Source organism: Sciurus carolinensis, chromosome 7, assembly GCF_902686445.1.
Source record: "Sciurus carolinensis chromosome 7, mSciCar1.2, whole genome shotgun sequence".
Lineage (NCBI taxonomy): Eukaryota > Metazoa > Chordata > Mammalia > Rodentia > Sciuridae > Sciurus > Sciurus carolinensis.
This window is the reverse complement of record NC_062219.1, coordinates 47,444,131-47,588,309: the sequence shown is the minus strand read 5'-3', so window position 1 is coordinate 47,588,309 and position 144,179 is coordinate 47,444,131. Positions and strand designations below refer to the sequence as shown.

Here is a 144,179-nt window from a genome sequence, read left to right as displayed (position 1 = left end):
TACTTTCAATCCAAAGAACCAGTACTACAGCACCCTGCACAAATATGTAAACAGAAAAGAGAAGAGTAACAGTATAAGATCTTCTGAAGGAGATGTAGTGATTCCTGTTCTGGGCTTTGTAGATTCTTCTGGTATAACCAGCAATCCTGAGTTATGACCTTATAAATGAAAAGAGAAAAAAATTTCTTTTGAGATATTGAATTATTGATTCATTTAAAAAAATAAAAATTGGTGTTAGTTATGATTGCTTTCCCCCATTCTAAATTGTGGGATTTTAGATCTGAAATTGAAATATTAATCTCCTTATTATATTAATTACTAAACAAACAACTGAGGGAAAATGATTCACCCAAAATGACAAACAGGGACTACATTAGAAGTCTTATATCCTATCTAGGGTGCTTTTCAAATAAAAGACTCAGATCTTTTATACCGCTACTTTCAAATAAAAGACATCAGTAGTGAGATATATGAAAAAATTTAACTTCAGACCTTTGTTAGGTTATCTGATGTTAATTTCAAGTTCACTTTCTTGTCAACAGCAGCTCATTAGGAACCTAAAAATTATGGTATTCTAATATGCTTGTACATACGGAGAGTGGTGGCTAGGATCATGGTCTTTGACTGGTTTGGAGCTGTGGCTGCATTTTGCTCTGGGAGCTTTCTGTTTAAAGGTACAGGACAAGATTGCCCAATTTCTATGGTGATGCCCTGCCTGAGGAAGTTCTGTGCAAAGGCACAAAATTATATCAGTCTTGACCTTGAGCTCAGACACTATCTGCCAGGGATAGCGAATTCTTAACAAGATAATTATAATTGCTTGCAAGTGCTATGACATTCAAGCCTGCCTGCTTTGCAGAAACTTTCCCACAGAAAATCATTTGATGATAAAACATATATAATAAACATGCTGTGCTAGATCTGGGTCACTGTTCCTCCATCAGAGGTCGGTGTCCCACCTGGTCCCAGCTTTCTCTTTGTAAATGTTTGTGTGTCTTTCTTAAACCCTCATCCTCCCTTGCTGGTTTCTAGGGTTTAGCCATGCAGGTTGCAGCATACCACAGTGGATAGCACACTGGACTCCTAACCAAATCTACTATGGTATTTCAACTATTACAGCATTTTATGGCTCTAATATGGTTACTATAAAAATATTAATGATGAAAAGGAAAAATTTTTAAAAACATAAATTTTGAAAAATATTTTTGGATAACTGCAGGCAATAACTGTTGCTTTTAGTTTGTAAGATCAGAAGAAACATTCCAAGCTATTTGTTATGGTAAATTTAAAGCATGTACAGCAGCAGGGCAGTGTGGCACATACCTATAATCCCAGTGACTCCAAAGGCTGAGGTAGGAGGATCGTGAGTTCAAAGTTAGCCTCTGCAAAAGCAAGGCACTAAGCAACTCAGTGAGAACCTGTCTCTAAATAAAATACAAAATAGGGCTGGGGATGCAGTTTAGTGGCTGAGTACTCCTGAGTTCCATCCTGGGCACCCCCCCTCAATAAATAAATAAATAAAATACAATATGTAGTAGTAGAGAGGGTAGTATTATGAACCTCCATACGATCATTAAAGCAGCTTCAGCAGAGTAGGAAAGGCAAATAGAACCCTTGCCATACAAATAATTACCGAAAAGAAGGAAATTAGAAATTATGATTTGATTCAGAGTAGGGAAGGAGGAGCTTGGAGAAAGTTGTGAGAAACTGAAATCTGTAGAGTAGGGAGCAGAGCATTTCAGGCAGAAGAGAAAGGATATGCAAAGGCTCTGAGTTGTGACAGATCTTAGTACAATTGGAGGCATAAAGGTAACTGGAAAAATAAGGAAGGGACAAATGGTACAGAACCTTGAAACCATACTAAAGTATGGGTTTTCCTTCTCAGCATTTTAGGGAGATTGGTCTTTTTTTGAGGAGAAAGGTATAGCAGAGAAAAGAGGAAGAACTAGGGTGGAGGTGAAGAGACTAACAGGAGGTCACTGCAGTAGAAATAGGCAGGAGCGAACATGAATTGGATGAGCAGTAATCAAAATGGTAAAAATGAATTTTATACGTGGACATGACAGGATTGGTTGATGGAATAGGATGTATGGATTTAGTGAGAGCAATGACATCTGTAGTTATTGTTGTAAATTCTGTTACTTGGTAATGCCAGGACTTGTCAGGGAAACTTGTCTTCCATTAGCTTGTCATTCCTGTCCATTCCTCAAATTTATGACTGATTTCTACATTTTAGGAAATGGAATATGGAAACTTTAAACTGTAAGGCAATTGACTACTGGTCATATTTAGCTCTTGCTCTCTTGGCAGACCCCTGTACTGGGTTCTATTTTGCCCTCATTTGTACAGGGTCATTAAAAGGAACTAGTCAGAAGGGCTGAATATCCTGTTGTTGAGAATCATGTTTAACAAGAAAGTTGGCAGTGAAACTACATGATCAGTTTTTTTCCACTTCCTAAAAAAATATTTTGAAAAGTCACATCATGCCTACTTTCATTTTTGCTTCTTTTATTTCATTTTCCAATGTTTTCTATTTTTTTCCATTTATTGGGGATGAAATCCTGAGGCATTTTACTGTTGAACTATATCCCTAGTCCTTTTTATTCTTTATTTTGAGACAGGGTCTTGCATAATTGCTGAGGGTTTCACTAAATTGCTAGGATGACTTTGAACTTGTGCTCCTCCTGCCTTAACCTCCCAAGCAGTTGGAATTACAGTTGTGTGCATCTGTGCCTGGTTCTAATTTGTGTGTGTGTGTGTGTGTGTGTGTATTCTTTCCTTTCATAACTTCTTTTTTTCTGTTCTAGCATTTATACTTACATCTTAGTAGTACCATACTGTGTCCATTTTGTGGATATATGTTCTGCTTTGTCTTAACGTCTTTAGAAAGTATTGTGAAAATATATTTAAGATAAAAATATGTTAACATAAAAATTATAATAGTAGAAAAATGTGTAAGATTGAAAGTAAAATTACCTCGTTTGTTTGTAATTTTCAATATTCACTTTCCTGTGGTAGTTACATATTCTGTGAAAAAAAAAAGAAAAAAAGATTATACTAAAAATGTTGTTCTGTAACTTGTCACGTAGAATATTATTATTCCATGTCAGTATATAGCAATTTGCCTCTTTAAAAATTACTGCACAGTATTCTTCAGATTAGTAGGGTATTATCCTTTTTTGTCAACACACAGAGTCATAAAATATATAAAGATAAGCACCAAATTGTCAAATATGGTTACTCCTGGGGTTTAAGATTGGTACAGGGACTTTTTTTTTAAAACCTCTGACACTTTTGATCTTTGGATTTTTTTTTTTTTTTGGTTAATGAATAATAAATACCAACTTGCATAATTAGAAAATATTTAAAAGAGCCCTTACCAGAGGAACTTGTAGTTAACAAAGCAGTTTTGCATCTTTCACCTCATTTCATTTTCATGAGTTTATCGGTTATCCATTAAACACATCACCTGCATTTAGGTATGAGGAATCAAAAGTTAAGAGAGGTTACATTACTAGTCTCAGATTGTGTGGTCAACAAATGCAAAACCAAAACTAGGGAACTAATCCTGTGGTGCAATGTGGCTACATTATTGTTTTTATTCCTAGATCAGATTTCTCCCTTCTTTGCACAAGTGCTTTTGTAAGCAGAAGAGATACGGATATTCCCGGCAAACCCTAATACTTCACATTTCATTTTGAAACTTGGCAACTGTTGATAGCTAAGACTGCTTTCAATAAACATAGAGGGACCAAGATATAGTGGGATTATTTTATGGTGGGAACCTGGTCACTGCTGTTTGGCATGACACACCAATCCTCTGGGCCTGGCTTCAAATAGGCCACACCATGGGCTCAAGAAACATTTCTCCACTTGGTGTATATTTATTTGCTGGCCTACCAAAGAATTCTTCAGAATCATTCCCAGCTGTATGCTGACCTGAAACCTTAATCTTAGGAGAGATTCAGATACAGCATCTGCTGTTAATATTGCTGAAAAATAAACATGTAAGAGATGATTCCACATTTTGCTGGGTGCTGGCATGATCATACAGTCCACAGGGTGTAAAGTTAAGCATGATCTCTTTACTTCATTCAAAGTCACGGCCAGAAATAGCAATACTCTACGAGCTGATTAAAGATGAAATTCCCAAGGGAAGCATCCCCAAACAGAATTAACCATGCACCCAAATGTCTCTGAGTGAAAACATCTTGGAACTCCTAATTTTGACAATACCTTATCTACCAGAATGTTATCTACCGGGTGGCCTATGGTAAATAACTCTCCCCAAGACAAAAGATGGAGAAGTACTCCATGAGTCAGGCCTGGTAACAGCAACCATTACCTATTTTGTCACTAGCAAACTCCCACATACTGCTTTTATTGCCTATTGTGTGCCAAACTCTAGCCTGCCCTGAAAAGTAAGGCTCTATTTGACCTAATTTTATCTCTTCCTCTTCATTGCCTACCTATGGAATATCTCTTTTGAATTGCAGTGTGAAGACTATGTAATTGATAATACTATATTTTTATTCAATGAAAGAGATCTGAATCAAAAAAGGATACATGCTGTCAAAATCCTTTGCTATAAGAACCAGAACATGAAGAAGTTCCAATGACAGAAAAAGTCTCTAATATCAGACAAATTATTTCAATTTCAAAAATACTGAGATATCAAAACTAGAATGGTATGAAACATTTATGTGACATTTCAAAAACAATCACAATGCAGTCGCCACCAAAGGGAAAGAAATAATACATTTCCAGCACTCCCCAAATCCCTGCCCCATGTGTCTGCACAATTCCAGCTCTTTTCACCCAGAAGTGGGAGGTGATCATTTCTTTACTTTTATTTACAATTTTAGAAACTCTGTGTGTTACCAAACTAACATTGGGATGAATTTATTGCTCATTAGGCGGACTATTCATGTTTAGTTTTTGAACTTTATGAGAATGAAATCATCCTCTAAGAATTGTTTTGTGATGTTCATCCATATTATGTCTAGAACAGCATTTTTTTATTTGCCTTGTACTATTTCGTTGTGTGGAGATATCACAATTCAATCATTAAGCTATTCCGTTTCTGGCTCTTATCAGCAATGCCAGAGTGAACATTCATGAATCTGTATTCTGGTGTACATGTGTGTTTTTTCAGGATTTGTTCCAAGGAACAGATGGTAGCATAAGAGTATGCACATGTCTCAGTTTGCCAGGTAATGTCCAATGTTTGCCCTAATGGTTTATTAATTTATACTACTATGAGAGTTTCCACTGTTTTTTTTTTAACCTCTACAACATTTGGTATTCCCAACTGTTTATTTTTTGTCACTCTGATGAATATATAATAAAGCTCTCAGAATTTTAATTGGTATTTCCCTAATTATTAAAAGCTTTGGGTATCTTTTCATTTATTTACTAATCATTTTGACATTCCTTTTTATGAAATGCCTATTCAAGTCTTTGGTTTACTTTTACATTTGAGTTGTATATCTTTTTCCTATTGATTCATCATATTTCATCATTATTTTATTAACTAAACCAACAAGTATTTATTGAGTGCCTACTATGCTCCATGCGTATCCTTGGTACTTGGGATACATTGGTGAACCAATGGCAAAGTCTCTGTCCTGTGGAGCTTACATTCTAGATGGGGGAGAGAGATAGTAAATAGGTAAATAATTGGAGATATAAAGAGAAGAAAAACATTGTGACAAAAAAGAAAACAAAAGTAAAAGGAGAACACTCAAAAACATTAGAAATACTGGTGGTAGGATAGCTATTGCCCTTATTGAAAAGTAAGTCAGGATATAAAGGCAGGCCATAAGGCCAGAGAGGTAAGGAGGCAGGGAGATCATGTAAGGCCTTCTTGGGCTACTGTAAGGACTTTGGTTTTTAGTCTGAAAGGAATGAATTACCACCTCACAAATTCCCTACAATGTCTGCTATCTGATGATTGAAACTTTGGGATAATCAACAGAAGACAAGACCATGCTGATAAACAAGTGATTTGGCCCTTTTAGAGTAGGGTGACCATAGTTCTGGAGTAGGAAATGATGTCTCCAATCTAGTGGAATATGTTACTGTGGAATTAAAGTCAGATGGGAAGTGTGGGTATTCGTATTTTGTGCATCAGTTTTTTTTTTTTTTTTTTTTTTTTGCGGTACTGGGGATAGAACTCAGGGCCTTGTGCTTGCGAGGCAAACACTCTACCAGCTGAGCTATCTCCCCAGCCCGCATCAGTTTTCTTATGATATCTTTAGTACATTTTTCAGAGTTTGTTTTGCTAGGAGAACATAAGAAAACTGGTTTGACAAAGATATTGACAATGGTGAAAAGTGAACTTGTGTATTTGGTGTCCACATTTTGCTTTTAAAACTCTGCAACCACTTTTCAGGGATTCTCCTTGTGTAGTTTGGGCTCCATTAAACTATGCCTCCATATTCACAACCCACTCCTTTATACATCCATTTTTAGTTATTCAAGAGACATCCAAATATACATTGAGAATACCTACTATATGGGGTAGTCTTTATAATCCCATGATTAAAAGCTTAGTCACTGGGGCAGAAAACAGCACTCTTGGCTCATGTTCTCCTACAGATGAGACTTTAGACACTTCTCCAAGTATTAGTGTCAGCATATATAAAATATGGAATAGTCTTATTACCTATTCTCATGATTGTTGTGAGCATTGAATGAAATATTGCCTAGAAAATGCTCAATATGCAGGAAATAAATAAGATGTAATCTCTTCTGTCAGGGAATGGATAGACCATGTTATCCATTTTCTGTTGCTACAACAGAATATCTGAGATTGGATAATTTATAAACCATACAGATTTGTTTGGCACATGATTACAAAGATTGGGAAGTTCAAGAACATGGCAATGATATTTGGTGAGGGCTTTTGTCCTGGGTCATAACATGTATGAAGGGTGAGCAAGCAAGCATGAGACAGAGATAGAGGAAATTTGTCCTAACTCATTTGTCAGTAAACCTTTCCCAGGATAACAACACTAGACTATTCATGAGGGCTCTGCCTGATCACCTCTTAAAATTCCCACCTCTTACCATTAAAGTGACCATGAAATTTCATCACAAGTTTTTGAGGGGATGTTCAATTCATAGTAGTAGGTAAATAAGTGAATGATCATAATAAGAATAAAAATGAAATGTACTGTAATGAAAATATAAGAAAAGTGTTTTGAGGAAAGAGAAAATAAATTATGCCTTGGAGTATGCACAGAAAGTTTTTAAAAAGGAATTTTTAAAATATATTTTTAAAATTTGTTCTCATTAGTTATATATGACAGTAGAATGCATGTTGACACATCATACATAAATGGAGTATAACTTCTCATTCACCTGGTTGTACATGATGTAGAGTCACACAGGTCAAATAATCATATATGCACATAGGGTAATAATGTCTGAGTCCTCCCCTCCCTTCACTCTCTTCTGTCTAGTCCAAAATATCTCTATTCTCCCCTCCACCCCCTGCTTATTGTTAATTAGCATCCACATATCAGAGAAAACACTTGGCCTTTGGTTTAAAGAGGAAATATTTTAGCTAAGGGTTGGGTAAGTTAGATGCCAGTCATCCAAATGAAAAGTCAAGGCTACTGAAAATGTGGCCTCATCGACTTCCTGATTGCCCAGAGCCTCTCAGTGAAAGCCCCTTCCATCATGTTCCTACTGAACAGGACTTTTCTAGAATGTGCTAAGTAGCATCAAGTCTTAAAAGGGGCCATTTCATATTTTTCCACCGTGGCTTGTCCCTCAGGAGTATACCTCTCTTGAATTCATTCTGTCTTATGGGATGATGGTGATTATATTTTTAAATGTAATGTTTCATTCAATAACTGTAGGATATTTTTTCGTGAAAAGTGCCAGCTTAAAATAAAAACCTATTTAATTCAAACTAATGTTGCTCTGTAAAAAATAACTCTTAGAACTCTTTTCACCATATTCGCAGCATTCTGTTTATTTTTTCTCATGTATTAAACAGCACCTGTCATAATGAACCCAATATCCACACATAGTTTTTGAAAATATTTTTCTTAGTTGTGGATGGACACAATACCTTTATTTAATTTATTTTTTTAATGTGGTGTTGAGGATCCAACCCAGTGCCTCACACATGCTAGGCAAGCACTCTACCACTCAACTACAACCCCAGCCCCCACACATAGTTTTGATTGGCACTTATTGTGGATCAAAAATGAACCAGCTCCTCCCCATATATACAGCCCTCAGGTGGTCCCTTCTTTGTCTTCTTTCTTAGCATTTTTTTTTTTCCTTTAGGGATATTTGTGTCACTGTAAAGTGCTGAGATGTACTTCAAGTTCACAGACTCTGTCTCCTCAGAGCTTAGGTTATAGCGATGGTCTTCTACCTGATTTACCTGACTGAAGTCTCTCCCTCTTCTAAGCTCTACTTTCTGCAATTGGAGGATCACTTTCTAAAACACAGGTTCTCTCACTCTGACTGAGAGACACTTATTGTTCATCCCATCAAATCTAGACTCCAAGCTCCACACATTGAAGGAGACCACGTCTCAGTTTCAGAAATGAAAGACTGAATTTATTGCTTGTTAAGCAAGAGAGCTGGGCTTGTCATGCAGTTTCCTTAACAAAAGAAATCTGCTACTTTATATAGAGTTCTGGGAAGTGGTAGATTTCAGGAAATTTGGGAACTCCTAAAAGTAGAGAATTGGCAGTTTTAAACATGGAAGTACAATTACCGGAGTGAAGCTATGGCTGATTAGCCAACTTTCAAAATTGTGAGGTTTTCACTGATTAGCTGATGATCTGAAGTGTGAGTCCACCATTGACTGATTAGCTTCCAGGTCCTTGTCATTGAAGCAAAGATGTTTGTTGCTGGTCAACTTGGAGAGGTTTCAATTTGGTTCTGTTGCTTTCTTGCTTAAAGCTTGAGTGTGTGGCATTTTCTAAGGCTCAATTTCTTTCCTGAATTTGGAGACAAGGAAATTTTTATTTTCACATAAGTAAGGAAATTGCATCTAATTTTGTTCCTCAGTGAAGAGGGAGAGACTTCAGTCAGGTAAATCAGGTAGAAGACCATCGCTATAACCTAAGCTCTGAGGAGACAGAGTCTGTGAACTTGAAGTACATCTCAGCACTTTACAGTGACACAAATATCCCTAAAGGAAAAAAAAATGCTAATTATGTCCATGTGGTTTCTTCACTTAAAAAATAGATCTAAATCCCTTTGCCTATCATTCAAGGACTCTAAAATCGACCTTTCCCCCTCCACTCCATCCTACCAATCTCCATTAATTTTTCAGTGTTCTTTAATATATAATCTCTGATTTAATCAAGTCTTCTGGCCATTCTGCCATCTCCACCATACCCATTTCCAGGCCCAGTTACACTTCTCCACTGAAATGATTCTCTTTTCTTTCATTATCTTATTGTGAAGTCTGAAATTTGATTTTACCTACAAGCTAGTAGTCTCTCACTGTATTATGGAAACTTCCAGAAGAGATGAAATTTCTTGGTCAGTTACCAAAGTTGTATTAATTACAGCAGAGCAGAGCAAATAGCATGAGCATCATGTTTGCTCGGGTTCCCCATGTCTCTAAGTTCTATGGGGACATCATGGGAGGCTAAGATGGTTTCTTGCACACAAGCAGGTTGCATTACTGGAGAGATCAGTACCATTTTACAGCAAGTAGAAATTAAGTCTGCTCCTCTCCAAGAAGACCTTACTTCATCTCTCAATGTCACTTGTCACAAACATAACCCTGAGAAATGACTTGGATAAAAAGTAGCCAGAACTTTGAATTCTTGTCATATGAGCAGATGTTTGAGAAACCTATGAAGAACTGTTTGCCAATACACAGTATTTCTTATCTTTTAAGCCCTCTTTCAAATCACACCTCTTCCTCAGTGTGTTCCCCAACTCCATCAACCCACCATAATTTCTTTCTCTGCACTCTTGTGACTTTACCTTTCAAATTCACCGAAGCACTTGATCATATGCATCTTTATAACATAGTAAAACTTTGTTTTATCTTCCCAGTATGATTTTATGCCTTTTGAAGACTTAAAAATTGTATTGTGACTCCTATAAAATAGCAACAAAATTGATAAGACAAGTGAGAAAAGTAAAGTTTTGTAAATTTTATGAAGAAAACATTTAAAGTGCCACAGATACTTCTTAAAATTTTAGAATACAAAGTTCATAACCACATATAATAAATCAGCAACCAGATGCTGCATTTTGGTAAAAGCATTATTGAGTTTTAAACACCATATGTTTATATGCCAGGTGATTTATTGTCTGTGTTGCTCTTTTGTATATGACACTCTTATAGGCAGATTATACCATAAGAAAATCTATTATGTAAATATACTTAATATCTTAATACGTGTAGTAAAGAAACAAAATTTAAATGACAGAAAAGGAGAAAAAAATCATTTTTTCATAGAGTGCCCAGAAACAACTTTGGCGTTATTGATGTTCCATAGAACACAGTTTGGGAATCTGTACTTTAGATAATCAGAGGCAGATGGCCACCAACTGTTTGCTTCCTTTTACCGTATTCTCAAATCACAGAGTTCAATACAAAAATAGCAAATTGAATAAACTAGAATCTGAAACATGGTAGAGTTGTAGGACAACCTATTCTGACAGCAAAGCAGGTACCTGAATACATAGGGGAGTCATTAAACCCTAGTTATTTCATGGAGACTAGATCATCATGTGTCCAGGCATCTTTAAAGATATTTAAAAGCACTTAGAGGGAAGTGCATAAAATCAAAACCAGATGTTTTTCCTCTTAAAAATCAAAACAATCCTAACCCTTTTCTGAGCTTCCAGCTCTGCTCAAATTTCTTGATGAGACAACTGCTTCTACTCAATTCATATGCAATCAAAAGGACTAACTTTAATGAGTTCACTCTTTTTTTTTTTTTTTTTTAACTTTTAAATCTGTTTGCACCGTTCATACCAACAGAATTCCACAACCTTTCCAGGCTTGTAAGCACATTTATCCCAGCTAGAAGCTGCCTAATTCTTCTTGCAGATGTATGGTGATGCTTACTCTTTAAAATAGTATTTTTATTTTCTTAAAATTTAAAACTTTATTCCAGAGCCTCTATATTCCTATTTGAGGTCTAACAATTTACTCTTATTATAAATGATGCTTGGTAAATATGATTATTGGCAATAAAAGGCAATAAAAAGAGAGAACTTCTGGTTAAAACTGTTGGTTTGAAAGTGCACATTTAGCCACAATAAAAACAAAAGTAAAAGGATCTTTTTTAGTGGCATAAAGCAGCCAGAGAAAAGGCAAGGAGGAAAGAACAGCATAGTTTTTGGAAGCTGGTGAGCAGATCAGATGGTCAATGATAATTGGCCTAACAGACCTGAGAAATCTGAAACCCAAGCAAGAATTGGAAAAAGATAAAGAAGCAACAAGATTTGTATCATGGAATCTGTGAGAGGCCCAGCTCAGGAATCAGCAGTGCCAGTAACCTCTGGAAATGAGGCTAGTGGCATTGTTAGAAAGGGTTGATGGAGAACTTGTTTAGGGATGGTCTTCTTTGTCCCCATTCCACTCAGCTGAGAACTGCATCTCCACACCCTCGCAGAAGATGGGAGTTTTAATCTCTGGATTGAAATTTTTAAAACAAGATTTCTGGGGGCTGGAGTCATGGTTCAGTGGTAGAGCACTTGCCTAGCATGTATGAGGCACTGGGTTTGATTTTCAGCACTACATATAAATAAATGAAATAAAGTCCACTGACAACTAAAAAAATTTTAAAACAAAAAAGATTTCTGAATTGAGGGACACCACATTTGAAAAAAAAAAAGGAAGCTAAGTTGAAATATATAGACGGCTGGCCTTAGTCCTCTTTCTCCAGGAAGTATGTCCATAGAGCCATTTCTAATAAATATGACTGCCCAGAAGAGTCTTCAATAAAATTGCACAATTTGAGATTCACACTTAATATTCTCCAGTTTTTCCTTAATCTGTGAACCAAAATTCATATTTTATCTAGTAAAAGTGGATAGCTCAGGAGCTCTAGAGGTTTGAGAAAAATATGAAAGACAGAGGCCAAAGAAAACAGAAAAAAAATGATTTGCAGAAAACAGAAACTCTACACTTTGAAGAAAAATAATTTTAATTATTTAAAATTTTATTATTTAAAAATTATATAATTTTTAAACTACTTTTTTATGACTTTTGAGATACAAGAGGAGACATGAGCATAGAATTAGGATAAAAGATTTCTTGTAAATTAACAAGATGCTAGCAGAAATTAAAAATACAAAAGACGACTTGGAAGATAAACTTTGGGAAATCTTTTACAGGTAGCATTAAGATAAACAGATGAAAAAGCTAGAATAGAAAAAGCAATTAGAGAACCACTCCAGGAGTTTTAATATCCTATTAATAAGATTCCAGAAGAAAGCAGAGAACTGGAGAGAACTGGATAAGAAACCTTTAAAGAATTAATTCCATATGTTAAGGAAAGGTATGGATTTCTAGACTGGAGTTCCAGTAGGTGATCAACAAAGTAGAAAGATACAGACCCACACTGGATGCATCATGGTGCAATTTCAGAACACTGAGACCATGGAGAAAATCCTAAAGCTTACCACGTAGAAGAACAAAGAATAAAGAATCAAATGGCACTGAACTTTTGAAAAACAACTAGAAGCTGGATGATTATATTTTCACAACCTTCATCTCTTCTTCACTTCTTATCAGGAAGCATCTAGCATATGCACTCTTCCAGAAAAACAAGTACACCCAGAAAGAAAAGTAATAGGATCAAGGAAACAAGGGACTTCATGCAAGATAGAAGGGAAAGAAATCCGTAAGATAATGGTGAAATGAAACATCCTACAAAAATGATGGTAAAACCAGCCTCTCCATAATAAGTTAGCCCCAGATGACAAGAGTTAAAGGAAGAAATTTTAAAAGTTAACAAGATTATGAGTCCCTGTAGTTTTACTGGGAAACCACTGAGACCTCTTTCATATAGTGTCTGATGGTTTTAAAACTTGTTCCCAAAGTCTTTGAAATTCTTTCCTTCAAGAGATAGAGATTAATGCCTCCCTTGAGTGTGTGCCAGACTCTAACTTCGAATGAGGAGAGTGAAGTAAAAGTGATGATGTGTTTTGCTCAAAACCTACTCTAGTAGAGGAATGCGTATCAGGAATGCCTACATGTGTGTGATTGGGCTGCAGGCTCTGTGTGAGAAAGCTTCCTCTTTATGCAGAAGTTAAAAGGAAGTTCTTATGATTATTTACTATAATTATAATTTATTTTATAACCATAAAAATAGTTATGCATTGAAAATTCAAAGAATGGCCATGTGAGCATATTATGTCTAGAAATGCAACAAATACCAGAAGAGGTGGAAATAGTGGAGGTTGAGGAAGGGAGGAGTGGTAGGTAGATGACTTACATTCTTTTCTTACTCTTTAAAGTATTTGTAAGAGTCCATTTTTAAAGGGTAAGCAAGATTGTTACTAAAATAATCATTGAACGGTAAGGACATAATCTGGAAATGTTAATGGTGTTTCTAGTCAGTGTTTTACATCCTTTTAATGCTCAATTATCTTCAAGAGATAATATGGTCAGTACATCTATCTACATGAATATGGTCAGTACATCTATTGTCTATGTGATATTAATCTCTGCTTAAATTCTTTCCTTTCTATGTTTCCTAATCCTAGGACCACAGTAATAATTATGTACTGTTTGGCAAGAATCATTTTGTGTTCTGAGATAAAACAAAATTTCTAATGACCACTTTCATCAACTATGATTTGTTTTCTCTATTGATTCAAAGTATGAAAAAAAATTCTTGTTTTTGAATAGATTTCTTTCACTGTAGCCTTTGCTTCTGGTTGTAATGTCACTCAATATTTAAAGTAAGAGTTAATTTGATTTAATAAATATTTACTGAGTATTCATTATATGATCACAGTCTAAAGGGACAGGAAAGACCTATAACCAAATAATTATCATGCATTGGAATTTGGACAAAGATTAATGTATGTACATGTCAGAGAAGTAGAGTAGTAATTTGCCTGGGAGCTGCATCAGACAGGGCACAGTTGATAAGGGAAGGTTTTAGAGAACATGACCACTGAAAAGGTATTTGGAAGATGAATTGTTTATCAGATTGAAGGAAGAGGGAACAGTATGTGAGAAGACACAGATGCAAGAATAGCATTGTATATTCAGGAACCAGACTAGTTTGGTATTGCCTTGCCACTGGATGCAATGTCACAGGAGGCTACATTTGTCATCAGAGGGGATTTATACTTCCCTATAGACAACGAAGGAGTGATTACAAAAAAAATAAAACCATTAGATATGGATATTATTATATGACTGTCATGTAAACAGAGAGAAAAATAGAATAATGAGCCATGTAAACAAGTTTAACAAGTGTTAAATGCTAAAGCATTAAAATCTTAAAGAAGTATTTATTAAGGAAAGTTTCAAGAACAAAGTAGAAAAAAAATACCATGAGCCTTATGTACACACGTCAGCTTCAACAATTGCCAACACATTACCAATCTTATCTACATTGCCACTGTTTCCTTTGTTATTATATTATTTTGAGACCTATCCTAATATCATCATTTTATCTGTAAATATAAAATATATCTCAAAAGAAAAGACTCCGTCTGGGGTTATGGCTCAGTGGTAGAGTGCTTACCTAGCACACGTGAAGCACTGATTTCAATCCTCAGCACCACATTAAAAAGATAATAGTAAACAAATAAAATAAGGTATTGTATCCATCTACAATTTAAAAATACATTTTATAAAAAGAAAAGACATTTAGAAAAAACCTACAACACCATCAGTAGCAGCATCACATCTAACAATTATTCCTTAACATCATAAAATGTTCTGTCAGCATTTTCTTCCCACTTGCTTCCTGGAGGCATTATCTGTTTGAATTGGATTCAAATAATTGAAATTACATTTGTTGCAAACTTGGAATGCCCCTTAAGGGTCTTTTTCTTTGTTTAATCCATCCTTTACTATAGATATTTGATTTATTGTTTTTAAAATAATAATTGTTGTCAAACACTTGTAACCTGAATGTTGCCATTTTAACCATTTTTAAGTGTACATTTCTGTAGTATTAAGTTCATTTGCATTGTTGTGCAATCACCACCAACATCCATCTAAAGAGCTCTTTTCAACTTGCAAAACCTAGACTGTACTCATTAAACAATAATTCCTCATTTACTAGTTTCACCCAATCCCTGGAACTCATCCCGAAAGTCTACTTTCTGTCTTTATGGATTTGACTACTTTTTGGTACTGCATATAAGTGGAATCATATATTTGCCTTTGGAATCATGTATTTGCCTTTTTGTGACCTCATTGTTTCATGTAGCACTAATGTCCTCAGAATTCATTTATGTTATAGCATAAGTCAGAATTTCCTTCCTTTTTAAGATTGAATGATATGTCAATGTATATGACTACACACTTTTTAATCCATCCATCAATGGACACTTAAGTTGCTTCCACACTTTTGCTATTACAAACAATTCTTCTCTGAGCACAGGTGTACACGTATATCTTTGAGACTCTGCTTTCAATGTTGAGGAACATTTAACTAGAAGTGAAATAGCTGGATCATATGGTAATTCTATTTAAGATGTTTGAGAAGCCACTATAATGTTTGCCACAGTAACTGCAACATTTTACATTCCCACCAACGGTTCACAAGAGTTCAACTTCTTCACATCCTCACCAACACTGGTTATTTCCTGTTTCTGAACAGCGGCCATCCTAATGGGTGTAAGGTGGTATCTCATTGTGGCTGACTTGCATTTCCCTAATGATTAGTGGTGTTCAGCATCTTTTCATGTGCTTATTGGCCATTTGTATATCTTCTTTGGAAAAATGTCTATTCAAGTCCATTGCTTAATTTTATTCATGTATTTTTTTAATGCTGAGTTCCTTCAGTTCCTTATAGACATCATATATATTAACCCCTTACTATGTATATGATTGCAAATATTTATTCCCATTCTGTGAATTGGTTTTTACTCTCTTGATTGTGCACTTTGATGCACAGAGGTTTAAAAAATTATTGGTGCATTATAATTACACATTTTAGAAGAATTCATTGTTACATATTACATAGTTGCACAAGAAATTTTAAACTTCACTGTGATCCAATTTATCAATTTTTCTTTTGTAGTATGTGCTATGAATGTCATGTGTGGACTCTTTTTTCTTTCTTTTTTAAGAACATTATAATTATACATAGCATTTGGGTTCCTTTTGACAAAATCATATATGCAAGGAATTTGATTTCAACCCTCATTTCCTGTCCCCTTTTTCCCCTCTTCCCTTCCCCCTGTTCTCCCTCCTCTACTAATCTTCATTCCACTCCTTTATTTATTTACCTTTGATTGGAACTTTCTACATATACATAATGGTGAAATTCCCTTTGGTACATTTTTATATGTATGTAACATGATTCTGTTAAATTCATTCCATATTTCTTCCCCTTTTCCTTCCTTCCTCCCTCCCTCCCTCTTGTTCTCTGTCTTCTACTTCACTGATTTTCCCCAAATCTTTTTGACATCTGATCCCCTGCAACCTCCACCTTCTTTCCCTTATTTTGTTCTAGCTTCCACATATGAGAGAAAGCATTCAACCCTTGGTTTCCTGAGTCTGGCTTATTTCACTAAGCAAGATTTTCTCCATTTCCATTCATCTACCAGCAGATGCCATTATTTCATTCTTCATTTATTCACGACTGAATAAAACTCCATTGTGTATATATGCCACATTTTCTAGATCCATTCATCTATTGAAAGGCATCTGGATTGATTCCCTTATTTAGCTATTGTGAATTATGTTGCTATAAACATTGAGGTGCCTGCACCACTAAAGTAGGCCGATTTTAGTTCTTTTGCATAAATGCTGAGAAGTGGGATAGCTGGGTCATGTGTTGTTCCATTCTTAGTTTTGTGAGGAATCTCCACACTGATTTCCAGAGTGGTTGTACTAATTCGCTATCCCATCAACAATGTGTCAGTGTACCTTTTTCTATTTTGGGATATTATAAGACAAAAATATATAAGGACTCCATACTGACAGTTTCCAATTCAAATTCTACACTACACTTTTTTTTAATAGCTTAACTTTGTTAAACTTATCTTTTTAATTCCCTTTTTCTCATGCCAAAAATTACTGGCATTAATAACACCAACATAATTACTACTTTTCTTTTTACTACCATATATATCCAAATGACTGATAATAATAATGCCAATGCCACCATAAGTAATTTTATTATGGAGAGCTGTTATTTTTAATTTTGCTGTTCTTTGTCCTTAAAGTATATCCTGCTGAAATTATACACTCAATAAAATTAACTGTTTAAAATAATTTCCATTAGTTCTTTATATGTTATGCCACTAACTCAATATGCAGTTAGCTTCATTTATTTAATGTTGCTTTTAATTGTTAGTAATTGCTTTTAATTTAACATGTTTATTGTGTTAAGTGATTACATAGTTGCAATAGCAAATCACAATCAAGATATATTTTAAGAAGTCTAACTTTTATTCTTATTACCTTCATTCTGTTCTCTCCTCCAAATGGCAACCTTTTAAAAAATGTTTTTGGTTTAGTCTTCCACTTTAAACATATGTTGTTAAGGTGGAATAATATGTGAATATTTAAATATTTATTGCATTTATATATTTGAGAACCCCCCTTTCTTAGATAAAGGTTAGTTTACTATGAGCAGTTTTTTCCACCTTCCTTTTTTTACTTAATAGATTCTAGAAGTCATCATACCATGTAGTAAGTAAGATATTACTCATTACTTTTTAAATAGCAGTCCAATAGTTCATTTTATGGATATATTATAGTCTACTCAATCAGTCCCCTATTGATAGACATCTGATTCTTTTATTTTTTAGATACTACAAATGCAAAGTCTTATGCACATATCTACCATTAATATTTTGTCATATTTGATTAATCTTTTGTGAATTAGCTTAAAGAAAAATATAGATGTTATTTCTTCAAAGTATTTCACATATCTCAATAAAAATGATAATACCCTATAAAATAACATTACCATTATCACACAAAACATAATTAACAAACAGGTAGTCAGTTTTCAGGAATGACAAGAAGAGAAAGCCACTGCTATGTTGATAAGAACCAAAATTAAGATAATGGCAATATGTGGGGAAAACAGGAAATTTATTCAAGAGACTTTTAGTGGTGGTGGTGGGGTACTGATATTCAACCGGACTTGGTGGTATAATGGCTATTTTTATTGTGGTTATTTTAAGATGTCTTCAATTTACCTACAAAGGTAAACAAGATCTTTTTTTGATGGTGTACACATATCCATTTTATTATAGGCCGCATGGCTTTTAATTTTAAAGTATATGCCCTAAGGAAAATGAAACTGCATGACCCAAAGGACAGGTAGAATAAAGAATATTTACCCCATTTGTTATGGAGATTGATCACACCAGAAAATTAAAAGGGAGAGCATATAATTCAGGAAATATGCAGGAAAATTATGGTCTTCACCCTAATCTCCACCGTCTTAAGAAAAGTATGTGGTTCTGTGCATGACCAGTCAAGGCATCCTGGATATCCTCATGACCAAATGAGTCTGTAATTTCAAAGGCACATTTCATCTGTTTTATATTTGGTGAGTTTTGGAGAACATTGCACAAAAACCTTGACATCAGCAATAGAAGGTCAAATGAATAATGAGAAATGGAGGATAACCTTCCAAGATAGTCCAATTGGATATTTAGATTACCACCTCATTCATTCGTTCTGCAATTTTGTTACATAATAAAAAATACTATTATTTGATTAAGTGGCAGGGACCACTCTAGGTTTTAAGAAACCAAAGCAGAACTCACAAACTAATTTGGGGGAAAAGACAAGTAGGAATATACTCAGCATATAGGGTAGAAATGTGTGAGAAGTACTAAAGAAGGGCAAATCATTCAGTCCAGAGAAGTGGGGTAATGGGCCAGTTAGGATAGTCTTCACCGAGTATGTGATAAATGAAGGAGGTTGAAGAAATGGGCCTAACTTGATGAGTAAGGAGGAGACAGTGTGAAGAGTTGGGGGAGTAATAAATTGATCAAGTAAGGTTGCTGAGGAGGTAATAATAATTGGAATACTCTTGTGTATCTCCAAGAACCAGCAATGCCATATAGTAGTAATTGCTAATTCAATTTTCCCTTCCCTGGGATCTTCCTCATGGCATCAAGTTAAACTTTCAGATATCAAAACTTTATTAATTAAAAAAGTAAGATACTTTATAAATTCTCTAATACTATTGTTTTGTTCTAAACTTGTATCTTTATAGCTTTTTATATAAAGTCTAGTATACCAGAACTGGAGAGAACTTTCAAGTTATTACATGGTCTGTCTGCCTGTCTCCAAGCCAAATTTGTGACAAATATTTCTGCCTCTAAAAGGTAGCTACCAGGGATATCATCAAGACTTAGTTCAACTATGTTCAATTATGTTTAGATTAGAGGAATAAATCTTTGCCAAGAGACAGCCGACTGAGTCCCCACATAGAAATACAACTTAAATCAACTACTGAGTTTGGAGAAGTTACATTCTTGGTAAAGAATTGCCACTTGAGTTGTCTAAACTTGAGCAACCAGTTTTGGGACTTTTTCCCTCAATTCATTCATTTTGATTTGACACTCTCCCGAGGGACTACACCCAGCAGGTGTTCAGAGAAACTTAAAAGGCCTATCTTTCACCTGTCTGGTAGGTTTAAAAGGACATTGTTTTGTCTTGGAGGGCTTCCAGACTGTCTGAAATGTGAAATGTCTGAGGCAGCCACCAGACAATCACAGGTTATGGTTTTGGGGGGACTCCTGGCAGTGGGAGTGGAGATTTTTTCTTGTCAGTTTCAAAGCATTCCTCCAGCAATAAAAGTGGTATCTGGGCTATTTTACTTATTGTCTACAATTTTTGTGCTGCTTTTCCTGGGGTGTGGTTTTTTTTTTTTTTTTTTTTTTTTCCCAGTTGTGGCTTTTTATCAGCTTTCCTCATTTCTTTGACATCTTTGGGATAATCACCAACAAGCCTTGGTAGTGTCAGTTATGTTGCTTTCCTCTGTGGGCATTACCATGTGTGTATCACAAACATTTTCAAATGCAAGAAAACCTGGGGAAAATTTGTAGCCACATTCTGATGGCTGCTTGGAAGAGCTCCTTAAGATGGCACACAACCAAATTGCCCATTTCTTTTGGAAATTGTTCTCATCATCCATGGGGAATCTCGGATAAGCCTGACCAGTCAGACGCTATCCCCAGAGTGTTGGTGCCATTGTGGAGAATCATTAATTAGAGCACAAGGAAAGCAAAGATCATGTGCATTTTCTCCCCTGGCATGTTCATGATCATTCAATCTGAAGGATGGTTTAAAAAAAATTGCAATTTTAAGGATTAAGGGCTGAGGGTATAGACAATGCTCCACAGCAGAAAGTATCCTCATCTAGCTTCGGCCCACCTCCATCTCCACAAAGACCTTAAATCTTGCTTCTCAGGGAAGATGGAGGTCAATAGTCATGAGCAGGATCAAGGTCTTCTCCTAAAACCTCTCATCCCTTTCCATTCTCTGCTCACTCAACTTCAGCATACTTTTCTCAAAGGCAGGGGTAGTTGTGTAGTTCAGAGTCAGACCCTTCCTCTGTGAGCCAGATCCTACCACTTCCACCTCTCATGACTTTGCATCATCACTTATTCTCTCTCTCCTATATTTTCAAAGGACACTGTTATGGTTTGGATGTGAGGAATCCCCCGAAAGCTCATCTGTGAAACAATGAAAGAAGATTTTAGAGGAGAAATGATTAGGTTACATGACCCTTACCTCAATCAGTGAATTAAAACCCTAATAGGGTTAACTGAGTGGTAACTGAAGGCAGGTAGGGTGTAACTGGAGGAGGTAGGTCCCTGGGGGCATGCCTTTGGGGTATATATTTTGGATCTGTAGAGTGGAGTCTTTGTCTGCTTGCTGATCATCATGTGAGCTGCTTCTCTCTGCCACACTCTTCTGCTACGGTATTCAGCCTCACCTTGAACCCCAAGGAATGGAGCCAGCTGGCTAGGGACAGAGACCTCTGAAACCTTGAGCCCTCAAATAAACATTTCCTCCTTAAAATTGTTCTTGTTAGGTCTTTTAGTTGCAATGGTGAAAAAGCTGACTAAAACAGACACATTCTTAAAAAATAAAAGTAAAAGAGCAAATAGCACAGCTTTGCACTGAATATCCTTTTATGGTCAAATTCCTTAAAGGAATCACCTTTGCATAGTGTCTCAGTTCCCACAGACTCCCACTACCACCCACCACTGCCCTCAATTGCTCTGAACCAAAGAACTTCTCATTACAGATTCCAAACCCCTTTTCTGGCTTGACTTTCTTGACTTTTCCATGGCATTTTAACACCTCGGCTTGCTCTATTTCCTTTGAAACCTGGCTTTATGCCCTGAGTTTCTCCCCTCTACATTTCTGACTGAACACTTGACCTCCTTGGTGTTCTTCCCTGCTGCCACTTGCACGATGGTTTTTCTCAAGACTCTATCTCTGCGCCTTGTGTCTTCTCAAGTCCATACTCTCCCCAGTGTTGCCATCCACATCCAGGGCTTGTACTTTGATCCATCCAATGATGACTCCAAAGTTCATCTTCAGTTCAGCCCCCCCTTTTGAGCTCCTGGTGGGTTTTCAATGTTTCAAAGTCACTTCAAACTCAAACTAATCAGGGCTAACTTACATCTTTCCTAAGTTGGCTGCCCCCCCAATGGTCCCTCTGCTCACTAGCCCTCCAGGTTGAATGCTTGGGAGCCATAGTGAACTCTCTTTATCCACTAGCCTCACATCTTAATGCACTTAGGGCACTGGCAAATTTAGTTCTTTTCTAGGTCTATAGCCAACTCTTCCCTCTCTGTTACAAACTTAATGCCTAATAAACTGTTGTGAAAATTAAATGACATACTGTATGTGCCAAGCACCTGATAAAAATGTTAATTGGATCCAAATCCAAGAAACTAGCATTTCCAGGTACTTCTAATGCTTGGTAAGTACCACTGGGAGTTAGGATTTCTTCTTCAAAGTCATCAAAATCTGTGTGATTCACATACTTCTCTGAAATAGTAAGTCCCTAAATGCAGTTTGCTGGTTTGAAAGATTTATATCATTGGGCAGCTCCTGAAATCAGAGAATTTTGACATATTATGAAATATACTTTATTTCATTACTACTAATAGGTATGGGAGATTTGGAAAATGCATTATTTTGGATCCTGTTGATTGCTAGTTGGTAACAACTCTATGCTTGTAAAGAATACAGTAAATTTATTGACTCATGTAAATGAAATTCTAGAGATAAGGGAGGCTTTTCTTCTCTTTATCCATTCATCCTGTCCTCCTCTATGTCAGCAGCAACCAGAGCCACATATGAGAGAGAGAGATGTTGCCCATAGTCATAGAATAAGAATTAGTGATGGGTCATGCCAGAATCAATGATTGTGATCTGGGAATACCATGTGCAGATTGCCTTAGGTATAACTTTCAAAGGAGTGTTTTTAAACTGGAAATGAGAATCTATGCTTAGGTAGTACCAATGAAGCTGGGGGTAAAGCTGACTTCCCCTGAGGAAGATGCGTTGCCTAATGAAATGATGAAGACCTAAACAGAAAAATGTCATTTTATTAGAAGGGGGAAACACATAGCAAGCCAACAAAAGTATATTACATTGAAGGGCAATTTTAAAAAATGAAAGGGGTTGGGGACATAGCTCAGTAGTATAGCATTTGCCCAGAGTGCAGATCCCTAGCACTGGGTTTGATCCCTAGCACGAAAGGAAGGAAGGAAGGAAGGAAGGAAGGAAGGAAGGAAGGAAGGAAGGAAGGAAGGAAGGAAGGAAGGAAGAAAGGGGTGAAAGGGGAAGAACTTAAGTTTCAGGAAGATTCCTTGGAAGAAGAAAGTATGTAATTGGTATCAGGACTGCTAGAAGAAAAAGTGGAGGATAAAAGAAACAGAGGGAGAAAAGCAAAGAAAGATTTAATCGGGAAAGAGAGAGTCTGATTTTAAGGGATAACAAGTAAATACCCCAGGATATCTATTTCCTAGCTTTTTAAGTGAAGGCTTTACAACTTTTGATTTGTTTAGTTTAGTCCCTTCTTTCTAGTGAAACACTTGAAAATAAAGTTGTGGCTGTTACTTGTTTTCAATTTTAGGGTGATACTTACTGATTAGACAGGAACTGGTGTCTCCTTCCCAAAGAACAAACTGATGTGCTACATCCCTTTTCTCTCTACTGATGGTTTGCTGTAGACACTGTTGGTTGACCATTGTTCCTGTCCAGATAAAATTCTGGAAAGGTCAGCAGAATGAGGAAGTGCAGCAACTATAGGAAACAAAATTTGGCCCTCTTTTTAAAGAATATGGAACCTTTTATCATGCTAAACTTCCAGATCTGGAAGGATGCCTCCTACATGGGCTCCAGCTGGTGGATGAAGCTGTAAAACATAAGGACTGCCTGGGGTCTGCAGCCCCCACTGGAGAGTCTCTTACCAATGGATAAAATCACATCTTTCATCATTTATTACCTTAGTTAATATTTAGCAGATGTTTGTTAAAAGATTGTCTTTGGTTTAAAATTTGAAATATCCCCTTACGTCAAGCATTTGTTTTTCTACATTTCTACTTTGGTTTCTATCAAGGAAAAGAGGGAGCTTTCCACTTATTCTTAATAATAGTCCATTCCAATTGCTGAAAAGATTCAGGCTTCTAATAACTAATGGATGAAACTGAGAAGTTTGAGAAGGCAATAAATAAGTGCATGGAATGCTGAGAGAAGCATCTTTGATTCTTGGCAACTGTAATAATGAACAGACGACCAAGGCAGGCCTTCTCAACAAACAACTTGGGCAGCAACCTGAGGGTGTCATTTGAATGGCACTAGTCTCTGTCTTTGTCTCTTTCTCACTCTCTCTCTGCCCGAAACATTTCTTCTTCTTTTGTTTTGCCAAGATGATAAAAATCTCTGCTTTGATCAAGATTTTGGCTTGATCAAATTGAAGGCTTTTGTGAAATGAAAATATGACATCACCCTGTAGTTATGCTGAACAATTTCCTCAAGCTCTTTATCAGAAAGACCCAACTTTACACAATAGCAATGAAAACACACTTAGAGCCCAGAGATGATGTACAAAGTTTGTTTATTGATTCTCTGGGTCACTGCTCAGTGGAGACAGACCATTTCATGGATCTCTGACAGTCTCTTTTTGCTGGTTTTTCTTAGCTTATCCCAGCCTCGCCCATCTCCTCTCTTTCTTTCCTTGATCATGGATCTTCTTGATTCTTTCTTTGCGGCAAAGATGAAGGAGACTCAATGATCTTTTGATTGGGAATTCTAGACCACTGCTGTCTATAGTAGCAGCTAGACATATTTGGTCATTAAACACTTAAAATGTGACAAGAGTGACTGAATTTTTAATTTTCAATTAATTTTTATTTAAAAACTAAAGCTACTAACTACCACTAATCACAACTTCATTGTTTTGAGAGCACGTTTTGCTTTAAATTCAAAAATTTACCATTGAATTAAAAGGGGCTAAAAGCATAAAATAAACACTGACATTCAAAGATCGGTATAAAAAATGTAAAATGTCCATGTTGAAATAATAATATTTAGGATAATTAGTAGAAATTAAATATATTATTAAAATTAATGTCACCCATTCCTTTATACTTATTTAATGTGACTATTAGAAAATTTGTAATTAGTGTCTCATAATTCAAATGGATAGCACTTCTAGATTTTTATGTTCTTCAGGTTGGAACACATATTAAATGCAAACAAGTATAGCATAAATTTGATGCCAAGAGACTCCCTTCCTACCAGGTAAGGAAAACAAAGGATGTTCCAGGAACAAACTTTATTCCCAAACCATCACTAATTCAAACACTCAGCATCACTGAGAAGAACAGATTAAGTCACCTTCCTGGGATGGATTTTGATAGTTGGATTGGGAGAAAAAGGAGGGAAGGTATAGACAGGTAAGAGAATACTCCAGGCATGGAACATTTTCAAGAGAGCGAGTTGGGTGCTGATTTAAGAAGGAGACCCTTAGACATTGGTCTCTATGGGTTCCTGGAGGGAAAAGTGTACTGCAAAGGAGAAAGAGGCATTGGAGCAGAAGGTGGGAAAATCCTAGAAAGAAGCTTTGGGATGGATTTCAAGCAAGCATTCTGCTGGAGGCATCAACTTAAAATATGTGATATCGTAACATCCTTCTGATAGCTGATATCTTCTTCCAGATTATACTCATCTTCTGTGCCACAGGCCTGAAGGACCTTCCCTTGATGCTGCAGTTGCCCCAGAGACCCTCTCTGGTCTTTTGTGCCTACCTCAATAGCCTTCAAAGAGATAAATGGGTAGGTGGGGGACTAAACAATTTCCCTATGATCTTCTAATTTCTCCAAATGTGGAATTGCTGTGGTCATTTTTATCATTTAAACACACTGATCTTACTTTAGATATTTATCATGTCTAATCTCTTCATTTTGAAAGGATGGGAGGAAAAGGAGAGGGGCGTGTTGCCCAGGGTTAGCCACTAGTCAGGATTAGCTGACGCCACTGCAAACAGAATTGGGATTAGATTGTCAGGCTCCTCAAGCCCTAGTTGACCTCTATCACTACCAGATCACAAGTTGTAATTCATGAAGTCCTGCTAATTATAACTTTTACTTGTACTCTGAATTCTCTGCAGTACTAATTCCTGGGCTGTCTTAGAGGCTGTCCTTGTGTACTGATGGTCTGGCAAAGATTACCGTTTATTTAATGCAGTTCATTGTTCTGACCACAGACAAAATATTCTTTGGAAGATTTGGGGGGATTAAAAATGATAATAAAAATTCTAAGTAAATAAACTTTGGGGTACAAAGTGTTCTTCAAAGAACAGTATTTACCATTCATTTTGGAGATTTCCTCACTGGTCATCAATATTACATGGGAAAAAAAAAAAGAGGAATTTTGTTAATTCTAGCTACCTAAAAGTTAAACAAATAAAAATTAAATGCTATTTTTAAATGCTTCAGGATTGACATACAAATCAATAGCCTGTTTTGGTGGTTACAAATCAAGAGTAGCTTTAGGATGTTGAAGCTATATGCTAAGATAATATATGAGAAAAATCCATAATTTCTCAAAAATATGGGAAAGTGTTACAAATGAAATTCCTTCTCTAGAGAATGCAGTAGGTAGTATCTAGGAACTGTCTCTATTTAATGAACTTTATGCTGTATCATTTCATTCATTGTCCTACTGAAAAGAGATAATATACTGTTTCAGTAGGTGGTGGCTTTTTTCTCCTATTACCATAAGTAAATGGGATGAATAGACTCCCCAGGGATGGACTGGGTAATAGGTAGGATTCATGCTTGCTATCTCATAAAGAGTTATTTGTGTGTAAAATACTATGAACATGAGATTAAAAATATGCAAAAGAAAATTCACATGCTCTGCATTTTAAATTTCTGGCTGATTTATAAGCCTTTCAAAGCTCATGCTATTAAGCGATTCAAAATTTCTATAACTATATGTGTTTCACTCCTCAACTACCCACCCTGTCACATTTTGCACATTATTCTTCATTTTTTCCGTCTGTATTTTTTCTCGTCTAGCTTTTTCAGAAATGTTATTCCTATTTCTGTCACACTGTCGCCTTTCAGTCTGTCTTGCAAGAATGTAACATCAGCAGCCAAATGAACCTAGGAAAGAAAAGGATAAAAAAATAGGCCCTTTCAATTATAAAAAAGATCTCTAAATTTTTCTCAGTCTATTTTTTTCAGCTTTCTTATTTTCTGTATGGACAGATAAAAAAGAACTTGTTCTATGGATGAAGGGCCCTTGACTGTCCTCCAGAGACACTGTGTCAGTATGCATCCTCTGTGGTGTGAATCTGCTGAGGGAGGGGCAGGCCACACCTAGCCCTGTTTGGGTGACTGGGATGCCCAGATGTGAGGGACATGCCCAACGCTGTTCACAGGGCAGGGCTGAATTCTAGATTCCTCTCACAGGGAACTCAAATTCCCTACTCAAAGATAGACCCAACCCAGTGTGCTTGACCAAGCAGAACTTCCAAGGATAAATGGATTCTTAAAGGATTCCTCTCAAACTGATTTGTCATAAATCACTCTGTCAGTAGCTAAACAACATAATCATTTATCCTAACAACATTTTAGCAATCACTTATGGCTTTGAGAGCTTGGAAAAAAATATCAACTAAATAAATTATACATGTAAAATTAAAGATTGAAATTACAGACATGAATATTTGATGCTCAGGACTTCTTTTCTTCTCTAAAGCATTTCCCATTTCCCAGGCACTGAAGAGAGCCTCAGGACTTACTTCTCTATTCATTAAATTGTATTCAAAATAAAAGCAGTGTGGTATTGCTGACCCACCCTTGTTAGAGTATTTGTCCAGAGTTATTTTAAGTCATTGGGATAAATAAGTGAAATCACCTAGTAAAAGAATATAATAAGTGAAAAATGCCTGAGTCTAGCAGGCAATTGATTAACATTTCCCAAAACTTATCTGACTCAAATCTCTCACTAAGAATGCCTAGGCTTACCAGCCTGAATTTATTCAACTGTAGACTTCTATATTCCACATAATATGTGTCACAGAGTGCATGGGTCTTGTGGTGCCCACCAGGTAATAGAAGAACATACATTGCACTTTCAAATACAGAAACTAAATTTACATTCAAGTATTTTCCCCATAAGATTTTTCATGTCTTTGTTAAAATTTAAAGGAAATTAACTAAAATAAGAAGGAGACTATGTCGAACAGCTCCTTGGGTGTTTGGGGTCATATGAGGTCTAATACCTCTCTCTCTTTCAGCATATATAATCAACTATCATCCATGAAAAGTGAAAACTTCTTTATCCTACTTCTGACTTAGTTTTGTGGTTTCTTCCTTTGCCTGTAAACTCCCAGAACTTTCCTTTTCCTCTTCTTCTTCCTTTTCCTCTAAAAGAATGCATTATTTCTATTATTTTATGCTTTTGGATCACCCATTAATTTATCTTTCCCTAATTATCAAAAATAACTAAAAATTGCATGCGTGACTCATTATTGGTAGGTCAATACATGTCGAGACTTTGGTCACTATCTGGCCCCACCATTCTTAATACTGAAGCTTTTGGAAAAATTATACTTTGTTCACTGATCCCTCTTCCTAAGCTGTCATTGGTTTATGAGTCTATAACAGATTATCTTCTTCTCCCTATACTTTTCCAAAACAGCTTTTACCATGGCCCTCCCTGATCTTTCGTTTAACCATGTGACTCTTTTTCAGGTCTTGTTTCTCTAACCTCTGTGATGAACTTGATCTTATTAATGGCTCCCTTTTCTGGAAGATACTCCCCTCTCTTGTCTCTGTTACTCTGTTTTTCCTGGTGCTTTTCTACTGGCTCCTCCTTCTTTGCATCCTTTGCAGCTTTGTGTTCTCTGTTTAATCTACTCATTATATTTTGCTCTTTTCTAGAGTTATTTTGTGGCTCCCTTTTTCTTCTTGCTCTCTAGCCTGGGCATCGTTGGCAGTTTCCATACCTCTTTCAGGCCACATCCCTCTGTGAGTCCCAGACACACATAAACAACTTCTTTCTGGATGTCCTCACTGTGTGTTAGCCACCTCAATCCCAGCATGATCAAAATTGATCTCCTCACTTTGTATCTTCCGACCTCCAAAGTAATCCTCCTGGTTTTGCTTTCTTTACAACCTTCTCTGCAGGTTGCCCAGAAACCTAAAAGTCATTCTTAAACCTTTTTCTTAATCTTGCCCGTTCAGCCAACTGAACTTCATCTTACCTGTCCTACCTTCACGATATTGTTCTCCTGGGTCTTCTCCTTTTATTGCTACTGGCAGGCTTTCTCCAGGTTGAGTGTAGGGTACCATCATCAGTTTCCTAACTGCTCATCTCCCTCCCCCCAGCGTTGTTCCCTCTTGTATATGCTCATGTGGTTAACAAGGGAATGAAATTCCTAAAACAAAAATTTCAAATTATCTTTCCCTTATTTGTAAACCTACATTGGTTCTCTGACACTTTCCACATGAAGATTTGAATTCCTTTCTTTTATCAGGCTTCTTCTGTCTGACTCTTCACGTCAGTCATGCTGAGCTAAATCAAATTCCTTATTCTTTGAAAGAAACAATCTCTTGAGCCTCTGCACAGTTTGATTCTTTACCTGGAATATTATTTTCCCCTGCTCCACTTTCCCAGGACCTTCACCTGGCTCCAATTTTTCCTTCAAAAGCTGGTTCAGTTACTCTCAAAAGTCCAGGAAGGGTTTCTTGCCCCAGGTCCCCCTACAGCCCTTTATCACACTTCTGTACACATACAACTTTTGTCCTAGACAGAAAAAATTTAAGGGGAGCAACAGTGTCTTGTTCCTATTTGCATGCTCAGTGGCTGGCACTTAATATGCTACTAGGTATCTCAGCTAAACCAATGAAAAATTCAGGTGTGGAAACCAGCCTCCAAAATGGTCTGTAATGATCTCCACCTCCTATTATTCATGCCCTCAGGTAGTCTCCTCCCATGTTGCACCACGGATGGCAGAACATGCTGCCATGTTGTTATTAGATCTACAAAGATGTCTATGTGGCAAGGGCCTTCAGGAAGCCCATAGCCAATGGCCTGCAAGGCACTAAGGGTATTTCAGAGAGCCTGGGAATAGATTCTTCAGTTTCAGCCATGCCTGTAGGGGCTGTACCTCTGGTCAACAGCTTGAATGTATGTATGTTAAGCCGTGAAAAATTCTGAGCCACAACAACCCAGCTAAGCTGCTGTCAGATTTCTGATCCTTAGAAACTCTGTGAGGTTATAAGTATGTGTTGTTTTAAGTTGCTATAGCTATATGTTGAGGCAAATTGTTACACAGCACTAGATAATGAATACGCCTGGCAAAATGAAGTACGCGCTTTACCATTTCCAGGGCACCTCTGATAACCCCACAGAGTAAATTGCAGTAGCACAAAGAAGATCGCCCAGCAGGAAGTTCTTCCACAAACTCTGCCAGAGGATTCTTGTCTAGAATCAGGGAAAACTCATTTCTGCTTGAATTGTTGCAGGTCACACTTGGTGTAATTCCCAAGTACATCTTGAAAGCAACCTGATAAAGAGAAAAATAAATTATTGCCACTTGGTCTAGAACAGATATCTATTAGCAAGATAAACAAATACCCTATTACAGGTGTTGCAGCACAAGGGTTAAGCACAGGGAGTCTGCAGTTAGGACATCTGGGTTCAACTTAATTTTGCAATTTATTGACTGTATGCCATGTGAGAATGTTAAATCCTTTTATTTTAATGGACATCCCAAAGGACAAGTCTCTGTGAAAATAATATGGCATTATTTTAAAAAATGTTTTTTAAAAAGGTATATATCCTCTAGGAGGGTAAGAAATTAAAATATTATTCACCATCAACATATGAACATGGTATTTGTCACACTGATGGTAGAAAAAGATAGGATCTTGAATTAGAAGGTATCTAGGACATATCTGCCATAATAGGAAGGTCATGATCAGAACAGCGGATGCCAAGGGCAGATTAAGTTCAAGGATGTGTTTTGGGATGGAGAGGAAATTACATTTCTGTAGACAACAAGTTTCTGAGGAGAAAGGTGTGGTGGTGGGACAAGAAAGACATAAATGAGTGACAAAGTAATTCTCAAAAATATCTGCTGTTTTATAGGGCATGAAGAATTTTATAATGCAAAAATGGAAGAAATCTTGGAGACTATTTCTTTTAAACTCCTAATTTCTCAAATGAGTAAACTGGAGAGAAGTAAAATAGCACACTAAGACCCCAGTACAACTTAGTTGTTTGGCTCCTACTCCAAGGCAATTTCTTTTCACAAAACACATGGGTCTGGGTCCTAAAGTTTATTAATGGAAATTTATTAGCTGGATGTATTGTCATTTTTCAAATAATTTAATTTTCAAATTAAGAGCAGTATGTAGGATAGAAATAGAAATTTTTCTTAAATTATTTCTAATTTGAGGTACTAAGAAATTCTTCATTCATTCTTTCAATAGGTATTTATTGAGCATGACCATCCTAGTACAGTGCCTGGCACACAGTGAGAGTTCAATAGCTATTTTCTTTTTTTTTTTTTTCTTTTAAAGATTGTCACTTTTTTTATTTCTTGTCTTCTTTATCCAATATTTCAACACTCTTTGAAATACAAATTATAAACTATATAATTCACCTATTCTTTTTTAATTCTTTTTTTTATTTTTACAGACTGCATTTTGATTCATTGTACACAAGTGGAATACACATTTTTGTTTCTATGGTTGTGCACAATGTAGATTCATACCATTTGTAATCATATGTAATCATATACGTACATAGGGTAATGATGTCTATCTCATTCCACCATTTTTCATACCACCCCCTCATTTCCCTCTATGTAAAGTTCCTCCATTCTTCTCTCACCCCCCACCCTCCCACCCCCCATTATATATCATCATCCACTTATCAGGGAAAACATTTGGCCTTTGGTTTTTTGGGATTGGTTTATTTCACTTAGCATGATATTCTCCAGTTCCATTCATTTATCTGCAAATGCCATAATATTATTATTCTTTATGGCTGAGTAGCATTCCATTGTGTATCTATATCACAGTTTATCCATTCTTCTGTTGAAGGGCATCTAGGTTGGTTCTACCATTTAGCTATTGTGAACTGAGCTGCTATAAACATTGATGTGACTGCGTTACTGTAGTATGCTGATTTTAAGTTCTTTGGGTATAAACCGAGGAGTGGGATAACTAGGTCAAAGGTGGATCCATTCCAAGTTTTCTGAGGAATCTCCACACAGCTTTCCAGAGTGGCTGCACCAATTTGCAACTCCACCAGCAATGTGAACGTGAGCCTTTTTCTCCACATCCACACCAACATCTATTATTATTTGAAAACACAATCAATAGCCATTTTTAAAATAAATTCTTGAATGAGTATCTGATCTAAGTTTGACACCATAGTTAGAACCGGAATATAGGAGTTGGAGTGAGTATTTGTCAGGCAGATGAGGTGGGGTGGGGCCCACTCTATTACACTCTGAGTAGCAGGAACATGGGGCATGAGGTACCATGATGAAGTTCAAGGGAGGTCTGTATCTCTCAATCTGTGGGCAGTGAAAGCCCTAACGATGTGAAAAGCCTATGCAGCACTGGATTTCTGGTTTAGAGGGATCTCTTTCATGTAGGATGTAGGATGGATTTAGTGTTATGGCTGGGATGGGCATGAGGTCAAATGGAGAGATACTAATCAAGAGCTGACCCTGATGACTTAGGAAAGAAGTGATGATGAGAACACCTCTTGTTTTGTTTTTTCTTCAAAACTCAAACCCTTCCTAAACTTTTCCATATAAGTTAAATATTCCAAATCCTAAGATATGGCTCAAGTCTCTAAAACTAGGCAGTTTAAGAAGACATAAAATGAGTTCCTGCCTTTCAAAGTTTAAGTTATATAGCAAAAGGGGAAAAAAAGAAGAAGAAGAGGAGGGGGAGGAGGAGGAAGAGGAGGAGGAGGAAGAAGAAAAAAAGAAAGAAAATTCATGGTGAAACTTTATGTTTGGGGATTGGATTTGGCTCTGCATCAAATGGCTGAAACCCATTTCTGCTAGTGGTGATTCATCCTCCTGGAAAATTCCTAGACTCTTGTATGTCTCTGTGAGAACTTCTTTCTGATTTTCAATCTAAACCACATGGAAATAATATTAAAAGGAAGCTTGTGCACTTGAATTTATTCTAAGTCCCTATGTTTAGGCTGCCATTTCATGGCCCAATATCCACCAGTAGGAGGCATTATCTGAACACTGTTGGGAAATATGCATTCCTAGGGAATGACATTGTTTCCTTATCTGGCTGAATTCAGCCTGAGAAGGAGGACTGTTGTTTCTAATGAAGAAAGAGCTCCACCCTCGGCCACTGCCACAGCTGCGGAGTCAATAGTAAGGGCAAAGCATTTTCCCTCTTTGTGTATCTCCATCATGGATGCTTTTCAGAGCATGTTAAAATTCTTTCTCAACCAGAAAACTGCTATTGGCTACAGCTTCATGGCTTTACTGACCTTGGGAAGTGAGCGTCTCTTTTCACTTGTGGCTTTTAAGTGCCCCTGCAGCACTGAGAACACAGTCTATGGGTTGGTTTTCCTTTTTGCTCCTGCCTGGGTGTTACTGATCCTAGGATTCTTTCTGAACAACAAAGCATGGAGACTTTTCACAGGTTGCTGTGTAAACCCCAGGAAAATCTTCCCTAGGGGTCACAGCTGCCGTTTCTTCTATGTCCTGGGCCAGATCACTCTGAGTTCATTGGTGGCTCCAGTGATGTGGCTCTCTGTGGCTTTGCTTAATGGAACTTTTTACGAATGTGCCATGAGTGGAACAAAAAGTTCAAGACTCCTGGGACTGATTTGCAAGGGCAAGCCCAAGGAGTGCTGGGAAGAACTCTACAAAGTGTCCTGTGACAAAACTAGCATGTTACCCATGGACAATGAAGAAGTGAAATTGTCCCTTCAAGCGCAGTCTCAGGTAAGAACAAACTTGCCTTTTTCTCCCAGCATGAGCTTGAAGTATTCTCTGTCCTTCTTTCAGCCAGGGTGGACTCCTTTCAGTCTGAGTTCTGCCAGAATATTTTAAAACTAAATGGAAATTGGAACATGATGCAGCAGTATGACAATCTCAGGAAAAGCTTTTTAGAAGTTGGATGGCTCAGTAAAATTGCTGATTGGATTATATCTTTTCCATTTCCGAAAAGAAAATATCCTCTGGGTTATGCATATGTAAATGCTTAAGTACTTTAGAGCAATCTCTCTGGATTGACTTTGTAAATAATGCATAACACCACATCACAAACTGAGTGTTAATGGCTGAACAGTAATTAAAAATTACTATCTTCTATCAATTATTTATTTTCTAACTGGTTTCTTGAAACATAAGCATAGCTTATCCATCTATTAAAATATGGCTGAACCAAATGAGCTACTAATTTTCAAAGTTGTATGTAATATCATCAGGGTAGAAATTAACTTAAGTGGTTTCTGGTGATTGCTATTTCCATGTATAGATATTGTCAAGATTGAGAAGAATTTTCTATACCAAGTAGGACTCCGAAGTCTTAGTGAAAATTGACTATACTCTTTAGGGAGATTATGTATTTTATTCTTTGTGTCATGCAGCTAAAGAAGTTCTTGCATTACTTTAGAAGCTCAAGATGTGGAGCTTTGTTTTATTTAGTGGAAGGAAAATGTAGCTTCACCTAATTGGTGCAGGGAAGTAGCTACCATCTGTCCAAGTATATGAACACAAATCCAGATGTATAGCCCTTCCCTGGATTTAGGAAAAGAATGACTTCCTATTTATGAGTAGTAGGAATTGTATTCCCCAAACCAAAATAAACAGTAGATAAAAAGATTCACAATTTGGCAGGAACACTATTTGTTTCAGAATAAACAATAGAAAATAGTATAATTTTACTTTTTGACAAGATTTGCCTTTACAACACATCGAAGCGAACTCTGTTCTTCAAATCATATTTTCTAAAGCTGCTTGGCAAAAAAACCATACTTTCTTTATAAATTGATAAGCCAAAAAAAAAATCTTTTGTTTAGTGCATAAAGCACATCTTAGATAAAACATGTAAGGCTCCCAAATGTCTTCCATCTTTTCTTGAAGGAAGGTATTAATTACAAATGTTATGGCAGAATGAATGATTTATGGTTTATGTCCTTAGGCATCAGGCTCCATTCAGTCAGTGCCAGGTCCAAACACTTATCACTGTGTAAGCTCTTCTTCTCTAAACACAAGCACAAGGAAATCATGCACATCCTGTCATAGCTGAGACTGGGCACAATGACATGTTGACTTTTCAGCAGAATGAGAAGACCTGGGGCTGATTCCTACAGGAAGATGCCTCAGAGATGTGGACACAGGGAGTTGTAGCAATAGCAGGTGCTGACCATGAGGTTCAGATAGGCAAAAGGCAACATATAGTTCAGAATAATAATTGGGCATGTGGGTGGGAGTGGAAAAAGTACATTTATTCCTGGGTGGGGCAGAGCAACAAGAAATCCAGCTGAACGACTCTATTATTAAGGACAGTCAACTGGAGTAGTGGAAAGGGTCAAGCCTTGGAGCTAACTGGCCTTGGGTTTGAATCCTGATGCTACCACTCATGAGCTATGTGACATAGAACTTGCATTTCAACTTCTCTGAGCCCCAGTTTTCTCATAGTGGGGGATAATGATACCTACCTTGGAGAGTAGTTGGAAGGTCTAGCATAAAGCTTCTAGAACACATATGTTTCCAAGTTGTTGAGAAAACTGCCAAGGTTTGGGGAAGGAGACTCATGCAAAACAGGACACTAATAAAGGCTGAGGTGGAAGCATCCAGCAAACTGCAGTTGGAACTGTGGATACTGTGAATTGAGGGGAAAGGTAAGAAGATTCAGTGCTCAACTCTCAGGTGAGAACAGGTTAATGCTAAGGTCAAGCCTAAGGGAGATGGGGATCTGAAGTTGATCATACAGTTTCGAACTCAGTTAGAAATAGCTCAGAGGCCTAGTTGTAGGGAAAAAGGAAGTTAGATGAAAGAAGGAGGAAGATATGAGGGAGCCAATCATAGTCCGTAAATGACTAAAGTAAATATGAGGACTTTCACATGATGGTTGTTGTGCCTCGCTCATTAGTCATAAGTACAGAAAGATATTATGAGTTCAGCAATACTTTACATAAATGTATATACATTTGAAAAATAGCAGCATGTGATAATAGTTAATACTGAATACACTTGTGTGTCCAACATCTTTTCACTAAACTCCCCAAAATATCCTCTGAGATGGGTAACCCCCATTTTACATTTGAGGAAACTGAGGCACAGGGAATGTCCATAGCAAGGGGAACACTAGGGTTTAAAGCCAAGTAGGCCAGTCCAGAGCTGGCATTCATGCGCAGGCTGAGACCCTTCACAGTAACCTCTTATCTGAGAGAGAGAGGTTGGGAACCACTGATCTAGAATTTACTTGTGGTTCTGTTTTGGTCTAAATGAAGTCATTTGCAGATTACTGTTTCTGTTTTCAAATGAACCCATCTGTTGAGGGATACTAAGGGTCATTTGAATTAAATATTAAGAGATACTTTCAAAGAGATCTGTTAATTGAATATAAAATTAATTCCAATTGTGAAAAACAGAATCCCAAAACCAAAAATATTTAGAGTTATATTGAGATATGTAAACTTTTGCTTTAAAACTGAAAACACAGTGTGTCAGAGAGGATATGAATTTTGTTTTTTCTAATTATCAAAACTCAGACAAATAATCCTCATAATTTGAAATGATCCCAATTTTTTCCTTAGCACTTAGGCTTTAATTATAACTTCAGCATCCTTCTTATATCATTCCTGTCTTCCTTTACCGTGGGCAGTAAGTAATGACTTTTCTCCCAGAGTGTCTGCTGCTCTTTGCAAACACAGTCACATGGGAAGAATTGGCCTATAGCCATGTATACACATTTATCAATGCCTAAGACACCTGACTAATGAACTGGTTATTTGCTCAAATAATCACAATTACTGATGCACAGAATTTTTCCCCTCTAATAGCTAATATTTTTGGGGAACTTGATTTACCCAAATCTGGGATAAGCTATTCTTTATATTCTTTTCCATTTGCTGGCCTTCTGGTTATTTCTTTGCATGGCAACACTTTTGGGTAGGAGAACAGATATTAGGTAAACTCTAACTTCATGTTGACTGTTAAAAAAGTGTTTAAAAATTAAGACAAATGATTTGAAATGAGGTATGGTAATGAGTGTGATATCAAGTTAGCTATATACCTTCCCCAGTTAATTCAGCTGTACACCACCCCAGCTCCCTGAGAACTGATTTTGCTTTTACTTGTCCTCCATATTTCTTTCTTCCCAAGATTCTAGGATGGTGCCTGATTTGTTCAGCATCTTTCTTCTCTCTGCTCACCACTTGTTATGCACGCTGCCGATCTCAAGTTAGCTATCTGCAGTTGAGTTTTTGGAAGACATACACGGAAAAGGAGAAGGAGCAGTTGGAAAATACATTTGTGGACTATGCCACCAAGCTGAGTGAGAGGAACCTGAAATGCTTTTTTGAAAACAAGAGGCCGGGTGTCTTTCCCTTGCCCACTTTTGCCGCCTGGGAGGCTGCTTCAGAGCTGCATTCTTTCCACCAAAACCGGCAACATTACAGCACTCTTCACAAGGTGGTGGATGAAGGTCTGGAACCTTGCCCCCAGGATGATGAAACCACAATGGTCCTTGTGGGTACCGCCCATAATCTGTAGCTCATCCACCATCACTGGCTCCAGATGCCCAGCGGTACACTCCTTCAGAAAGCCTCCAGCTATAGGACAGCCACCTTGTATCTCTGCTTTTGCTCACAGCTAGTTTCTTTACAAGACAATACCACAAACAGAAACTGCTTTGAAGCTCAGGTGCAGACAGTGTCAGGGTGTGCTCTAGTTGGGGCTAAGTGATGACATATACTTTTGCATTGGTGGAGGGTTGGGCTTATTAGGACCAAACATTGTTCCAAGTTCTAAGACTTTATGATTGAGTAGACGGACTCATGTGAGAGGCTCTAACACTCTCTGTAAATATTTGTCATGGTATCTGAGTCTGAAGTGGTGGCTTGTGCCCAAACAAAGTACTCTTTAAAATAGACTGCCTTACACAGTGGGATCTGTGGTGTGGTCAGCAGGAGATCCTGTTAGGACTTCTTTATCTCAGAATTTAAAGATTTCAGTTCTCAAAAATAATTAATTGAATGAATGTGTTATCTAAAATTCAGAGTTTTCCACAAGTTTTTACTGTGTACTGAAAATATGCTCTTGGGTCAGGGCTAATCATGACTTCTGTGGGCCCTAAGCACTTTCTGCCTTCACAGATCAATTTCTACATTCAAAAATATTAATATTACATATTAGAGCACTTTCCTTTACCTAAAAGTTCATTTATTTCCTTTGATTTTAAAATTAAAAAAAGAAACTTTCATGGACTTGTACAAGTTTTGTGGGTTCTGAATGTGGATGTGGAGTCTACTATTCTGTGAGTATGTCTTAGTCCATTTGAAATACTGTAACAAAATGCCATAGACTGGGTGGCTTTTAAAAAAATGGAAATATTTGCCATAGTTCTAGAGGCTGGGAATTCCAAAATCAGAGTGCCAGTAGGGTCAGGTTCTGGTGGTGAGGCCCCTGTTTCAGGTTGCAGACGGCTGACTTCTCACTGTGCCCTCCCAAGTAGACAGGGCAAATGTGCTCCCTTCAGCATCTTTTATAAGAGCACAAATCCCATGCCTGAAGGCTTTTGATCTAGTTACCTCCTAAAGGCACCACCTCCTAATGCCATCACCATGGGAGTTAGGATTTCAACATATGAATTTTTGAGTAATAAAAGCATTTGGATTATAGCAAATTGGCCCTGACTAGAGGTCTTGGGACACAGTTCAAAATAGTACTGGTATATTGTTTTGCAGTTTTACATTCATTAGAAATAATTCAAGTTTAGATGGGCATGGTGGCACATGCCTGTATTCCCAGCTGCTAGGGAGGCTAAGGCAGGAAGATCACAATTTCAAAATCAGCCTTAGCAATTTAGTGAGGCCCTAAGTAGCTTAGTGAAATCTTGTCTCAAAACAAAACTATTTAAAAAGGGCTGGGGATGTGCCTCGTTGGTAAAGCACCTCTGGGTTTAATCTCTGGTACCAAAAAAAAAAAAAAAAAATCAAATGTTTCATTTTACTATGTAATATATATCTGTGTGTGTGTGTGTGTGTGTGTGTGTGTGTGTGTGTGTGTAAATGAGTGGAATTGTGCTTTAGGAAGAGGAGCCATGTTTTGTGCTGTGACTCATCCCTTGTGTCACAGGCAGTCTAGGAAGCTGTATATGAGCTCCTTATTACCATGAAGCATCCTGACACACTGAGGGGAGACCCCTACAAGTGTAAGACCCAAAACATGTCTGTGACATTGTGATTTACAATAATAAATGTACATTTTATTTTCAGACCCATTTCTGGCACAAAGCTTCTAAAACCCTTATGTTCTCCATGATGTGTTTTTTTGTATACTAATGGAATGAATGACTGTTGGCTGCTGGAGTGCAGGGCAGGGGGTGGATATTGGCAGGGGAACCAACCATGTGATTAGAGGATTGAAACTACTCTCATGCCTCTAGGAAGTAAATAGGTGCTGAAAGTTGAGTTGATTATCAACAGCCACTAATTTAATCAACTGTGCCTACATAATAAAACCTCCAGAAATCACCCCAAAAGGACAGGGTTCTGAGAGCTTCTGGGTTGGCCAGCACACTGGGGGGAGGCATGCCCAAAGAGGTAGAAGCTCCTTACCCCTTCCACCCACACCTGGTTAGCATCTCTTTTATCTGGCTATTTCTGAGTCGTATCCTTTTTGTAAAAATAAGTACTCTAGCAAGCCAATGACTAGCAAGCAAATGAACCTGAAGAAGGGATTTGTAGCCATGTCAGACCAAAGCCACAGGCAGACTGGGAGCCTACTGCTTGTGATTGGCATCTAGAGTTGGGGGGATTACTGTGGGAATGAGCCCTTAACCTGTTGTGGGAGGAGGGTCTGAATTTAACTCTGGTTTCAGAAATGAACTGAATTATAGACAAGCAGCTGGGTTGGAGAACTGGTCACTGTGGGACCACATTCTTGATGGTAAGAATGATGAAGAAGGAAAAGTAGTGTTTTCTTCTATATACCATATGCTTTGGATTTTGGAGATGCAGTATCAATTGGTGCCTGTGTGTGTCAGGGATTAGAGATGAGAAGTGGCAGAGGTGTCAAAATGAAGAGAGATACAACTCAGAAAATACAAATGTCCTTCCATATCCCTTCTTGATTTAGAGCTTGCCTGCCCTTAAGTGTCTGCTGAGCTGGGATAAGGCAGACGGAACTAGCCAATGTCCGTACATCTCTTGCTGAAGTAGCAGTTCTACAGAAGTAGCTTACTTGTAGGAAGTTAAAGACTGGGGAGTCAACTTGGAGTACTCCGCCACCCTCAACTCCAGAGGCTTTCTGAGGCCAGAAAGTTCCTGCTCATGATAATGGCTGACCCATTCAAGAATATCCAAACTGACTGGTAACAAGCCAGCAGCCCGGGGTACTTGTAGCTGCAGCTTAGTAAGTAGCAGAGGAGCTCATTCTCCTACTCTGGAACAAGTCACCCCAGGATGAGTCAGGTTCTCATCTTGACTCTCAGTCCTGATTCCTTTAGAACATTACTTTGCTCAGGGGGGAAATAAGTCCAAGGAACCTTATCTGTTCCACGAACAGCCTTGAAGGGAATGGGTGGAGACAGGGAGAGCAAATTGGTAGCTGTTCTTAGGTGTTCAGAGAGAACCAGTATCCAGAGGTGGGGTGACAAACTGGTTTTGGTAGGGGAGACTTCAGAAATGTGGACAGTTTGTTGTCTTAAGTTGGATTCCTTAGAAGTAGTGCCTATCAGAGGAAGCTGTGTGTGATTTATTAAATCACCTCTTAGCAGAAGAGACCCAAGAAAGAAGGAGGTTTCAAGTGAAGCCTCATGCCAAATTATCCCATAGGGAATTCTGGGCCACCTGCTTTGGGCTTGGGCTCACAGTGGGCTCAGGGGTTTCAGCTCTGGCTAAGCATTGTTCCAGGGCAGGAGGTAGCAATCCCCAGCAACTCTAGGCAGAAAGCCACCAGTGACCCAGGGTTGACCCTCCAGAGAAGGGTTCACTGCAGTGACTGAGGGATAAACACCATGCAATTAAATAATGGAGAGGGTACCAGAAGGTTCCCACTAATGGGTGCTCTAATAGTCTCCTTCAGGTCTAGAACAGAAGCATATGAAAGACATTCTGGACAAGAGTCCTCAAGCTGAGGCTGACTCCATTTTAAAACTTCTATTTTTTCCTGAAGCCAAAGAGCAACAAATGTGGGTGCCTCGTACTCTTTTATGACTATTGTTCTGTTACATAAAACAAAAGGATTAGAGAGTTCTTTTTGAAAGAATTTGATGTCTTCCCATACAAGGAATATGTATAAGAAAAAAAATTTGATATATAACACTTATATTTTCTAATTTATCCCAAGAATAAATTGTGTACAAGTATATATGATTCTTTTTTTCTGTGCAGTTCCTATTTTATCCTGACTTGACTAATAAACTCAGTAATTTTAAGCTGAGCTTAAACATTCTTAAGCATATCCAATGGCAAATGGAAAGAAAGTCATTTAGCAAAGATTTAAAAAAAAATAAGACTTGATAGACAAATCATTACATAATTCTATATAACTTTAAGTAACACATTGCAAAATGCATATGTGTCCAAAATACATATGTCTCTAAAACAAAAATACATAAGGTTTTCTACTTGGGACCTTTGAAATGGTATACATTTAACATATACACCACTGAAATGTATACATTTAACAAGAAAATTTTAAAATTATTGATTTAAAATATAGTATCATATTTCAAGGCCTGATGATCACTGATTTACCAGAAGAACTGATTAAGACTCCAGAAGTCACTAGGTAGCAGAGAATTCCTGCCTCTTTTCACATGGCATATTTCAGGGATTTCAACTACTAATTTGTGTCAATTAATAGTTGAAATTAGAAGATAGAAATAGAAATTAGTAGTTTTCATTACTATAAACATACCTGAGGTAAATCAATATATAAAATGTAAAGTTTATTTTGGCTCACAGTTTTGGAAGTTTTTGTCCATGAATTGGGCTTTGGGCCTGTGGCAAGGCAGCACGACATGAGTAAACACATGGCAGAGCAAAACCACTTACCTCATGAACAGGAAGCAAAAGAGAGGAAGAAGAAGGACTGGGATCCCACCATCCCCTTCAAGGTCATGCTTCCAATCACTTAAAGACTTCCCACAATTCCTTATATCTTCCAATCACCACCTTCCTTGGGTTTCTGGATATTTGGAATAGTTAAGCTCAAACTATGCTTCTACCATATCAGTGAGGTGAACTTTCCATTTTTTAAATTTTTATTTCCTTAGATGAAACTTATAATTGATAAAGAAGGAATTTTTAGGAATGGAAAGTTTATAAAAGCTTTAGAATACCAATATGGTAGTAGAAAAGATGGGTTGGTAAGAAGTGTCACAGCTTATTTCTTGGTGTCTTTCAGTGTTAAATAATTTGATAAAATCCAGCCACCAGGAAAGAGTCCAGTTACCTGGAAACTACAATACTGTGAAGATGCCTAAGCAAGTCATGTGGAAAGAGAGGAAAAGAGACAGACAGACAGAGATAGAGAGATCCTAATAGCCTCCACTGTTCCAGTCATTCTAGCTTAGGTGTCACACATATGAATATAGAGGTCATTGTGAAAATTCTAACCCCAGTATACATGGCATAGAGAAGAAACGGGAAGTCCAATCAACAGTTGGAACAAAAGGCTCCAGATCTAAGGCCCTCGTCAAACCATTCCAGCATTTTCCAGACATTAAAGCTATCACAACTGAAGTTGCAGGTTTTGTAGAGCAGTCTCTACTACGTTCTATTCAATTCTCTGACCTAGAAAATCATGCATTTTAATAAATGAGCATTATGTTCAGACACCAAATTTGGGACAGTATGAAGCAAGTTAGGTAAATCAAACACAAATTAATAAAAATAAGAATTTATAAAAAGAAAATTAGAGGTAAATTATATTTATAAACAGATTTATACAAAGATTTTCTCTATGCACAGACGTTCCCTTAAGGTTTTCTTCCTAAGGTTTCATTTTGCAGTATTTAGCAGTACATCCTCTGTGGTATGATTTAGTAAATGCTGAATAGGTACCTCTCCAAAATAGCTCCACCAAAGCCCGAGATGCACTTTTAATTATTTCTGGTTAAATTCTGTTTGAAGGAACACACCGCTGTGGGTTAAATTCCATTTAAAGTAAACATATTATTGGGAGGAGTGACCCATTAAGTTATTATTTGTCATTAATATATGCGACAAAAATAGGAGTGGAGGAGATGAGAGGATAGGTTGGCCTTGAGTAAGCTGGAAACTGATTGGTCATTAAGTGTTGTCTGCAGACCATCAGCATCAGCATCATCATCCTTAGGAAGCTTGCTAGAATGCAAAATCCCAGACCTGCTGGATCAAGTATATAGCTTAACAAGATCTTAGCTGACTTCCTATGCAACTTAAATCGGAGAAGCAGAACAGTGGTTCTTAAACTTAGCACATAGCAACATCATCTGGAGAGCTTATTAAAACCTAGATTGTTGAACTCCACCTTCAAAATGTCTGATTCAGTAGGTTTGGAGTGAAGCAAGAGAATCTGCCTTTTTAGCAAGTTCTCAGGGGATGTTGGTGTACCAGGCCTTACCCCATTTTGCTTTTACCAGTGACCACATCTTGAGGATGACTCTAATGCATAGAGCAGGTCATTCTGGGTAGGCAGGCTAGAAGAAATTCAGAATTTGGGGCTCTGCTCCAGGTATACTGAATTAGATATCTTTGTTATATTGTTATCAACCTGTACAAGAAATTGAGATGCCTTTTGGTTTGTTCAAGGATACTTTTTGTCTTTTAGGAATATTTTAACGCTTATTGAACATAAGTTTTGCATTTTTCTTGTAAATATTCTTTATAGGTATTCTTCATTGCTATTGTAAATAATTTCTTTTTTCCATTATGCCTTCTAAGTGATTGATAGCTGAGTACACTGAAAATCTCGTTTTATGTGTATCAACTTTATACAATACTACAGATCCTTTTCTTATTTGTAGAGCTTTTCAGAATTAGAAAAGTAACATTTTGCAACCCCTAATAATATAATGGACCTAGATAACAAAATTCTAAATTCTAAATTGTGAGGTAAAAGCAAGAAGGGGTGAGGCCTTGTGCAACTTGAAGCCACTCGTCTCTATTAGCATCCCTAAACATGGCAACCAGGTATTATATGCCTAGTGATGCAAGACTAGAGTACACAGCACCCCCTGCTGAATATCGTTTCCAAAAAATTAAAACTGAAGCTAATCCAGTTTTTAGACAAAACTATTAGCTTGCAGGGAATATTAGCAGTAGAAAGAAAGTAGTTAACACCCTAAGGTAGCAACCACATAGATCTAGATATAGAATGTGTTATTTTGCAGGTGCTATGGTTTGAATGTGAAATGTACCCCAAAGGCCCACGTGCTGAAGACCTGATCACCAGCCTATGACACTATTGGGAGGTGGGGGCCTAGTGGAAGAAAGTTAGGTCATTGAGAGCAGGGATCTTAAAGGGGATATTGGGAACCCAGTCCCTTTCTCTTTTTGCTTCCTGGTTACTATGAGGTGAGCAGCTTTGCTTTACCACATATTCTCTGCCATGATGTTCTACTTTGGCACAGACCCAAAGTGACAGAATCAAGCAACCATGGATTGAAACCTTTGAAACCATGAGCCAAAGTGAACCTTTCCTCCTTTTAAGTTGTTTACCTCAGGTATTTTGTCATGGTGACAGAAAACTGACCAATACAGTAGGTGATTAATTTTTCCACAGATTGATGGCATTAAAAGGAATTTATAGGACATAGATAAGATATAGAGACTTAACCAAATTCAATATGTGGACTTTATTTATGTCCTGTTTCAAACAACTGTGAAAAGATAATTCTGTGATATTTTGGAAAATATGAATGAGTGTTATATGGGTATTAGATGGTTTTACAGAATTATTAATTTGTTATAGTTATAAAGACATGATGGTTTATGTTTTAAATGTAAGTTCCCATTAAGAGTTGCATATTTAAATGTTTTTATATAAATTGCCATGATGTCTAGAATTTTACTTAAAATATCCCAGTTTAAAAAAATAGGAGGGAGTTGAAAGTGAAATGAATTGGCAAAATATTGATACTTTTGAAGCTGGATGGCAAATATATGTGATTCATTGCATTGTTTTTTAATATTCGTGTTTGAAAATTTTCATAATAATTATTGGGAGGGAGTTATTAGTAATAACCCTTTCCATTTTTTATAAATAACCCTAAAGGTCAGAAAGGCTCATGCAGTTTAGCCACCATTAAATTACAGAACCTAAATCTGGTGCCAAAATTTTCTGATGCCTAATTTCCAACACACAGATGCTGCCTCATGTTGCTGTTATTCATATGTGTTCATTTAAATCTTAAGAGCATGTTTCCTCCTTTTTAAAATAAAGGATGTTGAATTATTACATCTCAAAGTTTCTTTCAACTCTGTCATTTTAAATTTTATAGTCAGTAGCACATGAATTCCCAGTCATTGACTTCTTGGCGTAGTCCTCGCAATAGATGTCTGTCCCCAAGTCTCCTAGCCTCCCTCTTGCATCCTGGACTCTTCCATCCTGAAAAGCTTGTTGCATTTGGTTTCTGGATATTTGGAATAGTTAAGTTCAAACTATGCTTCTACCATATCAACAAGGTCAACTTTCCATTTATTTATTTTTATTTCCTTAGATAAAAATTATAGTTTATAAAGAAGGAATTTTTAGTAGTGAAGAGATCACAAAAGATTTAGAATACTCTCTAAACTTTAATTTTTACATATTTTAGAGTTCATCTTTCTTTCTGACTGTCTGATCAACTATCTTTTTAGTTTCAAATTTCTTGAACATGTAGAAAAATGCTAGGAAATCATTACAAGTTTTAAATCATAAAGGAAACTGAGATTAAAATGGGTAAAATGAACTAAGGAACTCACCTAATGACATTTACTGAATCATTTCAAGGAACAGGATAAAATCAGAAAAGTAATAACTCAGGTGATATTGAGTGACTTTATTTAAGAATAGTACCTCAAAATGTTCACATCCTTTGTCAGAGCATACAGCCCATGAAATGTTGACTGGTTCCCTTGCGATAACATTCTCTTCCTAGATTTTAACATAAAGGGATGTGCTTCTGCAATAATAATGAATGTTGATGATTTCAACAGAACAAGATCATTTCTTCCTGGGTTTTTTTTTTTTTTTTTTTTTTTTTTTTTTTTTTTTTTTTTGTATTTGTGTCATGGGAGGAAACATAAGGGATAGTAATCAGGGCTTTTCCTTAAATGGTTGGCTAACTATAAGCAGGTTTCACTGGCCCCGTGCATGAATTACGGCAGTTTAAAAACTATGCAGTTAGAGCTGGTATTAGATCAATTTCCATCTTCTTTGGAGACAATGTGTTGAAAACACAGTTTTTCTTCCTCTTCCCCAGGAGTTAAGATAGACTTCCCAACCACTAGTGAATGGGCTTGGCTTCAGTCAAAACTCATTAAACTTCATGATATCTTTGGAGTGTTTTCCACTATTTTTTTCCAGTGACATTATATTTTATCTGAAGCATTTAATGGAAATAAAATGAGAGGTAACTCAAAGAACTTGGATGCAGTATCTTGAAGAGTGGCAGCCCTTACCTGCCGCCTTGCTTCTACAGCAATGCCTTATAACCCCCGGAACACAGTCTGAAAACACTTGCTCTAAACATGGATGCCCAGTAGAAGTATCTGGGGAGCACTTACAAAGCTCTAGTGCCCAAACTGTGCCTCATTCCCAGAGACTATGATTTGACTGGCCCAAAGTAAGCCCTGAGCATCCTTGGACAGCTCCATGTGATTTTACAGAGCAGGTGGGATTGATAACCATTGTCGCTGAGAGGTCAGGGCAAAACTGGACCAAATCTTACTTCAACATAGCCTAAAACTCACACCAAACAGGAAGGGCCTAGAGCCCGATTGACCATCCTAATGTGTCCCCAAGTCCTTAGGTTCAGAGAGTGCTTGTTTTAGCCTTTGGGGTTTTGTTTTCCAGAATATTTGCTCTATAGTTTTCATCTCCTAGTAAGGAATTTCATCGCAAGTAGCTACTTCAACGAAATACCCCCAAAGCTAATGCTATGTTCAGTCCACACACTTAGGTTTGTTTTGAAGGAGCTAGGATAGGCCACATCAAAATGTGCCACTCTGGCATATTGATTGTTTTGAGTTCAAGAGACTCGAAAAAACAGCAGGTGCAAGGCAATCTTTCTGACCTTCATGCTGTTTCTAGAAAGCAGGATCTAAAATTCTCAGGTGACAACTGCCTTCCCTCTCTTAGAAGGAAAGTATTCTTATCATGGAGGACATGAAGTTGAGGCTGAGGGAATTCTGTACAGACTTTACTAAAATAATTCTTTTAGCCTCCCCAGATAATTGAGGGTGTTTTTTGGCAACATAATATTTGTCTAATTCAGTACCTAAGAGTTCAATCCTTTGGGTCTCCCTTTTCCTCATGAAGGTTCCCAAACTATGTAAAATTTGTGTTAAATAAATCATATGACTTTTTTCTATTGTTCTGTCTTAATGTCAATCTTATTCTCAGGCCCAGCATAAAACAAATGAACAAACAAATAACCTAAGAGGATAGAGGTGAAGTCTTTCCTTCCCTATAATTTGACATTATTCTCTCATGCATTTCATCCAAAGGAATTAAGCAATAAAAATAAAACCAAGAATTTCTGATGCAAAGTTAAGACAGCCTAAGTTTTCATGTGCTGAGATGGAAAATTCAAAAATTCTTTCCTGTTGTGCATATACAAATATGTAACAATGAATCCTACTATTATGTATAATTATAATGCATCAATTTTAATGAAAAGAAAAAAAATCCAAAAGAAGAAGACAGACAGACAGACAGACATGACTATCTAGGATCTCAAATTCTGGAACAATTTAGACATCACTTGATCACAAAGAAGTCATTAAGTACTTTAAAAACAAAGACGAAAAAAACCAGACCAATAAATATTAGGTTACTTTCCAAGTAATGGTAAAAGCAGAGGGGGCTTCCTCATGGGGCTGGCTAAGAAGGGCTTCTTTAGAGATTTGGCCATCCTATCTTCTCTCTCTCGATTCTTTAAAATGTCTGATAACAACTTAGTGTAGGTTGGTGACATGGGATTTCAGCATTAGTCCATTTTGATCTGGTCTCTAGGGCCCAGCAGAGGGACTCAGCACAAATATAGGTGGCCCAAACATTTTATTTAACTGTGGGCAATATTTGAAACCATTAAAGTTAAAATTGGAGCAAACAAAATTCTCCTGGAGCATCTCTGGTAACAGTACCAGGGAGACAGGATGCTCGTGTCAAGCCAGATTTCCTGTCTAAGTCCTGATCATAAACAGAAAGGAAAGATGGACATTCTTAAGCATGGGGAGAGGCAGCACTAAGTTAGTTTGGGGACTTGCAGAATTTGCTGACAGTTATACCTTAAGAAATGCTGTCTGTGACTAAAGGGAAAGTACTTTAATCCAATGTAGTCATAGTTAAAAGTGTAAGGGTAATTTTCCTGCAGGTGCCTTGTCTTCACATTAAAATTGGGAGTCACTTTGGTCTTCTGAATTCAATCCAACCAGCCTGCAAAATCCATAGACCTTGTGGCTGTATATATACATGCTTTTTTCCATACAAAATAAAATTGCCCACATTTTCCCTTTTACCCCTCCCTGAGGTACAGAGAAAAATAGATCAAGTGTGTGGGGGTTTATAAGGCAGTTCTTGCCTACTCAGTGGGAAGAATGAAGTCTAAGTCATTAAATTTATTTTAAAATTCTCTTCTATTTAATAAACTCATCTGCCATATTTCTAGACCAAGTGGTAAAAATTCGCAAACTGTTTTGAGTTGTTTTTGCTAATACTATTATCATTTTTTAAATACTGAAAATTTTATTACCACAAAGAATTTTTCTTTTCTTTCAACTTACTTCCACGCCCTTCTCCTCTGCTTAAAAAAAAACAAAATGCCACTAAGTAGGAAAATGGTCTGACATTCAGCTAACTGTGATGCCAGCCTTTTCTGGAATGCTATGTTGTGTTGGGCTGTGACTTCCATGGAATTCGATTCTTATTTACCAAGGGCTCCCACTTATTTTAATACATGTTAGAAAAAGTGGAAAAAAGGAAAACAATTCATTATGAGCCTCTATTGTAATGAGTTAGTCTTTGAAGAATAGAAATGGCAAAGAAAGATTTTGTATTTAGGCTTTATCTGATTAGCTTCCAGATTTTCAGTTGAAGGATTCAAGGAAACAGCAATTCTGGTTCAACATAAATGCTTTTTGCCCCTGGATCCTCCCGTTCCTGCACTGTGATGGAGAACTGCTCTCTGGCCAGGTCTCCAGTTTCCACCATGTGGTTTGTGAACCTGCATTCTCCACATCCATCCAGACTGTATTACAAATGAGCTTTTTCCTGACTCCTCCCCACTCCTTCAGCTCTGTGTACAGTAAAGAATGCTGGGGTCTGCATCCCACCTAGATCCTGAGGACTCTGTATCATTCCAATAACTCAGTTTTCTAGCTTCATCTTTTGGATGGGGGTGGGAGACCCTTAAAATAATGGCTAAATTCTCAAAAGCCTATTTACAAATTATTGTAATATGAGAGAGAGTGAGATATGCAAATAGATTAGGGTTTGGGGATCTTGGTAACCAACAGAATGACAACTGTTGTCAGTCTGATATGGGTGAAATAAGTGGGAGGTGCCTTTCATCCTCAGCCCTTCCCAGCTGCACTCATAGGAATTGCCTGGCAGGTTGTCCTGGGTAGAATGGCGAGTGACTTGAGATGGAGTAGTATCTGCCTTCTGCAATTGTGAAGGAAGCACAGAGCCCCTCTCCATGTCCTAGAAGATGGAAGTCAAATTATCATCTAGTGAGAATGACAGCTGAGCAGCCTCAGTGAAGCGCTCCCAGCCCTGATGAGGTGAAAGCAGCAAGAATGAGCTACCTTCTGGGATGATCAGCAGCAGACATCAGTTCTCCATGCCAGTGAGCTTTTCACAAAGAGAAGGGCAGAAATTCCACAGAAAGAAAGAGGTTGCAGGTTTCCCTCTGTTTCACGCCCTCCTGGCTGAGTTTCCCTTAAAGTAAGTTGGGTGTTAGAGAAGGAGTAATTGAAAATGAAATTTTCATCCTGATAAAAGAAAGAACAAAACATACACATGCCTTCCCATTTCATGAACAGCATGCCAATGGCAACACAGTTCAAGTGCTGTGTGTCTTACCAGGCACGGTACATTTAGACTTGCGCCAGAATTGTGAAATATGGTAACTCTTAAAGAAAGTATTTGTTTTTAAAATGCACATTATTTAGGAAATTAAGGAAGTCTAAAACAACCAGCAAAAAGAAAGGAGAGAGTGTAATATACTGAAGAATAAAATACAGAATCTTTCCTAAACAGAAAGAAATAAAACAACCCAAGATAAGCTATGTCTCTGACTTGAATGGACTGGTTAAAATTTATTTTACCTGGGAAGTTTTCTTATTCACATTAAAAAAAAAATCAGGTCATCTATGGTAACATTCTTTGTAAAACACAGAATGCCAAGAGAAAGGACTGGAGAGATAAAGAAAAGAGTAACAAAAGAAAAAGTCCCACAGGATTACAGCATCAGAGCAAACTTTTATGATGAATTCCTTTTTAAGCTCAGAAGAGAACCTAACACTATCTATGATAGTACATCATTTTTCTTAGGACAGTTTGTTTACTTCTCTTCTACCAAAGCGTCCCTTTGAGCTTACTGTTCTGAGAAATGTCTGCCCCACTCTTGCTAATGGCCTAAAATATTTACTTTCAACTAACGATGTGGTTTTATTTGGACTGCTTCCTAGGGGAAGCATTTTTTAAAAGGTTTGCTTACTTTATTATTATCTATGAAATGCATAACAAAGACAGTTCTACTTCCCTACCTTGAGAGTAGGCATACAAAATGGAAATTGCCACACTAATATTTCCCCCAGAGGGTAGCCTCTGGAATAGAGGGAAGCAAGCACCAGCCTCAGTAAGGTGTATTCAGTAAGCGGAGGGTTGATGGGTGAGGTGGGGTGCATACATGACTATTAACAACTTCCCAGATGGGAGGAACAGGTATTTGCTAATGACTTTATCCCATTTAAAAAATCTCAACATATTTTTCAGATCCAAATCTCCTCCCTAAGGGGTTCCCTATGATGCTGTGTTCCATGTTTTATTACCCTGCCTTTCTGGCCACAATTAGTGGGTGGCAGTGGGCATTTGAGAGCCCAGCAGTCAGTCTGGAGCTTGGCTAAGGGCCTGGAAATGACCTACCATGAAAATTCTACCCAAAGGAGGCTGGTGATGGATGGGACAGGTTAGAAACTCTCTTTTCAGGACTTTGAACATGAGATACACAGAGGAAATCACTGTTTGAGCAACTGATTTGGGCAGAAGACAAACGATACTTGGAGAAAAGAGTAAGCAGAAGCAAAAACTGTGTAGCCCTGGAAGCCCTGAGGTAGACAGAAAAAAAGAATAGAAAGAATACAAGGTGGCTGCATAAGCAAATGAAGCTGAGTCACCAAGTTGGTGGAGAACTGAAGTAGGGAATCACAAAGGCTAGCTGCTGAGGTGACAAGATAAACTGAAGGACTTTCCAGTTTGTGTTCTTCCGTGAGGCCTGACTACTGTATCATGAGCTCCCATGGCTTTACATGCCCAAAAGCTGGCAACTCAAGGGAGTTTGTCTAATATGATTTGGTTCCATGGTGATTTTTAGAATAGATTTCAAACATTTTCCATAATAAGGTTAAATATAATATGTAATGATTTGATTACCTAGTTAATGTTTATATTTTGAAATCACAATTGACCTCAGAGAAAAGGATAGGAAAAAAAATCTCCCTCTTCTGAAACTTTCCATACTGATATAGATAGTAGAAAAAAAATAAACATTTCAATAAAATTATCCAGATGAGCTCACTGTCTCCTATTTAATGAGAATCCGCTATTTTCCTGTCCAGGATCCTATTGCAGTTCAAATCTTGTTATGGCAGATTTGTTATCGTGAACCACATTTATAGCACTGGATTTTCAATGTAGTGAATGCTGCTTGAAATAAGAGGGTTCTTCTGCCTGTGGTGGAAGTGACGGGAGAAGAGGAAAGGGTAGGAATCTTTCATAAGAGAGGATGTGGATTGCTGCCCTCTTCTGGGCAGAATAGGAGAAGAAATAATCAGAGAGGTGTATAAAGATCTTCAGATATTTTCTAAGTTCACTTTAAAACATTTCATGAATGTCTTTAATGTGTGCATGGGGAGCCAAACTCCAACAATGCTTGAAATTATCCTTCCCTTTGATAAGCTTATAGGTGTATAGGGAAATGAGATTGTCCAGAAATGAAAAATAACTTCACAGAATAATCCAACCAACTATCAAATTAAACAAAGTTTATGTGTCTAAAAACTCAGGAAAACTGTATTACTCCATTCTTTTAATCTTTTTTGAATGTATGGTCTCATTATGTTGCTCAAGCTGGCCTTAGGTTCAAGAGATCCTCCTGCATCAGCCTCCGGAGTAGCTGGGACTACATCTATTCTTTGCGAGACATTTTTGCTCTAGTTAGATGGAAAATGGAAATATATACAAAATAAGCTGTTCAACAGCAAATTCTTGGAAGATTGGTGACAAATCACCAATAAATTGAATTCCACAGACTGATTAAACTGTGAAATAACACATAGACCTATGTTGCTCTATTCTTCTAATAGAGATGTTTTAATGAAGGTTAATTATGAGTTCCCTTATTTCTCTGAGGTTGGCTGTCAATTTTGCTTAACTCAACACTGTAACTACTGCCTCACACAAAGCAACTTTGATCCTGTGAGACCTACAGATGTTTCAGAAAGTGAATCTGGTTGACTTAGGGTCTATGAGATTGTATGTTTTCATACCGGCATTAAGTCTAAACCCCAAGCTCCCACTACACCTTCCATGGGGGTATCTTTAGTGTCAGTCTGCCATTATGCCTTACATATCACTCCTTTGGGCTTTCAGGGAGAAAGCACAAATTCTTAACTAGCAATATTCTGGGGTTGTTGACCATAGGATCATTTTAATAGCATGTGCTTGTCAGCTTTTTGATATTATGACAAAAATACCTGACAAGAGCAACTTAGTGGAGGAAAGATTTTATTCTGGCTCATGGTTTCAGAGGAGTCAGTCCATGGTCTGCTGTCTCCAAGAAGAAAAATCATGGCAGAGGATCATGGTGGAAGAAACTTCAGCTCATGGCAGTCAGAGACCTGCTCTCTCCACCTCTTGCTGTACTGGGGAACATGCATGAGATCTTGGGGGAAATTCCACATCTAAACCATAACATGGCACTTTTAACAGTATTAGAGACAGTAGAATCCATAGTCATGGGAGAGATTGAGAAAGAGAACATAAATTTTGTTACAAGAATTAAAAATTTTGTGGAAAAGAGAAGCAGTGGCTATATTTGATAAATTTCACAGTCTCTAACAGAAAGTCTTTATTGTGGAAGAAAAGATGCAGACTGAAAACTGTATGCTTTAGTTTATTTTTCAATTTTTTTTCTTGACACCACCGTGGCAAGAGTGGAATGTGGTTTCCTGTGCTCTTTCCCCATCCAACTAGAGTTGCACTGAGAGGCAAGAAGAGTTCCAGTATGGGCAAGCAGGTGGGACAGAGTCAAACACAAGGCCATGGAGCAAAAACTGGCCATAGAAATGGTCATAGAAATGAGTAACAACCAGAGTGGCTCATGCCTTCTCCGCTGGTTGTCTGATGACCTCTCAACCGGAAAGTCACTCTTCATTGACTGTGATACTTCTGCTAGATCATGCAAACGTCTCTCCTTTACCCATAGAAGGTGCTATGGGGACAATGCAGAAGAGAAGGACTCCTCCTCTGGCTCCAGGGTGCCTTTTTTTGGTTTGCTCCTGACCTGGTAACCTGCAGTGCATGGTCCCTCCCTTTCTAACTTGCTAGTTCCAGTTCATAGTTCTCTCTCTACCAGTGTGGACCTCAATGAAGGTTTCCATCTTTCTGGTTTTGGCCCTTTGTTCCCTGCCCACCAGTATCAGTCTGGTGGACTTCTCGTCATTCAAGGTATTCCTACCACATCTTCTCCAACCAGATTTGAATCCTGTGCTCAGGAAGAGGAACTTCCTCCAAAACGTGTTCCTTCTTTGTGCATTCTCTCTCAGTCCTACCGACTGAAGAGTAACATATGTTTATTTTTTCTTTCTAGAAGCTAAATCCCCTGAAAGAAGTTTAAAGCTTTTTAATATTCCGTATTCCTTGTTGAAATGCATGTGTGGTATTTGTTATCTGACTGGACCCCTTACTTCTACAAATTTGGATGTCCCTGTTGAGTGTCAAGTCAGTACTCCTGAGTACAAGTCAACCCCTGAGTAGGGAGTTGTCCCCATTCTAAAGTGACCTAGGAGTTTGAGTCTTCGAAAGGCTTGGATTCTTCTCACAGATTCAACCCTGGTAGTCTTGTGCACTCAAATCAAGGAAGGGTTTAAACAAATGACCAGAATGATTTACTGGAATTCTTCTATTTAGATTCCATACTAATGTTAAGTGGATCACTCTGTTAAAATATAAATGATTTAGCCAGTTTTTTTTTAATCTCTGCTATTTAACTTTCTCTCTGGATTATGTTCTAAAATCTTTCTCTCAGAGTTTGTTTACCACATTCACTATTCCTTCCCTATTTTAGGCATCTTTTCTATTATCTCCTGTGAACATTTCCTTTGAATTATTTCATTGATTTTATATCACTCACCAAAAAAAATATTGCTTTCATTATTTAATTAAGGTAAAATTTCAATTTGTACTATAATAGGAAATTATCTCATTTTTGCTTTCCCGAATTTCTAACAAGTACAGTATATTGGATTTTTATATTTTAATCTAAAGATCAGAATTTCAGATTTGCAAGTCTTTTTACTCTGTACTTTTTCTCTATTTAAAAGTCTCATGTTAGTATCAATCCACCAATGCTGTGGTGTTCACACTGAAAAATGACAAGTTCCCTCTATTGCCTTTCAAAGCAACCATTGTACTGAACTTGACCAGACAGTAAAATCTGTCCTAACTTTGATGAACAATTTATGCAAGGCCATGGAGTTAAAAACACTGTCAGTTAACTAAGGTATGGATGCTGTGAGGGAGGCTTTAGAAACGATGCCTACCACACTCAGCCATATGTGATTAGAATTCAGTGTCCAGACTTTACCAAAGGAAAGCAATATTTGAAAATCAGCAGAACTACAGTCAAAGAAGGTCTTATCTGGCAAATGGGGGAAACTGAACTTTGGACAGGCAAAATAATTTGCTTAAGGTCACATGGTAGGATTGTAGCCAAGTAGAATGTGACTCCTTCAATCTCTACTTCATTGAAGATGGTTAGGTTAGTACTTACTTCATGATGAGGATCAGAGAGCTCCTTGTGGTTGAATAACTTCTAAAAGGTAACTTTATAATATTTCTTGTCAAGGATAGCTTTTATAATCCTCTTGATTTAAAAGATGAAGCTTATCTCTACTTCACTTCCCATAAAAATAAAAAGGGTTGTATCATAAAGATATTTGGAAATCCTGAAATGTATTTTTGTGTAAGTAAGAAGGTGTTTTTAGTTCTTAGACCAGAGACAGGTACAATTATATTTTCTACTTTTTTATAATAAACTGAAAGACACCTAGGTCTGTGAGTAACAGTTAAATAGTCTAACTTTTCATGACTACAGCTAAAATCAGCTATGATAATTCTACTGCAAATTGCATATTTTCATTTGGAGCAACTATAAAATTTTGCTCAGGGCAATGGCCAGAGTAGAAAAAAATTTCAAATGTATATTTTTAAAGAAACAATGAATTTGTGGGGGAAAAAAAAAGCACTGGAACAAGATCAGAAGAATTAAATTCTTGGGAAGTGCTTTTCTTATGTACCTGTGGTAATATGTCTCTATTTAACTGTCAGTAATAAATAATATACTGATATTACTATCAATAAAATGGGGCTAATGATAGGCTTCTTTTAACTTCCCAAGGTTCTTGTAAGGTGAATATAGGTGATAGGTAGGAATTACAGTGAGTGTTCATGAATAAATCCTCTGCATTATTAAATTTTTTCAATATCATGTTATAAAGTTGCTATAAAATTTAGAAATTATAGCCATCCTTCAGTATCTGTGAGACATTGGTTCAAGGAACCCCTGCATCTTCTCCCCTCCCGTGACTACCAAGATCTGTGTATGCTCAAGTCCCCTAGGCAAAATAGCATAGCACATGTGTACAACCTATGCAATTCTCCTGTATACTTTAAATCATGTCTAGATTTCTCTTGATATGTAATATGATGTAAATGCTACATAATTTTTAAAAATTTTTATTAATTGTACACAAATGGGGTACAACTTTTGTTTCTCTGGTTGTACACAAAGTAGGGTCACACCATTTGCATAATCACATGTATATAGGGTAATAATGTGTGTCTCATTCTATTATTTTTCCTTCCTCACACCCCCTCCCCACCCCTCATTTTCCTCTATACAAGCCATCCTTCCTCCATCCTTGCCTCCCCCCCGACCTCCCCATAAATATTTTTGATAATGTATTGTTTAGGGAATAATGACAAGAAAAAAATTCTTTATGTGTTCGCACAGGTGCAATTTATTTCATGATTTTTTGATTTGTGGTTGGTTGAATCTGCCAGATGTGGAACTCATGGATATGGAGAGCTTACCATCCATGTCTTTTTAATATTTGAAGGAGTACTTGGATGCAACCAAAAAGTGCAAACTAGTATTCGACAAATCATGTTTTGTGAATCCATTTTAGTTTTTTAGGACATTGAATTTAGAGTTAGCTTGTCATCTCTTTCTATATGCAAAATGTAAACCTGTAAGGCCTACAAAAGTTTAAAAAAATTTTTTTTTATTATTTTATTTTATTTATCATTTGGACTCTTTCATGGTATTTCTTTTCAGACCACTAGATGGCAAAATTTGAGGCCTAACATTGAAGGAATTGCCTAGGGACAGAGAGACATCCCTTTTGAAAAAGGCAAGTGAGGAAAACAAGAGGTGGGGTAATGTTATTAGTAAGTGAAGTCACACAGTCTTTCTGGTGGAAAGGCTGAAGATTTCAGAGTGGAGTGAAAGTTGAAAGACCTGGCCTACCTGCAGGTTTTCACTGACTGACTCAGAGGAATTGCTTTCCTAGGCTGCACATAGGTTTCCTCATCTAGTCTATTCTCTTCAAATGCCTTCTCCTCTCTTTCCTTCTGTAGAACTAGGAGAGAGCATATGGTATATAGGTGCTCAGTACTGAGAAGGACAACGATGATGTACTCTACTCTACAATGCATGCTCTAAGAGGGCAGCCACACAAAGGCACAGACATTGGGTTCTGCTCCTGACTCCACGAAGCTGGGAGGGCAACACATGACTACGCTTCCTCTGACTTTGCCCTAGTTCTCTATAAAACTGACTCAGTAACATTTGCCACCTGCCTCCTCTGAGGAGAGTTTACAAGGATTAATGAGATAATGCTCCCAAGGCCAGATCTTTTAATGAAAGCTGCTAATTATAAGCAATGCACCAGTGGGTGCGTATGTAACTAAAGTCTGACCCTTCTTCTCTGTAAAAGTGCTCCTGACATGGGTGACACCATCACCAGATGTTAAAGAACATTTTTCTGGAGAAGTGAAAATGAAGAGGGAGAAAATCAGGCCTTCAAAGAGTATGAGACAACTGCTGTGCATGTAAGAAGGGTGAAGGTGATGAAATTCTTTTTACTGCCAAGAGCGAATCTTGCATGGGAGTGGAAATGGAACTTTTCCCAACTCATTGAGGACAGGAGAAGTAAGACAAAAATTTGCATGATGTCAGAATGGTTGGCAAGACATAAGAAGTTTAGGGAAGGGATATTTGGAAAGCAGTTGCACATGTTTCTGGTTTTATGTAAAATAGAATTGCTTCTAACCTGGTGAAAATTAGGCATCTAACCTGGTGAAATTGCCACTGTTGGGAGGTCAGATATCTTTAGCTGCTTTATTTCTTCTAAAGGCAGAATGTGCTTTCTAAAATGAGGGGGGGGGGCTCTGTGGGCATTATTTTTTTCTTTTTGACTGAGATAGGAATCCTTTTTTTCCTCTTTCTTACTAGGCTCATCTTTAACTTTTTTTTCTTTACTGGTGCACAGAAAGGGGTTTTATTCTATTTCTGCACACTGAAGACTTCATTGTTAGGGGTAATGCATGGTTCCTCATGACAGGGACTCAAGGAGCCCTTAAGTGTGTTAAGCCCTTAAATGTGTTCTTCAACCTTGTGAAGAAAAGCTCTCTTTCCAAGGGGCCTGAACAAAAGATGGCTCTCATTCCTTCTTTCCTCATCTTCCTCTTTTCCCTCTCATCATTTTTCCTTCTTCTTATCTTTTTTACCCTTCTTTTCTTTTCTTTCAACTAATTTTAACTGAATATTACCAAGTAGCAAGTCCTGGGTATGGCCCCACATAAACGTGTATCTTACTTATATTGGCTTAATTATTTTGACTCAGCTTTGTGCTTCTCCTGTGGCTAATAGGATACAGAGTGTCTCTTGGTAGAGGACCCCAGGTCCTCTAATAAAATTCCACATCAGATTTCTCCTCTTCTTAACTAACTCTGGGAATAACTTTTATGGGATATTCGTTAGCAGCTATTTTGAGAAAAATAATACTGATAAAAAAGTTGTTTCTTATACTGACTCCCCACCCACACCCCCGATAGAGAAGCCTAGTATTCTTAACGTTTCTCTGATTAAAATGAATACCGAATTATTCCTTTAAAGTCCACAGAAGCCTTTCACTGACTTAGCCTCTGTAGTCAGAGCCAAGAAAAACAGTAAGAGAGAACTAGAGAACCCTCCCCCTTCACCACACTACTCTAACTGGAGCTCAGTTAGACCAGCAGCCAAGATTCTCCCGGTCAGGGGCATTTACAGTATTGAGCACATTTCAGATGAGCTCTGATCTCCCAATGCATGAAAGAAAATAGTTCCAGGTTCTCAGTAACGAGGTGGGGTATGCCTCCATGTCCAGTAGAGATTGTTCTTTACTCAACAGATTTTTAAACTCATCTTTAATCATCTTGTTTTAAACATGAGAAGATACTGCTAAATGGAAAAATATGTGTATCATACATATATAAACAGATCCTGAGGAATAAATTAAAACTTGAACTGGTTCTGTTAACATAATTTTAGAATGGGGTCTTATGTCAGCCCTTGAAATTATTTTCATTTTCCAGATACCAAAGCTTGAAAAACAACCTTCTATGAAAGAATCAGGTTTTATTTTCCACATTATATGATTTTTCAAATTATCAACCAATGGGATGAATTTGGGCAAATATTAAGGGGGGAGTCATTCTCAAAGCAATCTGATCATTAACATTACTAAAAGACATTGCTTCACTAATCAAAAGGCCTGGGGAGAGGGCATCAACTAGAAAAACAGAAATAACAGCAAACAGACATTTCATTTATGTGTTTCAACTACTGTATTTACTTCCCATTAAAACAACTAGCATTCCTGGTTATTGACCATAAAATCAGTTTAGTGAAAAACTAAGCCACTGTTTGAGGATCTTATTTCTATTCTGCCAATGTATATGGAAAGTAACTTTTTTTAAAAATCTGCTTAATAATGTGATAAATTCATTGTGCTAAAGCTAGATTTCAATTTCAGTCACATGATTCACTAATCATGAAATAATAAGTAATACAATAAGTGGAAAAATCTTTCATTTGTGCCTCAAGTGTACAATTTTTTCCATATACACCATCATTCAATTTCATCATACACTTCCTGGGACCCAGTTTTCTTATCTGGAAAATGGGGATAATAATTCCTATTCTGTCTATTTCACAGAGTTACTATTAAGGATGAAAGACAGAAGTTGAGTAACTGCATTTAGAATCACAAAGCACTATATAGTAGTATTAGAACCATTTGTGGGAAGAGTTAATTTGGCCATGTAAACAACACTAAGGATCATGAAAGCAAAGAATGAGACTGAGTTAATTTGACATTGTGTGAAACTTGGGGCACCATACCAGGACTTCCTAAATATCTCATATCCAAGCACAATTTCTGGGTCTCCCACAAATTAACAACATTAACCACAGGTTTGCAGATTTAAAATATGCTGGCTACAGATGCATTTCACAGTTTTATATCTAAGAAAGTTGAGCTAGTGCTGGGCATGTGGCTCATGCCTGTTATCTCTGTGCCCTGGAAGGCTGAGGCAGGAGGATTGCAAGTTCAAAGTCAACCTTAGCAATTAGGTAAGACCTAAGCAACTTAGCAAGACCTTGTCTCAAAAAAAAGGGGGGTTGCAGAAATGACTTCATGGTTGACAGCCACTGAGTTCAAACAATCCCTGGTTAAAAAAAAAAAAAATTGAGCTAGTATTGGATGATTCCAAGTTGTCTCCACACATCAGGGCTGTGAAAGGTCTTAGAGAATATGAATTTACAGGAAGTTTTATTTTTCTTTTGGGAAATGACCACAACAATATTCTCTGACACTACCAAACACTATTTCTTCCCATGTGCTGAAAATGACAACATAAGGAAACTGGATTGGGTCATGTATGTAATAAGGTTCCCTATTACACTCTGTCTGTTTACTTTCTTAAAACATTTTTTTCCAATCTGAGACATACACTCCACACATACCCTGTACTGAGGAAAACTATAGATACTTAAATGCCTGGAAGCATTTATCTTTCAGTTCTCAATAACTTTATCTTTGTGCTGAAATAAAATGCTTTTCAATCAGAATTCCCTCTCTCAGCACCCAGCAATGTATACAGATGGAACCTGTCCAATCCGAGCAGAAAACCAACAAACTCAGAAAAACTCAAAGTTCTCAAAACATATTGACAGAATTAAAAATGCATTTACCTGGGCAATTATGTCTATAATTTCTGAATAACTGTGGCATCTTCTCACACAGGATCGAGCCAAAAAGTCTTCTATCAGCCGTGTTCCAATGCCATAACCCCTGTGGATGAAGGAAGGAGTGTGGTCTGCACATGTGGATAACAAATAAACCAAATAAATGAGTCAAATGGCCTTTAGCAGTGGGCTTTGTATCTGTCCCACAGAAGCAGAAAGCAATGGACCCAGGAAATATTAACTAGTCTCCTATAAGCATAGGAGCCTGATGAGAGTAAGACCTGCCCCAACTTGACAGTAGCAGTTGAGGAAAGCTGGTGTCTATAGCCTAATGTTTCTCATTGTTAGCTGCCAAGAGAAGAAGAATGAGAGTCTGGGCCCCTTGTCTTGTATGGGTGCTCACTCTTAGCACAGTTATCATGGTAGAGGGGCAGGTATTTCCAGGATGAACTCTGGGAGAAGGGGAACAAAGGACCAGAGAAATGCTTTTCGTTGCCAGGGAAGGTCTTAGCAGTTAGGACTCTGAATTTTACTGTGTGTGTGTGTGAGTGAGTGAGCCAGGAGAATAGCCAAGTTAAGAAAGCTGTCTCTTTCTAGAGAAGCTGAAATGATGGAGCCTTGGGAAAGGTGTTATCTGTTAATTGTACCCCAAGTAAGTAGTTTGGGTAGTGCCTGAAGTACAATTCTGAGAGCCTTTATTGAGATGTGATATCACGACTGAATATGTGGCTAAGATGGTTGCGCACTCTCCTTGAAACTATGAAATTTCTGAAAGGGAAACTAAAAAAAAATATGTCAATCTCTGTATAAGAACTTGCAATACAGTTGAAGAAATGGGACCTTAATGGTGAAAAATAAAGGGAATACTGCTTTGTCAAACCGGTGGCAAAAAAAAAAAAAGTCTTTAATTTTACAGCCATGAGTGAAATGATTTGGATGGAGCAGCAGAGGGCCCAACAAACTAAAGACGTTACAGTTTTTAGAGGCAGTGATTGTTTCAGAGGTTCTAAAAAGGTCTGAGATCTTTGGAGACTTGGCACTGGGGGAGATGGATTTGATGTCAGAGTGCTCATTCGTTCACTAAATCTAGTGAGATATTCTGTTTATATTTCCGAGTGGGTGGAAATAGTCCATTGTGCTTAATTGAGACTCTGAGAAAAATGGTTTATAATTCTAACTAGGATGTGCTCACACCAAAAGATACTTGAAGAGCAGAACATCTACTTTGAAAGAAAGTGAAATCAGTGTTAAAAGATATTTCCAGTATTTTCTATTTATCATATCATATTTTCTATTTATCATTATGCAGAACCATAGACTTAGTCAGTCTAGACTTAGAACAGTGATGGGAAGCCAGAATGTTATGAGCAGGGCATATACTGCATGTCTTGCTTTGGTTAAAGGGTATGATTCCACAAAGTAGATATTTATAAATCAAATTAAAAATATATGACACTCCCAGAAGCTATTAAAGAAATTCAAGTGTGAATTTTTTTTCTTAAGGCCTTCCTACAGCCTCTCCAAATTTGTTTTGTAACCAATATTCCATGCACATTTGTCAAAATGTGCATTTAATTAGCTCACAAAACATTTTTTAGTCAAATCAGCTTCTTCATTTTCTGCAGCTACTCCACAAAACAATGCAAATGTAATGTAAGTCAAATAAATGGATAACTTTTGGGAATGATACTGTTAGATGTTGAAGTGTGACCTCAGGGTAAGACAGATTTAGCAGCTCCCATAGCTACAGACAGTTCAGCTGAGGAAGAAACTGAAAAGGCCATTTGTGGGTATCTGGGCTGCTTACTTCTTTTTAAACACTTCTGACTAATCAAGAAGAAATGTAAAGAAAGGAGAGAGAGAGAGAGAGATGCTAACTGTCACTTATAACTAAAAAGAACCAATTAAAAGAGAGAGAGAAGAGAAAAAGGCTTGTATACTGAAATAAAAAAGAATTTTCCAAAAAGAAGAAAAGGAGGATAAGTATATAAAAAGGGAGGAACAAGAGTTAAAATAAAAAATCTTTCAAGCTTTTCTTTATTTTTTTGTATTCCAATGGAAAATACAATGAGCCTTTTTTAAAAGCTCTAAAATGCTAAATTTCCCCTTCAACCTGCCTAAGTAAATCTTCTAACCAGTGCATATTTTTCCAGTCATTGCTTTGTAACAGTCCTTTTTCAGAGTCCATAATTAAGAGGTTAAAAAGATGTTGACAGGTATTTCATTGTTTGGAAATAATCTGATGATCATATAATTATTTCCAGGAAATTAAAAGGTTGAATTTGAGCATGAGGAATCTCTTAATAAAGACAGAAGAGAATGGGCTTTATTTCAAAAGGAAAAAGTGGGTTTTTATATTTAATATATATTTTAAAGTAAATTATAGTAAGGGCAAAACATTCAAACAATGGAAATGTTATATAGGAAAAAGAAATTCTCCCTTCAATCCACAATTCCCCATCACCCAGTCTTACTTTTCAGCATTTATAATTACAATTTTGCACATGCTTCTTTAGAGGGTCTATGTTTCTCTAAGTAAATATTTACATTGGAAGGAGTCAATGTTAGAAAAAAAGACTGCTGAAAAGATCAAATTGTATGCTCTATAATATTATTAAAAGAGCAACTTTAGTCTCACTATAACCTTTACTTATAGTGTAATAAAGAAATGGTTTCTAAAAACAAACATTCCACATTTGATATTCATGGAGAAAAAAATTTCTTCCCATTAATTTATGCTAGGCATAAATTAATAGATGGCAGGTGTAAGAAATTACAGTCAGCTTTCAGATATGATTCATTGATATAGAAGAAGAGCTGGTGAAATGGAGCAAGTCATTAGAGGCAGGAAAACTGTAGGTGGTGTTAAGAAACAATGTACATTCCCTGAGAAGGAAAGATGTCTACTTACATTTTATCTAAGTATTTGTTCACATCTTCATCTTTTTCATAATCCTTACACAGTTGGGCAACAAGAGCTCCATAGGTGAGGACAAAGAGATCTTTGTTCTACAGGAAAAGGGATGGTTTTATGTTATAGGCAAAGTAACAACAATATACTACTGTATTTCCTTTTTTCTTTCCTTCCCCCTCCCTACCTCCTTCCCTTTCTTTACAAAATCTTGGTGTTAGAATCAGCCTCAGAGATCATTTGTTCATTTTTTTCCATCTTTCTATTATTGCAACACTTTCCACTTTCGAGAACAAATTGTACTTACATTTTCATACTTAGCTGGAACTGTGGCAAAGATCTGTGAAATCTATTTCTTAACATGAGAATATCTTTCTATGCCTTTGATTACATTATGTAACTTGTGATGTATTTCATGGAAGAAGTATTTTTTTAATCACTAATTTCTAATACAAATTCCTATTGTTCTAGAATGGACTTTGATTTGTACTGACCCTTTTTCAGTTGGAAGAAATAATTGGGTGAGATTTCTGAGTCTGCACAATCCCTAATGAGTGGCAGATCTGCCAAGGAGAAATTCAGGATGAATCCAACAGCAGCAGCAAATTTGTGAGAGGTTTGCTTTTTATTTTACTTAAAAAAAAGCAGGGGCAGGGCTGGGGCTATAGCTCAGTGGTAGAGCACTTGCCTAGTATGTGTGAGACACTGGGTTCAATCCTCAGCACCACATAAAAATAAATAAATAAAATAAAGGTATTGTGTCTATCTACAACTAAAACCAGTTTTTTAAAAGGAAGGGGGAGAAATTTGTGCTTCCTTAATGGATCTACAAAATATGTCTCATTTTTAGAGTGAATTACAAGTGAAAACTAAAACCAAAACCAATTTAGGTATCATTTAGCATAGATACTGAAAATATAGGAAACAGAAAACATAAAGTTTAATCAATCCATTTGTAGGTTTCTCTGTATTGCTTCTAATATTGAGTACTACCCAAGAAAGGAAAGGGGATCTTAGAGATTCCAGTTCTTTCCCTCTTCCAGGGGAGAGAATGAGGCTTCAGAAGAACTGAGTGACTTGAACAACTAGCCAGCAATTGTGAGAGCCAGAAAGGCCTCCATTCTGACGCAGCATTTATCGCTGAGATAGAGGAAGGAGGATTCTATTTGGAGTAGAGGTGGGTAGGAGAAAGAGGTAAGAAAGAGAATCAGTTCTGAAAATAGTAGTATTTTGCATATAATCTCATATTTATGTGAAAGGTCAAATGTAGATTCCAGATTAGAAGAGGTGTCCTTACCTCTGGGATAGGTATCTTGGGTAGCCTAATATATAGTGGAAGAGAAGGCCTCATAATATGTGTGATTTTTTTTTAAAGCATGGACAGGAATGCCTTTAAGAAACCAATAAAATTGCTTATTCAACAAATTACTTTTGTAAATGTTACATAATTTGATTCAAATACTTCCAAAGTTGGTCCAATACCACCAGTTTCTTACATATGGGTGTATATTGTGACAAACATGTTTTTTTGGGTCAGGTAGACTATTTATTAACACTAAATAAAATTCAAATGAATAGAATCTAAATATTATTCATCATATATGACATACTTATGCAAAAAAACCCCAAATGTCATAAATATACATAGGCTATACATTATACATAATTAATTGATATTATATATTAACTGATAATACAGTAATATATACAATTCAGGTATAGGAAAATAGTATATTAATATTTTTACTAGGAAATAAGGGATATAAGCAAGTGATATGAACAAAAATATTGTCATACATAACACTAAGGGTCACCATGCATTCAATTTTAATTCTCTTCTTATTTAAATCTTCCATGAACTTCATCATATATTACAAAAATGCCTGTAAATTATAAATGCAATATCTGCTTATCATATAAGAAACCACAGAAGAAAACAAAATGTGGCTATGTACTAATGCTACAGCATAAAAATAGCAAAGGTGAAGGATGCAGAGAGAATATGAATGCCAATGTGTTTATTGCAACTAGAAATAAAACAAAAGAATTTGAAAAGGAGAAAATATTATCATCTACCTTCATACCATAGCCTCAGTATTGTGTCCACTTATAATTAAGGTCAGACTAAGATAATTGCATCTCCCTCCTCACTCTCTGCTATACCTTGAAGTACATGTGCAGTTGGATCTGAAATTCACACCACAGATCCAAAGAAGTGTCAAAATAAAATTATTTATTTTTATGGTTTTAAAAACCATAACAAGCAACAATTTTCATAGGTGATTAATAGAACACTTAATTATTTTCAGAGGTTTATGATATATCAGGATAAAAATGTTTTTATTGGTATGTATATTTTTTCCAGTGATTTAGGTACAATATGAACTATGTGCAATATTTTTTGGTATTTGAGAGTCTTACAGAAAAAGAAATCAAGATCTAGAGGGCCAGGGGGGCATCTGTAGGCATTTCCAATTGGGGTGTGCCAGTTACTACAACCCAAAGTATCCAAGGCTGAAATTACTTAATTGCATCAAGTGCCTATTATTGTCCTGAAGTAATTAACATAGTTTTAAACTCAACCATGAGTTTTCACATTTATAACATATGAATAGCTAAAGCTATAATGAGGGAGAATTTAAAAAGAATATTATCCTAACTGAATCTGCACAAAATGAAGTTTAAAAAACAACCTCTGCATTTAAAATAGAAAGGATAATAGCATGGAGCAGACACACTTATATTTAAGACTAAGAAATACATTTTTAAAGGTAATCTTTTAACATCTAGGTTTTTTTATGATCTTACTCCTATTTGATTTTACACATGAAATGTAGCTATTTAATATACATTTAATTTCTTATTTCATGCACTAGGAAATATAAAGGATCCCTTAATCTTTTTGTATTTTCTGTCAGACACAAGGAAAATTTGACACTTTTATGGATGTAATTAATAAGAGAAGAAAACCCTAAAATCTGTAAAAAGAATCAAGTATTCTGTTGCAGTATGTAAAAGATAATTTGTACCCATTCCCGGAGGTATTATTTATGATATGCTTTACTAAACCCAAGGTTCACTCAACTGAAAAATTCTACTTGTAGCATCACCTTTCAGAGTAAATCAAATATTGCTCAGGAAAACATTTTCTATGAAGTAGAATAAAACCCCTTTATAAAAGGATCTTACAATTTTTTGGTATTCCGGTCTTCTATGTGCAGGGCGAGACATAGTGCTTGGTAGAGGAAGAATGTGATCTTCAATTTCTTTTCTTTTGTCTGTAACTTAGAGGTGCATCAGTCTTTGTCCGTTCTGGGTTTTGCAAGTTCCTCCTTGCTATGAGGCAGGAAGGCTACTTCTGCCCTCTACTGCTTTCATTCTTTGCTGAACTCAAGAGGAAAACAAAAATCATGAACAGGACTGTCTTGTACCAATGTAACTTGCCACTGCTCAAATAACTGCTTCACTTGTCAGGATGAGTTGTAATCTGGACCCATAAAAGTTGATAGTGTGAAGTCAGATCAGAAGCACCAAGACACTATAAAAATTCTTTAGCCCCAGGGAGTTCAAGAGTGGTGTTTTGTTCTCATGCCAAGGCATTGTTTTAAAATCACAAACAGAAACCTTTATAATCTAGAGAGAACTAAATGTTAGCATTATTCAGTCTGGTATTGATTGTCCTATAAATTAGAGAGAGAGGATCAGCAATCCATAGGCACTAAATCCTGGGTTCAAACCCAATCAACAATTCAAATGGGTATCACACTGTTCCCAGGACATAGGCCCCCCATATTGTGTGATTATACTATTCAAATATTCAAATATATCTGGCATCCTTTTTTCTTTTTTCATAAGCAGCAACAGCAATTTAAAGAAGTGTAGAACTGGTGATATTTTCTTACAGAACTGTTGCTCAAAATGGGTGCTCTATAGTTTAATAATGTATGATGATTTTGGCAGAGAAAGTAAGCCCTTAGCTTTCTTTTGCTAGTTCCTAAGATGTTAGCTATTGAAAGCTTGCTTTATTTATGCAGAAATAAAGATATTTAAAGTTCAAACAAGAAATCTCATCTTGACAACTACAGGGTTTGGAGGATCAAAGCTGTTCCAGAAACAGAAGCATAAAACTCAGTTTAGGAAAGTGGTTTCCTACCTCCTACAGCTTGAGACAATTAGTCCTATTTGTTCTGGCATACTCTTGCTATAAAAGGGACAGACTATGAATACTTTGAAGAAGCGTGGTATAGTTGAAAGAGCCTTGCAGGATTGGAAAGACTCAAGATGAATTTCAGTTCTACAATTACTGGCTGTGTGGCCTTGGGCAAGCCACTTTATTGCTCTCTGTCTCAGTTTCCACATCTGCAAAATGGCAGTAATAATACCTACCTCACAGAATAATTGTGAGTATCAAAGAGATAATATGTGCTATAAAACACATGATAATGCACTAAGCAAAAACTAATGACTATAGGTTATTCCTATAGGTGAATTTATTAAATGGAATTCTATAATATTTAAGATATTTCCATTAGTGCCGGGATACCATGATCTCAGGAAAATCAGTTTTGCTGTGTTGTGGTGTGTGGAGGACTTTTCAGTGGTAAATTAATGACAACTTATATAAACTTTACAATTTGCAAGATGGTATTCATTTTCTTTACCTTGTTTTAATTCAACCATAATCTATGATGTAGTCATTACTGTAATCATTGCCCTTTTATAGAATAGGGCTCTAAATGTAGAAAGATTAAGAAATTCGTTCAAAGGGACTTGAGCTAAATTTGCTGATTATAAATTAAGATAAACTTTTTTTCTATTGCACATATTCTAATTATGTTAGGGCAAAATAATTTTGAGGTAGATTCACAAAATCACCAAGGTATAGTTGACAGGACATTGCTGGGCCTAGTTTGGGAACAGTTTTGGGTTCCAGGTAAGAGATCCCTGAGAAAAACAGAAAAGATCTGTGTGCTTGGAGAGAGGGTACGATAGTACTGGAATCAATATCACTAAACTCTAATGGCTGTGGTATAACCACATCAGAGTCACTGTGAGAATTCAGGACATTGTGAGGACTTTAGAGAAAGTGAGTTCTCCTTCCAGATTGACAAGGCTCTGCTATACCCAAGAGCCCTCATCCTGGGACACAGGGATAGAGAAAGAAGAACTGAGTCCCAGCCCAGGGCACTTGTACCAAGGAAGGCTGCATGAATGCAGCTCTAATCATGCTCACTGGGTACACTGGTTTGCTGGTTTTCAGACGTGAAATCCACTGACTGTCAAAGGATCTGAGTGAGCCTTGTTGTCCCCAGCCTCGTTCTTTTTATTTTAATCCACCCCGCACTTAAATAGAAGAAAGCTCCAATTTTGTATTTGAACCAGGTAAATGATCTATAATGTCTAAGCTGGCAATAAACTAGGAAGAAGAATACATTTCAAAATAATACACAGGTAGTTTTTTCTCTCAGTAGGAGTTCTTTAGTCTGGCTAGGACTGAATTTGGAACCAGGGCTGAGAGAAAGAAGCATTCTTAAATTGCATCAAATGTGCGCTGTAATTAACCACCCCAAGTAAATGGTGAACTGGGTCATGCTCCTCTACAGGGCCTTTGGGAGGTACCTGGGAAGCTGAGAGGTGGGAAGTAGCTAACAGAGGATGGATGATAGCTACTTCCAGGTACCGTAATATCTGATCCAGAGACTTTTTAAAAAACAAAACAAAAAACAAAAACTTTTTTTCTATTTAAGGCTAATTTTAGTGTTTATTTTATCCTGTTTTGTTTCAGTAATATCTGTATGTGACTTATCCCCGAAAGATAGCACTGGAGTTTAGTTCTGATCCTGTATCCATGTGCCAACTTGCACCTTGTGAATGAGGTGGTGGGTCCCTGCTAAGAAGAATACACATTGGATACCTGTGTGTTGTAGACAGCAGGAAGTTATCTTTAACAAGAAGACAATTTGGCTGTAAATTGCTATGGTCTACGTGTTCCCACAAAATGTACAAGGCTTAAACTTAATCCCCATTGTGGTGATCTTAAGAGGTGAGGATTTTCTGAGAATTGATTAATAGTCATGAAGCATTTGTTCTCATGAACGATTAAAGACTTTAAAAAGGGCTGGAGAGAACTAGTTCAGCCCTCTTTATTTTCTGCTTCTTGGCTATATAAGGACACAGCAATAAGGTGCCATCTTGGAAGCCTTGAGCAACCCTCATCAGACACCAATGGCATCTTAACTTGGATTTCCCAGCCTCTAGAACTCTAAAATATAAGTTTCTGGTTTTTATAAATTATCTAATTTCATGTTTTTTCTTATAACAGCACAAAAGGTCTAAGACGAAGCCCAAAAGAAAATCGATTAACTCAGATGTAATCAATCACAGTCATTGACAAGTTATACACACACACACACACACACACACACACACACACTGGTACTATAGATGAAGTGATTATTTCAACAGCTAACAATAAGAAAAAGTTGCAAATTTGTTGTCAGTGAACCCCTTTACAGCAATAATTTGACACTCTAATAGTGACATCTACTCCATCAATGGTCCATCCTTCCCTATATAGTTCCCAGAAAGAATGGTCTGTAATTTCCTACCCCACTTTTTCCATATACTCTAATAAGGTAGACTTTTAAATATGAGATTATAAACATAAGGGAAGATTTGGCACTTACTACTTTACTGAACACATTGCTATATACATTTCAGGTTTTGTTTTCAGTAATAAAGCAGAACTGAAACAGCTACACCCTCTTCAATTCTACTTTCCTTTCCTTTTCAGTGGTTGCATTATTCAGAGCTTGCCAGTTATCATTCTATGCATGTTTTAAACATGAAATAGGTAACTATCTATAAAGAGTATATAATAGTATTTGAAATTTTATATATCAGTATCATACTGCATGTATCCTACAGTTTGAATTTTTCTTAAAGTTATTTAAGATTTATTGATTTCCATGCTTGTCACTATAGATCATTTGTTTTAACAGATTTATAGCAGGGATCAGAAAAATTTTTCTGTAAAATACTGGATAGTAAAAATCTTAGTTTTTGCAGCCATATAGATTCTGTCACAAGAACTCAGCACTGCTGTCATGGTGTAAAGTGGCCTCCGTCCTGAAGTAACAGACATGGCTACATGGCTATGTTTTGTAAAACTTAATTTATAAACCCTGAAATTTGAATTTCAAATAATTTTCAGATGTCACAAAGTTGTTAACAATTTTTTCCTACCATTTTAAAATATGAAAGCCATTCTTAACTTATAAACCATACAAAACAGGCAGTGGGCCAATTTGGTCCATATGCCATAGTTTGCCAAACCCCACTATATAACATTCTGTTACCATGGTTTATTAATTTATGTCTTTGCTATTGGACATTAATGCTGAAATTTCTTCTGTGAGTTTCTACATGATCAATGATTTTTGGGGGGAATTTATAAAATGTTTATTCTCCATTTTAGGAGTATTGAATACTACACATCTCTACCTGAACATCTATATCTTAGACCAAACTTGCTAAGTTTGTTCTCTGCCTCTTTTGTATCCCTTCCAATGTCTACCTGATCAATCCATTTCTGATAAAGATAGTTTAAAAATCTCTACAATAAGACTGTTGCCTTGTAATCCAATTAGCTTTTGCTTTATATATTTCAAAGTTACGCAGTCATGGACATACAATTTGACATTTTCATTATCTTCATAATGGATTGTTGCTTTTATTATGAGGGAGCAAAGTTAGCCCTTTTGACATTATTTGCCTTTAGTTCACTTCTGCCCTCTCTTAGTATTGTTCCCAGTGATCAAGAGTTCAGTACCTTTCTCGTCAAACTTTGCATGTGGTACGGTTTTGTGAGTGTCACTTGTAAGCAGAATGTATTCATCACTTTGTAGACAAGTTGAAGCCAGATCTGGCATGGGGGTTAAAAGAGGGTGCCAGACAACTTGGGTCCTGCTCTTGGTTCTTCCACTCATTTCTGTGTGACTCTGGGCAATTTTCTCCAGACTTAGTCTTCTCAATCTGTAACAACATTGAGGATAACATGAGAACCTCATTATTGAGTTATTGTGGGGATTAAGTGGAACAAAGTTCTTAGAACAGTGTCCAGCATGTAGCATACCTAGTATTGTTAGTTATTTAAAAATGTAGTTGTGACTGTTCATGTATTAGGTCTCATTTCTACCACTGTTTTGTTTTCCCTTTATCATCCTTTTCTTTTGTTTACTTTCTCCTTTCATATCAACATTCTGCTTCTATTTCCTCTATTTTTGAATGAGCTATATGTTGTATATTTATTCTTTTAGGAATCATACTTGAATTTTATGGTTTTACCGAGATAATTGCTGTACATTTTGATGAGAATATATGTGTTTGTGTATATATATAGTACATATGTAGTCATCAAATTAATCAGTATAATTAACATTTTTATCACCTCTGCTCTGTGTTTACTTGAATTGTTTGTCTATTTGGCATCCATTAATTACAAGGTCGAATAATGACCTAGTTGTTTACATCTCCCCTGTGACCTTGAACCCATGTACTGAACCACCTCCTTATGTAACTCTCACATAGTAAGACAATATTTCCCTGCCCTAAAGCAACTCATGTCCAGTTCACACACAGGTAGGGACAGTCTATACCCCAAAATCCACTAGAATTATCTAAACTAGTCAGTCCTAAGTATTTCCCCTTCCTGCTTTGCCTTTCCCACAAAAACCCCAGTAAAGCTCTGGCCTAGGCTTTCCCTTCCTCCTTTTGCTTCCTGATCAAACCTGATGCTTCCTTATATGACCCAGCATGGCATGGCATAACCCCGTATCTTGGAGAAAGATAAGTCATAAATTCTTCTTTCACTGATGTTGGCATCTCTTTGTTGTTACTTTGTCACTTTCATAAATTAAAGCTCTGTGGGTTCAAGTTGATACAACTCCTAAAAGTTTTCTCATGTCCCTTTGTAATTTTTCTCTTCTTATCCCTCCTCCCCTACATTCTAGGCAGGGCTTGTTCTTGTTTCTGACAGTATAGATTAATTTATAATTCCTTGAATTTTATATAAATAGAATCATATACTACAAATTCTTTTTTTCTGAATTATTTCATCCAGAAAATTATTTTTGAGTTCATCAATGTTACTGCATATTTAAATAATTTTTCCCTTTTGTTTCACACATTTGGTGATGGACATTTGTGCTATTTCTTATTTATAGTTACTATAAAGAAAGTTGCTATGGTCATTCATGGATGAGTTTTCATGTAGACATATGCTTTCATTTGTCTGGTGTAAATAACTAGGACATAAATGTATGTTTTATATGACAGGTACATAGTAACTTTTAAAGAAAATGTGTTCAAATGGACAGTCCAACTTGACATTCCTATCATCAAGTATGAGAATTCCAATTGTTTTGCATACTTGCTGACCTTTGGGTATAGTTAATCTTTTAAATTTAAACCATTTTAGTAGATACGTAGTGATAGCTTATTATAATAACACATAATATATATAATAATTGCCTTAGTTGTGTCTTTAGAAATAAAAGTTGTTTCTACATTTAAAAAATAAACAGAGAACTTTCAAATATCCTATTGTGCTCATCAATATTTTTGCACCCATATCTTTCCTCAGGTTTCATTTTCCTTTCTGCTGAAATATATCCTTTCATAATTCCCTCAGTGAAGTTCTTTGGGAGATTAGTTCTCTAGTCTCTATGTATTTTTATTTTGCTCTGTCTTGAATGACAGTATAACTGTACTAAGCATCTTAAAAATATTGTCTTCTAGGTCTGTTGTTACTGATGAGAAGTCATTCTTTAGTGGGATATCTGTCTTTTCTCTTTTGTTACCTATTAAGAATATTTCCTTGTTTTTCACATTCTGCATTTTACTTTGCTGTATCTAATTGTGAATTGATCTGATTTAGTTCTGTTCAGAACAACCAACATGCTCATGATGTAAAAACTTGACTTTGATTTTGCTATCAGTTATTTCATTTCAGATATTGCTTCTCTGTCTCTTCTTTGTTTCCTTTGAGTTGCTTAATCTGTCTTCTATTTCTCTCAGATGTATTATTTTATTTTTTATCATATTGGACTTTGAATGAATATCTCTGTACTGCATTTTAATTCATTTATTAGGTGTTTAACCATGTCTAGTTGGAAGTTTTGAGAAGAAAAATTTATGATCCCAACCAACTAGTTCAGGGCCCTTCATATAGGAGCTATGCAGTAAATATTTACTGATAAAATCAACATCAAAATACCTTACATATTTGATCATTTCATTATTTACAGATATGCCAATTTATTAAAAATAAAATATCATATTTTTATATAAGAAAAAGATACCATATAAACAAATTTGCAAATTAACTTTTAAGGTACCACATTGCAATATTCTGGCAATAGAAACAGATTTAAATCTCTATGCAAACTTAGAATGTTTTGTTGTTATTTGGCTTTGGGGGTACCTAGGCCTGATCTTCCTCTGGAAAATCTTCCAGGATCTGGCAGAATCCTTAGGTTATGAACTTTCCAATGGGCCCTAAATTTTGGATTGCTCTAGTATTTGAATAATAGTCATTATTCTGTATATTGTAACTTTATGATGATAGAACCCTGGTCTAGTACAAAGGCAGGAGTGTCTCTCTTGTGCTTCCAGCACTCTATTTGCTGATGCTCAGCATTTTGTTTTGTACAAAGCAGCACACAGAGATGAGGCAGTCTGCTTCACAAGCAAGCTATGCTCTTTTTAGTAAGAAGATATATTGAAAAATTTCTCAGTTTATACATACCAGATGAGAACTGAGATCCCTTCTATTCCTTCTAGTTATAATCTGATACGTATTTATTAGGTCAGGATTCACAAAGTACATAAGGAAAGATGCTAAAATCCTTTAAACATGTAAGCATGTCGGGTCACTTGACGCAACCAGTTAAACCAGTAAGAGCCCATAAAATGGTTATAGCTGGTGGAGTCTAATGATCAGAAAGGGCCATAAGCTGATTTGTGGATGAACTTCTCACGATGAGCCCGTCTCTCAGCAATATTGTTTCTTCTCTGCAGAGAAGTGGAACCTTTATCAACTCTTTGATTGCAGCGTTGACTATTGGTGGGCAACAGCTGTTCTCTTCATTCACTTTCAGATGTCCCTGTCAGGTGGGAAAAAACTTCTATTATGGTTCAGCTTTTCTTGTCATTCCTGCTTTGATCCTTCTGATTGCTGGCTATGCTCTGAGAAACCAAATGTGGACGATTACCAGTGAATACTGTTGCAGCTGTGTCCCTCGCCGGAGGATCAGTCCCTTGGAGCGCAGACTGGCTTGCCTTAGGATCTTCAGCATCACCGGGAGGGCGCTTGTTGCTCCATTAACGTGGCTGGCAGTGACCCTGCTGAAAGGCAATTACTATGAGTGTGCAGCAAGTGAATTTGCATCTGTGGACCATTACCCAGAGTTTCAGAATGTCACTGCCAGCAAACGAGAAGAGATCCTAGCTGGGTTTCCATGTGACAGATCAACTCCTTCTAATGCGATCCTAGTAAAAGATGAAGTAGCCCTTCAGCACAGGTACCAGTCACAAGTAAGTTTTTATTTTTTATTTTTATTTTTTGCCACATTATTCCATAATTATTACAGTACTGGAAACGTTTCACATTTCTGCTACTGCTAACATAGTCTGATTATAGAACACAAACTAGATGCCATTCATCAAAATGAGTTCTACTGAGTAGTTGCATTGATGTAATTAGGACATTGGGCTTTGGAGTCAGAAAACCTGGGATTTAGTCTTGCTTTGCCATTTAATATCCTAAAAAAATTTCAGTAAGTTATCCATGCTTCACTTTCCTCATCTGTGAATCTGGAGTATTAATAGTATCCACTGCATAGGATTGTTGTGAGGAATAAATGAGAAAATATGTCTAAAATGCACAGTAGTGTGAATTTATTTTAAAAATAATGAATTTTAGACATCGTATGAATATCATTAATACTATATTACAAATTCCATTTTTATGTATGTATATTCTCACAATGTTTCTTAAAATTACAGGAAACATTATTATGATTTAGAAATATCCAATGGTGGTTCTAAATTTAGAGTCCATGGACAGGTTTCTGTCAGAGTGTGGGATGGAGTGGGAGGAAAGCCTGCACCTTCTACATATATAGGTTAAATTTTAGAAGTACAATTTTGCATTTTCTCAGGAAGGAAAGTCATTGCCTTTCATCAGTCCCTCCAGGGGATTTGGGAAAAAACATATTTTCCAACATGTAATACAGTAAAAACATATTATTTTTAAAATTACTTACTGCAAAGGCATATAACCTTTCTGATCTACTGACTTTCAGTTATTAAAACTGAGGAATGCTGATGAGGTTTAGCTGAAAAAAAAAACTATAATCAAGACGCACAATACTGAAGTGTTGCACTATGTTTAAGAAAAGTTAAAAATCCCAATAAGTTATGCTTTGTCTCAATTTGTTTTTTTACGCTAGCCCTAAAGATCAGGAAGAGGGGTCTTGTGAATCTATGTGAAAAGTCAGAAAATCAATAGGACAATTATAAAGTTCAAAAAAGTTCTTGCTTAAGAAAAACTAAAATATAATACAGAATGGTAAGATTTTCTTAAGGTCAAAATAAAATGTCACTAAATGCATACACAGATTTCTATATAAAAGGTGATTTTACAGTTCAAAGTACCATTATCAGTAGATTTTTTTTTTATTTTGTGACAACAAAACATATATTTTTATTTATCATCAAGAGTACGGTATAAATATTTCATGTCTCCACTTTCTCAAAATATCAAGAGGTAGATAATATTAACCCCGTTTTACAAATGAGTTAAACTAAAGCTCAAAGAGTTTATGTAACTTGTAGGCGTTCATAGAGCTAATAAAAGGCTGATTAAGATATCCAGATGTCATGCTGTTTCCATTTCACCAGGTTGCCTTCTGCAACAGTTACCTTGAACTTCATTGTCTTTTAAGGAATACATGCTGCTTTTCAGTTGGAGTTTTCTGAGTTGACTGCAAGGTCATATTAAGTTAAAATTCTTTCTTTGTTCATGTCCCTTGTAAAATACTTCTGACATTCATTTCACCCATATCTGTCAACTTTCTGCACACATGCCAAAAGTATCCTTTAAATGTTAATTGGATGACGAGTTCCCTTTCCCTCTCACTTAAAGTCCTTCAATGTTTTTCTACCAGTCTAAGCACAAATCCAAATACTTGGCATTACATACAAATCCTTCCATATCTGGCTCTTGATCATTTCTCCACACGACTCCTATGAACCTGTGATTACAAGTTTCTGTGATTCTCCCAAATCTTCAGGCTGTTATTTTCCTGTCTTCTGTCCTTTAGGATTCTCAACTTCTTGCATCTTGTGGACTTCTTTTTTTTCATAATTTAAGGCTGAGTACCAACTCCTCTGGCAAGTGTTCCTTGATGCTACTCTCCCTAAAAAGAGTTCAGTTCTCCTCCATTGTGCCTCCTTGGGTGCCATGCTTACTCATACCAGAAATGATCACATTGTGCTTTCTCTGGGCTTGCTCATTAATCTCCCTTTTGGGCCCAAAGACTGTAAAGAAAATAAATCCCCATTCGAGTCCCTATTACCAAACACAACAGGTTGCATGAGGGGGAAAGTCAAACCGGAGCTCAATAAGTATAGTTGATGAATTAATTGGCATCTGAGATGACATTTCTGCCACCATACTGACTTCTATTAAGTTAAGTTGTCACAAATATAAAATTGTAGTTTTTTAGCCTCTATAGAGTGCAGCTGTTGCACTCTGCCACCCTGTAACTCAAGGCTTGTAGATGAAGGTTAAGAGGCAGAAGAGGTCTTCATTGCCCAAACTGTGACTGCATACTATTGTACTGTCAGCTTCCATAAATGTATGAAACTTGTCTCTTTTAATTTACAAAGCAATTGTTAAATATTAAAAAAATAAAGGGATTCTAAGACTAGGAAACATTTATGGTGGTCTTTAAAAGCAAGCACTAAATACTAAATAGTTTATTTGAAAACAATAAGATACTACAAACTACAATGACCATACTGTCCATAATAAATTTAGAGACCTGAGTTTGCTCACTGACTTCTTTGGTTGCAAAAGAAAAGAGGAAGAGCAATACAGGAAGAAATATCAATGAGTACTTGTTGGCACATGATTGAAGACATTTCGGGAGGCTACCATTATTGTCTATCATACTATTATTTTTATCACCATCATTACCAAATATTCATTAAGCCCCCAAGGAATGAATGGGTCTGTACCTGATGATTGAGAAGTAAGGTTGAGTTATAAGTAAAGAACAATGGTTATGTATCTTATGTAAGGTTAATTGATGGGTTATAGCGTCTGAGACTTCACGAACAGTACTTAGAATCCATTCCATATTAACTGGTCAAATTCCTTTGTAATCTGAAAGCCAAGTTGAAATGACTTAACCTGTCCTCTCAGATCCATTTCCACACCCAACCATCAGCTCTTGTTAATGTATTAAACACAGGAAGAACAAAGTTTTTACACACACTTAAATTCCTCAGTTTTGTAGGAATCCTTTTTGACATGGCTGTTTCTTGAATATTTGATGTATTGGTGTTTTCTGTTTTTCTCCCTAATAATTATGTGAAGATGCTGGGCTGGATTTTGATCACCTTGGCAACCATTGCTGCTGTGGTCTCCCGCTGTCTGGCGCAGTGCTGCTCTCCCCTCACCTCTCTGCAGCACTACTACTGGACCAACCACCTCCAAAATGAGAGAGAGCTCTTTGAACAAGCTGCAAAGGAGCACTCTCGGCTTCTCATCAGGCAGCGCATAAAGAAACTATTTGGCTTCTGTCCTGGGAGTGAAGATGTCAGACACATTCGTATTCCTTCGTGTCAGGACTGGAAAGATATTTCAGCACCCAGTCTTCTATGCATGGGTGACACCTCACAGGGGCACTATAGCTTTCTTGGAGACAGGGTAGTTGAGGATAATGAAGAAGACAAATCAGAAGGTATTGAATTAAAACCTTGATAATAGCACCTTTCACAGTTCAATTTGTTTAACAGATATTTGACTTTATGATGATGGAGTTTCAATACAATCTCTTCATTGTTTTCTCTGTTTAATGTTTGTTGGTACATTCATCCAAAAATACTAATTCAGAAATCAACTTGATGATTGCGTCAATCTGTTTTTTTTTTTTTAATTCACTGATGGTCTGGTGATGCCTACAGTGTCATATTGATCTAATAAAAAACAATATGGAATTTTAAGTCACATCAAATTCGCTTCTTCGTTTGTTATTTGCTGCTTGTGAAAATTAATATTTCTGAGTGGCATTTTTTCATCTTCACATGGTAGTTACCTCATTCAGCCGTTGTGAAGACTAAATGTGATAACATCAGCAAGGTGTTTACTGCAGTACCTTTCATAGTGTAGGTGTTAATAAATTTCACTTTTTCCCTTTTCCTTTTAACTCCATGTCTTCTATCATTGTTTTCCCTCCGTCTAATTTCTGACTTTCTCTATTTCTACCTTTATATAATATCCAGGAACTTTCCACTGCCTCTTCCCCTTTCTTAAAATCTGAATCTCTGACCTTTTGGGAAAAAGGATAAAATGCCCTTCCTAAACTAGTAACGTGTGGGTTTGGAGTCATCCTGCCATAATCTGGGGGAAACGATGCCTTATGGTATCATCATTAGTATCATACTGTCATTTGTAACATACTGCATATTGGGAACATTTTATGACCACTACAGAGGATTAGTCTAGAAAACTTACTGTGTTCCATTACAGGTGTCCCATCTGTGCTTTTCTTCATCAAATCGCACCTTTGCACTGAAAATCTGTTTGGGGAACCAAGAATATAGTTTGTTCTTGTTTATCCATTACTAGAACCTCAAAGGGAAAAATACCTGCTGACCTTCCTCTGCCTGCCTTTGCTATGTGACTTCTAGTATTTGACAATTTTCTAATTTGTGTTTTTTAATAATATTTTTATTAGTGTATTATACATGATAATGGGATTCATTATGCCCATATTTATATATGCACACAAGATAATTTGATCAATCTCATTTCCCTTTCCCTCCTCCTCCCTCCCCTGATCTGCTCACTCTACTGATCTCCCTATTATTATAATTATTATCATTATTATTGCTTTAATTTGTGCATTTTAATTATATATAAACATATATACATATAAATATATATAAAAGCAGAACTCATTTTAGTATGTTCACATATGAACATAGCATAATTAGATTTTGTTCCCCCAGCACTTCCCCATTCCCATGCCCTCTCTTCCTTCCTTCCTCTGGATTCTCTTCATCTACTCTATTGGTTTCCCTTTGTTTTTTGTGTGAACCATCCCCCCACACTTTTTAAAAATTCCTAGTTTTTTTTTCCCCCTCTTTTTCTAGATTCCACATAAGAGGAAAAAATTTTCCCTTTGATTTTATGAGTCTGACTTATTTCACTTAGCACGATGTTCTCCAGTCCCCTCCATTTACCAGAAAATGACATAGTTTCATTTTTCTTTGTGGTTGAATACTCCATTGTGTATATATATACTACATTTTCTTCATTCATCTGTTGATGGGCATCTGGGCTGGTTCCATAACTTGGCTACTGTGAATCGTGCTGCTGTAAACCTTGGTGTGCATGTATCCCTATAGTATGCTGATTTTAGTTGTTCTGGATAAAACCAAGGAGTGAGGTAGTTGGGTCATGATTTTTTCTTATGTATAGTGTCTCATGTCTGTTTTTTCCATGTTTACTGAAGCAACTGGCTCATTGGCTAAAACGAGCAATCTGATGGCTTTCATTATTCATTTCCTTAGCCAAAACAATGATCTCTTACTGTCAGTAGACCAAACTACCAATGGTCAACTTCACTTTGAAGATTCACGTTCAAGGAGAATAAATAGCTTGATTATCTAAGATGCAATCAATTTCTTATAATTTATTTTTATACAATTATGGAGGATTCTATTTTGTGTCCAATTCTGGGTCCTTCAATTTAATAAGTAAAATGAATTTTTAAGGAAACAAAATGTTTTCAGGTTTCCCCTGCAGCAAAAGACTGTTCAGTGTAATATTTGCAATCACTGATGTCTTGTGCTGTCCTAATCATTGCTTATTAGTTATTTAGCCTGTGCACGTCAGCTCATCTCTCTATCCTTTCACTGTTTCATCTGTAAAATAAGGATAATGATGTCCTCTCTTCTGGAAGGCAAGGAACTGAACACATTCCTGAAATCCTTTCTAAATTTAATAAAACTTTAATATTTATGTTTATAGGTATACAGGTCAATATGTACACATCCTTCTGAAATGGTAGTAGGCCCAGGTTGCTTCTTCTGGAAGAAAAATATCACCGAGTTGGATTTTGAGCTTTCTTTAAGACAGATACTGACACTCTACTTTTAAAGAATGTAATGTATTTGACTTTTCGCACATGGCTAGGAAAGTTCTTCTATCTTATCAACTAACCATATACTCAGTAATATTGCAAGAAGGACATGAAAAACAAAGTGTGTTGTGGAAAGCAACTAGAATTCTAGTTCCTTTTGCTTCATCAGATGGCAAATATGGAAAATCTCATTCATTCCATCCTCAAAGTTCTCCTTAAGTTTGAAAATCTATGGCTCTATCTACATGAGAAGTTTTGAAATTCCTCTGTAGTGGGACTTGCTAGTTAAATGAGCCCTTTATACCATGTTCAGAATTAGTTTATTAGTTTCCAGGAACTATAACACAATAAAGACTCTTCAATAAGATATTCAATTAAAAGCAAAATCAAAGAATGTATGAAGTTTTAGCATACATCATCAGAAAGAAGATTAATAGTTGTTTATACCTTAATAACAGGAAACTTTGTTGGCTTCTGAAGCCCTTTCTACTTAAAACTCTTTCAGAGTATGACATATGAAGTTTATATTTTGAGCCAGTTAATCATGATCTTCCACCATAACTTTCTGGTAAAGAAGAATGAGCATCCTTCAGTTCTTCTATATGGCTTCAAAGTATTTTATAGAATCTATATGAACATTTAAAGGGTAGTATACATCCTTGGGATTGCACTGTATATTATCCACTTTAAACGAAAGACTTGAATTCCCAATCATTTTGCTGGTTTTGTTTTTATCTAGAGTATTCTTTTGTCCCACAGTCAGTTAGGTAAATTTTTTTCAGTGAAGAACATGGTACTTAAAAAAAAAAAAAAAAAAAAAAAGAACAGAACATGGTACTTCCTCCACTTTATGCTTAATGGATTTGTGTAATTATGAAACATATAATTAAAATCAATTATGTGCTAATACTACTTAATATTTGCTACCAAGTGCTTTTGGCTACCATATCAGATTTTGTGGCATGACATATAGAGACTTGCTGACTTCTTAACTTCATTTTTGTCAGCTCCTCCATTTCCCCAGCACAATCTAAACTGCATCCTTCCCAGGAACTAAATAAAGTCAATGTGTAGGTATGTTTAACTTAGATTTCTTTGTTTTCCAAAGCTGAATTATATAGCACTATAAATTGTCATCCTCCTTGTTTCTTTCCTTTGTTCTCAATTTCCAACTCCATCTGAAAAAAATCTCATTTGTGTTTGTAATGAGAAATACTAGTGTATTTTACCAAGTATTTAATACACAAAGAGAAAGCATATTAACCCTAAAACTTTGACGTACCATGACTAACCAAAGGCCTTCAGAACTCAAGACTATGTAGGTATTTGCTAACTCAAAACATAATTGTGTTGAGACACAATTTTATCTTCTAAAGTGTCTACCAAAATTAACTCTAGTCAAGGAAGAACAGATAATGGCAGGATAAGGGGAGCAGATAGCTGCTTGAGCTGGGGCAGGGGAGGCACAAATCCATAAAATGTAACCCATGGATATAAGAGCAATAGATAGACCTAAGGGAAGCAAATTTAATTATTTCTGACCAGATTATTTTTCTGTACTAAGCACCAAGCTGATTAAGCTTATCTAGTCTCTGTGCACCAGAAAACTTCAGGAAGAAAACGAATTTCAAGTATGGCTTCCTTTGCTACCACCCAGTGGTCAATAGTGGTGTCTGCACCATCCGTAAGTGGTCATAACAGGTTGAGCATCTAAAAGTTTTTGAGAGCCAACATGATGGATTAGGGACATTAAGCCAGTAAAATATATGCAGTGTTCCAAAATCTGAGAAAATATCTGGTATCTGAAATACTTCTCGTCCCAAACATTTTTCATAAGGGGTACTTAACCTGTAGTAGTAAAAATAATTTATAGTGCTCACTATATGCTCCTTTTTAAAAAGAAGCTACTTATAACAAAGAAGCAAATAGAGTCCATATATCAGAAAATAACTTGCTGGAATGACATTAAATAACATAGGGAATATGAAAGAGTTTTTAAAGTCCTGTACAAATGAAACACTTTCCTACTTACATGATTTTACTAGGTAACTGGTGAATCATGAGTCATAATTGGAATCCAAGCTTACATAACCACAACAAAATAAGTTTCCCCCATTTTATTAATGAGGTAATTAAGATGCAGAGAAATCAATGTACCCAAGATCATTTACCTGTAAGTGATGAAGCCCAAATCTAGCCCCAGTGCGCTGACTTCTGACCCTGTCACTCCATAGCACTGTGCTAAAATGTGGCAAAGAGGCACTTAATCAACTTTTCAGGGCCTTGTAGTGTTGGGAGTATTTCCCTTATAGTCCTATCAATCAATAAATCAATCATCCTGAACTCCAACAAGTTCATGCCATAGCACATTTTGGTCCCTCTTTCCACCTCTACTCCTGCATACATAAAGCCTAAACCTCAAGTCACTGTGCTTCTTACGAAGTGACTTGTCTACTCTCACTGGGACCATGAACTTTGGACCTGATCTACTCAACAGTCAGCAGCACTGATTCTATTAACTTCAGAGGAACTTCATGCCTGCCCTGGTTTCTCAGATGTCCTCTTTCTTATGTTGGGCCTGAGCAGGACAACACTATATTGGTGTGAATATATTTTCAGTAAGTCATAGAAATGAAGGGTCAAAATGTGGTTCAGGAAAACAGTCTCCGTTACTCTTTGGTCTTGTACAAGTCAGTCTCTTTGGAACTTTAATTTCCCTATGAATGAATAAGGGAGCATATTAAATTGTGGGAGCGAGTGATTAAAGTGTTTGAATCACAGATCTTTTTGAGGAGTCATTCTGGTTTACAGTTATTTTGACAAAATATTTAGCAAAACTGCATATACACAGACACAAGTTCACATACCTCAGAGTTTAAAATACTGTGCAGCTAAACAACGGCCACTCAAAGATGTCCACATCCTAAGTTCTTGGATGATATTATCCCAGTGTAATCAGGAAGGTCTTTATAAGAGGGTATAGAAAGAATCAGTCAGGGAGAAAGAAAAGTGACAACAGAAGGGTGTTAAGAAGTGTCAGAGTGAAGCAGTTTGAGAAATCAATCACTGAAGGCTTTGAGGGTACAGTGAATCATGAGCTAAAGAATGTGGGTAGATCCTAGAAATGAAGAGGCAAATAAGTGGACTTCCTCATGTGCTTGCAGAAGGAACACAGCCCTGGTGATACCTAGAGTTTAGCCCACTGAGACCTGTGCCAGAACAGTAAGAGCCATATATTGTTGTACAGTTTGAGAACTATAAGATAATAAATTTGCATTGTTTTAAGCCACTAGGTTTGTAGTTATTTGTTATAGTGGTGATAGGAAAGTAATACACATACTGATGTGTTATGGTAGTTTACGAATCCAGAAGCCTGTGCAAAAATGACACCCTCTGAATTAAGAAATTTCAAGGTCATTTGTAGCACAAGTATCCTAAGATTCTATTATGTGTTGATGCTCTTTCCTAGGTACAACTGTTGTTCCTAATTAAAACAAATATTTTCATTAAAAATACAATGTGTTCTAATATTTTAAGGTGTTCTAAAGTACAGAAAGAATAGTTGACTATAAACTTTATTTGTATTTATAGCTGTTCCACCTTAAGTTATAATAAAAGACCTAAATCTATTTTTCTTCTGTAGTTACCAGTTAGTGGGCATCAACAGAACTGTATGCTAAACAGTATTTCATAACGTAGACTATTTCAGTATTTGAAAATGTGAGAAAGCAAATGACAAAGCAAAAATAAAACAAAAAACCAAAAATCCATAATAATTTGTAATAAAGGAATCTGGATCTCTGTGGCGCTTATTGATTGTATAAATTTCATAATCACGAGTAGTTGGTCTTTTCCTACCATTCTTTAATGTTGAGATTAATTTGAATTTGAGAAAACCATTTGCAAAATAAGCATCATTAGTCCAGTAATGACTTAACAGATATTATGAAATCCTACAAGACAGTCTTGCATCTTGTGGAGAAGATAAAGGCAAAAGCAAGAAAAAATATCCAGATTCTTACAGTTAGAATAATTGTGTTCAATTCAGTACTTCTCGCCATCAGGGCACCTGCCTTTGGGTTCCTTCTCTGAAATGTTCTGGGAACCGCTGGGGCTGGGCGCCAGAAGGAAGCATCGCTTGGGTTCTTTTAGTCCCTTCCTGGTGATCTAGGCTCTACTCCACAGGTGTGGCGAGCCCTGGGTGTTCGATCCCAAGTGCCAATCTCCACCTATCTCTCCAGAGCCTGCAGGGTGGTTAGAGGGGTCACATGACACAGTGTTCTTCGGTTGATCAAGGACATTCCTTACAAGGGAATGGAACTGCTCACCTAGCGCCGCCCTGAGGCGGCTTGCCTTTCCTCCCACCTGATGGCCACAGGTGGAAGGCGGGGTGCAGTCTACACTAAAGTTTCTATTCTAGGGATGCAGTGACTATGGCCTAAAGACATCAAGAAAAAGACAAGGTTGGAAGGTGTGTGGTGAATTTAGCTGACCAGAAAACTGAGTTAGATCTTACTTTGCCTGTCTTCAGGAAGACATTCTTGGAGAAAATAATTGGAAGCCAGTATTCAGGAGAAAACCTGATGGGGTTTAATGACCAGCATTACATTAATGATACTAGGATACTGCAGAGGCAAAAACTACAACTATTTGAATATAAATGACAAGTCATAGCATCATGTGTAATAAGACCACTATTTTTCTTTTAAATTGTGATGAGAGATAAGAAATCAGACAGGAGGGGTGCATTTGCAAATAAAGAACATGAAGAGATGGTTTTAGCCTCAACAAGATTTTAAATGTGCACTATGGAGAATTCTCAGTGATTAAACAATAAACAAATATGTACTTTGCTTTGTTATATTCTATATCTTCATCAGTAAGTCTGTTATATCTTACATGGGCCTATGAATTGTCTTAAAATATAGTTTCAATATAATTAAATATGTTTTAAACAGACGGGGAGCCAAGGTCCATTTTGCCAAATGTAGAGTATGTCAATTGCTAAACAGCGAATTTTGCAATAATTTATTTGCAAGATAGCTAAGTGTGGAGACAGGAGACCCAAGTCTCAAATCGACCTCCAAAGGACAGGGTTTGGGGGTATTCATGAGATAAAAAAGTTGGGTATTTAAGTGTGTGGAAAGGTGATTGGAGATGAAATACTGGGGATCTGTACATGTGCAATCAAGTCTTCATAGGACATCTGTTCAGAAATTAGTGGCATTAGAATGATCTGAGGATGAAGTTTTTGGCCCCAATATCAAAAAGGTCATCCACTGGACATGTGCAGTCTCAAATGAAGAGTTGGTGGTTTTAACAAGGATGATCTTTAAGTCCCTGAAAAGTAACCTAGATAACCATTATCATGACCTGTACATCAGAGATGCAATCTATAGCAAACCTAGTGGGAGATCAATCATATATTGCTCAGTTGTGTGATCTCCCAAATTGGTGATGTTTAAAATCAACTAAAATCAAGTAATAAAATCAAGTAAAGCTGAAGCTAGGTTTTCCCTCCAAACATTTGCCATCTAGATCTTCCACACCTTACGGGCAACCCGACTCACCCCTTCACTTTTATTACAGGAAGTCAAAGAATTAATTACTTGAATTTTAATTTTCATTTTAACTCTTAAGTTCATTTTCCTTCTATACATTTTAAGACATTTGCTTTGCATTTCAGTAGCCCTATCTTCTTCAGTACCTCTTTTGCTCCTTTGATTTTTTCTCCATTCCCACCTAGTCCCTTTTATATCCAAAGCATAAAGAGGGGTGTATGTATAGTAATAATAATACAATGATGGATGATGACAGCAAAGATAAAAATTACCAAAGTGTTCTAGGTGGAATAAAAGAAAATGTACAAATTTTATTTCTTGTCTGCTCACCTGTTCTTATGTGCAAGGTCACATTGAAAATATAGTTCACACAAAACTATTGTGGTCCTTGCTTTATTTTTGCCCAGAATTGAGGTCCCCCTCTGTTATATGGTTCAAGAGCATTATCATGAGGCTACAAGAAGATTATCAACTCCACCCTAAAGTATTACTCCTTTTGGTTGTGGGGCCTTGGGTCAAAGAAATTAACTGCTGACTTTGAAAGTTGGTTCCATACAACTAGCTCCAAAATGAGCAAGATCTTGAGGAATTATAGGTTTCTTACTTCTAGATACTTGGAAATCATGTTACACAAAGCCTTTATCTTATAGATGGGGAAGGTGAGACCCAGCGATGTGGGTCTTACCTTACCCAAATTCATCTGTTAAAGTAATTGCAAAGATCCATAACTGGGTTTTATAATCCCTGGTCCAGTGCTTTATACCCTATCATTACCACTCCATTGGGCTTATTCATTCAGAGAGTATATACTTTTCTGAGTGACTACTCTGCTTTGGGTACTGGTATATGTGCTAAAATATATCAGTAAATAAAGATTTCTGCCTTTGAGGAAAGACTAGAAGTGAGTCATCTCTGAGGAAAGACTAGAAGTGAGGAGATGACTCATGTGGTTATAGAAGGAACATTAGTCCAGACAATGGGAACAGTGAGTACAAAGACCTTTGGAGGAGAGACAATCTTGCATGTCTGAGCAACAGCAAAAAGGCTAGTATGGCTGAACAGAAGAGTCTGTAATAGGAGGTTAAGGTCAGAGAGGAAAGAAGTGCAGGAGAGGATCAGGGAGCCAAATTCTATAGGATCTATACTGTAAAGACATAGGCCTTTAACCTGAGATGGGGGTGAGGTGCAGTTCTGAACAAAGGAGTGATATGACCTCAGACACTAATAGGATCATTCTGGCTGCTGGATTGAGTCAGAGTAGACTGTAAGATAAGGGTGAAAGTGGGAAAATCAGTTGGACTGGAAGTTATTACTGACATTCCCACCTCCAAGGGAGATACATGCAATCACAATTTTACATGGCTGTTTGTATTTATGACAGCTGAACAGTTTTTGAGACACCTGAGTAAATGAAACATCGGCTACATGAATGGTATGAGAATTAAAATTAAGCATTAAAAAAGGAATTCTCAATTCTGAGCTTCTGAGAATGGTATAAGATTGAAAACTCATAGGCACAGGAAAGCAAAAATAAACACCAAAATAATTTTTAAAGACATAATATTAAGAGATAGTAACCGAGTTTGCTTTACCCACACAAGAAACTAAGATGAATCCAAATGACTAAGGTTAATCTCTTAGGGACATTTTTCTTTAGCAATAATAAAGAACAGAGAACAGAAATGCTTTGAGGGATATTATATTTTTCAAATCACTAATAAATAAGTTGTATTTTCTAGTTTATAATATGCTGCCACATACACTTCATGCTATCCAAATGATCCTACAAAGCTTGTAAATGTCTAAGGATGGGCTTCTCACTTCTGGCTTCACATACCATGATGGTCATTCTCACTACACCATTTGCTTATCTGCACAGCTTGAAACACACTTGTTCCATATCATCCTTAATTATAAATTAAAAACAAACACTAAAAGGTCAATTTGCCTTCTGAGAATTTGCCATACTTTCAGATAAGGGTTTCCTGTGCTTTGCAAAGTGTCTCTCTCATTGACAATGAAATGAAAAGATCAACTAAAAATGTTTAATGATGTCCACAGGTAGGTGTGACAAAATAAATATTTGGGGGCATGTTCTTCTTAAGGTTTAGATATGAGGTAACTCCAAAAGAGCATGTGTCAGATAATGCAAGGAAGTTTAGAGGTGAAAGATTGGGTTATGAGAGCCTTAACCCACCTAATCAGTACATTAATACAGTTGAATGGATTAACTTGTTGGTAAGTATAGATAGGTAGGATATGGCTGGAAGAGGTAGGTCACTGGGGGTGTGTCTTTGGGGTATGTATTTCATCGTTTTTTTAAGGTGAGCTCTCTTTCCTTCCTGATTATCATGTTCTGAGCTGTTTTCCTTCTCTATACACTTCTGTCATGTTTTGCCTCAACTCAAGCCCAGAGCAATGGATAAGTTGGTTAGCTGTGGACTTAGACCTCTGAAACCAGGAGCCCCAAGTAAACATTTCCTCTTCTAAAATTGTTCTTAGTCACAGCATCAAAAAAACCATGACTAAAACATTTTTGATTATACTAGGTCTGGAACTCTCTAAGGAAACTATCTCTAGTATTAAAAAACACCATTCTGGGGCATTCTGAAAAATGGAGACTTTACAATGACATGTAACAGGATTGAAAAGGATGCATTACCAAAAATGTTAATAAAATAATCAAATGCAAATTGTCATTCTACTTATTAGATTAAAACTTACACACAATAGCAACTTTCTTTTTCTAATAGATTACATTGGCTGCTTTGCTGCACCTCACTTATTTTGGTAGCTACTTTGTATTATCAATTAGAAAAAAAATTTTACTTTGCATTCTTCTTTGATCCATGGTTCAAAAATGGAATTCTCACCTTTCTTTTCAAACACATGCTGTCTTAGTCACTTGTCATTCTGGTCACCAAAACTTTTTTTTCAGTTCTAGCTAAAAACAATCTTTGACTCTTCTTTTACAACTCATGTCAAATCATAGTTTTATCTTCAAAATATATTCAGAATTTTATCATTACTTCATCACTTTTAATACTGTCACTCTTGTCCAGATGACCATCATCTTCTACATAGGTTAATACCATAACTACTTAACTGTTCTCTATACTTCAGACTTAGTCCTCTTTAAGTTCACTTACAACCATAGAAACTACCGTGGTATATCTAGTCAAATTGTCACTCTTTCAATTAAACATCCTATACAATTTGTAATGACCATCCTCTTCCCCACAGTTCACTGTGCTCTCTCCACACTGGCTTCCAACATGCCATGTGGGTTCCCACCTTCTGACCTTTGCAGTGGCTGTTCCTTCTGCCTAGACGCTTTTTCCTGAAAAGAGATAAATAATTGTAATTCCTCTGAATTAAAGATATCCAGAAAAGAAACACCTTATATTTGGAAAGTTATTCCATGCATTTTATTTGATTCTCAGTATAGTAAGGAGATTGCCCTACCCTCAGAGTTTAAAAGAATATTTAAGACATGGAATTGGTAAAGAGTAGTGTTCTTGAGTATGTCTATTATAAAGTATTCCTGTTATAAGTAAGCAATATTTCCAAATAAAAAATTGAGATGCCTTTCGGGTCATGAGACATCATCATTTTAACAAAGAAAATGTTAGAGCCTTCATTAGAGAGTTATTTAAAAAGTGCTCCCCCTACTGTAGAAGTGAAACCAGATTTACAATAGAAAAGAAAAAGAAAAAGAAATGTGGGGAAAAATCTATTAATATGTCGGGAGTATTTTCTTACATTTTCCACATATTCTACTTCACATAATCATATAATAAAAGAACCTGAGTTCCTTTATTGCAAACCTAAATACAAACCTAAATAGTTACTTTATATTCCTCTCATGAAAATATCACGCTTATTTCGCCACCTTCTTATGGTTCTCTTGACAATTTTCTTTGTGATCGCTGCGCACGCTTGGAGTTGGCAGTGTTATTCTCACAAGCAGCGTTACCAAATCAAAGGTTCTGAACATTTTTTATACCGTTCGGCAAATTCACACGGCATATCAAAACTGACATCTACAGCCTCTTCATCACTCACAGAAATACGTCATCACAGGCGTGTTTATCATATGCACGCCGAGTTCTTTCACAAATTCAAAAACGAGGTCTAACAATCTGAACCTAGAGGTCCGATTCCCGGATCCCCGTCGATTTTCCCCCGGATCCACCTCTACTTGTTAAGCAGCCGGGCCCAGCGCCCCACGCATTAGCAGAATGCCATTCCGCTTCTCGGCCTCTACGTGGGTCCCAGGCTTTTCGCTCAACTCCTAATGAAGCCCAGCAATTTGAACTTCTAGAAGCGCAGAAATGACCTGAACCTCACCAACATACACACTAAGCTGGCATGCGCCTAGCTTCAGTAGCAGGTAAACCAGAAACCGCAAAAAAGCGCAAGTTCGCAGTTGTCCCCACCGCCCACCACTAGACAGCGTCCCACCAGACGCGCGAAGTGAACTTTCAGCCCAGACACATCGAACGAAGATGCCTCGCTGAGGGCTTCTCAGGCGTAGGCCCGGCAAAGCCCAGCAGCGGCCCTAGGTGTCCTTAGCGAATGCCAGACCGGATGCCTCCAGGAGCCCAGCAAATGTTGAGCAGGCGTGGAAGAGGCGGCAAGTCAGTGTCCCACTGGCCAGGCTGAATGAGTCGAACGCGGCACTAGGGCTCAGACGGAGGGCGACGCGGGGTTGTGGCTCAGCAGGCCCGGCCTGGCTTTGGTCTGCGGGACTTCCAGCCGGAGACTCTGCGCCTGCGCCCGCCCGACAACCGGCGCGGCCGCGGTTTGAGCGGCAGCGCGCTCCCTGGTATCGGGGCGACCCATGGGTAGCAGCGAGGGCCACGATGACAGATTACGGCGAAGAGCAGCGCAATGAGCTGGAGGCTCTCGAGTCCATCTACCCCGATTCCTTCACAGGTGACTTTCGCGACCGCGAGCCCGCAGCTGCCTCGAGGTGGAGTGGGACGGGGCAGGAGCCGCTTCAGGCCTCGGTCTCCGGGTCTGGGGTGGAGAAGGGATCATTGGTCCGCGTGGCCACTTCGCCCGCCACTCACCTCAAGTTTTTCAGCCACTTTGCCAGGAACTTAATGGCTGTTTCCCTTTCTCCGCTTGTTCACTGAGATCTGAAAGTCCGGGTGAGGCTTGTGAGGTCCCTGGAGACTGTCAGGCCTGGAATTGGGTCGAGAGCACGTTGCTTTCCATGTAACCTATATCCACCCAAGATTCAGTGAAATACGCCAAAAGATACACCAAATGAGATTAGTTTTTCCAGAACCACAAAGGTGTGAGTTTTCGTGTATTCACCCATTACTCGATAGAAGCTGTTTTTCATAGGATGATGTGTGAAAATTTGTGGGATTCCGAGTGCTCTTCGTAGAGTAACCTAGGATCAGTGTTGACAGTAGCATAGTCCCTGGACTTTGTCGACTTTTTTTCTTAAAAAGAGAAAGAAAAATAAAAAAGAAAAACACACCACCCGCCTCCCCGACATTCTTCAAAATACCTCGTGAATGATGTGGCCCGAATTTCTGTTCCGCTGTAGTTTCATAGGTTGTTAGGCTGGTATGGATATTAGACATTATTTAGTCTGAGACTTTTCTTGCTACAAGCAAGATAATGGAGGCTCAGGAAAGGTAAGGACTTGCTTTGGGACCACCCTCGAGTTAGTGGCAGGGCTGGTACTAAGTAATTAGGTCCGGAACTCTTTCCTTTTCCTTTTCAGGCTTTGGGGCTTGGGATCCAGTTCCAACTGATATGAGGGGGAGCAGATTACTTGTCGGTTGGGCTAAGATAAAATATTAGTGAGAAGTTCATCAGATATATTTTAAAGGAAGAGAATTCTTCGGTATGAGTCATGCTTCAGTTGATTCTGAAAGTGCTATAAGATAATTCTATCAGTATAGCTTCTCTCGGATTTGAAAAAGACGGTCAAGGTAAGGCCAGTATGATGCAGGCATTCCCCATCCCTTCCTTTGAGTGCTGCCCACATCGATTGTCAGATTTTAGAGTGTAAGATATTTTACTTTAAGTCATAAACTCCAACCCCCTCCCTTTCCTTGTTAGCTTAGTTTTTTTCTTGTTTCCACCTTTTGACCACTGCTTGCAATGGTAGCAAATTTTGTTCTGCTTTGCCAACAGGCAGAAGTGTCAGCTACCCCTGTATAGCTCCAGTCCTGTTCATGTTCTCTCTCACCAGCAGTACAACTGTACTGTGAGGATATTAAGGGGATGAGTGAAGAGGGGTTTGAGAGTGTCCTTACCTGGGTGAGTGTGTATGGAGTCTGGCTCCCTTCTCTATCCTTGCTTATATGTCAATGCCTAAATATAATAGAACACCAGTGGCAGTTGTTGGGTATATTCTTAATCATAATGTTTGGTCATTTCTAATACTTTGGACATATCATAGACATGAACTGTGCAGGCAGAGGCAAAACAGCATAGGGTGTGCTATTCTTTTTCTTTGGATAGTAAGGTATCTCTCACTAAGTATTGTGCATATAAATAGAGAAGTGTATGTTTATAGCCTTTAATTAGTTTTGTAAGTATTTCAATTTGTATTAGGCCCTGACAGCTCTTTTGTAGTTCAGTATGTGGAAATTCATCAGATGCACAGTGTTTGAGGATTCTGAGCCAGGGTAATAAATGAATCTTTTGATGCATTCAAGTGTTCTACAGGTATCCTTTGGGTCTACCTGTCTCTAATTCCTGTCAGCATCCCTATAAGCTTTGCAATAAATAAATTAAAATATCTTGATTCATAGTTCTTAAGGAACTTTGTCTTATGATTATGTTCTTTATGAAATGTCTTAGGTGAAAGGCAGAGGACTTTGAAATAAAATGATTCCATGTTTGATCCTTTGAAATTTTGAGAATTTGCAAGGTTTGCTATTTTATAGCCTTGTTTTGTGTTGGTTTCCATACTTTTGTATTATTATGCCAGATTTAAGAAAGAGAGCTTGCTTGTGTCAGTTTGCCAAGGGACTAATACATAGTTTTCTAATTTCATTTTGAATCACATTTAATGTTGGATTTGGTAAATGCTCGTTGCCATTGATGAACTCCCCCCTACAATGGATGACTGAGAGCTAAAGAAAGCAGCATTTGTTAAGTACACATGAGTTTATGTGGGTGCCAAAGAGACACAGTTCCAATGCATAGACCTAGACTAACCTCAGAGTTAACTGGTTTTCTATTTACAAAGACTTTTTGGTCCGGTGTTGCATTTGTTGTGAATTATAACAAATCATAATACAGTTTCTTCTTTTTGCCTATTCTGTAGCTTGATTGCACATTGATCCAACCCTCCTAACAACTAGTCTTCCAAAATTATAAATGGACTCTCCTGATACCACATTCTCCTTCAGTAGTGCTTCACTTGACAAGGTCCTGCTAAGGTAGTAGAATTTGGTTATTTCCGTTTCTGTATCACAATCTCTGGCTGTGGGGAGTTTTGTTGATAAATTGGTTGACATCTAGTGAACCAAAAACCAGTTCCCTTAATTCTGTTTGCCTTGCCAAGAGGTGTACATAATCCTGTATTTATCATGTCAGTCCTCTAAGTAACAACCATTAGCATTTAACAGTTTTTATGTCTTAGAGCAGGAATCTCTTGTAAAAGCAGTTTTTCTGAGACATGCTTTTGAACGATTAGATACTCCCTAAAAACCAAGGGGACTTATTTTATATTGGCTTACTGGTTCTTTGTGAAAATCTAAGGTCATTTGTGTGTTCTGCTAATATATCTTTTAGCTATTACCTGTTATCTGTTTTTGGCAAAATCCGTAATTCTCTCCATCTCACCATCATCTCCCTCTATGTCACCTAACATCTCTTCTACCCTTCCATTATGCCCAACAATCTTTTTTCCTCAAAAGTATTTTGATCTACTCATAGTGGTGGAAGTCTGGCATCTGATACTTACTCCAGCTCACAGTAATGCATTATAATGGTATATTCCATCATCAGAACTCAGGATCTCCATCTCTGTTTTTGTTTTTATTGCTGCCATACTTTGGTATATCACCCTCCCCCATTTTTTAAAAATAGGTTCAGCTGTGATGGAAAACCCCAAATAATATTAGTTTTTAAACGCAAAAGTTTATTGCTCTTGTGCATAAAATACTTATGGCAGCTTTAATCCAAAAGTTCCTCAGGGACAGGCTTCTTCTGATCCAGCTCTCTGTCATCCCTAAGGTGTGCTTTCACCTTCTTGGCCTAGATGATGGTAGTATTCCCTTTCCAGGTAATAGGACAGATAAAGGAATTAAGGGAGGGAAAAAAAAAAATGGTGAGAGCCAGCCATTTCTTAAGGGAGTTTCCTGGAAACTGTCAAAGGACATAACTGTTTCCATTTTGTTAGGTAGAACTTAGTCATTTCATGAGAAATGGGAAATGTAACTCTTACTCTGGGACAGGTCAATACGCTCAATTAAAAATGGTATAACTAGAAAAAGGGGAGAGTCGATATTAGGGGACTAGCAACAAGGTTTCCCAATATTCCTTTTCTTTGTTGCACCTCGTTCTCATTTTTTTCTTTATAGCAACAGCGTGATATAGTGTCCTTGGACAAATCATATAATCTCTGCAAACCTGTTTCTTTATCTTTTTAATGGAAAATAATATGTGTAAATACTTTATATCCATTAAACAAATATAAGATACTCTTCTAGAAATTTGCCATCTTAATTGTTGATTCTTTTAGTAATGAGTCTTCATAATTCATTGTCTTTATCAACTAACAGTTTTGATTTTCACCTCCGGCTGCATTTGACCATGGGCATTCCTTAGAAATGCCATCTCTAAAATTTTGGCTTCTTAAATTTCTTCTTTTGTCCATAACCTTTGTAGCTCTGTAGTTCTTTCACTGTAATGCTTTTAGATACTACTTGTCATGATTTCTCATGGAGTGGTAGTTCATCAGCTTTTTTTCTGGTCCATCTTGCCCCTATTCAATCTGGCTCACAAGGTTCAATGATATTCAGTGATATTCAGTTCATTGATATTCTTGCCAATATCCCCATGACCTTTGACTTCCTCATTATCAAATATTTATTTATATACATTTTTAAAGAATTCAGTCTAGTCTACTAAGGAAACAGACATAATATAAATTTAGGGGAGAAAGGATAGCCTGAGTTGTTTTGGAGAACAGAGGGGTAATGAATTAACCAGTGAGTGAGACTGGGGGAGGGGTATTTTAGCAGGGGGCACAGTGTGTGCAGAAGCAGAATTCAGATTTTACAAAGGACTAATGCTTTGTAATTGTTAGGACATAAAGTGAAAAAGGAGAACCATAGAAAATGAGACTTGACAAGTAAGCAGAGGCTTATCACAGAAGGCCTTGTCAGGGATTTAGATATGATCTTACATGGCAGTAGTTCATTGTCCATTTTTCCCCCATGTAGCTACAAAACTATATAGTACACATTGTAGACATTGCCGTATCAAACCCAGATCCTTATAGTTGGTGTGGTTTCACAAATAAAACCTATTTCACTTATGCATAGTTTCTAGTGTGTTGGCTGTATGATGCCACCCCTTTATCACAACTGATCCCGACATCACATACTGATAGGGAACTGCTGGTATAGGCAGGTAATGATGTGATAAAATCTACTTGCTAGAAAACTGAGAGACGGTGGGTAGGGTGAGATGGAAGAATTATCCTCCATTTCTTTTTGAAACTTTCTTCCCTTGATTTGTTTAACATTGTTGTCTGTTGATTTTGTTATTACCTCTTGTGGCACTTCTTATAGTCTTTGTCAGTTTTTCTTCTGCTTAGCTTTGTGCTTCAAATTGAGAATTCCTTTCAAAGTGAATGTTGACTTTTATCTCTCTATTACATTTTCTCCTCCATGATCTTATTTAGTTTGTCACCCCTCTATAAATGATTCCAAATTGAATTAATGTCCAGTTCTCTTTAGCTTCTTTTGCCTATTTCTGATTGCCTCTGTGACAGCTCCAACTGAAAGTACCTCTGTCTTTAAAATATACCATGTCTGATATTTATTTTGTGTTCCTTGTTTGTGTTAGTGGCATCATATTCTCATCCTGCAAACTCAACATCTCATTACCATCTTAACTTCCTCCCTGTTTCCTGCCATTCCCATGGCTGACAACCTAGTTCAGAACCTCCCTTACTTTTGACTGATGTATTATAGTAGTGACCTAGTTTCATCTGTCTCTAGTCTTACATAATTGTATTTTATACAATTTTAACTATATCACTACTAAAACTGTTATTATTCCTGCCTAAACTTTAAATTGTATTTTCACCTAGTGTTCTTTGCTTACATAGATATCCTTCAAACAGAAAATATATTTATTCCCTATATGATCCTTTAGCTTTCTGACCTTTATGCTCTTGCTGCCGTGGTACCTTCAGCTATGTTCCCTTTCTCCATCTCTACCTGCCACCCATGATTTTTCGCTTAACTCATATGGAATTTCTCAGCTAGAAGTATATTTTTTCTTTTTAAATGACACTGTGTACATCTATTCAGTTCTGCCATTTGCTAGTTGTAGAACTTTGGGTAAATTATATAAAATCTCTGTGTCTGAATTTCCACATTTTGAAATTGGAATGATAATATATTTAATATTTTCTGAGACACTTTTTATTACATTTTAACATGAACTGATAAAATTATGTGTCATACTTCAATTGGTAGCTTTTTCTTTCTTAGTGGTATACAAAGTAAAGTGTATCTCATACTTGATAGCATCTTAGATTTGGTGAAATACAGAAACAGGATAAAATCACAGTCCTGGTATTAGAATTAAAATATTTTTATGTAAACACATGGCACAGCCACAGAGCGATGCTAAATAGAATGTTAGCTATTATTACCTGATATAGGATATCCCTGACCAACAGCCTCGTGGAATCCTAGAAAATGGAAACAAGTAAAAGTCATTCAGTTGAACTCTTATTTCTAGAGTTGCAGTGTTTATGTTTCATTACCTAAAAATGCTGATTGGTTGTGAAAGGAAAGAAAAAATGAATCGCGTCAAATGTATTTTATACACATTTGTTAAAAAAAGATAAGACCAATTATTATGTAAACTTTATTATAATGAGCTTTCAGTGGCTTTTTCATCATGGACTGGACTGTTTGAGATCTAATCTAGTACAATATGAATTCAATATATCTTTCATCTTCATGACCAAACAACTTTTTAGTAATCATAGATGTTCACCATTGCTTCAAGTACTTTATATTTCAATTTTAAAAGCATATGTTTAAAAAATGTATTGATAAAATATATTTATGGTGGCTTTGGGAAGTTCTGGGTACTAAAAGCCAAATAGTTTCCATAGTGACTTCTTGAGTGATTCCTTGCTCTTTCTTTTTAGAAAGTGTGCAGATCTGCTGCCAACCTTGGCAGATGCCAGTGCTTTCCAGGCATGAAGTAAGGCATAGGCTTTCCTCACAGGCTTAAGCCACCCTGCCTGTAGCTTGAAGTTTCCTTGGTTACTTTTCACCTGGTTTTGAATCAGTTTCCTTTGTGTCTCCTCTTTTCTTCATTAGTTTAGTCCTTTTCATTAAGCCAACATTTATTGATCCTGCCAGGCATTGATCTAGGAGGTCTCTTAGAGTTTTAAAAATATTTTTATGGGGGAAACAGATGATAAAAGAGATATAGTATTAGTTAAATATGAGGCTGTAAAATGATTATAAAGTTTTCTTATGTAATATTGACTTACATGTCTTGTTTAATTAATTATAAGCAATTTAATGTTTTGATTCATAGCTAATTCTTTTATAATTCCATGAAAGATGGTGGAGGCTTAGTATATGTGAAAGGATTAAGCTTGATTATACTTAACAATGTGGAAAATAACAAAAAGTATACAAGTTAGTGACAACATGAATTATCAGTGGGCAGTGTCTGGTGTGAAACATCAAACTCTTTGTCTTTCTATTTGAGCTTTTTAGGAGTGGAATTTTTCAAATGTAGGTAATAAACTTTAAATTACTTAATACTTTAATTCATTTGCTGAAACATAAACACAGGTATCTACTAAAGGTATTTCTTTGTAGATTAAAGAAACTCAATTTGCATAGAAAATTGATGTAGGTTTTATCATTTCAGTATTCTTTTCAGTCTGTATTTGTGGAAATGAAAATAAAGGCTAGGAAGCAGTTTTGAGCCTGGGTAGTGGTAAAGTGCTAATAAGGAAGAGCATCTGCCATAGTAAGCAGAATAATAATATCTGTGTATTTTCTTGCAGTATTATCAGAAAATCCACCCAGTTTTACCATTACTGTGACATCTGAGGCTGGAGAAAATGATGAAAGTAAGTTTCAAAAATACTTGTGGTTTTTGTAAGCTTCTTTCTCAGAAATTCACTCATTCTGCTGCCATTGTGTTACACATTGCAGGTATGAAGGTGCCAAGGTGCTGTAAAGAATCTAACATGAATGTTGTTTGTTTCTAGTTGATATTTCCTATGTAAACATAACTTCTAGAAAAATAGGAAGTTGATGTGATATAGTCTTGCACAATATGCTTCACTTTTCAAATAAAACAGACAAATTAGCAGTATAGCAGATAGAGAAATGGTGGGAGATTTTTTTGCCTAAAATAAGACTTCACATACAAATGTTTTTCAGTGGCCATGTGGTATTACATTGAATGACGATTATTTTGCATGGCTATTTTTCATACTAAACATTTAGATTGTCAGTTGGCTATTGCTGTTATCAATGAAATAGGATATGTACCTACCTGCATATTTTCTCTTTCTCTTAAAGCAGCTACAAAATCAAAAGTCAAAATTCACTTAAATTTGGTGAATAATCAAGGGAATGGCATCTGAAGTTCATTTCTACCTTTAGAGTAGCTCAGTTAATATAGTGCTTTGACAAAAATGATATGTAAGTTGGCATTAGTCCCAAGACTATTTTTCCCTGTTAGGCTGGTGAGTAAGAGCCAGTTTTAATTGTTCTCACTTGATAACTCTGAATCTGTCCTGTACATTTGAAAATAAGGTGAGCACTAAGATATTTTGAAATCTGAATGAAAAAGATTTGGATATAGTTACTTATTACTAAACTGATAATGAATATACTCTTATAGGTAGGTAAGTTAAAAGTGCCTATGCTATATCAAAATAAGTAAATATTGTGCCCTCTGCTCGTCACTATTTGAAATTTTTCTTTATAAAGAAGTTGGTGAAGGGCTGGGGATATAGCTTAGTTGGTAGAGTACTTGCCTCCCAAGCACAAGGCCCTGGGTTTTAAACCTCAGCACTGCAAAAAAAAAAAGAAGTTGGTGACATTATTGAGCACCATATGATGCAAATTATGGTGCGACAGAGCTCATTGATAAAAGAACCCAGAAATATAAATTTTCTTTAAGATTATACTTAAAAATAAAATTGAAAAATTCCTGCGTGTTGTTCCCATATTCTGAGTAATAGTTTTTTGGTTTTTGTTTTTTCTTTGGTGGGTACTGGGGAAACTCAGGGGCACTTGACCCCTGAGCCACATCCCTAGACCTATTTTATATTTTATTTAGAGACAGGGTCTCACTGAGTTGCTTAGTGCCTTGCTTTTGCTGAGGCTGACTTTGAACTCAAGATCCTCCTGCCTCAGCCTCCATATTTAGGAGCTAATAATAGCTCTGTTATAATAGTTCATCAATCCTGATTTGAGAAAGACCTTTAAAATTTGTTTGAAACAATACCTAGATTATACCTATTTTTGTTCCAAAACTTCATTTTAATGAACAACTAGTAGAAAAGCAGGCAAATGGAATGGATGTATAATTTCTAGAGGCACCATTAAAATAACTGTTTAAAAATTAAGCTCACTAATAATTGAAAGGTATATTAAATTAAAATATTATTCGTGTCATCCAGCACATTATCAATATTGATAAGGAGATAGCAGTATGCTCTCGAGAGTAAGTATAAATTGATACATATGTTTAGGAAAGCGATTGAATTTCATTCATTCATTAATGAAGTATGAGATTTAAAAGTATTTGTATCCTTGATAAGTATTTACTGATGGAATATTTATTCTAAGTAAAATTTTGTGCACAAATAATAAACATATAAGAATGTTATAATCATAGTTTATATCTTAACCAATAAATTGTGACCTTCTTATATAATGGAAGTATGCTTGTATTTGATATTTAAGGAATTGGAGGAATGCATTTATGATATATGATTATATACATACATATATTGTGAAATGATTAAATCATGCACAGTATTATGAGTATGACTAATAATAATGTTATGCTATAATTTTGTTTGAAATGTAAATATGTATATATATAGAAACATACCTTAAAGTATAGGTTTAGAATATTTCTGAGTTTTTTTTTTAAAATAATTGTACTAAAATGGTAACCTTGAGCTCTTCCCAATGATAGGATTACTTGTGATTTTATTTTGTCTTATATTCCTAGATCTTCTATAATGAATAATTGGTACTTCTAATAGTACAATCAATAAATATTTTGTTAAAACTTTATTCCTTCAAAATGGTAAATGCATTTTAATACACCTACAGGGTGGAGTTCAATTTACCATTATGTAAAATATGTATTAAAGAATATTCTCAGGATAATGATAATGAAACAAATAAATTACAAAACTACACCAACAGTAGAGGAAAGAACTATTATGCCAACAATGGTGAATTTTAGGTATTTATTTAAAATATTTTTGTGGTGATACCGTTTAATATTAATCTTAGCAATTTTTAAGTACATAATACATTATTATTGGATTGGAGAATAATTCAGTGTTAGAGCACTTGCCTAGCATGTGCAAGGCCCTAAGTTCTAGCACCACAAAACAAAAACAAAAGCATTATTATTAACTAGAGTCACCATGATGTATAGTTGATCTACAGAATTTATTCATTCTTTCTGAAACTTTTATACCATATAATAAACATCACCCCACCCCAGTATCATTTGAAAAAGGTCTCAATTTTTCATTTCAGTCTTTTTTCAGTCAAGTTAAGTTTTACTGATCTTTTCTCATATTTTTCTGACCCATGTTTCATTATTTCCACTCTGATTTTTATTATTTCTTTCCTACTGCTAATTTTGTGCTTAATTTTGTTTTTCTCCTTCATAATTCCTTGATGCGTAAAGTTAGGTTGTTTGAGACTTTTTCCTTTTTGATGGAGGCATTCGTTGTCATGAACTTCCCCCCTTAAAACTGCTTTTGCCGTAACCCACAAGTATTGGTGTGTTGTATTTTCATTTTCATTTGGCTCCAGATATTTTGATTTCCCTTTTAATTTTTTCTTTGACAAATTGTTTTTTTAAATGCTGGGGTTGGGGGAATCGGAGAGATATTGGCCAAAGGGTACCTAGGTTCTCTGCAAGATGAATAAGTTTATGATCTTAAGTATTCTTACCATACATGCAATAAAAATTATAGCTATGGGAGGTGATGGTGATGGTGATGGTTATGTTAATTGACTTGACTTGACCGTGGTAATCATTTTATAATACATATGTATTTTAAAACATCATGTTGTACACCTTAAATATAAATAATTTTATTTGTCAAGTATATCTCAAGAAACCTGAGGAAAAATAAAAATAAATTCTTAGTTTTGCAATAAAATTAGAAATGTGTTTAAAAGGAAGAAAGAAGAATGTCAGGAGACATTGATATTATATCTTTCTGACACTTAGCACTCAATCCTTTGTATTGCTTTACTCATAAAATTCTTTATTGACATCATACACAAAGATTAAAACACAATTTCAAACCTGCAAATTTTAAGGTTCCTTTTCCTCTCCTTGTATGGAGAGCCATGTGGATTTGAGTTACTTTATCAAAATCAGGTTTTTATGAAATGTGTGTTACAAGAAAGTTGAACTCTAGGCAAAAGATCAAAAGTAATAAAACTTTTAATAGAAAATGCATAGCAATATTGCTTAACTTAATATTGCCTGGTGGAATAAAGAACTCACTGAGTTAGGCTGCAGAGGGACAGCTTGCACTAATGAGCCCTTAAGAATTTCATTTCTAGTTGGAATCAGTGGCACACACCTGTAATCCTAGTGGCTCAGGAGGCTGAGACAGGAGGATCTCAAGTTCAAAGCCAGCCTCAGCAAAAGTGAGGTGCTAAGCAACTCAGTAAGACCCTGTCTCTGAAATAAAATATAAAATAGGGGGCTGGGGAGATAGCTCAGCTAGTAGAGTGCTTACCTCGAGAGCACTAAGGCCCTGAGTTCAATCCCCAGTACCGCAAAAAAAAAAAAAAATAGGGCTGGGGATGTGGCTTAGTGGTTGAGTGCCGCTGAGTTCAATCTCCAATACCCCCAAAAAGAATTTCATTTCTGCACAAGTGTCAGATCTATAAAATGGCATAAGTCAAAAGAGCAAGTAAGAATGTATAGCTGAATCAGGTTAAACGTTTTACAGATAATTTCTTTGTAAGTGTCCAGTTCAGAACTGTTGTCTAGCAATGTCCTGTTGTTATTGTGCAGATATAAATATAGATTCCAGGGCTATAACCATATCTGTCTCTGATAGAGGCTAAAAATGAGCCTATGACAGTATTTTTTTTTTTTAAATGCTCATTGATTTTTGTTTACCTCAGGGAAGATTTAAAAAAAAATAGATTTTGTCCATCTTCTTTTTCAGAAAAGCAGTATAGTAAAATGCCAGTTGGTGGTCAATGTATTTCATGTTTAAGAAGTGATTTGGGGTATTTCTTTAATTTGTTTCACTTATGTTTTTGTTGTATATTTTGTTTATACTAGTGATTTTCTATCTGGTCTCTTAGTAGCCTTAGTTTTCGTTGTAGGAAAATCTATTGCTACTTTTCATGGCACATTGTAAATGAATTACTGATTCAACAAAAATACCAGTCTTTATACTTGTGATGTATTCATATCAAACTCTTATCTTGTGTTTTAGCTGTTCAGACTACTCTCAAGTTTACATACAGTGAAAAATACCCAGATGAAGCTCCCCTTTATGAAATATTCTCCCAGGAAAACCTAGAAGATAATGATGTCTCAGACATTTTAAAATTATTAGCAGTACAGGTAAGGAAATAGTTTTGTTTTATGATGGTGTTATTATTTCATTGGCCCTAATTATTATACATTAATTTAAGAGTTAGAAAATGTCATTAAATGTTTAAGTAGTATATTTACCATACCAAATTCAAGATTCATTCAAAGCATCTTTATTTTTGTTTCCCACTGTCCCTTTAAAGTTTGAGTAATAGAAGGTGTCCTAATGTGTCTGTTTAAAGCTCAGTCAGTTCCATGACTTATCTGTTCTCTTTAAATGATAAAAAAGCCCAACAGATACTTTAAGTTGTAAACACAGTTCTGATTTGGTTCTTGGAGTTTTCTAGTCACATGTGAGTGTGTGTTACTAGGGATCAGACCACAGGGTCTCACACATGCTAGGCAAGTAGTCTACCCCTGAGTGACATCCCCAGCTCTTTTAAAATTTTGTTTTGAGACAAATTCTTGCTAAGTTGCCTAGGCTGGCCTCAAACTTTTAACCCTCTTGCCTCTTGCAGTCTTCCTTCCTCAGCCTCCCAGGTAGCTGGGATTTAGGTGTATGCCACCATGCTCAGCAAAAATTCCAACTTAGAAAAAAAATAAAACTTCTGTCCTCTCTCACCTATTATTATAGGTTATTAGCCTGCAGTCTGGGAAGACGCCCGTGATTTTTTTTTTTCCCCTGTATGGCTCTTCCTCACTATGCTTAGAAACACCAATAATGGCTTATAACCCCTCCAAGAGGGGAGACTTGTGTAAAAGAAAAAAATGAATATTGGGAAGTTCTTACTGGATTAGTTCTGTGTAGGATGGACTCTCCACAATGAGGCTTAGCAGGTAGCTAAAGTTCCCTCATGCTTGTGTAGAAAGTTTTCATGGGTTCTTTAGATACAATAAGGAAGACAAGTGAAAGATTTACTCTACCATCTTAAAATCCAAAGTCCTAATTTTGTTTATTTCTAAGAATTGTTAAAAAACTTTAGATGTGACTTATGTATCTAAGGACAAATGGTCCTCTGAATGATGATTTTTTTAACAAAAGTATAGGGATCAGTTAGAGAATGAGGCACGAAAGAAGGCCTGTCAGGAAGAAGTTTATGCTGATCCTGGACCCTGTTCATACTTTTCTCAGCATGAAATTATAGTAATTCTAATGTAATTTGGCTTAGCATATTTCATTTTAAAACATTGTAGAAGACCTGGGATGATTATGCTATATTCTGTTAGTCACACATTAATGTTCATTATTCAATCTGAGAGAATTTTTCCATGTGTTTAGTATATCATTTGTACTCTAGCTCTCTCCTTTCAAAAAGATGGTTTTGATTTCTTTGACACTTATCTGAGATCAGATGTGTTGAGGGAATATTTGTACTTTTTCTCAAAGAATAGTATTGCTATTCAGTTATCAAAAAATTAATTTATATTAGAAAAAACTCAAAAAAGTCATGAAGAAAATAAAAATGACTCAAACCCACCAGTTGGGTAGAGTCATTTTTTATTTATGATATAGTGCCTGATATTTTTTCCTTATACTTATATCCATAGATTCCTTTCCCACCTCAAGTTGAATCATTCCATCCATAATGGAATTTCCTTTGTCACATAATAACATTTCCTTTGTCACATAATAGTGTATGTGGTCATCTTTCCATTTCAGTGAAACATACACATATATGAACCATTATTTTTGATAGCTGCATAAAATTTCATTGTATGTATATGTAATTACGCATATCATTTTTTGCTTCATTTAACATACAATTCTTTCACCATTCTTATTATCACTATTTATAAATCCTTAGAGCAGATGCTCCATTATATCTCTAGTGCCTGGCACGCAGGAGGTACTCAAAGGTTTGTTGAATAATGAAAGAATGAATTATTGATGACTTTATGAGTCTGGTATTTTCTGGAAGTCAGATTGCTAGATCAAAGGGTTTGCATGTTTAATAATTTCATTCTTACTGCCAAATTGACCTTCAAAATGATTTTGCCAGTTTATGACCTCATGGTATACCTTTCAGGTATGTTTTCCTAGTTTGTAATATTCCAAACTGAAATTTGCTAAAACTAGATATTGTCATTTAGAATGTTGACAACATGAAAATAGTATATAGTTATAATTTGCATTTCTCTAAACGCTAGTGATGTGGAACTAGCATGATTTCTGAGTTGTGTAGTATCCATGACTGTTTATTCATTTATTTATTTTTGCTGTTCTATTGAAATACTTAATTTTTATAAAAGATACTGTACTGGAATTTGTTAATGAAATGTGTCAAGCATTAAGTTGAGTGACACCATCCCTGGTCTCACAAATTTTATACTCTGTTGAGGAATTTGGACTGGCAAACTGGAAATCATTATTCTGTGTGAAAAATGCAATGATGGTGAAGTTCAGGATTGTATGGATGGTCATAGACTGGAAACACTAGAGAAGCTTCTAAGAGGAAGTTGAGAACTGAAGGAAGAGCTTTCGAGGACATGAAGGGAATAGAAGAGTTACAAGATAGAGGATGAAGATTGCTAAAGGAGTGGGGAGAGACAAAGAGATACAGAGAGATTCTTCCCAGAACTTCCAGTTAAATTCAACAGCATCAGTTGAATTTAAAATTCAAAACGGATAGTGACAAGAGATGAAACTAAAGAAGATACTCCATTCTTTGGAAGGGTCTTCTAAACTGTTTAAAAAATATGGACTTGGCCCTAATTGGTTTGGGAAACTGTTGAAGAAAGCAAGAAACTGACGAGATTGGTTTTATGGTGCTTTAGCATATAAATTAGATTAACTGTGTATCTGTGTGTATGTAGAGTGGTCTAGAGAGGTTATGTCGGGGGCAAGGTCATAGATTTAAGAAGACCAGTTGAAGTTCTTGTAGTATTCCAACTGAAATGATGGTGTCCTGGGCTAGAGTATTAACAATGTAGATAGAAAACAATGGGCAGAACAACAAAGTAGAAGATGATATGATTTGCTGAGATTGAGAATCAGGAATGGTTTTGTGGAGAATGTGATGATTTTAGTATTGAAGTGACTGTTGGATATTAAGTCACCATCTAGTGGGCAGTTTCAATATGGGTTTGACACTTAGGAGAGACTCTTATAAATTAGGATGCTTAGCATAGATGCACTGCATTAAGGAGGATTACAGGAGTTAGCTTTGGAGGACCCAGCTGATGAGACACCCACTCATGTTGCTGAGGCCAGCCTTGCGCAAAGATGTACTTAAGGATCTCTGCTTCTGGAAGTAAGATTCTGACTAGTAAGTTTGAAAATGATTTTTTAAAAAAAATCTATTTTGTCGTATTCTGCCTTCAAACAACCAGCTTTATAATGGCCTGTCTTTGAGTTATATTCCTTTCATGAGTTGGAGATGCTTTTACATTTAGTTTTAATCCATTTGAAACCTAAAGAAAAAAGGTAAAAAAAAAAATACAAAGTACCCAGCCTTGATTATTGTAATAGATTTAAAAATCAAACTGCTCTCAAAATTCTATTCTTTTTTGTTAGCTTTTAATACTCAAAAGAACAAAAATACTGAGAAATGCTTGAGAAAAGTTGTTACTCATACTGTAGGAAAAGATACTCTGAATTCTACCTCTGATTATTAAACAGAATGTACTGAAATATATGTTTTATGTTGGGTATGGAAAATTACATGACTTTTAGTATAAGATCTCATTATTCATATATACAGTCACTTCTTAACATGTTCATTTATCCAAGTGTATGAATATATGGTGTAACTGAATTGTAATCATGTTAGAAACATGTCTTTAGTGATTACACTAAAACATTTTTTCCTGGGCTAGTTTCTATTTTTCTGAGAAGTGTTTTTTACCCCCTTTTTTGTTACATAGGCTGAAGAAAATCTTGGTATGGTTATGATCTTTACTCTAGTGACAGCTGTGCAAGAAAAATTAAATGAAATAGTAGATCAGATAAAAACTAGAAGAGAAGAAGAAAAGAAACAAAAAGAAAGAGAAGCAGAAGAAGCAGAAAAGGTATATTAAAAGCCTTTTTCTTGTTCATTATTCTTTGTTGTTGGTTGGTTAATTCGTTTGGTTTGTCTCTTGGAATTTTCAATTTTTTTGTAATTACAAAAACAAAAAAGTTTTATAATTTTTTGTGTAAGAGTAAAAATTTATGTCTCATTTGGTTGGTGGAATAACATGAGTAATGAATTCTAATCAGTTAGATTAGTAAAGCTTATACAAGTAAAACCAAGAAATATGTTATTTCACTTATCACATAGTTTAGAATGATAAAGTCCCTCTACAATGATCTGAGAATCTCAAATTCTGAAATGAAGTGGAAAAAACATGTATTCAAAGCATATTAAAACTGACAGCAACATTCTTTTTAATGGTAAATATCTGTGGTAAATATAATAAATACATTGTGTATTTTTTTTTGTTTTTATTTTTGTTTTTTATAATAAGAATAAAACAGTGAGCTTTTCCAGAAGTTGCCAAAACAATGAAAGTATCCAGGGTAGGCAGAAATCAGATTAAATGTTTCAAAATTTCAAACATCAACTTTTATATATTTCTCTTATAATTTGTTGTACTTATTTATCTAGAAGATATCATAAGGCTTTATTTATTAAACTGTCCTGTCAATCTGGTGACTTATGTCATTTTTATTTTCTAAGCAATTATTCCATGGCACTCCTGTTACAATAGAGAATTTCTTAAGTTGGAAGGCCAAGTTTGATGCAGAACTTTTGGAAATTAAAAAGAAACGGATGAAAGAAGAAGAACAAGCAGGAAAAAATAAATTAAGTGGTATGGTATTCCCCCAGCCCATAATTTTTTTTGTTGCCCTCAAACACTCTGGTGTCTTCCTTATGTAGCAAGAGGATCATTTGAACATATTTTTATCAGAAAATAATATATAGGCATCTAGGACAAAAATAGAAAATATATAAACATGATGGTATTTCTTCACATATAATTTATAATTATTTTTTTCCTCCAGTACTGGGGATTGAATCCAGGGACCTTCTACCACTGAACCATGTCCCCAGCCCTTTTTCATTTTTTATTTTGAGATGGCGTCACACTAAGATGACAAGGCTAGTCTTTTTTGTTTTGTTTTTAATTTTTTTTAGATGTCGATAGACCTTTATTTTTTCATTTATTTTTATGTGGTGCTGAGAATCAAACCTAGTGCCTCACACATGCTAGGCAAGCGCTGTACCACTGAGCCACAATCCCAGCCCCACAAAGCTAGTCTTAATTGTGATCTTTCTGCTTCAGCCTCCCAACTAGCTGGAATTACAGGCATGTTTCACTGTACCGGCTATGATGAAGTTTTATGTCTGATCTCTGGTACAAACATTATAAATAATAGATCTTGAAATACAGGAATTTTTCAGATAATAAGCCTTAGAGGCAATCTCATTGTTTTTCTAGGATTCTTAAGACAGACGAGGTTTTCACTTATTCCATTTTAATGTAAATATATTCATATGTCTCCTAGCTACTGATTGAGTTCATAAATTTATTGAAATTTGCAGGAAAATGGATTTTCAGACTTGTTTTCCTGAGTTAACATTTTTTCAGAGTTCATAGGGAAAGTGAAGGAATACTATGCCATTTAAGTTAAATATACTTTGTCTTTTAGGGAAACAGCTATTTGAAACAGATCATAATCTTGACACATCTGATATCCAGTTCTTGGAGGATGGTAAGATAATATTATAATTCTATATGTATATAATGTTGCCTTTAATTTTAAACCATAAAGATTAAAGTGATAATGTGAATTTTTCTTCCCCAAAAATCCTAATAGTTGATCAGCTTATACATTTGAACTGAATTTTTTAATTCTATAACAATGTACTATTTAAAAGTTTTATGATAACCTAAGCAATTTTAAGTTAGGAATATATAGATAATTATGGTCACGTTAGTCTCTAATAATTAGTAAACAGGGCCATTGTGACTCAGATGACCTGTTTCCCCAACATTTCTAGTATCACAACTGTATGGAAACTGTATTCCATAGTCTCTCATGGAGCTGGGAAACCTCAGATGTAGAACTCCTAGTATTTCCTCTCTTGCTGCCTTTGGAGTGTCTTGTCCCCCTTGCTTTCTTCTCTTCTTTTTTCTCCTACCCCTTACCCTCTTTTGGTCTTCCAGCTATCCATTATCCATCCACCCACTCACAAATATTTATTGCATATCTTGGACACTGAGAATATAACAGAGAATAGTATAAAGCAGTTTCCTGCCCTCCATGGAGTTTGTGGCCTACTTATATTTTTAAACTGTATTCCACACTTAGGTACACCTCTAATAGGACCCTAGGTTTCTGTACTTTGTGAAATTTCTGCAAGATCAACCTTGCTAGTTGGGGATCTTGTAACTTTTGGACTTTCAATCTAATTCTGCCTTATCTACCATAGAAGGTTAGAATTATTCAAGGTGTTATCTTTATGGAAGGTTGAGAAGCAATGCTGAAGTGGGCTACTGCTAAATCATTCTTTGTAACCTTGTTGGTACTCACCTTTTAAAAAAAAATGTATCTTATTACATTCTCTGTAGCAGATTTTAAATTGTCTAAATGAAAAATGGGGGCTGGTATTGTCGCTCAATGGGAGAGCACTTGCCTAGCATGTGTGCAGCACTCAGTTTGATTCTCAGCACCATATACAAATAAAAAAATTAATGTCTATCAAAAACTAAATGAAAAAAAAAAAAAGATTTTTATAGTCTGGGGAAAAAAAAAGTAAAAACCCAGAAAGGCTGTTCTTTTTCTTTTCTTTCTTTCTTTCTTTCTTTCTTGTTTTTTTTTTTTTTTTTTTGAGAAATACTAACTCCAAAGGTTCATCTCATTCTCTTACACAAGTTTTAGTGTCACTCATTCTTAATTCCTTTCTGTTTGTAAGGATAAGGTACCTCTTCATATCCAGTAAGTTACCCAAACATACCTATTGATTTTTGCCTCTGAAATGTCTTCCCATCACTTTTCTTATTTGAAGGTTTTATAATTTTTACCTGGACTTTTGTGCTATCCTCTTAAATTATTTCCTCAAATCTCTTCCTCCTCCTAATATCCTTATCTGTGTTATAGTTGCTGCCTCTAAGATGGCATTTCTAAAACCTATATTTAATCATAAAACCTGTCTTTTGAAGTCCTTTCATGATTTTACTTAGAAAAAAAGGTTGACTTATGGAATCCTCAGTCAGACCCTTATCCATGTTATCTCTAGGTATTTTTCCTCAAAAAACTTGCCTTCCAATTAGAAGTATTCAAGATTTTACTCTTATTCCCTGCCTTTGTATATACTTCTACCTAGAATTGCTTTAACCTGACCTTTATTCTTGGTGGATTCAGATTTATCATGAAGATATTTTAGACTTCATCTGCTCTATGAAGCCTTTACTACCTCTTCCAGAGACAGTTATTCTTTGACCTTGGCTTAGCATTTCATATTTTTATTAGAACTGCCATAGGCATGAAGCAAAACTTTTTCTGTTTATATTCTTATTAAAATGAATGTCAGTAAATAGAGTCTGTGAGGGAAGGAAGGTTACAATGTGGTGATTAAGACATCTATAATATCTGTATTTATCTACTTCAGAAAAAGTGAAGAGAGATGTTTAATGTGGAGGCTGGCTATTTTATTGTAGGACTCAGACATGTGGAATCTTGAAAAGTGATACTGTTGGTTACAAGGAGAACTGGGTGAAAGAAAAGGTCAAGTTACATCTGCCAATTAATTAACAAGTATAAGAGATATTCCTGGTACAAGTCTCATTGATAGTCAACTTTGTGTAACCAGGACAACATATCTTCATTATATAATATGCATTCTATAATAAGCCCTTAAAAACAACAGATTTTTAAACTGTGACCTGGAGGAAGAAAGTTGCTGTTAAAGTGTTGACAGTCTACTGACTAATAAAGATGTGATCTGCACTCATAGTCTGGGATTTCAAAACTGACACCTCATATGTACATTGAAAAGTTTCTATCTGGTACTCCAATGAGTTATATCTTTTGTTCTTGAGTGTAAGACTGAAAGTGAATTTTGTTTTGCTTTTTGCAGCTGGAAACAATGTGGAGGTAGATGAGTCTTTGTTCCAGGAAATGGATGACTTGGAGCTGGAGGATGATGAAGATGATCCAGACTACAATCCCGCTGACCCAGGGAGTGACTCCGCAGACTAATGGACTATCCCCATCTACAGAGAAGCTTGACTGCCACAGCATCTGTGGCTATGCCTAGAGGGTTTTGATTTTCCTTTCTTTTTTTCTAAGAAAAAAAAAATAATTTTCAGGAGAATATTCTTCTGATCACTTTCATCATTGAACTTAATAAACTGACCTTAAAGTTTCAAATATAAAATGTTCACTTCTTCTAATTGATGAGCAGAAGGTAACATATTTAAAGTTATTTAGTGTTGGAGAAAGATCCTGCTTGTAACACCAAGACTTGAAGGTAGGCTGAAGGTAGGCTGCTGCATGCACATGTGTGGGTATACATGAGGAATCAGAGTAACTTAGAATTTCTGTGCTGGAGATGGTTATTACTTTTGGATTCTAAGTGTTGTCATACTGTATAAAGTATTAGAAGGCTGAGGTGAATAGAGCATTATTCCTAGATTTTAGCCTTCTGGCACAATAAATTTAAGTCTTAATAAAACCAGAGCCCATATTATAGGCAGGAAAAAAAAAATGAACTTTACTATAATAGTGGTATTTAAGTCAGAATTTGTGGTATTCTTAAAAGATGTTTGCTTTTAGGCCACTTCTCAGGTTAGATTTATGTAAGTCCCAATCTGCATTTTAAAATAGTGAAAAATTGCATACCAGTTCTACAGGTGATTCTGATGTACACTCTTGATTGAACTACTGTTCTGCAGTTGTGAAGTCTGTATGATTTAGTGTTTTCCCTATTGCTTTCTAATTAGCCAGGCTGAAGGGGTCTGAATTCTAAGGGTTACACACTGTGTGCAAGAAAAACACACATCAACCTCCATACAAGTGTAAGACTGTCTTTATATTAATTTGAAATGATTGACTTGGGGTTACCATATGGGCGAACCAGGCTTCATGTGAGTTTTCTGGTCTTTGCAGCTTTGGAGGATAGAACCAACCCCAGTGGAAATCACTTGTACTATTGCAAAGAACTGCCTTCAGTCAAAAAATGCATATGCCACATACCTGCAAACAAAACTGTATGAATCCCACATTGATGTTTGAACTTTTATGATTAAAAACCAAATTATCATTGGGAAATTTAATACTTTTTCAAGGAAACTTCTGGTCATTCTTTATCCCAGAGCACTAGAACACAGTAGCCGATAGAGATCCAAAAATTGTTATGTGAGGTTTTGTTTTTCCTGAAAGATCCTGCTGGAAACTGTTTAGTAGTTGCATGAGAACCTGGAAGAAGCTGTCTAACTGAGGCTAAAATAGCAGTGAAGAGCAGTGTGGTACTGAGGTCAGTGAAGATTTGACCTCAAGGTCAAGAATAATTTCTGGGACTGGGGTTGTGGCTCAGTGGTAAGGTGCTTGCCTAGCATGTGTGAGGCCCTGAATTCAATCCCCAGCACTGCAAAAAAAAAAAAAAAAAAAAAAAAAAGTTTCGCTTCTCCCCTTCATGTTGTTTTTAAGGTTCAGTTTTATACATTTCCTCCAGGTATTGAAATGGAATTTCTACTTTAGTCATTTCAGACTACAGGCAAAATGTACTGATAAAATGAACATAACCTGGTTAGTTCTAATAACACTTCCAAGTCTTTTCATGTAAGTATTAAATTTGCCATTGGCTTTATTCTGGAAATTAAACCAAGATTCAGCTTCTCAAACCAGAGCACACAAACTCCCAGGATGTGCAATGGCATGACTAGTGGTATATGAAGCAATAATTAGTGCATCATGGATTATCAGGGTTTTTTTTGGATTTGGGCAAATGTTTGTTTTAACTTTTCTACTTGAGCCAAATTGTATAAAATTTTTACTAGGTTAAAAATAAACAACTCTATATTCATTACTGTATACTGTAGTATTGCCTGTCACAGAGTAAGCACCTAATATTGTTGAATGAATGAATTATGAAGTAGAATGCAAAATTACATATTTCAAAAGATAAAACATGAGAATTCAAAGAAATTTTCTTTTTGCCATCTGCATCTTTGGACAATATTAGATTCCACATTACTTCTTGCTCTTTTGCCAGTCGGGCTATCTTAGGGAAAAGGTTGAACAAGTTCTGCTCTAAGACAACACTAAATGGATACATGGACATTGCCTGCTTCGGGTAAAACCAAGGGGAGTGATCAGTCACATCTCAATGAAAAGAATGAATTTATTGATAGTACTGTCACAAACTCAAGATATATGTGCTAAGAAGGAAAGAAGCACATTGTTGGATTCCAGAAAAAAAAAAAAAAATGATTGCGGGTATTCAGTATTTGTGTGCTAGCCCTTTGTTAGGTGTGTTGAGGTACAAATGAAAAGCAGGCAAACTGCCTCAATAGGTAACAGTATTTGTCTTTTGAAGAATATACATGTCAGACAATAAAAGTAGGACACATTGTATGATTTTGTGCCAAAACGAATCACACACTTCAATAACTGTAGGGAGTGATTTTAGAGACCATTGAATGGTAAAGTTTTTCAGAAGAGATGACATGTAAAATATGAATTTGTGTAACTGTAAAGGTGAATGACATCAGTTTGCTATTTTAGGAACTTTGTCAGAGTAACATTTAAAATGCTGCTGAAAAGGTATATTGTTAAGTTTTCAGGTTTCATTTCAAGTGAATTCATGTTACCTTTTGGTTAAGTTATTGTGTCAGAGAGTGGCTGATGGGGTTATTTTACTTGTTGGTCAAACTCATCAAAAGACTTATAAAAAAAAAAGCTTGTCATCCAAGAGAAATGCCCCTTGATGATTAAATCTTACATCTAAATTTAGTTTGCATTATCCTATATAAGTAACTGACTCTCAACCCAGTTTGAATTTTTTGATCTAACTTTTAAAAATTTCATTTTCAAAACACTATGAAAAGCAAGAAAGATACACACAAATTTACTTTGTTTTTGCTGATTAGGAATGTTTACTTTAAAATATCTGTTAAATAAGCTTTCTTACTGAGCCAGTAAGGTGAGCAGCTGATTCAGTTAACACATGAGTGCTACTGTGTGCCAATTGTCCTTTGTGGTATTATTAACATCATTTCCCTCCTCACCATGAAAGGAAGAAAAGTAATGCAGTTCAACCCCATGTTTTCATATCTGACAAGCACCTTATCTACTTGTAGCCATGCCAAAAAAATGGGTTCTGTAATAGACCAAACTTTCAAAGACACTCCCCAATATAACACAAGTGAGCACACCAACACAAATGGTGTCACTTGCAGTCCTGAGCCACCAGTGTTAGGTAGCATTGTTTCTCATAATTCTGTGATGCAGCTAAGTTTTTTAGACATACTGAACCGAAGGAGAAGCACTGGGTGGAAAAGGAGATAAAGTAAGAGACAGACTGATTCATGATGTTGGAAAAGTGCAGTCTCTAAAATAGGCCAATGAGAAAAAGTGTTTTCAAAGAACTAAAAAAGATGGTTTTTTGACTTAGTTAACCAAATCTTTTCATTTCCTGATATATTTAATTAAAGTTTTTAAATGATTGTTTAATGAGTTTTTAAATTATTCTTTTGTTTTTCTGCCTGTTGGCCTTTACTATTAGGCATTTGCTTGTGGTAAAACTACTTCAAGAATTTCCTCTTCTAGTTGCCACCTCATCTCTACATTTGCAACAATATTTCCTTGAAAGAACACTCCACTAGTTTTCCTGACTTTATTTCCTTGCACAGAGATGAAGAGTATTTACTTTTGAAACTTCTTTACTGTTGAATATTTAGGTTTCCACATTTTTTATATGAATAATGCACCATGGGATTCATTGACTGAAAATAAGTTGGAAACATAAAATATCCTTAGCTCCCTTTTTTTTTAAAAGGTAAAGGTAAAATATTGACCCCCCCCCAAAGGGGTTGTGTTATGAACTATCTCATGATGCATCTATGTGCCAATACTAACATAAATATAGCAGCAACAAAAAAAGTCAGTAATTAGAAAATGGGAAACAACAGCTTTGATGAACTTGCATTCAAGCAGTCATATTTGCCACTATTCTCTTGCCTTGCCATTATTAACTAATTTTATAGGATTTTTGTTTGGGATAGGAAGTCTGCACATTCATTTTTTATGTGGAAGAGGGAATTCTCCATTACCATTGGAAATCAGTTAATAATGAACTCTCAGACTTCGAGCCAGTGTTGAGGAGCTTTAGCACAAGAGAAAAAATAGTGAAGATTTAGTATTTAATACTTAATAGTTTAGTTCACCAGTAATGTTGGCATATTTCTTAGTATGAAAATGTATGGTATGGTTGTTTAGAATGGTGAGAATTGGAATAGAAGTCATGTACAAGTAATGTGAACTTGCACAAAACTCATTGAACCTGTCATCAATTGTCTCATCTATAAGGTGGGGATGATAATACTTAATGATTTGTTTTTAGAAATGGAAAATTGTTGTTATTTGTCAGTTACAGTAAAGTTTTTCACTGGGCTTTTCCTATATATCTTTCCTGATGCATTTTATTCTACAAGCCCTGCACAATTAATCACCGTGCTGAATACTTCTCCATCTTCCTTTTGCCATTATATCATCAAAACATCTAAATCAACACAAAGTCAAAAACTTATTTAACAGTGTGCATCTCCTTTAGTTTACACAAATCTTACCCTGTATTTACATATGTAGTAGCAAAACGGTCTCAACTTAGAATAATTCTGAATTGCAGAATAGGGGGCTCCTTACCTCCCTGTTTGATTAGCTATGGCCTCTATTGCAACTGAATTTCAGTTCAGTTTCTCCCTGGGCTCTGTCATGCTTTCTCCACTCCTTCACAGATTTGGTTCCTAGAAGTTCTTCCCAGCCTATATACAAATCCATCTGTTCCCTGGGAGAACTCAACCTAAAACATCTTATACAATGATTTTAATTAAAGAATTGTGGTGACCCAATGGCAGATGGTAATAGTTTGGAATTGGCGGAGAGTGGAATTTGGTAGAAAGAGTCTTGAGCTAGTGCCTAAGCTAATTCCCACGGACCCCAAGTTGTGCTAGAAGAGTGGTCCTGGGTAGGCAGTGAAATACGTGAGAGTATTTCTGGGTATTGGAATACACCAAAGTGGGTGGTAGGAGCCAGTGGTACTAGACATTTTCTGATATGAACAAAATGCTGTTCCAAATGCTGCACAAATTTCTAATGTTTCTCTAGATTCATGACTGAAAACATGTATAATTGAGTGCAGAACTTAATTCCATTTTACATATATACTCAAAAGTTTGTTTTGTAAAATTTCAGTATCAACAGACTGTTTTAAGAATGCAATTGTCATACAAATTGAGGAAAGATTATATTTGTTGTGTTCAGAAATTTATCAGGAGCTTTTCAGCATTTAACAAAATAGCATTGATTAGAAGTCTTAATATTATACATGTATTTGCCAAGACAATGTATATATTTTATACATTTGTAGTTCTTTGATTTATAGTGATTCTGCTTTAGGTGTAATAATTTGTTCTTTATTATGTTATAGTTTAGTAGTACTTGCATATTTTATATATAAGTATATGTACTTCTATTTTATTACACTTGTTTCTCCTTTATAGTTACGGTATTGACTTTTTTTTTTTCAAATTGCATATATAGGCCATGCTATCTGAATTTTATCTCAGGAGAGTAAAGAAATTACTAATTTTGAAAAGTGTAAGTGAAATCACAATAAACTACTGCAGACACACTAGCATGATTAAAATTGAAAGGATAAACAATCTCAATATGGTGGGAATGTGGAGCAACTGAACTCTCACAATGATGACGGAAGTGTAAAATGGTATAATCATTTTGAAAACCTGGAATTTCTTATAAGTAAACCATTCATTTTCTCTATGACTTCGTTATTTTATTCTTAGGTTTTATGCAAGAGACTTAATGTGTGTCCAAAAACAAAATCTTGTTCAAAACTATTCATAGCAATTTTATTCATAGAAATCCTAAACTGGAAATAACCTGATGCCATCAACGGGTAAATGAACAATTTGTGCTATTTTTATTAAAAAAAAAAAAAACTACTCAGCAATCACAAAAGAACACATCCTGATATAAATTAGAAAACAGATGAGTCTCAATTTTTTTTTTTTTTTTTTAGCAAAAGATGATTGATATCCTTTATATGAAGTTTCAGGAAGCAAAAACTGTGTTAAGAAAACTGAATAATGCTTGTCAGGTATGGAAAGTGACTGAAAAGAGTTGAGTTGATGAATATTGTATATTTTATAAAATCCACAAACTGGTTAATAGTCATGTATTTTGTATGTATATTGTACTTCAATTAAAACAGTATCGTGGGGAAAATGAAAAGGGAAAATACAAGGATGTAAGGATATGATATTGGGAACCATTTTTTCTAGGATATAAAGAATTTCCACCAAGCTCCTGTAAAAGGATGAAGAAGGGTCTGGGGCAGGGGTAAGGAGGTGACTGAGGGAAGACTTTGAGACCTTAGTCAAGGCAAGGTCCACTGTCACCAACTGTAGTTTCCGGTTGGATACCTTTGCTGGATGCCTAGGTGGAAGGAGACACATCTTAATGAAGATCAGCAAATATCAAGGAGACAAAACAGATCAGACTAGAAGAGCCTCTCTCCACTGAAATGTGTACATGAGCTTTCGTGTCCTATGCCATTTAGGAAAGGAGAAATAAGAAGGGAAGATTTATTGATGGGAGAAACAGTCTTGACATGGTGTTTAAATTGCCTGAATATTTACTTGAAGTCACTGTTTAACACTGATGGTGATTTGCGACCTACAGTTTGTAGGTTTAATTTATTTTTTTAAATGATAGTAATGTAGATTAAAGAATAAGATGACTGGGTAGAAAATAACACCCCCTATCTCCCTGCCCTATTGCTGAGTCATAGAGCTACAATCTTTATCAGGTTGTAGGAGAATTAAATGAGAATAATTAAAAGGCCTGGACTTAAATTTGTTCAGTGCTCGAAGGTGCCTCTTAGAGAGCAAATCACTTAGCTAGTGAGTAAGCACAGAGGACAGCCCTATTGAAGAGTCCTGTGAACATGGAAATCTTATCGGTCCTACAGTTACACTTCGACAATGTTCATTATTTATCAAATCATAGGACTTGTGTTGAAGCAAATGCAATGAATTTTTTAAAAATTTTCTATATTTTTTATGATGAAAAGTAAACAAAAATAAGCACATCTTAAGTTTATCTGACATGGTTGTAGATGAGAGAAATGAGACCGATGTGAATTTCATTCTCAATTACTATATGAGGCAAATACATTATCATTAAATAAATCTTTTGTATGTTTTTCTAAGCATAAAGTATACTCATAACTTGAACTGTGAATATATAAATAATGGTAACTTTAAATACCTCTTTAATCATATAATATATTGTCTTGAAAGGGCAATGTTCACAAGCGCCACTTAGTGGTTAAAGTATTTGTTGTGTTCTAGCTGCCAGTACTGTTTTATCTGTGGCTGGCTCCAAGGAACAAAGGGAGAAAAAAATTTTAAAAAATCCTGGTCTCCTAGGTGGGTTTCTCTCCTGGTGTGGGTAATTTCCCCCCCCCACAACTGACACCTGTAGTTTTTCCTTGGAACCTGTGCTTTCTTGAGTTCCCTACTTTTCCAGAATTCCTGATTTTCCAGGTTACAGTTATATTTTATTTAAACTTCATCTTCTTCCCCATTTAGACAATATTTCAGAGATGAGGGATTCCTTATTTTCTCCATCACCTCCATTGAAATGAGTGAGATAGACCCTTGACCTTTTTAAGGTGTGACCTGAGAGTTTGAGACTTCCTAGATAAGTGTAAACCAATGGGCATATTTTTGCAATAAAATAAAGTGCATATAAATGAAAATTCATATCCCTTTTCTAGTTCTTAAGGGTCCTGTGTATTTCATGATCTACAGAGATTTTTGGCTTAAGAAACATTATCTACCCAATTTCCTAAACCAAGTATAGGGAAGATATTATTTAATCCTTGTTATGACATCCATCAAATTCAGACTGTTGAGGGGATACCTGATCTTTCCATTCTCAAGATTCCCCAGGATAGGAGACTTATGCGCATTTCTGAGGAGGAAACCTTAAAATTAACATTTAAAATGTAATCAGTCCTTGTTTTCAGTGGTTGTCCAAGGGCCCAGTGTTTTGTTCTAATTCTTTATTCTTCTTCGGGACTTTTTGGGCCTGGGCACAACATTGAGTATTCCTTAGTTTTTAAACTTTTGCTAACTATGAATTAATGTTTTGTCCATTTAGTAACTGTAAGATTTGCTTGTGCTCTTTGAAAATGTTTTCCTATTTATTTTACAAACCTCATAAAAGTATGATAAGAAATACAGAAAAATGTACAAATCCTATGTAAATTACCAAAATGAACAGCACTGAGATCAAGAAAAAAAGTATTCCTAACACCCCAGAAGTGCTCTCATTTACCTGTTCAGTTTACTACATTATTCCTTGAGGGTAAATTCCTACCTTATAAAACCATAATTAGTTGCACCTGTGTTTGAATCATATAAGAAGTCATGCAATGAGTATCTGTTTTTCTTCACTGAATATTATGTTTCTGAGACTTATATATGTTTTTCACATATAGTTCATGCATATTTACAGATAATTTGTTTCATAATGTGAAATGCCACAATTATTTATTTTGATGTACATGGATATTGGTTTGTGCTAGGTTTGGATCAGTGTCTATCAAAAGACCCTTGAGTTGGAAAAGCTCGTCCCTAAAACCTAGTGATATTGGGAGGCAGAGCAACAGGTGGGGTCTAGAAGGATGAAGTTAGGTCATCAGGGGCATTCCATTTCTTCTTTCTTTTTACTTCCCAGATGCCTTGAAGTGAGCAGCTTTTACTCCACTACACACTGCCCATCATGATGTAATGTTTCTCTATAGGCCCATATACCACTGAGTCAAGTGACTGTGACTGAAACCTCTAAAACAATGATCCAAATGAACTTTTCCTCCCTATAAGTTTATTAACTCAGGTATTTTGTTATAATAATGGAAATTCAAGTAGCATAGGTTGTTTCCATTTGATGACTTTGGTGCTACCCATAAATTCTTATAATTATAAATCTAAATTTTATTAAATATTCAACTGTTAAATTTATGTGGCATAATTTTATTGAGTGATACATTGTGATACAACTTCTTATGGTCCTGGTGTTGCAGTACTGGGGAATGAGCCCAGGGGAGTTCTACTACTTAAATATCCCCAACCTCCCCTGCCTTTTCTAAAACTTTTGATACAGGGTCTCTGTATGTAGTTGAGGCTTGCCTAGAACTTGCTGTCCTCTTGCCTCAGCTTTCTGAGTCCTGGTGTTACAGTTATATGCTGTCAGGACCAGCCAGATAGAACTATTTTCCATCTAGTGCAAACTCTGATCTGTTAAATTAATAAGAAGAAATATGTGTTTATACAGGACTTTTCCATTTATTCTATCACATTTGAATATACACATTGATAAAATTTAAGTACAAGAATAAAATGATTTGTAATGTATAATTGACCCTAAGTTTAATTGTGGGTAAAAAAAAAAATACACAGTATAGATAGTCTCTGAAGATATTTGCAAGTCATGCTTTATGCTTTCTGTTTTGCCATTTTCATGCAGGGTACCAAAGTTGCCAACCTGATGAATCAATTTAATTTCTGATTTTTAATTTTAATTATTAAAATTTATTTTTTTTACATTTTAAAGCATTTGTGACAGATAATCTAGCATAGTTTACTTGTTTTATTAATAAATTTTGTAGTGAGTGATTAAATAGGCACAAATTATTATGTATACCTTAACAGTGTCGCCTCTGCCTATATTTTATATGATTATTTTACACTGTGATTAGAATTTTACTCCTCATTTATATCCCAGATGATCGGCAGGGGGAAGTCTTTCATTTCCTTCTGGAATATCCTGTCAAATCTTTCATTCTGCTCCACAGTAAAATGATGTTTCCAGTCACCAGTGATACCTAATGGGATAAGAATATAAATAGCACCTTGGTGAATATGTGACACTATCATGTTAAAGATTACCTCAACCATTTGAACCCATTTGTCCCATTGTTCCAGATGTGGAATACCTATAAAAATTTAAGAGACGGTGGAAGTTTGGTTTGGTTTCTTTGTTATTTCCACAATCCCAGAGTGCTGGGGACTCGAACCCAGGTCTCCAGCATAAGAGGCAGGCACTCTACGAGATGGGCTATATGGCCTTCCCTATAAAAATTAAACAAAAAAAAAAATAGAGCAACAGATATACCTCTTGTGGTAACTTCGAAATAATATGTGAATATTATTATGTTCACAGAATTGAAAAGTTGGAAAATAATGGGTTAATTTCTTTTCAACCAAGCTAAATATTTGCTAGTGTCTACAGGATTGGAGACCTCATCTTTTCTTACTCAAGAAATGATTGAATAAAGAATCTTAGGAATACAATAATGTAGTAAATAGATTTAAAGTTCACTTCCCCATATGTTAGCCTTTCCTCTATGTTATCCTTAGGGGGGAAAAAAACCTAAAAGATATGAATATATTAGAATTAAGAAGTATGTTTTAGTATACTCCAGGCATCATACTAAGTAAACCACATCAACTGTAATCAACTGTAATCAACTGTAAAACCCTACAAGATAAATATTTCTTTAAATTTGAAAAAAAGGAGACTCGAATATTTTCAATTAAAGAAATCAAAGTCAAATAGGGCACCAGAGCTGCCATTTTTGCATTTTTATTTTATAAAAGATTAAACCATCGTTATGTCATTATTAAATGAAAAATAATTTTGCATCTCCAGCTATCAGATACGCTTGTGTAGACATTATTATTGGCCTTTGGAAAAGACAACAAGCTGTTATGGGTATGAGAATTGCTTTGTATCTGCTCTAGCTGATGAATGAAAAGTGAGAATTTATAATAAATGTCACAAAAAGATAATGAGAATTTAAAACTATATCAATATCCAGGGCGATGTCCATAAGATGTTTATATAATTGTTTATAAATTAACATCCATCATCCTAATGGTAAATTATGAATCAATTATGAAATAAAATATGAATAAAATAGAAGCCAGATGTTTAGAATATTTACATACTAAATGATTAAGTTAAAAACTAACAATTTGAACTTTCAGGGTATCAGTTACAAGGGAAATAATATTCTTGACAACACCCTCAAGGCATGTTATAAGATCACAGTAAAAAGTAATTTCAATGACTTTTTGAAGTAACTGAATTCATAGCAGATCGCATTAATAAGATCACTCTACTTTTTGTGATGAAGCAATCTGACACATGGAAAAACAGTAGTCCAAACCTCCATCCTGCTCAACAAAACACACATTAAACATAGATTATTCTAGAAGAAAAAAGGGAAAACAAGGATTAGTGTTCCTCTCATTTAATATACCCATTACCTTCAGACAAGACTCCTAACAAATTTTAAAGAACAGGGTCATGCGATTTAGAAAGAAATAAGGCAATACTAATTAAACAAGTTAATTTGTCAGATTGTATACTAAAACACTTAGGTTTCTTGCAAAACCCTTCAGACCTACTCTCAGTTAGATGCTTAATCTTCTCTAGGTTCCAAATATCACTGTTACTTGGAGAGATATATTGGAAGCACCAATTATTTTTCTTAGGTACCAAGAACTCCAATGACAGCTTACATCTTGCTACTATAAACTATGAACAGTACCTTTGCGCAGAAAATGTCCTTCATCATTTCTAGATCCAATTTCATTTTTTATAATATCATTATAATTTGCTTGTGGATTAGTCTTCATGTTCTGAAATGTAGCCTGTTGCACAACAGTATCCACAACTTCTTCACTAAGTTCTTTTTTAAGAAATTTACAGATTTTCAGCACTGCACTTCTGAGGTCCTGAAAGAGTCATGAGTATGCATGAGTGATAGCTAAACACACAGCATGATCTAGTAGAATTTACTCCTGGAATGCAAAGAAGTTTCACTGTGTGAACCATGCAATTTGTTAGAGAAGAGAATGGGGAAACAAACTGACATGATTATTTCGATTAATGCAGAAAAAGCATTTAACAAAACCCAATATCTTTTTATGATTAAAACTCTCAACAAATCTGCAATGGAAGGAAACTACTTCAACATGAAAAAGGTCTTTTGTGTAATACCTGCAGCTAACAACATACTCAACTGAGAGAGATAGGAAGATTTTCATCTGAGATCTGGAATAAGTCCAATTTAATTTTTCAACTTCTATTTATCGTGATAATAGAAATACTAGCTAGAGCAATTAAGCAATAAAAAGAAAAAAGGTATTGAAACAGAAAATAAAGAAATATAATGATCTCTGTTAACCAACAAGAGTATCTTATATGTAGAAGATTCTAAGAAAAGCACACAAAAATATTAGAACTAAGAAATTTAATTAAGTTGCAGAAAAAAATCAAACCAACTTGTAAAAATAAGTTGAATTTCTATACACTAGCAATGAGTAAACCTAACAGAAAATTTAAAAACAATCACACCAACAATTATGAAAAGAAAGTCTAAAACTCTGAGGAATAAACAAGGAAGTAATAGGGTTGCCTATTGAAATCTACAAAACACTACTGAAAAATAAAAGCAAACAAATTAATGGAACAATATCCTATATTTATGAGTTGTAAGATTGGAATTTTAAATGCTGTGTAAAATAATTCATATAGATTATTAATTGCACTCTATCACAATCCCAACAATATTTTTTTGCAAAAAATAGAAAAATCCATCACAAAGTAATATGAAACTTCAAGGAATCCTGAATAGTTAGTCTTGAAAAAGAATAATAAATTTGCAGTTTTCACACTTCCATATTTCAAACTTACTGCAAAATCATGGTAATCTCAACAGTGTGATAATGCCATAAATTTGGAAATATGAACCTATAAACTTGAACAGAATTCACAGAAACCAGCTCTCACACATGTGGTCAAATGATTTTTGACATGAATGCCAAGAACATTTCAAGGAAGAAGGACAGTTTCTTCAACAAAATGTAACAGGAAAGTTGAGTGTCCATATGCAAAACCATGACATTAATCCTTATCCTATGCCACATATAAAAATTAATAAAATTGATCAGGCATTGATGTAAGAACTGAAACTATGGCACTTTTAGAGAAAGACATAGGGGAAATGCTTCACAATGTTGGATTTGATGATTTTTTGATATGGCACACAAATCACCAGCAAAAAAGAAAATAAACAATCAAATAAGCTACATAAAATGTAAATCTTCTAAGTATCAAGGGAATAAGAAAAATATTTGCAACCATATCACTGATAAGTTTTGCTACCCAGAATTCTTACAAATCAATAAGGACAACAAATCAATCCAATTAAAAACTGAAAAAGGATTTAAATAGAAATTTCTCCAAAGTAGATATAAAATATCCAATAAGCTCATGAAAAGATGGTCAACACCACTAATCATTAGGGAAATGCAAATCAACTTCAGAGAGTTCACACCCACTAGAAAGGCTATTATTATTTTAAAATTTTTAATATTTTATTCATTTTTATTTTAATATTTTATTATTAAAAATAAACAACAGAACAGAATAAGTTTCAAGGACACAGAAAAATTGGAACCTTTGTGCAGATTGGTAGAAATATAAAAATGCTACAGATGCAATGGAAATAGTATGGTGGTTACTCAAACCTAAAAATAGCATTACATATGACCCAGCAAATTCACTTCTATGTATGGACTCAAAGAATTGAAAGTAAAGGCTCAGAGACATATTTGTACATCATGCTTGTACATCATTATTCACAATACAAAATGTGAAAGCAAGTGATGTGTATGCCTATATGTATATGAGATACACAACTAAAATGTAGTATATATGTACACTGGAATATTATTCAGTCTTAGAAGGAAATTCTGATCATGTTACAAATGCATGAATCTTGAAGACATTATGATAAGTTAAATAAGTCAGTCAAAAGGACAAATACTTATGATTTCACTGATGGAAGTACTAAGAGTATTCAACTTCATAAACAAAGTAGAAAGGTGGTTTAAAGGGGTCTAAAAGGGGTCGAGGGTGGAGAATGAGGGGTTGCAGTCTTATGAATGTTTTGCATTGTGAATTCATTTCAGTTTCAGTTTTGCATTGTGAATTCATTTTAGAGTTGAATAGTGTTGATGTTTGCACAAGTATACGAACATACTTAATGCCACACACTGTTCGCTTAAAAATGGTTAAAATGACTTATTTCACTTAGCATGAATCAAAATACAGTCTGTAAAATAAAAAATATTTAAAAAAAGACAAAATGGTTAAATGGTATATTTTCTGTTGTGAATATTCTATTACAATTAAAATTTTCAATGGGAGGAAAATACCTAGATGAATTACTTTACACAATAGTACTTAATAGGAAAAACTGTTTCTCAGAGAGGTTATAACAATTTTCATGGGGAAGGAACTTGTTTTCAATTCAAGAAACCAGGATAAGACATGCTGAAAATACATGAATTTCTTTTCTGACTGAAAAAATAATCCTCCAATTAAAGAAACCCCAAACCCCTACCATATTTAATGAAAAGTGAACTTCAGAGTACTTGATACATGATGTGCTCACAAGAAATGGAGCTGTGTTGGCAGGTTGGGGATGGAGGAAACAGGGCCTTTTTAACTTCCTGAATATCTTAGTTGTATTCTTGTAGGGGATCATCAGTGGAATACATTTAATGTGATAGGAAGAATAAAAATAATAGGTCTGTTATGGTTTAGATGTGGTGTCCCCCCAAAACTCACATGTGAGACAATACAAGAAGGTTCAGAGGAGGAATGATTGAATTATAAGAGTCTTAACCCTATCAGTGAATTAATCATCCTTCAATAAGGATTAACTGAGTGGTAGGGTGTGGCTGATGGAGGTGGGATTTGGGGCATGGTTTTGGGGTATATATTTGTATCTGGTGAGTGGAGGCTCTTTTTCTCTGCTTTCTGATCATTATGTGAGCTGCTTTCTTCTGCCATGCTATTCTGCCTCACTTCAGGCCCTAAGGAATGGAGCTGGCCTTCTATGGACTAAGACCTCTGAAACCATAAGCCCCTAAATAAACCTCTCCTCCTTTACAGTTGTTCTGGTTGGGTCCTTTAGTTGCAGCAGTGGAAAGCTGACTAAACCAAGGTCCATAGTTATTAACTTATTTGTACACCAATCTTTGGTGCGGAAAAAACTAATAAAATCAGGATATAAGTGAATATGAAGAGATAAGACAATGTGACCAAGCATTAGCATAAAAAAGATAATAAAAATAGAACTGTTAGATGTTACAAATGCAGAAATTATCATAAAGAATTTCAAAACAGCTATGCTTATTACACACAAGGAAATAAGAGACAAAATTAAGAACTTTCCAAAAGACTAACTACTATTAACCAAAGTATCAGATTTTAAAGTAGACCCCAACTTATTAATTTAAATGTAGACTTTGGTGAATAATTTCAATGAAAGATTAAACACAAATTGTTTCAGTCAACTTTTTCATTGCTGTGACCAAAAGAACTTATAAGAATAAACTTAGAGGAGGCAAAGTTTATTTTGGGGCTCACAGTTTCAGAGGTCTCAGTCTATAGACAGCCAACTCCATTCCCCAGGGCCTGAGGTGAGGCAGAACATCATGGTGGAAGAGTGTGGTGGAGGAAAGCAGCTCAGACATCACACCAGAAGCAGAGAGAGCTCAGCTCAGCTCGTGGAATATATACTTCAAAGGCAGGCTCCCTATGACCTACCTTCTCCAGTCATACCTATTTGCCTACAGTTACCATTCAGTTAATCCCTACCAGGGGATTAATGCACTGATTAGGTCAAGTCTTTTATAATACTATCGCATCATCTCTAAACTTTCTTGCATTGTCTCACATATGACCTTTTGGGGGGTACCTCATATCTAAACCATAATATGGATTCAAAAGATTATTTCCTAGGCCTCACTAAAGTCTTGCACTTTGGATAGTTCTTCTATACACCAGCTATTTCCTAATTCTACTATCTATCACTGTCCAAATTCTGAGCCATATTCCACAAAATATTAAAAGTTTTTTCATGTAACACCACTGCATTTGTTCAGTCTCCAAAGACAACTATACCTTGGCATACAGGTATGTATCATTTCTTTACTGGAGGCATCAGACAGTTCCAATATATTGAAGAAAAAATAGCAGAATGGGAAAGATTAAATCTCTCATATCATTTCTCTGCAGATAAATTAAAATGTTTCCAGAATTTTTACATTTCAAAATAAAAAACACATACGAAAATGACAAGTATTCCACAACCTCACCATGATGGTAACCTCCATCCTCATTATATGATAATGATTTGTTTGCATTTTAATTTGACATTTGCCACCTAAATATGAATCTTTAAACATTATAGATATAATTGCTTCTAGTTCAATTATATACTGCAGGACTCCACTTGAGACAGGAAAGCAGAAAAAAAAATCCTGCATAATTATTATGGTGCCCAGGGCTATCACCTCTAAATCAGTGAGAAATGTGAAAAATCCTGGGAGAAATTACACTGAGTTTGTATGTCTTGATGGGATTATCATTGGAGAAACAGGTATGGACAGTACTTCATGAAACTACCAAGACATTTTTCAGGGAAGCAGCAAACAAGGGAAGACTCCAAAATTTATTCCAACTTTAATGAATACCTAATTTTTGACAATCTTGGGAGCCTTCTCTAGAAAGAGCTCTAAAGCTAAAAAATCAAGTTGACCAAGGTCTATCTTTATTCCTTCCTCTGCTTTAATCCCTTTCTCCATCCTATCCCACTTGGTTTTATCTACGTTCATTCTTCTCATATACATTGGTATTGGAGATTGAACCCAGGGCACTTAATCACTGAGTCACATCCTTATCCCTTTCTATATTTTATTTTGTGACAGGGTCTCATTAAGTTGCTTAGGGCTTCATTAAATTGCTGAGGCTGGCTTTGAACTCTCGATGCTCCTGCTTCAGCCTCCAAAGCTGCTGCCATTATATTCTTTATACTGATGATGTTCAAATTAATAGCTAAAAGAAGAAATCTTTCATGAGCTTTTGTTTATATTTTTTCATTTGTTTCTTAGTCTATTCATTTGATTTCTTCTAAATTACCTTAGTCTTCATAGGTCAAAAACAACATCATTATCAAGCTCCTCTATCTAATCTGATCTTGCCTCAGGGTGCTCTAAACACCTTCATGAATAATACCACTATCTACACAGATACATTAACTAGAAATAAAGGAAGCATCCTTGATCACTCTCTCTTTGTCATTTTTCCTCTGCATAATTCCATTTTTTTTTTATGTCTTAACAGTGCCTCAAAACTCTATTCTCTTCATACACAAGGACACTACTCCAATCCAAGACACCACTGATGTTCAGTTGATTAACACACTGATCTCTGTCTGGCCTGGTTTCCTTATATTTGGTAGGTTTGCTTTTCAATTCATGAATGGAAATGATATTCTAAAAATATGAATTATATTCTATGGCTACCCTTCTTAATAACTCTTAAGAGGTTCCTTACACTTTTAATGTTAAAGAAATCATTATCATTAACATAGCCTACAGATCTTGTAAAATCTGTGTCCTATAAAACCCCTTTATGTTAATCTTTCATCTCCCCCACCTTGTTCAAGTTCTTCCCTTAGGTCTTCAAAGGCCTCACATACTTTATTGTGTCAGATAACTTGCACATACTTTTTTTTATTACTTTAAGTCTCTCAAGTGTCTTTTCTTTCTGTTAGCTCCTATTTATTAGCTATTTTCTTTCTGTTAGCTCCTATTTAATAGCTATTTATTAGCTATTTCTCATGCTCTTTATTTCAGAAAAAAATGACCATCGCCTTTGACTATACCAGACACCCTTAGTTCATATGCACACTGACATTGTATTTGGACTTTTCCTTAATATTACACTTAATAGTTTTGAACCATATATACTAACTTGATGAATACCTGTTTTCCCTGATAGATTATGAGTTCTATCATAAAGTTTCAGTCCTTTTTTACTCATGATTCAGTGACAGTCACAGAGCAATCATTCACTAATTTTTAAGTGACTGAATAGATGATATATTAATGAATCAACATATCAACCAGAGACCACAGAACAATTTCAACTGTATTGTGTTTGAATTACACAAAGTTTTTTGGCAGTTTTGAATTTGTCACCAGCATATATGCATCCTATGACTTCATGTGAGAGCTAGTTTTAAGATTCTCTTTAAAACAGGAAGAATTTGCCTCACAGGGCTCGCCCACATCTATGGCAATAATTATCCTATCTTAGTGGTAGATTCTTGCCTCAGTGCCTTGGTTCTCCTTGCTGACCTATTTTAAGTATAACTACCATGGAAAACAGGTTGGTGTATCCTCAAAAAAAAAAAAACTATACTAAAAATAGAACTACCATATACTCAAACTATCACACTCCTGGGTATATATCAAAAGGAAACAAAATCATCATACAAGAGATAACTCAAACGTACCAATAAACATGCCCATGTTTATTGTGCCACTATTCACAATAGATGAGGATTCAGTCTAGGTGTCTATCAACAGATGAACAGATAAAGAAAATATGGTATACACACACACACAATGGAGTATTATTCAGCTATAAAAAATGAAATCCTGCAGCAAAATACATGGAACTGGAGAACATTATGTTAAGTAAAATAAGCCAGACACAGAAAGACAAGTAACACAAGCAGCACATATGAGAACAACAACAAATACCGACTGAAAGTAGAATAGTGAGTACTAAGGCCTGTGAAGGGACCAGGCAGAAGGGGAGGAAAGAGAGTGGAAGAAAGGAGATTGAATATGATCAGTGCATGTTGTATGCTTATATAGAAATAAGATACCAAAACCCATTAATATGTAATTAATATTAATAAAAATATTTTATAAAGATTGGTATCCTAGATATTTTAGGTTGCCTTTATTGCTTCAGATATGATAATCGTGGTGACAGTGTGTAGTGAGAACACAGCATTGAGGACAAGTAATTAATGGATAAGTAGGAAATTAGAACCCCACCTCCTCCCCAAAAGCCCAGGAATTAGGCATGAAAATGACTAGGAGAATTGGTTTTGCTGAAACCAGGAGAAAAAAAAGTTTAAAAATAAATTTTTAAAAATACTTCGTATTTTACCTTTTTCATATCTTCATAGCTTATGAACTGAATATTGAAGTCATGTCTATGTTCATACCAGCCTCTTATGTGATCAAACCAACGACTTCCTATCACTGTGCAAAAATAATTAGTAAAAAGGTGAAGATTCTGCACTTATTGAACAGCAAACTATTCTTTCTTTTCATCCATATAATCACAAAAATAAAACTCAAGATCCCAACCACTGGACATCTATATTACTGTTTTTAAATGATTACTGCTTAGGGGAACAATCATGGTTTTCACAGAGAACTGACAATGAAAAGCTGCTCTATATATGTAGGAAAGCAGCAATTAAGAAATAAGAAAGTCCCAGTTCTAAGTTTAAATCAGATTTCTTTAAAGCAAGTCTCTCCACTTTCCTATATCCACATGAAAACACACATGTGCATTTTTCTTCTTATTCTCTAAGATCTCTGGATAGCCATGCTAGCTGTCTGCAATGAGACAGAACCTGAATGTAATCTTTAGATGAGTGAGATCCTGATACTTCTCTCTACAAGTCTCGCATCAATCAATCCTCCTTAGTAGTGGAGTGGAAAACTCCACTCTGCCCTACAAGGCTTATTGCAGGTCCTTGAGAGAGCACACAAACACCCTGATCGTCAGTCATCTGGAATATATAATTTTAACTACATTCGTAGTTTAAATTGTTAGAATATTTGTAATCCTCTTATGGTCTGGTCAAAATGTTTTTGAAACAACATGCCTTTTCAAACTTGACAATACCCAAATGGTCCTGGCAAGGATAGAAAAGCCGTTGGGTGGCAGACTAAGGTGATATGTCATAGTACAGCCATTATTTACCATTGCCCTTCTCCATCTTTCTGAAATATCTTCCCTAAGTTCTTTGATAAATAAATTCATAGTTACCTTCTCCATCTAAAAACCTTTCCATAAAATGCTCAATGGTATCTGCAGGTTCTAATCGAGCTACCCAATTTGAAAAATGAAAAAAAGAGACCAAAACATCTTTAGGATTTCTGTAGATGTAAAGAATCTGCGGAGAGAATCAGAAAGAATATTAACTGTTTCTGTTTATTATTGCAAGTTTTTAACAGCTGCATCATGTTTCATTAACTGAATGAATCATGAGTATTTTAATCCATTCTACTAGTCATGGAAAATTAGGTGTTCCCCCAATTTTTTTCTATCACAAAAAGTGTTGAAATAAATACTTTTATTTATAGGACAGAAACTGTATAAATCAACAAAGTAAGAAACATTTAATTATGCTTCAAAAAAGAGGCTAGTTCTTTAGAGGTTGAAAACCCAGTAAAATAGAAAACTCTTTATATTCTGAAAACTCTAAAAATAAGAGAACATAAAATTGTCATTATTGCAGAATGAATGAAAATGTACAATGACAAAATTGGAGTAAATTGACAAGATTGTTAAACTATGTTATGCTTTTTTCAATATTAAAATATTAAAAATATCTACACAAAGTGGATAAAAAGCACACTAAGAACAATATAAGGTGCATATTGAGGGCATGAAAATGAACCTTAAAACACAGTAATAGAATGAAGCTTGAGGAATGTTGAAATATTGTAATGCTTGTTGTCATAGAACTAATCCCTATTAAATTAAAACCCACATTTAACAACCATTGTGGGACCAAACTCCTTGGAAAAGAATCATGCAATATTCCTGTCTCATGTCATAAGAGGTATGATATTTAATTTATAATCATAAAAAGGTTAAAAATAATGTTAGCTAGGAAAAAGCTGGAGAGTATTTACATAATCTTTGTTGTTGGTGTTATGTTTTCTTAGTAAAGCATCAGAACCAGAAGTCATGAAAGAAACATTAACAATTGGGTTATATAAGATTAAGAGTTTTCAACAATTTTTAAGGAAAGTCTTTGCTTTTTAAAGGGGAGACTTTGCCCCACATAAATACTTTCACAAAACAATAAATAAGAAACCTAAAAAAATGGGCAAAGAATAAAAAGAACACTTAAAGATCTATAAAAATATAAAAAGATAATCTTACTAAAATAAAAGAGCTAAACTCACTCAAAAATGAGATTTATTTTTTACTTAGCATATTAGCCATATTTGATAATTTCCACAATTAGTAAGCAGGTGAGGAAAGAAGCATTTGTACATGCTATTTGATGAAATACAATTCATATATTATAGAAGGCAGGTAGGTAATCCCTGTTAACACTTAAATATTGAACATTTTAATTTGAAAACTTCATTTTATTAATTGAAACATGGCACAAGAATTAAAGTGCAAACCTTTATAGGAATGTTTATTACAACATAATACGTACATTTGCTACAACCTACCTGTCCATAAAATACTCATTAAATATTGCAGAGCCATACAATAAAATTCTATGAAACCATGAAAAAAAAATGATATTTTATGACCAATGTGAAAGAATTTTTGTTATATGCTATAGAATTACATGGCAAATTATATCTGCAAGTGTTTAATACATGCATAATATTTCAGACTTTCATATATTTTAATGTGGATGGCAATATCCTAAAGATACAATAATTTTGACATTTGAAAGAATGTGGTTTAGTGGGGTTGGGAATAGCAGGTTATTTTGTCTGTGCAAAAAAAATAATTAATCTCTATGACATACTTTAGCTCTTTTATTCTTCAGACCTTTTGGTGCTAAATAATATGGGAGGTGGGAAGCAAAGAAACGAGGGGATGGCATATTGGTATAGTCCAAATCGCGAGTATTGTATTCAAAAAAGGGAGCTCTATCCATTGTTACAGTGTCTTCAGTTCTGTTTCGATGCCCCTCAAAATAAATCAAGCTTAGTATCTGCTGAGTCCAGATGGTACCTGTAAAAATAAATCATCATTTTCAAACCTGAAGTAGTCATTAAAATAAAGTCAACAATAGTGTCATGCATCATAAAATAATTTGAGCTTTCTTTTCTTTTAAACCCTCCAAGTATGCTAACAAGTTTGTCCAATTTTGTCTTATTAAACATTAAAGTTAATAAAGATAAATCAAAGACTCTATAAATTCCTTTCTCACGTGAAGAGTTGTGTTTGTTCTGACTCCATGATAGTGATGGTTTGGACTAATTATGCCTCTCCTTCTCTGTGTTACTGATCCATGTTAGGTCCTTTTTAGTATTTTTAACTTTTTCATTAACTTATAATAATTCTACATATTAATGGAGTAGAGTGTTGTATTTCCACACATGCATACAGCCTGCATTGATCACATCAGGGGAATTAGCATTTCCCTTTCTTTGTCATTTCTGTTTGGTCTTCTAGCTTATTTCTTCTATATTTTCAAAAAATATGTTATTGGTTACTGAGTCCCTTTTTACTATATTTTGTGGGTACCTCTTTCTCCTTCCTGATATTCCTTTCTTAGAACTTTACCCCTTAGAAATATAGACAAATTAACAAAATTATAGTGAGTTCACTTTCTCCCCTTTTCTCATTACCACTTAAAGTGGTTTTGTAAACTATTTAAGCGTTCGAGGACGTCAGGAAACAGCAGGACTTGGCATGAACAAAGCAATATATATAGAAAACATTTTTATTTACTTATAAGGCTTAGCCATTTATGACCCACTTCTTTGTGGTGTTCTGGGAAAATCACATCATAAATAAACACAATATTGTCTGTGAAATCTTAATAACTACAGCTTTACCTTCTAGTCTGCATGAGCCACTGTAAAAACTCAAACCAAGCCAAGTATCATGTCCTGCTGAAGTAGAAGTCACTATTACATAAGGCTCTTTAGTACCTTATTTTGCCCAACAGGATTGTGTTTTACCAATTCCTTGTAATGATGATCTTCACAAATCTCAAAATAATTATTATCTTTTTTTCTAGTAGAACTAACTGGTTGAGAATGTTTTTGAGAATCTTGAGTGGAACCCAGCTCTCATAGACCACTTCTCAAGAAAATGAAGCATCTTGGAACATGAATATTTATGGAAGATAAATCTTTCAACTAATGAAGCATTTTCAAATTGGAGAAAAGATGAGTTTGGACTATCTTAGGTCTTTCCAACAGAGCAGGCCAATGGGTCAGCACTCACCAAGTACCTGCTCTTGGCTGAGCATTTGGTTTCTTTATTTTTTAACAGAATTGACAACATAGCCATTGCTGATGGGCTTATATAGTAGAGATTTGAGTTTCATCTTTTTTCTGATCCTTAAAGGATACCTAAACGTAGGCTGGGCTGCTGTTGATGTCTGGAAAGGAGTACATTTACACACACACACACACACACACACACACACACACCAAACCAAAGCAAAGGCCACAATCAGGAGGCCACTTCTTACACTTACCAGATTTTGGATATGTGATTATGAAGACATCATCATCTCTAATTTCAAAATCGTCTACACTTTCTACTATATGAATTTTAACCAAAGACCTTTCAAAATTGTAGCCTTTATATTTAAATAATTTTTCCCCTGTATTGTCCATAATTTTTCACCTATAAGTAAAAACATAAAATTCTTCTCAATTTCAAGTTATTATACAAATCAATAATACTTATTGAGTGGTCAATATATGCCAAGCACAATTGCAATGTCTTATGTGTATGAACTTACTAACAACACTAAACATAGCACGTATATTGAATTTTTTAAAACTTCACAATAAGCCAACATTGCTGTATTGCTAGCATTACTATTTTAAAGATGTACTGAAAAGTGACACAACCCTTCTTAAAGGTTCATGAGGGACGGGTATCATGATTCTAAACATAGAGAAGAGGAAATTAACTTAGAGAAGTCAATCAAGTTATTTAAACTTGCCCATTTAGCTGAACTGGAAAGATTTGATAACAGATAATTTGGTCAGAGAATTCATACTTTATCCAGAATTTCTAAGTATTCTATATTTTTATTGCTTACATTTTTTGATTGTTAGAAATAAATTCTTCAATGGATATGCTTTTACTTCTGATGTTTTTCTAGAGTATGAGTGACCTGTTGTCTCTAGAAGAAACTTTTAGGGATTTGAGATGCTGTTTAAAGTGAATAATCGAAAATGCTTTGCCTAAGGAAAACCAACTGATTTTACATCAGAAGTGCTGCCCTCACAGTTACAAGTTACTTTCTGAAAAATTATTATAATTTACAATAGGAGATTTAAAAATCTGAAATCATATGAATGTAAATAATAAAACTGAAAATAAAAACAGAAGGCAAACAATCTAAAGACAAAAATTCGAATAAACCAAGCATCTCTATTAGATCTGCCTGAGAAATCTTTACTTGAAGGTTAATTAGTTGAGACAATTCCATAATTCCTAATAATATTAGATTTAGAAACATACATTTCAGTTATTTATTTTTTTAAAAAATTCTGTGCATACAAAGAAACTGAATTTGTTAAAAAGCAGCAAGTATGGCTTTGTCTAAATTGTATGTCAAGAAACAACATTCGAGTTCTCTACAAACAGTCCAAGTTACCTGATCAATAGGAGGAAGTCAGAGTTCAGTCTTTTTCAGAGTAAGAGCAGAAGATGACTAATGTTAAACTCAACTGGGTGATACCTTCATGATTGGTTACTTGACTACCAAATCAAAGATAAAATTAAGGACCTACTAAGCTACTAGAGGTTTCCCCTCTATAAGTTGACATTCAGGCAGCATGAACTCTTGAGTACTGGGGACTGAAGCAGTAGAAAGATTGTTTTCAATACAGGCAGATGGAGAGCTATTTTGAAATTGACCTCATGCATTTTCTAGGAAAAACCTCAGAGAATTCAGTCTTCAGATTGTGGTGGGGGAGAATTTATACTGCATCACATGGATAAATGGAGAAGTCCACAGGAGGAGAGATAAGTTGAGGAGAAAGGAAAAAGTGAGGTGTCCTAACAGCCCACAACACCATCCACACACAGCCTGAAATGTCACGGTGGGTTCCAGAAACTCTGAGTGGTGAGAAAGAGTGTCAGGCAGCCTCTACAAATATTTCAAATGAAAGGTTTCTATTTTGCTATTTATTACCTTTAGTCACTCAACTTTCAGTCTGAGGGCAGAGAGAATTTTAAGAGTTGAGGTGTCATGGAAGCAAAGAGAAAGTAGCATGTGAGGAGGATTCATGTAGGAGTCCCATGTTGGCTGCACAGTATTGCATGTCTTTGATGCATGTAGGAGAAGGCGATTGTGTAGTAGCAAGCCTGTCTGTGTCTCTTTCTTATTCCTTCATGGAAGTTCCAAAGAAGGGGGGTGGGTAGAAAATTAGGGAGAAATGGAGGTAAATACAGATTATTTCTCTCTCATGCAAAAGAGAATGAGAATTGACAGTGGCTCTGAATCCAGCCTTTTAGTACTCACTGTTGAGATCAGTTGATGAAGGAAAACCAGCTCTCACAAAATTTTCAGGATGACAGGGACTGCTGTGCATTGAGGGATAAATAGTCCCTGTGGAGTTTGTTTTGGCCAATGAGTTGTGTTCTAGAGTTTGGGTAGCTTGGCTTGGAGAAGTTGGGTAAGATTTTGTTGATTCTGGGAAAACATATCAGGTTATCCCAGGTTTTTAAAGGGACCAAACCTTTTGAAGGTACTTAAAAAACTTCAGGAGAACAGAGGTCACATTTACTTAATTACACCAATTATGAAACAAACACCAGCATGCATTCAAAGCTATAGCGACTCGTTCCCTTCCTTGTACCTAAATAATGGTAGGTCAAACCTTCCATCCTGTCTCAGGGGCTGGTGATCATTCTTCAGGACCTTTCTTGTACTCTCCTATCTTCTACCTGAATCACACCCAGTTTGTTTCTTCTATTATTTAACTGGCATGGCTACAGAAGGTTCTAGGGGTTATATAAACTGGAGAAGAACATGAATTCATTTTCCAGCACACACAGGGTTACCCTTTCTAATTGATGCCCCATCACTTACTTTAATATTAGATATTACATTTTTGTTTTCCACAATAATTGGAATTTGTCTCAGGTCTGTTCTAACATCTCCCATGAAATCTTAAACTCATTCTGTAGTCTTTTGTTGCTCATATAAGCTGCTCTTAGGTAATGATTCTCAGGTTCCCACTAAATGCAGAATTCGATCCCAGGGGAGATTTTGAATCTTTTCAATGTACAAATCTTCCCTGGTTAGAAAGTAGGGTGTAATCTGAGGCTAATTTCAGTTTGTAAATATTCAACTTGTCTCTTATTTCTCATGATATTTGTCAAATAAGTGTTTCTAAAATAGTCCATTTTGTGAAAATAAACAGTGAAGAGTAGAAATCAATAGAAGTAGACTATTTATTATTATGAATAGCTCAATCAGAATTTCTTTCATTATACAAATTTTATTGAACTAAATGTATTAGGAGTATTTTGAGGTTCTTGGGATCTTTTGCCTTCTTCTCTTCCCTTTTTCTTCCTCTACTCCTCACAGTTATCAGCTGAGAGACACCTAGACCAGTCAGTAGTGATAACTGAGGGAATAAGACAGCCGCTTCTATGAGCAGAGGCAATGTTTTATTCCTTCTTCCCAACCACATAATGTTATGTGCATCTAGCAAGTAAGAGGGACTGAGAGATTCAGAGAAGTCGCTCATCACAGAGGTGGGGCAGGAAAGGACAGATGAGCCTGGGACATCTTGTACCACAAAGATTTACATAAAGAATCTGGGCACAGATCAAAAGGACACTCGAGCCAGCTTGCAGGTATCACATTTAATCACTTCAGGGACAAATAGAATTTTGCAATACATAATTAGAGTGTAGGTCATAACCTTCTAAATACATTAAGAAAATATGAGTTTATATCAAATTTAAGACAAACATTGGCTGGGACAGACAGCAAATGTTTTAGGCCTTGTAGAATAACTGAAAAGAGCAAAGTAATATTAAGGTATTTTCAACAAGAAAGGAAAAAAGTCCCAAATTTTATTAACAGAATTCAAAGATAATACTAATTTATAACAGTTCTTGTCAATACAGGTCTACTAAAACTAGAGTGGACTCATTCTGGAAGTGGGGTATGATGTTAGGTAAGTTTATTTTCTCTGGGCACATGTCTTCAGCTGCTTTAATCGAAGAATTTAATTGATTCAACAGCAGGAAACAGTCTACCTTGCTTGACTCACAAATGAATACTGACAAATGTGTTTACAGCATCATTTTCCTCTTCTTTCTTATAAAAAGTATGTGTTTAAAAAGTGTTTACTATATCCTCTTTCCAAAAGACTCTACTCTTTAGTAGACCGCACTCATCAAATCTCATTTAAAAAATTTTACCAAAAAAATGAAAATGAAACTATAATCAAAGTCAACATCTTAGTGGTTCATTTGATATCCAAGCAGAGCAGACTATTTCCTGATGTTGAATCCATTAAACCATGTTTAACATTTTGTCCCATCCTATCAGATGTAGAACACCTATAAAAGCTTAAATTGAGCAAAAAACAAAACACTTAAAATAATTTTGAAGTAACCTGTGTTGAAATATTTGCAGAACTAAAAATTTGGATCTTAATAGGTTTTAAATTTCTGACTATTTCTAGCCATTTCCTTCTTGTGAGTTGGGAATAATGTGATAACTGCTTACTCTGATAATATTAATATACATTGTGTTCTTTCAGTTTAGCTCTAGGGTGCTTAGTCAATTTCCTTAAAAAAGTAATCTGCACTCCATATTTCCTTAAAAACATTCATAGTACACTTTTCTCTTCTTGTTTTTACACACTGAGTATGTGCTGGTAATTTTTTTAAAAAATTAAGTAACTACCAGGGTATGACAAAACACAGGCCACGTGAAGAACTGTTGAGTTACAATGACATCACTGTGACTTGTAGTGGTATAGACAGCAGTGCAAAGCAATGTTCATGTAGAGGTTCACATGTAGTTTCTGACACATTTGCTCAAACTGACTATGTAATACAAAAGCAATCAGAGACATATGAAAGGATTGACCGTAACACTGTGAAAACGAAACTTCATTTATTCACACTGAAATTTGTATTTCATATAATGTTTATGTGTTAAAAAATTCTTCTTAATTATTTTTCATTCATGATGGAAAATCATTCTTCCTTCACAGATTATACAGAGACAGATGATGGGGTAGATTTGGCTCATATCTGTAGATAAAATACCCCTGGTGGATACTGATATAAATGAAGGCGTGATTAAATAAATGAGAAGGAAAATATCTCTTTGGACTGAAATATCAAGAAATAAATATAGAAGAAATGATGGGGGCAACAACTGAATGAGGAAAAAGTTATTTACATGTTTCAAAGCATATACTGCAAGTTATTAGTTTCTAAGTAATAAAATACAGAAGAGTCACTTTACTGTGTAAAACCCTGGTAGACACCACTTTAACCAAGTTATTAAAAGTAGTGTCACTGATTTTGACACTATGCCAACCTACATTTCTCCTTTTGATCACTGAGAGCACATTGAATTCAGGGCATTCCCATCAAAAAGTTCAACCTAATTCTATCATGAGTAAAATCAGATAAACTCAAAGTTAACCCCATTAAGGCATATACTATTTTCAAAAATGCCAACAGTAGTGACAGAAAGCAGGATAGAAATTATTTTAGATTAAAGGAAACTAGCTAGGCATAGCATTAAATACAAAGCATGTTGTACACCTGTCATTCCAGTGACTTGGGAGGCAGAGGCAGGAGGATTGCAAGATTGAGGGCAGTCTAGGAAGGTTAGTTAGACAGTGTCTCAAAAAATAAAAGAGCCTGGAGGTGTACTTCAGTGCTACTGTGCCCCTGGGTTCCACAGCCAGGACCACAAAGATAAATAAATAAATAAATAAATAAATAAATAAATAAATATGATGTTGCCTTTGATCCTACCACAGAAGAAAATCTATAAAGGACATTGTTGTTACAACTGAACATTTTAAAATATATATTTGTGGTTTATACAATAGTACTATATCAATGTTACATTTCCTGCTTTTGGTAATTATATGATGCTCAGTTTAGTGTCATTATTCTAAGGAAATACACATGTAAGTGAATAGGAATAAAAGGACATGATTTTACTCCCAAACATTTCTTATATATATGAAAGGAGAAAGAAATAGGTAGAGTGGTAAAGAAAATGAAAAATATAAAAAATACAAAATACATTTAAAAAACTCATCACAAGTAAAGGGTACACAGGAATTCTTCATTCTAATCCATGACTTTTAAGTTTGAAATCATAGAGAAATAAATAATTTATTTATTTTATTTTTTACCACTTCAATGTGCTTTTATTAATCACAAAAACTCCTGAGAAAATAAGAATCCACTGAATATAAGCACCATCATTTACATCAGTTTAAATTAAGCCCCCCCCCCATTTATCAGTAGACAAACTTCAGTATATCCAGAACTGAGATAACTGCATACTATTTTGCATTCTAATTGTTTTCTTTTTTATTGATTCTTTTTAGTTATACATGACAATATGATTCATTTTGATGCAATTATAAAAGCATAGAATATATCTGTTCTAATTTGGTCCCCAGTACTTCCCCTTCCTCTCTCCTTCTCCCTACCCCTCTTCCCTTCCTTCTACTCTACTGATCTTTCCACTAGTTATTTACGGTTTTTAAAGTTAATTTCTTGTGGATTTTCAAAAATGCCAACAGTAGTGACATTCAAATTCAAACACATGAATGATCTTGGAAGTTGATTCTTCCACAGTGCCATCAAAAAGGAAAAAAAACTTGATTTTAGTTTTATGAGGCCTTAAGGTAAGTACCCAGCCAGATCTTGCAGGACATCTAATGTGAACTCAGAGGTCATATATGGGTCTAGTTTTTTATTCATTTTTTAATTTGTTCTTTTTAGCTACACATGACAGTAGAGTGTATTTTTGACATATTATACATACATGGAGTATAACTTATTCTAGTTAGGATCCCACTTTTGTGGTTGTACATGATATGGAATTTACTGGTGGTGTATTCATAGATGCACATAGGAAAGTTATGTCTGATTTATTCTTCTGCCTTTCCTATTCCCCTTTGTCTGATCCAATGAACTTCAATCCCTCCACATTGTGTGTTAGCATCTACATATCAGACAGAACATTCTGCCTTTGGTTTTGGGGGATTGTCTTATTTCACATAGCATGATAGTCTTCAGATCCATCCATTTACCATCAAATGCCATAATTTCATTTTTCTTTATGACTGAGTAATATTCCATTTTCTTTATCCATTCATCTATTGAGGGCCACCTAGTTTGGTTCCATAGCTTAGCTATTGTGAATTAAGTGACTGTAAACACTGATGTGGCTGCATCACTGTAGTATGCTGATTTTCAGTCCTTTCCTTTGCACATAGCCACCTATGGCCAGCATTACCATAGCAACTGGAGCATCTCAACCTGCACTTTTGTGCAGGCAGCTCCCTCATGCAGCCATGAGGGAATCAGAGACCAGGGTTCGAGTCACCACCCTCCACAGTTGTATCAATTTGCAGTCCCACCAGCAATGTATGAGTGAACCTTTTCCCCCACATCCTTGCCAACATTTATTGTTACTTGTTTTCTTGATAATTGCCATTCTGATTGAAGTGAGACCGAGTCTCAGTGTAGTTTTGATTTGCATTTTTCTAATTGCTAGAGATGATGAACATTTTTAAATATATTTGTTGGCCATTCATATTTCTTCTGTGAAGTACCTGTTCAGTTCATGTTCCCATTTATTAATTTTTTTTATGTTTTATTGTTTGGGATTAAGTTTTTTTAATTCTTTGTATATCCTGGAGATTAATACTCTATCAGAAGTGCAGGTGGTAGAGATTTTCTCCCATTCTGTAAGTTCTCTGGTCATGGTCTTGATTGTTTCCTTTGCTGTGAAGAAGCTTTTTAGTTTGATACCACCCCATTTATTGATTCCTGATTTTACTTCTCCTGCTTTAGGAGTCTTGTTGAGGAAGTCTAAGCCAACATGATGGAAAGTTGGGCCTCCTTTTTCCTTCTAGTAGGTGCAGGGTCTCTGGTCTAATGACCCATTCTGAGTTGAGTTTTGTACAGGGTGAGAGATAGGGGCTAAATTTCATTCTGCTACATATGAATTTCCAGTTTTCCCAGCACCATCTGTTGAAAAGGCTATCTTTTCTCCATTGGGTATGTGTTTGTATGTCTTTCTTTCTCTCTACCCTCCCTCCCTCTCTTTGTGTCTTTCATGCTCTCTAATGACAGTCCCTTTTCCACTTCTTCACCATGTTGTGACACAGCCACAGGTTCTTGACAGGATTTTGGTGCCATGATGTTTGGATCTTGTAGCTACCAGAATCATGAGTCAAACAAACCTCTTTACTTTGTAAAGCATCCAGCCTCAGTTATTTTCTATAGGAACACAAGATGTACTAATACAGTGCTAAAAACCAAAACTCAGGAAACCTATAATAGAAATACATACTCACACACAAAATAAAAGCAAGATCTAAAACTTAATACTAGGAAAACTCACTTAACCTTGAGTTATCATTTCTAGCCTCAAGTTAGTCTACTTTGGATTTCAGTTGATAAACAATAGATGTTTTTATATTTTAAACTATGCATAGTTGACTGTTCCTAGGAGCTAGATTCTTCCTAATGATACTCTTGTTTTAATTTAATTTTTCATGCTATGCTTAACTGAACATAATCCAAAAAAAATTAAAGTTCACCAAGAATCACTTTCCACTTTGATTAAGATAAAATTAAAGGTCTGTTTTCTGATCCTTCAGGCCAAGGTTTAAATATACTTCCATTTTATATCCTTATATAGTAAAGCATAAGCACTTGGCACACAGAAATTGAGAACCTAGGTATTTCTGCACTGATTTAATCAAGGAATAGAAGATTTGTTAAAAGTTTTTTTTTTTATAACCAATCAGAAGAAATAATTTCTTAACAATAGTTAAGGAACCCTAGCTTATTAGGATACAAAAGGTCATCAATATTTTTTGCAATCTACTCTTACTGACTAATTTAGTGTCTGCACAGAATATTTAAGGTCTCTGGAAAAAATCCCAGCTCTCCTGTTTGTTGTGAAACGACTTGTACCTCCT

General features: G+C 35.8%; 6 protein-coding genes across 11 annotated transcripts in view; 4 read left to right on the top strand and 2 right to left on the bottom strand.

The window, feature by feature from the left end:
• Calhm6 (calcium homeostasis modulator family member 6) overlaps positions 1-5,284 on the top strand; it is a 6,934-nt gene extending 1,650 nt beyond the window's left edge. The window contains exon 2 of the mRNA XM_047557082.1: positions 1-5,284. This exon is cut by the window's left edge and continues 266 nt beyond it. Within this exon, the coding sequence (XP_047413038.1) occupies positions 1-157 (157 nt within the window). The 3' untranslated portion in view covers positions 158-5,284.
• An 18,993-nt stretch (positions 5,285-24,277) lies between these two features.
• On the bottom strand, positions 24,278-92,159 carry Trappc3l (trafficking protein particle complex subunit 3L). 2 transcript variants are annotated; one of them, XM_047557627.1, is made up of 9 exons: positions 90,620-92,159; positions 90,083-90,120; positions 79,587-79,651; positions 71,613-71,815; positions 66,971-67,165; positions 63,782-63,879; positions 60,877-60,976; positions 30,039-30,224; positions 24,278-26,811 (listed from the first exon to the last, which is right to left on the bottom strand). In XM_047557627.1, exons 5-9 carry the CDS (start codon positions 67,010-67,012, stop codon positions 26,692-26,694), a joined length of 546 nt encoding a protein of 181 aa, XP_047413583.1. In that variant the 5' UTR covers positions 67,013-67,165; positions 71,613-71,815; positions 79,587-79,651; positions 90,083-90,120; positions 90,620-92,159; the 3' UTR covers positions 24,278-26,691. The 2 variants fall into 2 exon arrangements, with proteins under 2 accessions (XP_047413583.1, XP_047413582.1); XM_047557626.1 differs by having other exon boundaries at positions 90,083-92,159.
• On the top strand, positions 33,064-38,146 carry Calhm5 (calcium homeostasis modulator family member 5). The gene is made up of 2 exons (XM_047557621.1): positions 33,064-33,653; positions 37,044-38,146. The coding sequence occupies exons 1-2, from the start codon at positions 33,114-33,116 to the stop codon at positions 37,431-37,433; spliced, it is 930 nt and encodes a 309-aa protein (XP_047413577.1). The 5' UTR covers positions 33,064-33,113; the 3' UTR covers positions 37,434-38,146.
• On the top strand, positions 55,339-78,961 carry Calhm4 (calcium homeostasis modulator family member 4). 3 transcript variants are annotated; one of them, XM_047557620.1, is made up of 3 exons: positions 55,339-55,399; positions 74,941-75,376; positions 78,447-78,961. In XM_047557620.1, exons 2-3 carry the CDS (start codon positions 75,041-75,043, stop codon positions 78,831-78,833), a joined length of 723 nt encoding a protein of 240 aa, XP_047413576.1. In that variant the 5' UTR covers positions 55,339-55,399; positions 74,941-75,040; the 3' UTR covers positions 78,834-78,961. The 3 variants fall into 3 exon arrangements, with proteins under 3 accessions (XP_047413576.1, XP_047413575.1, XP_047413574.1); XM_047557619.1 differs by lacking the exon at positions 55,339-55,399 and adding an exon at positions 64,309-64,397; XM_047557618.1 differs by lacking the exon at positions 55,339-55,399 and having other exon boundaries at positions 74,822-75,376.
• On the top strand, positions 91,458-114,770 carry Rwdd1 (RWD domain containing 1). Of its 3 annotated transcripts, XM_047557623.1 has the most exons (9): positions 91,458-91,718; positions 92,940-93,065; positions 94,081-94,195; positions 99,037-99,102; positions 103,711-103,841; positions 107,676-107,819; positions 108,470-108,602; positions 109,444-109,506; positions 111,875-114,770. In XM_047557623.1, the coding sequence occupies exons 6-9, from the start codon at positions 107,694-107,696 to the stop codon at positions 111,994-111,996; spliced, it is 444 nt and encodes a 147-aa protein (XP_047413579.1). In that variant the 5' UTR covers positions 91,458-91,718; positions 92,940-93,065; positions 94,081-94,195; positions 99,037-99,102; positions 103,711-103,841; positions 107,676-107,693; the 3' UTR covers positions 111,997-114,770. The 3 variants fall into 3 exon arrangements, with proteins under 3 accessions (XP_047413579.1, XP_047413580.1, XP_047413578.1); XM_047557624.1 differs by lacking the exon at positions 92,940-93,065; XM_047557622.1 differs by lacking the exons at positions 92,940-93,065; positions 94,081-94,195.
• Positions 114,771-121,367: 6,597 nt separating this feature from the next.
• On the bottom strand, positions 121,368-137,608 carry LOC124989589 (amine sulfotransferase-like). Its single transcript, XM_047559480.1, has 7 exons — positions 137,483-137,608; positions 135,476-135,627; positions 133,787-133,995; positions 132,052-132,178; positions 131,158-131,252; positions 123,662-123,848; positions 121,368-121,930 (listed from the first exon to the last, which is right to left on the bottom strand). The coding sequence occupies exons 2-7, from the start codon at positions 135,615-135,617 to the stop codon at positions 121,809-121,811; spliced, it is 882 nt and encodes a 293-aa protein (XP_047415436.1). The 5' UTR covers positions 135,618-135,627; positions 137,483-137,608; the 3' UTR covers positions 121,368-121,808.
• Positions 137,609-144,179: the final 6,571 nt, after the last annotated feature.

Bases quoted from the DNA above. Each gene is read 5' to 3' on its own strand.
- Calhm5 (XM_047557621.1), top strand. From the start codon at position 33,114: ATGGATGCTTTTCAGAGCATGTTAAAATTCTTTCTCAACCAGAAAACT. The intron at 33,654-37,043 runs GTAAGAACAAAC...TTTCTTCCCAAG, and splicing joins CCCTTCAAGCGCAGTCTCAG to ATTCTAGGATGGTGCCTGAT.
- Trappc3l (XM_047557626.1), bottom strand. From the start codon at position 67,012: ATGTCTCGCCCTGCACATAGAAGACCGGAATACCAAAAAATT. The intron at 60,977-63,781 runs GTAAGTAGACAT...CTTCATCCACAG, and splicing joins AACAAATACTTAGATAAAAT to GGGTTATGGCATTGGAACAC. The intron at 26,812-30,038 runs GTAAAGCGCGTA...TTTCTTTCCTAG, and splicing joins TCAGAGGTGCCCTGGAAATG to GTTCATTTGGCTGCTGATGT.
- Calhm4 (XM_047557618.1), top strand. From the start codon at position 74,822: ATGAGCCCGTCTCTCAGCAATATTGTTTCTTCTCTGCAGAGAAGTGGA. The intron at 75,377-78,446 runs GTAAGTTTTTAT...AATTATGTGAAG, and splicing joins AGCACAGGTACCAGTCACAA to ATGCTGGGCTGGATTTTGAT.
- Rwdd1 (XM_047557622.1), top strand. From the start codon at position 91,646: ATGACAGATTACGGCGAAGAGCAGCGCAATGAGCTGGAGGCTCTCGAG. The intron at 103,842-107,675 runs GTAAGGAAATAG...TTTGTTACATAG, and splicing joins TAAAATTATTAGCAGTACAG to GCTGAAGAAAATCTTGGTAT. The intron at 108,603-109,443 runs GTATGGTATTCC...TTTGTCTTTTAG, and splicing joins AGGAAAAAATAAATTAAGTG to GGAAACAGCTATTTGAAACA.
- LOC124989589 (XM_047559480.1), bottom strand. From the start codon at position 135,617: ATGGACAATACAGGGGAAAAATTATTTAAATATAAAGGCTACAATTTT. The intron at 132,179-133,786 runs GTATGTCATAGA...TTCTCTCCGCAG, and splicing joins TGAAGAATAAAAGAGCTAAA to ATTCTTTACATCTACAGAAA. The intron at 131,253-132,051 runs GTAACTATGAAT...ATTTTTGCACAG, and splicing joins AAGGTTTTTAGATGGAGAAG to TGATAGGAAGTCGTTGGTTT.